The sequence below is a fragment of the Anastrepha obliqua genome, chromosome 3 (genome assembly GCF_027943255.1).
Source record: "Anastrepha obliqua isolate idAnaObli1 chromosome 3, idAnaObli1_1.0, whole genome shotgun sequence".
Lineage (NCBI taxonomy): Eukaryota > Metazoa > Arthropoda > Insecta > Diptera > Tephritidae > Anastrepha > Anastrepha obliqua.
Genome location: NC_072894.1, coordinates 64,292,779 through 64,436,957, shown reverse-complemented (window position 1 = coordinate 64,436,957; position 144,179 = coordinate 64,292,779). Strand labels below are relative to the sequence as shown.

At 35.5% G+C, this 144,179-nt stretch overlaps 1 protein-coding gene across 1 annotated transcript; it reads right to left on the bottom strand.

Annotated features, from left to right (window-relative positions):
• Positions 1-41,108: 41,108 nt before the first annotated feature.
• On the bottom strand, positions 41,109-140,718 carry LOC129242864 (LIM/homeobox protein Awh). The gene is made up of 6 exons (XM_054879756.1): positions 140,640-140,718; positions 73,061-73,242; positions 63,393-63,610; positions 51,026-51,259; positions 44,031-44,156; positions 41,109-41,652 (listed from the first exon to the last, which is right to left on the bottom strand). The coding sequence occupies exons 1-6, from the start codon at positions 140,643-140,645 to the stop codon at positions 41,591-41,593; spliced, it is 828 nt and encodes a 275-aa protein (XP_054735731.1). The 5' UTR covers positions 140,646-140,718; the 3' UTR covers positions 41,109-41,590.
• Positions 140,719-144,179: the final 3,461 nt, after the last annotated feature.

Sequence of the window (144,179 nt, the reverse complement as noted above, 5' to 3'; positions counted from 1 at the left end):
ATAGTAACCCAGTTGACAGAAAAATGTTAATTTGCATACCAACCGTCCCATTGGAAAAAGTGTTTTTGTGTTTTTTTTTTTAATATTTTTCGGCGATAAAACGACATTTCATATGTAAGACTAAGTTTTCTTCCGCCCATCTGATGGTACAAGCAATAACTCTCACAGCTATAAAAAGTGACTGTGACAGCGTGACCGTACCTAAATTATTCAGGTGATCGAACAATGGATGTGAGAGGTTCAGTAAGTTATATACGTTTCCGCCAAGTGTCCAGATTACTCTGTATGGTATTGAAAATTATTCTAGCCATTCTCTCAATTAGTGTCAACAGGAAACCTAGTCCCGTGCTTTACACTTTCCCACATCCACGACTGCGTCTGCATATCTTGAGTTGGTTATTACTCGTACCAATGCAAGGGCCTTGCGCGTAGACTACCTGCCTCCAAAGTAAGCGATGCTCATCGTGCTCACTAGCTTTGCTATGATGTGAAATCATGTCCGAATGTTCTGATGAATCGAACTTCGAAAATAATCAACCATAAATATAAAATAATTTGTTTCCATTTCTACAGGCATTTGGAACACCTGGTGTGACGTTCGTGAGGGAATGGATTGGCGAGGAATACCATCCAGACTGCGTGGAACCCACTCTTAAGCATGAGTGAGGCAGCATTACGATCTGGGGCTGTATGGCTGCAGATAGTGCCGCGAAATGTTTATTTTAGTCATTTGAACAGTCATAAATGTATTAGAAACTGTACTCTTGGTTTCGTTAATGCGCATTTTCGGCGACACTAATATAAAGGGTCCGCCAGATAACTTTACGGAATAAAAATGCTATAAAAAAGAAATACTCAATATTTTTCCAAACTGTTTTTTTTATTTTGAAGTACAATCCTTCCGGTTAATGATGGAACACAACTTCATTCATATGGCTGCCTCGGCTAGCCATGCACCATCCCATACGATCGGTCCAATTTTTCAACACATTGCGGATGTTGGTCTTCAGTGCATCAATTGTTGCTGGTTTGTTGGCATAACACTGGTTCGGGTGTATGCACGGTTTTTGGTCGGTCACGCGTTGGTTTGTCAATAAGCAACCCAGTTTCTCTTACTTTTTTTCGCAAAGTAACGCACATACGCTTCATTCGGTGCTTTTCTTCTTCCTATTGCCGTACGTAATTCTCGTACACATTCTGCAACATTACCATGATTTTCAAAGTAATGTCGCAATATTTCCCAGCGTTCTTTGAGCGTATATACAACCATTTTCGTTCAGCGGAAGAATAAAACTAATTTTCTGTCAAATCAGATGACAGCTAAGTGTTACCATTCTTCAAATAATACCTAGTTCAAATCCGTAACGATAGATGGCGGGCCCTGTATAAAGAGTTAAAAGCAAAGCTTACGCGAAGGTTGTTGTTATCAAAGCAAAGGGTGGACCTACTAAATATTAATGCTTTTATCGCTAATTCCTTTAATATGTACTGATTTATTAATAAAGGATCAGTACTTCACTTTTTACAATGAAAAATTTTAAAAATAATTAATTGGGTGCCTAATACTTTAGGGAGCTTTGAGGCGTAACGTAACTTAGGAACTGGATAATTATTGATGGATATATTTAGTGCGCTGAGAGTCCATAATATAATCAACGACACTACTGAGAGTCAATTAACACCTAAGAATTAAGAAGCACGGCGCTATACTGACTTTCTCTTCATAAGGGTATTTAAACAAACTCATCTAAACCCGTCTTGCGTCGAAACAGTACATTTCTTAAGCCTATTGTTGGGTGACCCCGAATACAATACTTAGTGGACCGTCAACCTAGATGTGGGATAGAAAATGAATATCGGAGTATGACAGCCATGTCGGTAGCGACTAAATGGATCGGCTCGAGCAACTCAGAGTTACACATACTACCGCTTTCCTTGCTTAACCTGGTACCTTAATAATCTGAGGTATATAGTAGTGACATATGAACATTCGACAGAAATCATCGGAAAAACCCTTACGAAACTACCTGAAAATGAAACCTTAAAGTGATAAAAATCAATTTTGTTCTTTTACTTTATATTTGTTTAATAGTTTTTTTTTATTATAAAGGTTACACATGAAATAAATAACTTTTCGTGGATGTTTTGCGAGGTTGGAGATGGTGTAGATTATGGATTGATTTTTCACTTTGCTCAGTCATCAATTGAACTTTTATAGAACCTTTTATTTTACAAACACGTGATACCACTGCTATTCTATAAAACGGGACTTGATAGCCGCTGGGACATGAGTTAGATTTCTAAATTTGCGAAAAGAGTGAGGTGACACAGACATGCCGACCAGCAGAGGAGGTAATACTTTCCGCCCTGCTGTTATTTGTCTTCAAAGCGCTTAAGGTAGAGTCTGCTCAAATACTCATTTTTTATAGATATTTTTTAGAATTTTTTTTTTAAGAAAATAAAATGCGATCGTTTTTTTTTATAGTATGCTATTATTGACATCAAATAGTATACAAAAACAATTTTTTTTTACATATTTTTTTGTAGTAGTGTGGCATCAAAGTTAGCGTCTTAAAAAAAGATAGGTGGCTTGTCAACAGAATTTTGGCTCTTCAGGACATCTCAAACGAAAAAGTCAAACTTAAATGAAAAAAACATACCTTATTTTCAAAAGACCGCCATTTTGTTATTTTTCAAAAAAAATTTGCTATTGTAGCACCTGCCAGAATGACAAGCCTACAGAAAAATAATCAGTTGCAAATTTGGCTTTTATTGGGTTATATTCCTTTTTGCTGCACTTTCTGCTAGCACTTCTGGGCTTCAAACATTTTACTTAATCGTTTCACTGCGGGGTGCAGCACTTTAAGCAAATCGAATTTTCGTCGTCGATATCGGCGCGTTTGCTCTACGCGATGGCTACTTTTTCATGTCAGGCTTCTTCCCTCCACCTGCCCACCGACTTCAGGTGCCTACGACCCCAGTAAAAGGAAATATTTCAAAACGAAAAAGATATCGTATGTGCATAAATCCAATTCGAAAATGTTTTAGAACTTGGCAGCATGTTGTATTACACGCTCAATAAATCAAAACGCTGCGGCTGCCAGTTAAGCAGCTACATATCCTCGCCATCACTAGCGACAACAGCTGGCGTCGGACTGATTTAAAAGCTCGCACTGCGTCGACACTTGGGGTTTTTGTGCATATATCAACTCAACATATAATCTTAACAGTACGTGTAATACATAACAACAATGCCGCATAACGCCCTGGTTGCGCGCATAAGTGTCAAAAGGCCTAGGGCTTCATTTCAGTGTCTTGCTTTGGGCAGCACCGCTGGCAGCAACGGGAGCACTCGTGTGCCGTCAGCAGCCACAGCCGCTGTTGCGGTTCATAAAACAAATTTTCGTTATGAATTATTGTTACAACAACAATTGCTTCTTGTGGCGTATTTATGGTGGACGGTGCGGGTGTTCGGCAGCCTTGTCGGATCTTGGCTGTTGGCTTAAAAGTGTGAATGGCTATAGGTTAGGTGTCCATCGTAAGACTTGTTAAAAGCGATATTTTCCCGGTACTATGCTGATTTTTATTTTTCAATTTATGTGTTTATTTTTTTTACTTACATTGTCATTGCTTCTGTTGCCGCCACATTCATATGCTGCAACAATGCTTATGGCATTTGCTCTTAAGTAAAATTTAAGACATTTTATTCTATGCCAAAGTTGCATCTTTTCAACCTTCCATCGCGCGATGCTGTTGGTTGTGCTTTAAGATGATTCGCTACGCTGTATAATTCATTTATTTGGAGTTATGGCAAACAGTAACCGCAGCGTGCCTACATGCATGTGCTATGCTCTTTAGATATCGTCAAAAAAAAACTGTACTCGTATATTGCAAGTCGCTCCATATTACTTACCTGCTCTTACGAGTGAACATACGAGAATTTGCATATGTATGTGAATATTTCATTTGTTGCTGTACTTGCTATTGTTGCCGTTTATAAATGGCGAGTGCAATAATTTAAGGATTTCAATGATAAACGTCATCTTCGTTGAATGTCAACTCGCGCTAAAGTGCAAAAGCAGCATTGCATACTGGCAAGATAAGCGGCAAGTTATAGGTTGAAGAGAGCTTGTGTTCATCTTTGTTGGCTGAAGGTGGTTAAGGTCAGTGCATTTGAAAGTTTGTACAATTTTAATGGGCTCGGTTGGGCGGATACATTTTGGGTTAGTCCAATTTTAGTTGTGCTATGAGAGAAATGCACTCAAAGGTTTGAAATTACGAGGCGTGACCACTATAGGAAAAATCTGCCTCCATAACATAGTAAGTCATGCCCACAGTTGGCATCGAAGTCGAGGCTAACCGAATGGTAGTCACGCATAAACACATTTGGCTATAACAGCTGCAAACTCAGATTCAAATATCGGGTTTTTTTTAGTTGCATTAGAACTATAGCCGCCAGCTGCTGTAGTCGAATGGTTTGGTGTGTGACTACGATTCGGAATTCGAATCTCGTTGATACACCAAAACGAAGTACACTTTTTTTCGAATTGCGGTCGCCCCTCGGCAGTTAATGGCAAACCTCCGTGTGTATGCCATGAAAGAGCTCCTCACAAAAACCATTTGCCGTTCGGATTTGGCTTAAAACTGTAGGTCCCTTCATTTGTGAAACAACATCAAGACGATCGGAGGAGGAGCTCGGCTAACTACCCAAATATATATATATATATATATAGAGCTATAGATATCGATATTTATGGTTTGACAGCTTATAATGACAAACTTTGCAGAAAGTCAAAACAACGCTTCCAAATTATGGAAATTTACTTTGAAAAAACTTGAATCTCTTCGCGAAGCTCATGGAGCGCTAGCGGCATATCGGCCCTTATTTTTTTCGAAATTAGAAAAGAGCTGCTGTCATTGTGAATGACGAGTACCATCGACCCAAGCTGACTGAATTTTCGTTTCTAAAAAACAAACAGCTAAATATCGACGACATTTGGTTCTAACAAGACGGTGCAACTTACCATATAGCTTAAAATCGATGTATTGCAATATTCAAATCAAGAAAGAAGTGAAAGAAATAAGTGAAATATTGGGCTGATTGAATGGATCTTTAAATAACCCAACTGTAACTGACCCCTCTGTAGCACCTTATCTTCGTGGCTTTAGTGAATTCTGTATGTCATCGTTTTCAAAGGACTCACCGATGATTGCATTTTCACAGACTTCTCTAAGGCATTTGATAAAGTGTCGCCCGAAAATCTAGTAAACAAGTTAGCTTGTTCGGATTTTCATTCCACATGTCTGCAATGGCTTAAGTCATATTTGTTGGTCAGATGGTTCGTGGTAAGAATTGTTGGAGTATTATCGAAAGCTTTGTTGCTACTTCAGGTGTCTCCAAGGGAACCACTTCTTTTTAATATTTTTATCAAATACATAAGCAAATGCTGTTCCTTTTCGAATTACTTGCTCTTCGTGGATGATTTAAAAATTTTCTCATCTATTAGGATGCTCTGAAGCTCCTGGGCTTGAACAGTCTGTATAGATGGTGCATGAAGTCGCGTGTGGTTTTGAAAATTAAAAAATGTTTTCATTTAACATTTCAAGCCATCAGTATGTTTTTAACACATTCTACACCATTTCTAATATTGCGCTAAAAAGTGCAACATAGTTTAAGGATTTTACAGTTTTATTCGGTACGAAATTTTCCTTCAGTAACCACACCGCTTCCTGGTTTCATTTGCCACAATGCAATTGAATTTTTTGATCCGTATACCTATAAACTGCTGTTTGCGGCTATTGTTCGTTCTTACTGTTATCATTTGGAGACTCTAAAATCAACTTTTAATAAATAGAAAGGGCGCGTTCAGAAGATATTTCTAAGCAGGCATTACGTCCCGTACGATTTGAGCCCCCCTTTTTCATCCTATGTATAATTCCCGGTTAAAGTTAATTAATCGATAATCTTTAGAAAAGAGAAGAAGAAATCCTTTCACTTTCGTTTACTTTCAGTGATGTTAATGGCATTGTCGACTATCCAGTTCTACTTGAGTGGATAAACTTTAATATTCTTCAAAGAAGACTTGGCAAATTTACTATTTTTATGAGGAACATTTTAAAGCTAAATTTGCGAGTAACCCATTGCATGCGCATGTAGATACTATGATTTTTTATTCAATTCCTGCCTGATTGATTTCGCTTTATTACTTTATTATAGTTAGTTAGTTACTTATTATAATGGTGAATTCATTTTCATTGCTAATATTTCAGTTGCAAATTTGGCTTCTTTTTCTTTAAATTTTTGTATAGTCTGTAAGGTAATTTAAACTGCAAATTATTAAAATAAAATAAATAAACCAATATCAATTACTTCCAATTCCAATGTTCGGTAGAAAAAATATAAACCTTTTGTAATTCTCTGAAAAATTGGTAGTTTATTTCGATAGCCCTTTTCACACAAACAAAAAATAGAGGTATCCCTTCTATGCACATAAGAAAAAAAAAAAAGCTTTGTAGTAAATTAAAGAACATTTCACAAATAAATTATTATTATTAGTAATAATAGTGTATATACAATAATATTTCTTTTTCGGAAATTCAAAAAAAATTTACAATTCATTTTGCTTATAGTATAAGACTTGAAAATTTGTCATCTGCCATTTTCTTTATATGTATGTATAAATATAAATAAAATAACCGGTTATTAAACTCTGCTATCAAATAATTTCTATAGCGTAAAGCTGAATACAAAAAATCTAAGTTTTTTCTCCAATTTTCACCGTTTTCTCCATTTAATGTTCTTATAGTTTCTATTTGTAAACTCAACGAGTACAGGACATCTTCTTCAGATTGCAGAGGTTGAACATTTTTGACATGTTTCCGAATTTATTTGCACTTAACATAAGCAGCCCATATCGTGTTTTGAAAATCATTGAGATATCTTCAATCCGCATTCCATTTTTTATATAGGTTGAACCCTTTGTTTGATCTCAGTAGTTGGATATGCGTGTCGCATTTTCAAGTACCTTTTCGCTATGTTCTCTAATTCTGTCAGCAACTGTGTGCAAAGGCTGTTGCACTGCGTTCTTCGAAAGTTAATCTGAATTCGGATCCCAATTAATTTTTCGTATCACATACTGCGACAATTAATGCGGAAGCCTGCTTTCTTTATATTCATATAAAGTTTTAGAAATATATTTCATGTGATGACCCAATGTGAAGAAGTGGCTTTATTCAGCTGCTGTTTCCAGCGCTATTGCATAGTTTGGATTAAATTATTATTATGTCTTCTATATTCATACCACTCATCATATTCCGTATTCGTGCAATTAATAGAGAAGCGTTAGCTGCAACCCATACACTTTGGATTATCATATTCCGAACACTTAAAGCGAGTTCGTTCGTAGCAATTAGCATTTTCAGAATCATTATTATTATATATTTCAACCTCTTTCACTTCAATCTTTTAAAAACTGTGCACTTCTCTTGCAATAAATGTTCGGTCCATTTCCTTTTCATTCTCCATTTCGGTCATTTCAGAGTTACTGTCACATAAATTTCGTCATCGGAAACTCATCATCTTCTTCCAATATTTTGATAATATCCTGTGTGCTCCTGCTTTTTTAATGTGCTGTTTGTTTTCTATATAAGACATTGAAAGATTACATAAAAAATACCAAAATGCAAAAAATATCTTCTGAAAAACTGTTTGTAAATAATTTGATCTATTAAAGATGCACTAATGTACAATTACTTCTTCTTCTTCTTTTTGTTTGGCGCGATAACCGCTTACGCGACTTTGGTCGATTTCAACAAATTACGCCAGTCGTTTCTTTCTCGTGCTAACCGGCACCTGTTGTAAACATCTAGGGAAGCCTCCTTCTCCATCTAATCTTCCTCTGCCAGCACCAGCTGGTACTGCATCGCCGAAAAATCATGGACATTAACGATGACAAAGAGAAAATTTAATGTATTAGTAAAAATGTGAATGTATTGATATTGGCTTTGTAAAACTGTCCCGTGTAAACGCTAAGTAAGTAAAAGGTTAATAATTACATTCTGCAAAGTTTGTACTGGAAATCTCAATACCAAATATTAGTCTAAAAATAGTGATTGTTATTGACTTCAAATCATAAGATTTTATTGTACAATATGTAATTTTAAAGCTTGCTAATGACGAATGATATGCTGATACCCTCCTATGCTAAGAGAAAAATATTATTTTACTGATAGCCTCCTATGCTAAGAGTAAAATATTAATTTAGCTTACTTTGGCGTGGGAATGTGCTTACCGATAAACATAATTTGTTTTTGTCATAGCGAAGCTAAGATATTTATGAGCCGAAAATGGTTCTAGCAAACGAGTAGTGAACAGTAGAAACCTTCAACATTTGCGAAAACATTCAGCAGCCAGCAATAAATACGCACAAGTAGCATTTATTTTGTTGCAACAACAACTGATTTATAGGCCTTTTGCATTTAGCAAGTGTCGAATTTGCAACGAATGCAGCATACAGAATGAGTGGGCGCTCCACATGTAGCAAGCACCAGCATGAACACTTTCAGAGAACAGAAAAGCTGTTGAAGTTGGCTGAGGGGTCAATTGAACGGTTAGGTAGCTACATCATGTCAAAAAGGTGTAACACTGGCAGAAATCGAATTGTAATGTCTGCAACAGTTTGTTTAACTGTTTAACTGGATGAGTAGCTGAGCAACTCAGTAACTGGCATGTTGCAATTGTCGGCTGTAGACACAATGACAGGTTGTGGTAACTTAAGTGTGAGTAGCGCAAAGTCCGTGGCATGTCCTTGGTGTTGCTGGTGCCTGCTGTGCTGCTCCAACTGTCGATTGCACCGAACCAGAGTGATCAAAGTGTGTATAGGCACAGGCACAGGCATAGACATTCGATGGGCCTCTTGTTTTACTGCTAGCAACGATTCTTTTCGCCCTGTGCTAGTTTGTATGCATGCTGATACATACAATATCTGCTCTGTTTGTGCGAGTGTGTGTGTAAGTGTATAGATGAGTGATATTTGCGCATCATTCGCATGCATGTCGTTCGCAGTTTGTACGCGTTGACACGCACACGGTGGCAGCAACACCACAAAACAACGGCAACAGCAACATAAACATCAACAGCAACACTTTAGACAACAGCTTTCCAACTTCTGATTTTATTCGCTAACTTTTGGTCACTGCATACACTTGCTATGTGCGCAACAATCGCCAGTGCGTCAAAACTAACACCGAAACCGCCACCACCACCACCACCGCCAGCAACATAAACAGCCAAAGCAGCACCAACATTTGCATAATGCTCACATATTGCTGGCAACTTGGCGTAAGAGCAGAGCAAGGTAGTCAACAAGGCAGCAAACAGCGTACAAATAAAATAACAATTTTCATAAACTACGATGCTAAGAGTAACAACTACTCCTACAACAACATCAACGATGTAAACCGTACATCAACAACAGTAGCAGTGATCATCGCAAGTACATAAACAGCAAGGCGAAGGAAGAGCAACTTAGCAACAGCAGGAGTAGGCCCGCAGAAGACTTTTAGATGATGAAGGTAAAGTAGTAATGTTTTGAAGGATTTTAACACGAATCAGTCTCTTGTGTCAATTTGACCAAAACATAGGCTCAATTTCGTGTAAAAAATGTGAAGCACAATGAATATTTTTTTCAAATTTTTAATTATTTTTCAATATACGTATTGTGGTTTGTTTTCTATAAGCGTACAGAGCTCTCTTACTCTTCCGTTTTTTATTACTTAAATCTGTTTTTTTTTGATGTTGACTTAAATTCACATTTTTTGCTAGGGACAGATATGTTTTAAACTTATGAGTTGGGGTGAACAAACAATAAAGTAATACGTGTAGACATTTGGAAAAATGGTTGTAGCATCGAAATTGGCCATGTTACATTCAGGTGATTTTGTAAACTTTTGGATTATCAGTAATAATTTTGCAGACCTTCATCTTCAAGCTTTGGGCAACACTCATTTTAAACTTCTCTTGAATGTTTTGTACTTATAGGCCTTGCTTATGCTATGAAATACTTTGTTACGTGCAATCTAACGTTTTGGGGAATATTTTTATTTATGTTGCATAATATTTCATCTTAAAGAAAAGTATGCCCACAATTCGTTTATAAGATCATAAGATAAGATCGTTGTTTAAGATCAACTAAGTAAACCTAAGCCCCAATTCTAAGAAAGCTTTAAAAAATGTTTTCGAATAAGACACTCGTTAACGGTTAACACTTGGTTTGATTGCCTCAATCAGCGTTACAAATCACAACCGCAAACTGCAATACAACTTGCAATGCTACATTATTATGAAAACAATAAAAATGTGGTACTGAGGCAGTCAAAGTGGAAATCTCTGATTACTATTAAATCCAACTCTTAAAGTTTGAAAATCTAAGAATTTTTAATGAATTAAAGTTGCTAAACTATTAACCCCTTGGATACGTTTGACGTCTGAGACACGTCATGAACTTGTTTGGCCTAAGTGTAGATGACGTGTCATTTGAGTGTAGACAATATTTATATTAACATGCACAGTTCTAAATACAACACTTGCTACAAATATTTTGGAAATGAATGAATTCTTGCGTAAAATGTACTGCTCTTACATACAACTCCAAACAACCAAAAATTTAATCCGTTCCACATGCAAATATTTTCTCAAATAAATCTGTCTCCAAAGGGTTAAAACTAAGTTGGTTTGCACAGACACCGCCTAAGTTAATGAAATAATAGGCCTTTTCCATTCGCCAAGTGGTATGAATAAACATTTGTTGGTAAGACTGGAAATGAGCTGCCAAAATTTGCATTTGTTCGGAAGCACTTAATGAGTACTGGTAATACCGCGTTCATATAGGGCAACTTTGTTGCTTCAACTCGTTGCTATGGAGTCTGACGCTCTGTCAACACCTTTTGTGTTCGCATTCTACTCACTGCCGATATTGACTGCAGACTGAAATTAACAACTGTAAGGTGTGAAAATGACAGAAACATCAAAAGATAATTCGAAAAGTTGTATGAACGTCGTCTAATAAAACTCTTTCGAAAGAGAAAATGCGGTGAGTTTTGCTCGGTAATTTTGCTGCTTTCATATGCAAATTTGTCGCCAAGTGAGCAGAAAACAGAGACAGTGAGTACAGAAGTGGCCGATCGAGTGACCGCGTGATAATATATCGGTACTAAATAGAAAACAACTCAAACATTAAGGAAATTCGAGTTGTATTTGCAATAATAGTTTGCCATACAATATCCTTGATATACGTTTCGGTAACGCTGCTTCATCTCCCATGTTTGGGAATCGCGAAACTAATACAACGCCTTTCTCCTTTTCAGATATCACCAAAGAAGTTTCTATATAAAGCAATTTGTGTACTATTAAAGGTCATTGTGACCAGACTGATCCTGCCGCCGCGCAGGCGATTCGGGAGTGCCTAGTTTCGGATGTCCGTGCGTGAAACACCAAAATGATTGGAAAAGTTTTTTCTAATAATGGTCATTTCTTGGCAGGTGGTGTATTTTTGCCATGAAAAACCTCCTTGCCGTTCGGAATCGCCTTAAAGCTGTAGGTCCTTTCATTTGTGGAACAACAGTGACACCCACCACGAATAGGAGGAGGAGCTCGACCAAACACCCAAAAAAGGATGTAAGCGCCAAATAAGTATATTGGTTTCCCATTCATTTTATGTATAGAAAATGTTTCTATTTTGTATTTTCATGACGTGTTCTAGCATTGCAAAAATTTCATAATCTCTTCAAAGCACTTGCATTGTAAAAAATGCTTGAAGGTAATAGTGAGAGAATTTAGAATAATCCCATATTATGAAATAATACTATCTGGTCACCTTGCGATGCAAAGTGAAGTCCTTTGTTCAATACAAACAAATTTATTAATATTTTTATTTTAGCCTTTTGACTTATACCAATTGGCAATGCAACAAATGTTGCAATCGCTTGTTTGCTGTTGTCCTTTGTGGCAGTATTATTGCTGCTGACGTCAAATATTTGTTACTTGAATTTCCTACAACAAATCTTCTTCCTGCCACTGCTTGTTGGCTGGCACATTGACGCCCCGCAAGCATTTGTTTCAACACGAATGCGCAAATGAGACGACATGCAGCGAAGGATTAACAACACGTTGCTGTAAAACAGCTACAGAAACCACAACACCTTTCAGCCGGACTCTTGCTGCACACTTCCAATAACATTTGCGTATGTTTGCGTGTTCCGTTGCACCGACTGTCCCTACAGGAAATGAAGTTTTCACATTACATAAGGAAAGAAATTGTAAATTCATGACAAAAAATGGAAGCTAAAAGGGTTAAGGGTCTCTTCACAGCATGGTACCGATGAGAATTCGCTGTCGGTTAGGTAAAATTGTATAACGTACGAAATACTGTCACAATCAGTCTAAAAGAAATCTTTGTTTAAGCGAGATCGAACTTGGAACGGTGGATCGTGAACTGAGTCAAACCGTTTAATATGGACATTATACAATTTTATCATACCGTGAATGCCACTGCTGGCGACCGCCGTAGTCGAAAGGGTTGGTGCGTGACTATCATTCGGAGAACATGGGTTCGAATCTCAAATAGCGGTTGCCACACAACACATGACAAAGGAGATTATGGGCAAGACGGTGGAGCTTATGAAAATACCTAGTTCCGGCTGCTGTTGAAAGCTTCGGGAATGCCGAATTTACTATATGAAGTTGCTAAGGCTCATCAGGGGGAAATCGAGTTTTCTGAAGTTTTTTTATTTATTTAAATTCACTTAACTTCAGTTGGGTATTAATTAAATATTTCCTTCAGGGCGACACAGTGCGCTTACGTGCATATTTTTACATCCGTATATGAGTGAGGTACGCAACAAAAGTTGCTGATGTGTGAATAACAACTTCACCCGGCAGAATGGTTAGCACTAAAATTAATCGTATAGCGGCAACCACAAGCTACAAGTACATATCTACGTGTTGCAACGTGTGGCACATGCGAAAATTTGTTAGCTACAAGCAATACTACCCAAAATATCTTTAATATGCAGCAATAACTATATACAAAGGTCTTTGGTGCCTTTTATATTTCATTGAATTTGTATGGATAGTAAATTTTTTTATGTATATGCGCCTTTTTAACTGTATTATTTAATAAAATTTCTATTTTTCACAAATATGTTTTTGTCGTACTTTTTTTATGTGCATTGTTTTGCGATCAATAAAGCACGTCGGCACTGGCGACTAAACGCCAACGTGCGCAGCCCTCGACGTACGCATGCTGCAATTTAATTTTAATTAACGCGTGCAGCACACTCCCCAATATGCGCGCCTCCACACAAACAAATGCACGAAGGCTGGAAGTATTTGAGAGGCACAGGAAAAATGTGCCGAACATGTTGCAAGGTGTTAATTGGCGAAATTTCCATGTTACAAACGCAGTCTACAGCAGTCAACAGACAGTGGTCAACCACATATTGGTACAAATGAAATTAAAAAGGCAAAATAAAAAATTGCAACAGCAACAAGCACATTTAACCACAAGAACAAAAAAAAAAAATCCAATAGCAATAACAGAAAGTACGGTGGTGTTATTGGTGCTAAATCCTAACTAGTCTTTTTTTGAATAACGCTTTTTGCTATTGTTGTTGTTGCTGTAGTAGCTTTGCACTGTTATGTTATTGTTATTTTTTACACTTTCGTACATTTTTGCTTTTTTGATGTTATTGTTGTTGTTACGTCTGCTGTCACTACTGTTTGTCGCCTGGAATCTTGTCAACAAGATTTGCTTTATTAGGCTCTTTCGGGTGGTTCCATATGTTTCATATGCAGATGCCTCTCCCCCAAGCGAATGGCAAAAGGTAAAAACAAAAATTTAGCTGCCACTACTGCAAAACATCACACCTTTGGTTGTTGCTACTCTTTTATATATTGTTTGCTTCAGTCGCGTCTACTACTTCTGCAGATGTGTGGCATCTTGACTTTTTAGCCTGCTCTTGTTATCCGCTTTTTGGCATTGTTTTTGCTGTTGGCTTGTATTTTGTAAGCAATGGTTGTTGGGCTTCTCTTATTTTTGCATCGTTTTAATGAGTGCCAAAGTTAACCTTCTTTTTGGCAGTTGCAACATGTAGCCACACATCGCCGCTTATCCCACATTAATTGGGTAATTAAACATTCATGCAATTGATACATAGCTAAGGAGTATGTGGGTGCTCATAGTGCTTATGCTTACTTGTATGCTGGCACCTAAGATGTGTGTGTAATGTTTCGCGTATCAAGCCCCATTCATTTCGTATTTCATCGTAGTACGTCCGTTGATGTATTAGCGATTCATGAATTTTGATGATTTTGCATACACAACTAGTTCCCCCGGGGACCGACCAGTCGGTTCTACGTTACCGGAATGACCCGTATTTATATCCGGTCAAGGACTGTTAATTCAGCAGCATTCCCCATATATGTATGTATGGGGAATGTTTATGCTGCTACAACAACAACAACAACTTGCAGCATCGCTGCTCTACCTAGAGGAAATATTATATATATACGTACTAAGATATGAATGCAGAGTATTAATTTTTATTATTGCTACCCATTATATTGAATGGAATACAAAGAGATAATATGGGTTATTTAAAAGCCTTCCAAATACCATCTGTCGATTAGTCAGCGCGTACTGGGATGGAGCAAGAAAAATACATCGCACCTTTATGTGAACATACCGCATGTACGTACATACACGTATTAGCGATTCATTAATTGATGATTATGAGCTGCTATATATTTATACTGTAAAAAAGAATAATTGAGAGGAGACTTTTTTATAAATTTCACAACAATTTTTATTTTTCTAATTCGGTTTCTTTTCCTCTAGAGGAATACATCTTCGACAAAATACTACACATATGCCAACTTTTTGACGTGATAACATCTTATAATTCGATGTAGCCGGCTACACCCACCAAAAAATGCGGCGTGACATTGCTCATACAGCGTTACCTTGCTCATGCGGCGTTATATTGCTCATACGGCGTTACCTTGCTTGAACTGCAAGCGAGAGCGCGGAACGAACGACAAAGAGCACAATCGCCGCGTTCGGCAGCGTTCGACATCTGGCTCTCTCCAACTTGAGTGAGCATATATATTTATATATATGCGCGTATGTATATAAATTCACATATTTGTATTTGCATATGTCTTCTTCCTGTGTGCATGGTAATGAACCATTTCTCTATGAGGATTATTAATTTGATTTACTTGATTGTATCATCATCATCCTTACCGAATTTATAATTAGTGACGACTAGTTGTTAATAATACCTGTTGCTTTAATGTTTTTATTATTAATTTATAGGATAGAATAGGATGATGATAGGAAAAGTGGGAAATGAAAGGGTCTAATCGATGATGGTGCCTCTTAATGTTGTTGACTTATTAACGTCTGATGCGCAATCGAAATTGAACATATCTTTCATGAATTTGATAAATGTTTCGTCATTTTTCACGTTTGTGTAAATGTAACTTGACCTATTCCATTTACCTCCTGCTCTATATCCATACAAAATATGTTTCAAACAAATAAAATTGATTAATTTTCTTTTGAAAAATGCAACAATTCCATCAGTATATTCTTATGTTTTTGTCATGTTAAACTATCGTCAGTAAACCGACTTTACAGACAACCTCTTTTTTTTAATTACACTGTGCAACAATTTGAGGGCCACTGCTTAGTGGCGGAATGACTCCAACGCAGGATGATATATAAAATAAAGCAATCGAATGTTTTTTTATTGCATGTATGGGGATATGTGTTTTTTATTTTCTGTGGACTTACAAGTTTTTTATACAAAGATTTTGTTTCAGAGAAACCCCAAGTGAAATGTTATGAAAAACAACAACTATTAACAACATTAACACTTTCAGAGGTCCGGTTTTCATCTCTTTTACCCAAGAAAAACTGAAAAGGTACCGAATTTACTTTTTCTTGACTTCCATTGTTAACAGGGTAACTCACAACTGAATGGAACAAACAAAAACAGTGTGAAATATCGCCTTGACATCGAACATAAACCTTAAGGTGTTTGATCGATACCTTATGAGATATCGATCGCTACAGCCATATACCTAGGAAATTATGGATTTCTTTTTCTCCAATCCAATATACATATATATCCTTCATGTGCCCGGGATATAAAACTTACGTACCCGGTCGGCTTACTACATTTGTAGTAACTATATTACGTAATTGCATGCAAAACCAATGTAATGTTAAAAAAAAAATTGTATGGTGTTTTTTTACTTGTACGTGTGTAATAACCTTTTTATTTAAAAATATTGAATTCAGGTGATAATTTTAATACAAAAAATGTTTTAATTTTCAGGAGTTGAACAGCATTTTCCCAAAATATATGTTTCGGCATGTGCATTACACACTGCTTTTTTGCACCAACTACAGATTTTTCGTGTGTTGTTACGACTTCCTATTCCACAGTATTGACAGGGTACAGGATATTTTGGTTGTTTATCGTTGGAAATATCAGGTAAAATAGATGAATCAACATTAGATGTAGCAGAAAGGGATCGATCCAGTGCCATTTCGATAGCTTTACGTGTTTGGTGGAATCCCAGCACCCGGGGAACTTGAGAGCGCTGTTCAATTGCTGGCATAAAAAGCTGCTTAGACAAGCTCCGCAAGAACTTTCGTCGCGCGTCTGTGCGACGGTTATATGGATTGTTTTCCGAGTAAATGATGAATGATGCAAGTGCACTTATGTCCAGCATGTTATAAAACATGGCCAAGGGCCAACGCAATGTTTTGCGTTTCGTTGAATATGCAGAAAGCATTTTATCCATTGCGTCGACGCCTCCTTTGTTTGCATTGTAATGAAGAATGTATTGCGGCTTGTTTTTCTTTTCAGCTACAATTGAATTTGTCAAAGGTGTGCTGGCAAGTATTATAACTGACTGCCTCTTTTTGGAACATAAGATACCAAAGAAAACTTCCCATCGAGAAACCCGAAAATGGAAGATTCTTCAGCACGATTGCAGTCAGCCTTCATTTCATATGGTACAAACGTTTTATTTTGACGAACAGTACCAAGAATAGCAAGACCTTTGGACCTTTGGATTAAATACTTGCGTAAGTTTAGCGATGTAAAAAAAATGTCACAAATAATAGTCCTTCCGGTGTTCTCCCAATGGCATATTAACCTTTGCACAACACCTTCACCTACGTTATTTGCTCGACCAGCATTTGAGTTTTTTCCAGTATACATTTCACTTTTGAGTAGATAGAACGACTTAGCATCGCATGCAAACCAAACCTTTATCCCATACTTGGCAGGCTTAGAGGGTATGTAGGTAGTAAACCTAGTTCGACCGCGATAAGAAAATAATTGTTCATCCACAGTAATTTCTCCAGATGGTTGGTAATATAATATTTGCGCAGATTTGCGTTCATTTGTGTCCACAATTCAGGTATTGGAGCAGCCTTATCGGCTTCTAGCCTAACTACTCTTGTACGCTCGCTGTCAAATCTAATGAATCGAACAATTTCTTTGTAGCGTGACTTAGGCATTACTGCTCGATAAAAGCAAATGCATTCTTGGCTCCATAGCACATCCACATCTTCGTCATTTGATTTATTTACACCTGCTAGTAACACAAGACCTATAAATGCTCTTAGTTCAATTAAGGTTAATTTCTCCCAGATTCTTTTATCTCCAGTGCAGTTGTTCTCGTTCCAAGTCTCATAGGCTTTTCGTGCTTTTTTATTCGTATTTACTAGAATTTGATGAAGAATTGATGGAGTGAATATCAACCCAAAGACGTCAGACTCAATTAGACTCTGGGTAGCCCGAGTTGGACCCACAACAGTGCTCCGAAATACATTATGGCTACTTACGCGAACAGCTTGGCTAGAAAAGTTCTTAAGCCATGCAGTTTGATCTTTAGCAATCAACGCATCATGTCGTTGGGTAATGGGCGGTTCGCCTGAATCAAAACCATCCTCGAAATCTGCTTCGAATATTGCACCCTCTTCTTGCTCATCATTGCGAATGTCGTCCTCTTCAATAATTAATTCACTTTCAGCGTCGGATTCTTCTGTATTGATACCAATCAAACCACCAGCGCCAATATCGTTCGGGTTGGAACTCTCATCATTGCCGGCATTGCTATCATCCTCCAAGTCGAAATACTCTTCCTCCTCATAAAGCTCGCGCAGTATGTTTTGCACATGATCCTGAAGTTCTTCGTACCTTAGACTGATAACTAACTGTTCCTTTAGCATTTTTGGTAAAGGAAATATATACATACATATATATCTAAACTTACCGCTTAACAACTCGTCCTTCCTGAATTTGAACACGCTTTGACATGTCTATACTTGTGTTTCCACAACTGATGCATGTATGTCTATTTGTAAATGTATTGCTTCCTTACACTTGTTGCTTCCAGCACAATGAATACAAGACTGATTTTCTTGAATGCTAAAACACACCTAAGCAAACATGCCAAATATACTACCTTATTTTATTTGTACAAAAGCAAGTAAATTCATATTTTCTTTAAAATTAAAAAAAAATAAAATTTCGTTTATCTAAATATAACTGTATAATTCTTGTGTGAATACGGCCAATAGTGATACCGCAATAGGTCTTGGGATTTGTCGTAGTCCCTTTCATCTATTCAGTTTATTATGGTAAACGGTGGAAAAATAATAAATTAGTTATTAAATCCTCGTTTTGTACAAATTTTATAATACACAACTAACAAGGCATTGGTTTCAATAGCTGTCCCTACGTATGAAAAAATAATAATTTATCAAAAAAACACGTAAGCAATATGTAAAGCCCTGCTTTAATTACTCATACCCATATAAGTAAGTTTTTCCCTTTTAAGTAGTACAGAATCATTAAAGTATTAAGAGTTGCTTCGATTAATTTGACATAAATCACTTCTGACAAAGGTCGGACCACACCGCATTGCAAGACAGTCATACAACATTGAGCAGAGAACAACAACAACCGCAACGAAGCGCTAAAGCTGTAGCCATTTCATGTATGCTTGAGCAACTGGCCAAATACAAGTACAACAAAATGTTTAAAAGAGCCGAGGCAACACCTACACTTATCTGAACTTACGCTAACTGCTTAAAGGACGCGCATGCGCATGCGCTTGAGTCTTTCGTTGATCGTTTGGTCGGTATTTTTGTAATAAATAGTTAGCTGGCTGTGTGTTTGTATGGGGAATGCGTTAAATGCCGCGTGCGATTCGTGTGCCATCATCAAAGCCCTTTTGTATGCTCGTATTGTAGTTGAGGGTGTTTGCGTGCCAACACTCAACGTGTCAGTCGAAAATTCAATAATTTTTCTTTCAATAAATTTTGCATGCCTATGTAGTGTGTGGTAATATATGAGTTGTTTGATATGAATAAATTCCTACAAAGTGCAAAGTGCTGGCTCCGCTTTGTCTTCTTCACATTGGCTATGCATTTGCGTGTGCGCGCGCCTTTTTCGCGGTGTTGAAAGCATTTTTTCATACTCTTGACCTTATTTCTTAGGCTTTTGTCAGTAGTGGCATTTTGTTTTCCTTGCATTCTCGCCTTTGAGTATTGTTGTAATCGATCATTTGCCATACAAAAGCATTCAATCAATTTTTCAGTTTCGTTTTCGGTATTTGGTACGTAGACATATGAATTTGCACACACACGTACGCATACCCTGCAGTAAATCGGACAATATAAATTCTAGTGCAACTAAGCGTTTTGAGACGAAAATATTGAGCAGGTGAAGGGTTACGTAGAAATGTTAGCTGCAAAACACCTGTCGTAGACCAAAATGAAATCTTCTCTTAATATCACGATTTAGTTTGATCTTCTCTTGTAGGCCTCGTAGATCACCACGCACCACTTAATTTAAGCTGGATTTTCCGTATGCAGCAAATTTTATATTAAAGCCCCAACGATGATAGATCCTATACTGAGTACCATCCATTTTCCGGAGACATATTTTGCGATCAAATTTTGACTTTGCTTGTCGACATATCTAACAGACCGCGTTTTGGTACAATGTCGACGCCCCTTTTATTAAAATAAAAGCTTTTATATGTTTCCGTCTATGTATGTACCTTTCATTTGGAACTTATGTGAAGTGGAGCCTTCTCTGTTTAGGCATCTTCGACAGTGGCCGTCAATAATCCGATAAAATTTAAAGGGAGGGATCATAAAAATCCTAATACAGTGTGGAAGGCGCTGAAGTGATCGGGCAACCGAAAGTCACGAGTAAGCCACGAAAGCATGCATCGCCTCCTACTCTGCTATCGAACTTTGAGCCATCCGTGTGTATAGCTAACTGTCACTCAACTCCTCTTTTCTTGGGATTCGTATTTAAAAATTATCAGTGATCTGTGCTGTTTCTAAAAAAAAAACAAATATTTCAAGTATAAGAGGTGTGACTATTAAATAATGTGGCAATGTGAAACAATTAGGTTTATAATTTTGCATATATGTAAGGGGTGATCAATACATTAATATATTTTTCAGTATTTGTTCATCGTGGAAAGACTTACACCTCAACGTAATCGCACAATTGTATTAAGAAAATCGACGCTTTGTGAAAAGTGTTCACCCGAAGTGTTGGGACCCGAATTTTGTTCAGAGATGAGACCCATTTTTGATTTAATGGCTACATGAGCAAGCAATTTGTATTTGGGTGGAAAAGCAACCTGAAGACAAATAACCGTCTGGTGTGGTCTATGGGCTGGGGGAATCATCGGTCCATATTTTTTCAGAGACGTTAAGCGTTCTTTTGATGCCTAGAGGAATGTCCACCAATCGTCTGATATCAAAGCTTGAACTTTTATTTGTGGGGGTATATAAAGTCTACGATAAGTTCCTTGTGAATAAACCAGCTTTGATTGAGGCATTGAAAGTTATACAGTTATACCAACCGAGGTCCTCCAGCGAGTCATTCAAAATTGGTGTCTACGGATGGTTCAATTACAGCGCTGTTGCGGCCTACATTTGAAAGGAATTATCTTTAAAAATTAAATGCCATGAGAGGGTCTACACAAAAATAATAAAAATTACCCAATTAATTTGAATTTTCGTAGTTTTATTTCAATTTAAAATCCAATGCCTCAAAATTGATCTCCCTTTGCATACGTATCATATTTTATCAACTTCAACGTGAACCTCTCCCTACTATCCTTCAGAGAACGTGACGCATACTCTTTCACAGCTTCTATGGTCTGAAAACTTGTTTCTTTCCATTTAGATTTTAACTTAAGAAATATATATATATGGATGGAATGCTATATTTGGGGATAAACGTCTTGAATATAAACAAACCTGCGGCTAGAATTGAACATCGAATTCATGAAGAACTCATTGCCCTTAAACGATTCGAGATGTTTTCCTTATTCTTCCAAGGAGGTAAAGAGGATCGCCGATTAACAATTTGACTTTCGGTCGCAGCTTAAGTGGCATTTTTTTTTTACTTTATTTGAAAATTCACGATTCGTTACTCTAATGTTACACCGTGAAACAAAAACTCTAATGAGAATAAAGCAGACAGATTCATTTACCGAATTCCGAAGTTCCGCGTACGTAAGAGAAGTTTTCAACCTAAGTCGCTAGGGTTTCCTGGCTCCACAGGGATGTTTCTTAAGAAAATGATGTTTAATTACCAACAAACGCTGTCATTTGTCTACTTTTACTTAGGTATGTCATTGGCTAATCCTAACTTGTCACTATACACAAACTGGTGTTGTACTCTTTACCAAAAGGAAGAAACTTGATGGACTCGTTCTACCTAAGCTAAAAGGAGTCACAATCCAGCTATCCAAAGAAATCAAATATCTTGAAATAATCCTCGATAGTAAACTTTTTTGGAAGTCGCACGTTGAAACAAAGACATCCAAAGCACTGACAGCCTTCTCGCAGTCCAAAGGTATCTTTGGGAAAACGTGGGGTCTTTCTCCTAGCGAGGTCCTATGGGTCTATACGGCTATGATAAGACCTATTATCACCTATGCATCAGTGGTCTGGATGAGTAGACTCTCCCTCGGGGGAGTCAGGAGGACCTTATTGAGACTACAACGCACTGTGACCATCTGTTGCACTGGAGCTTTTCCGGCAACTTCAGGCCCGGCATTAGATGCTCTGATTGGTTTGCCACCACTTGATGCTTTCATCCAAGGAGAGGCCAATGGGACAATGGGTACTGTTACGGCCCCTGTCTGGCATTAGAAAACAGAGAAGGCAGGGACTTCGATCCAACGATTCTCTCCATGCCCCTTGACTCCATGCCATCAAGAGTCGTACTTGAAAAGAGATATAGTGTAGTGCTGCCAGAGGCTAAGTCGTGCTGAAACTCTGAAATTGAGCCCGGCAAACACTGTTTTCACATTTTCACGGATGGCTCCAGGGCCGAGCTTGGCTCCGGCTCTGGGGTCTATGTGGAATCCAGCAGGACAAAACTGTACTTTGCTCTTGGAATGCATGCATCTGTGTTTCAAGCGGAGGTGTATGCAGTTCAAGAAGCGGTGAACTTTGTTGTGGAAAACCGAAGGAAAGCCAAGCTGCGCTCATGGCTTAGACAGCCCCCCAACCACATCAGGGGTAGTCGAGTCCTGTAAATCTAGACTGAACTATGTCGGTAGACATAATAGCCTGATGCTAACATGGGTCCCGGGACACGTGGGTAACGAGAGCGCCGACTCCTTAGCTAAGATGGGCTCTGAGGCCATTTTTTTTTTGGCCCAGAGCCCGTTTTATCACTCTCTTCTATGGCCATCAAAGCCACGGTTAGCAAATGGGTTGCTACAACCCACAAGCGAGCTTGGTAGGCTGAGAGTGGCTGCAGATGGACGAAACTGATGTTACCTGTCATGTCCGATCGACTGTCGCAAAACATCCTGTCATTAAGCAGAAGGGAGTGCAGACAGCTGGTTGGACTGATGACGGGCCACTTTCTATGGGCGAAGCACATGGAAAGGGTGGGCATCTCAGACATTGTACTCTGCCCAGCTTGTGAAGAGGAGGATGAGACGGCGGACTACTTCCCCCACCTAGTTTGAGGTCTTTGGCACTGATGTGTTAAGAAGCGACCACCTTGGCTCCTCCACACGATCTACTCAGATTTCTTCGGAGATCGGGTAGATTTAAAGAAAATTAAAAGCGAATTCAAGTGTAGTGCAATGGGTCTTAATTAATGTCCGAGTGTGGCACTTGCTAGTTGTCAAAAAAACAAACAAAAAAAAAAAGACCCAAAGCTAGCAATTGTTCCATTCGTCATACGTTTTGCATTACTTTGCGTATAGTCACTCTTTTGTAATTTTTGTTACAGGGTGCTTGCATTTATACATACATATATTATATATACATACTCGCTGAGATTTTCGGCGTTTAAATTGCTGTGAAAAATGAAATATGTTGAAGCTTCGACGGCAGTGTAATTCCCAGACATCGCTCATCATAGCTGGTATTAGATGGAACAATGGTTGAGTACATTCCAAGAGCTATCACACAGTTACGACTGACTGTCTTTCCACACTCATTATTGAACTCATCACTCACACAACCAAACCCAAACTCACAAATTGCCTAGCTCATTCGATCACACTGCCAGTAAGTTTGTTTCGTCCGCAAGTCAGTCAGTCAGTGAGCGACGGTTTGAACAAAAATCATGAATTATGAATCATTGCGTTGATGCAAAGTGTCGGTGATTAAACATACAAATAAGCATAAAGTAAATGCATGTACATATGTATGTTTATATTCGTATATATATCGTATGTACCATATATATGTGTGTGTATGTGCATAGCTGGTGCTAAAGCTGCAACAAATCGTTGCGTTTCCTCATGCATTCATGTACGCAATGCACTTCTGAATTGTATTCACATACTCACTCACGGTAATAGTAATCAACAACTTCATCTGCAACTTCGGCTTCAACATCACCTCCATCTCCATATCCATATCCATTTTCATCTTCATATCTTCATTTGCTTTAGCTTCGCAATTGTTTTTTCTCTTTTTTTCGTGTTGATATTGATCATTGATGGCGTGCCCAGCATTCTCAACAATAACAGCAACCAGCAGAAGCAGCAGCAACTGCGGCGGCGGTGGCCGTGGCAGCAATAGTTTGTCTATGTGCAACATGCTTGAAAATCTGTTCGTAAATTGACTGGCATGTATATTGATATTTTCGTTGTTGTTGTTATAGTTGGCATATAAATATTTTCGCTGTGTTATGAATACAACTCAATCGGTTAAGAAAATATTTAACAAGTGTTTGAATGATTTTGAAAAATGATGCACTTCGCGCGTTCACTCTTATTCTCGCTTTAGTGAGTTTTGACAACTGTGGAGCAATGACAATTATTTCTAGCAGAAAATTTATTAGAAAATAAAAACGCAGCTGTCACCCAAATTTAACTATAATTTTGTGCGCAAAAAGAATCGTGAGGAAATCAGTGTAGGAGGGTTCTAGAGATGAGGTACTATATTATAGCCCATACTTAGAGCATACACACTAAATCATTATAATATATTATAGTAGTCAATAGTCTTTGACGTTAGTACCCTTTATTTGTAATACTACTATTTATATTTAGTTATGCTACCAGTAAATAAATAAATAAAATAATTCAGAACTACACATAAAAAAACCAAATCAGTTATCTCACAAAATGTCTTAAATTTGATAGATTAAATATTGGGTTCAAATTGTCATTAAAATGTATAGTAGACTGGTGCTATATATATATATATATATATATATATATATATATATATACATTACACCCTTTTTGGGTGTTTGGCCGAGCTCCTCCTCCTATTTGTGGTGTGCGTCTTGATGCTGCTCCACAAATTAGGTGCTTACACCCTTCAAATACCCAACTTCTCTCAAAAGTTCTAGCGCTAATCTTGATTTTGGCCCAAAAATAGATAGACTTACGCTATTAAAGTATTACGAAAGAAACCGATCTTGATAATTAGCTCTAAGGTATAGCCAAAGTGAAATAAGATTAGATGGGAATGCTGCCTTGGTTCAGCAATTGAAACGAGGAATACTAACTTTTTTTGTTCGGCTTTTCCATATACACACATATATAGTATGCGTGTATGTAGGACGGGCCATTTTATTGAAAAGATTTTTTTTTTCTAAGAAAAAAGTTCAATATGAGCCTAGCTCTAAAGCTATTTTTGAGTCCCCTAAACTTTGAAAGAAGCTGTATTATTTAATGTGAAAATAAAGAATCGGTTATAACTGTGAAGATAGGTAGTATAAAAAATACGGCTCATTTTGAAAGTAAAAAAATTTGAAATCAAAATTTTTAATCTGTATATACGTTGATACTTGTAAACAAAAATTATGACCCGAAAAAATAGTTCTAAAATAAGTTCTTAAATATTGTAAAACTTAACGAATGAGGCTTTCGGTTTATCTAGAAAATTATAATAAAAGTGTTACAATGATGAAATAACAATATTTAAATATAGTATGAACTTACCTGTAGTTACTCAAATTATTTGAAATTTTTTATGCTACATTTTACTAGAAACTAATTAATTACTTTGATATTAAAAGTGTTCCACTTTTTAGTAGTTGTTTGGGGTCTTTTATGTAAATAATGGAGAATCTATGAACGGAAAGTGCAGGACAGCTAAGCAAATATTATATGCACAGAAGGCATGGTGGTGCATTCGTACCCTTCAGGAGGTGTTTATGTGTTAAGGGGACAGATACCTGTAAACGTCCATATTTTGTAGCATCGGCGTCAGTGACCTGAATACAAAAACCAAATACTTTTTTGTTTATTAATGTCATAATTTCTATATGAATTGAAAAAATTGAAAAAAAATTGCGGAATAAAATGCTTAAAAAAATAAATTTTTGGGGCGAATTTTTCTACTATTTTTGCTTCGAAATTGTAAATTCACAATTAATATCATAAAGAAGATGTGTGCAAAATTTCAGGGAGGTCGGTCAATGACTTTTCGAGTTATCGTGTACGCCAATTCGAAAAATATAGTTTTGAGAAAAACGCGTCTGAATATATGAGAATTCCTCTCCCAGCGCTCAAACGCGAAGAATAGAGTTCACTGTTGACGATCTATAATATAAGAAATACTTAAATTTACGTTTTAAATTTTTTTTGACATATTCTTAAAGGATTATATTAACATTTTATAAAAAAAAAATTTTTTTTCGGATTTTACAGGTATCTGTCCCCTTAAAATCGTATGACCAATGCAAAATCTCGATAAAGTTTGTGTGCTGTGCCAGGAATATGTAGCAGGATAGTATTTAGCAGGATAATATTTTCCGAATTGATGGCTGCAAATAATAGCTTTGTAACCAAAATATTTTCTTTAAGAAATTCGTGAGCTATGCGGAAATTAACTGATTTTTCCAATTTATCCAAATATTGGTTACAATGAAGAATTCGAGCTATTCTAGCCATGGTATCTGTTTCTTGGTTTCCAGGCAAACCGACGTGGTCTGGTACCCACATAATTTTAATTTGGCGTTCCTTTTGAATTAGTAAATCTCTTATAGATGAGATAATGATATTACTATTGTTTACATTTTTAATGGTTGAGATTACCGACTTACTATTTGTGCAGATAAGGCACTTATAGTTACTTTTAGCTGCGAATGTAACTGCTTCGACAATTAGAAATTTTCATTTTATAATATTAAAGAATTCCATATAATTCGACTTGTAGTGCCATTTTGGTTTGCTTCAAATAAAAAATAGATGTTAAACATAAATTCTTCACTCCATCAATTCCCAAATTTGTATTAAAAAACAAGATTCATAATTCTTTAATACTAATAATATTAATAATATTATAGTTAACACATATTAAATTCATATAAACCAAGGAATTTTTTTTTTCAATTTGGGTGGCTCGAAACAAACTTTAGACCTATACTGCAATACAGTTTTTTTATGTAGGTGTAGGAATCCTAGAATCTGCTAGGAGCGATGTCGGAAGAAATTTGATCGCTCTAATACAAGATGGCGAAAAGTTAATCATCCAATCTTGTTTTTAAATAACTTTTTTACTAATTAAAAAAAAATTATTGGAATTTGGACCTTTACGCGCTCCATTGGTTGCATGTTTGTATATTACAGCTGTCTAGTTCACAATATGATTGACGTACGACGACATTTGCAAGAATTTAAAACCTTCCAATATGGTATTTAGGTTTGCGCCACCTTGTATTAATATAGCTATTCGACGCAACTACAGTAGGGAATGCTATTCATTTAGAACGCTATTGAGTATTAGAGGGCACTGATGAGGCCGATGCGTTTGTAGATTAAGTATCATGAGAAATATTATTTCCTTTCATTGAGTTTGGGCTAGGTGGTTAAGTGGTGTTGCGGTTGAGATGCTAATAAGAAAATTTATTTTCCAAAGTATACTTATACATAGATATATATACGACGTGCTGTAGAGATCAACGAATGAGAAGTCCATCCTAAGGCAAATCAAGCACAGAAAGTGACGATGGATAGGTCACTTGCTTAGAAACCCACCAGATAGTATCACGAGAATGGTACTGGACTGGAATCCCCAAGGGAGCATAGGTCGCGGCCGGCCAAAGATCACTTCTTGAAGGTCAATCTTGCGCGATCCAGAAGGTGCCGCCATCATGTGCGACGGCGCAAGAACAACAGCCCAGAACCGTGTACGATGGAATAAGTGAAAATATAACTGAAGAGTTTCAGAGCGTTCCTACGAAAAATTTTAAGAGGTAAAAAAGTAAACTCGACCTCTGCAGCCGAGTGGCTTCGTGCGTGACTAACATTCGGGAGTGCCTAGATTCGAATCTCCGTGCATTAAACAGCAAAATGACAAAAAAGTTTTTTTCCAGTGTATTTCTGCTATGAAAAAGCTCCTCATAAAAACTATCTGCCGTTGGGCGTCGACTTAAAAAAAATAGGTCCCCCATTTGTGGAACAAAATCAAGACGCACATCACAAATAACTAACTTACAATTAATTAAACTTACAATTTTGAGTTTTTGAAAGTTCTCACAATAGATCTTCAAGTTTCATTGCAACAAGTTGAAAATGTTCTGTCCATTCTATATTCTTAAACAATTATTGATATTTACAAACTCAAAGTTTGCTTGGTTAAAAGAGTACCACGTAGTCATAAGGGAACTTTAGCGTTAATGGATCTATAATATTGTGATTCCGGTTAAATATTCTTTCTGGTCTTCCTCCGTAAAGTTACCTTGTAAGAGTTAATACAGATTTAGCAAGCAAGGAGCTGACAACATAACGTTTTATGCCATATACCCGATTAAAAAATACCATTTTAGTATTGCACAAATTTAGCATTTATATTGTGTTAACTTGACTAGGTTTGCAAAAATATGCACAAATAAATTTTGAGATGTCAAGTTGGTAGTAAGCGGATAAGATTTAACACATCAATTAAATTTTATTATAGACTCTTATAAACAACATTAATTTTCAAATAATTTATATAAATTTGAGACCAAATTAGGAGAACTTCAATACAATATAAAATAAGTTTTGACATTCAGGGACAAAATGACAGGTGACCCCAAATTCTACAGCTCTTCTCTTTTATATTTACTATATCGCAGTCTTGTCTTTTTATGGCTGCTTTGCAGTGTAATTATAGTTTTAAGTAAGAGAAATTGTTGTAGTTATTCCTTATATAAATCTATATTACTTCAAACAAAAGTCTTGCTTGCACCACTGTCTCTCCAACGCAAGTGATCACTCATTTTGGGGGCGACCGAAAACAGCAGAAAGGTGGACAGGTCTTCTCGCAACGATGTGAAGTAAATAGAAGCAACAGAAGAAGGAAGGAGTTAAAATGTAGCGCTTTGACATGTAAATAAAAATACAGATGTTGATATGGAGATACGGGAATGTCGCGTTCTCGTGGCCGTAAACATACATACATCCAATTGGCAAATATAACACATCATTCATAATTCTTAAGCTGCAAGGTCCACAAGCATGATTTTTATTAAATTGAGACTACTTGTGCAACAACAATGATCCATCAAAAATATGTGCACATACGAGTACATACATAATAATGTGGCAAGATCAGTTATCGTGGCAACATTAACTTGAAGAAGAATTATTTGCGATCTAAATAAGCATAGAGTACATACATAGGTATTGAACTTACATACATATGGTTTGTATGCAACAAAAGAGTTAGTGTGGTGCTGGGCATTTCCTGTTGATAAACTAACAATTGTGACTGATGGTGCAAGTGAGAATATTGTCATGCCTTGCTGGCGATTATTAATGATGACGATTTGTTGATGTTTGTATAAGCTCTGAATATTGGTATGTATGTATGTAGGTATGCGTACTGCAGAGGTTTAAACAAAGTTGAGCGGTGCAATAGCAAATTTGTATACGGACGCGTTTAAATCAATATTTTTGAAATGCAATGAAACGTTACGTGTCCACATGGTTAAGAAATGGGGAAAATAAGAATGAATTATTAAAAAAAAGAACCAAAATTAAAACAACAACGATGAGCAAATATTAAATAAACTTGTAAAATCAGAAATGGCAAAGTCTTCTATATTACCTAAGCTCTGTGAATAAACAGAGTCGTTGATGGAAATCCGGAAGATTGAATTAAAAGTAAAGCTCGTGGATAAGTACTCAAAAGATTTTACATACGCGTGCGTCTTGATAAAAGGAAAGAGCACATATCACAATTGAAAATTATCTAACCTTATCTCCGTCAGCAGAAAAAAAACTTGCTCCAGACGACATCAGCCTACATGCATATGATCGATCATCACTTACATGATCGTCATTTCAGAGCTTTCTCAGTGCTATGAGGCTCTGTGTTAACTCTTCCCTAAAATACGTCTCACACTTTCAGATATTACTGTGCAGGATTGAATATGGTCACAAATCTGGTGGTCATAAATGGTAGGAAAATATGCTGTAGAGCGAATCTTGAGTCTTAATTCGATTAGGCTAGCTAGGTTGCTTGTCTAAGACAAGACACTCGGTCGCTCTAAGGCCCATTTTGATACCTGCATTTAATTTCCAACCCCTAACCATGTTGCTTATACCACTCAGATATTTTAAGTATTTACCTTCTTAAAATATCTGAGTGGTGAGACATTTTGCAAATTTCTCATGTATTTAAAGAAATAATCGGCAAGGTATTTAACACACCTTTTTTGAAGAGCAGAACATTTACAGAGGAGGTGTTGTACCAGCTCAATTTCTTCTTCATCTCCACAGAAGTCATTGTGAGGTACCGCATTCTACTGGCGAGGGTGCCAATAGTGCAGTGACCCGTTATAACACTTGAGAGGGCGCTCGTAGTTCATCTGTTGAATCCAAACAGACTTTTTATCCTTTTAAGACTCAATATGGCCCGAGCGAAGAACCTGCAGTTCGCACTAAGAGGCCAGCTTCTATTGTATTAGTTTTGGCATCATATAGTTCGTTTAGAGGAACGCTAATGTCCTCTACCACTCGCTGCAGGTCCAGCTCAGAGGCTTTCCTTGCATACTCCTCCGTTCTCCCATTTCCTACTCAGAGTGGCCCAACAAAGTATGGTGCTGTGTTTTTGGATAAGCGAGAGCGACCTCCTTCTTTCTTTAACACATGTTGAATTAATGCGCGTTGAGCTGGCCTTGATCTATCAATAAAAATAGTAAGGTTTGCTGGAGGTAAGCCCATTAGTTTTATCGTTCGTGCTGCTTTGTCTATAGCGTCGATCTCAGCTCGGAAGTATTCGATTAGAAAGCAAATTATTTCTGCCGTCGGCCGCCCAAGAATCCTTGGTAAACTTTCATTTTTTGTCGGCCAACCGCTCCATTACTTCCTTAGAGGTTTTTTCTGGCACGAAGCATTTACAGTAATTGCAGCTTTTCTATCACCACTACCACAATTTACTACCAATCAGTGAGCAATACACTAAAAATACATTTCTTTTTTAGCACCTTTGGGCTTAACGCCATCTCTCTAAGTCTAACTAAATTCTTGCAAGATTTACCTGTACGAACTTGTGGCTTATGCATTCACTAGAAACAAAGCAATACCCTTTTTACGAAAGTCACAAAAAAACTTAATATAGTTAATATAATATGTTGGGTGCCATTCATTTTGATGGAAATGTTTGAATGTGCTGGCCTAAGCGATGCTGCAATAAGTAACAATTTCATTTGTTGGCATTTACGGTCAGGTGAAGCTGCACAAGTAAGTGGTCGGTCAGCCATTCAGCCAGCCAGCCAAGCTGGCTACTCGCTTGGTTAAACACCAGATGATATCAAGCGCATGTCCTGTCCGACACGGTTGCAACGCATGCAACGTGTCACGCGATGTGGCGAGAGGTAGCACAGCGACATGGATATCGCTACTTATCTGCTGCACACTTTATTTATACCTTCCTCGACATATTACTTAAAATATATTTTTTAGAAAGTAACTATAATATGGTTGATACAAATTTTCCATTGCAATAGTTAAGGGCTCTACAATATTCCCAAGCTTCATGATAATATGTACTTATATGTATAGGAAGTCTAGGCTAGTATACGTCTGATATTTCTAAGTGCAAGTGTTTTAATTAAAAGGGTGAGAAAATATAGAGCACCTCCAGACCAACATACTTAGGGCTGCCATAAGTTCTGTTTCAAGTTAAGTTCGTAAGTTTACTTAATCATGTAAATATTAAACAAAAACTTAAAATTTTCTTTCGAAATGGTCACCAGTGAAGATCATATCTAATTAGTCCTGACTTGGATCTGGTCGATAAATTCATTTCCCTGGACAAGATTTTCTAATATACTTTCTAAAGAGATTTCTGTGAATTCTTTCTCGAACGGTTGCGCTGGCTCGAACGACACAGGCACGACCATTTTCTTTTCTGTATGTCTCTTCAGACGGTAAACAAACATTCTCGTAATATTAAGTTCTTTCAGGAGTTCGTAAATTTCAATTTCACTTTTATGTAATGCGATTTTCCCTAGTTCCCCACTACACTGTGGTACAAAAAAAAAAGTTGCAAAAAAACTTTGGATCGGACATGGTGAGGGTTGTAGCTTATGAAAAACTGAAAAGAATGGTATAGGAGAAATTTCCAATACACCCCCAAAATCTCATTTTATGGCCATAAAACCGTTTTTCAGTAGGTTGATGTGAAGAATCACTCCTAACTTCGCCAATTTCCATCCGATTTCGAATTTGCTTTTTTAGTTCGAAAGAACAAAAACAAGCCTTTTTGACAGTGTGTTAACATTTTTTCTGAAATGACAACTGACGAGACTGTAGACGGAAGTATTTGGAATTTTTTTATTTTTTCTCTATTTTTTCAACTTTGGCATAATTTTTACGATATTATCCGATATTGAGGATTTTTTTTAGTACCCTACTGTGTTAGTAAATTTAATTTTGCGTCAAATGAGCTATATTTGACTGTAATTGAATTAAAATTAGTAGAGTTGTGCGAGTTTTAAGATTTTTTTTTTTTTTTTTACTAATTTGGAATGTTGGTATAGCTTACGCTAAATGGGAATAAGGACGTGTTTTGATGCGTTATTATAGATACGTAATATTTATTGGAGTGTATATGTATACATAAGAGTACACTGTACTGCATACAACAGAACTGGTTAGAACTTACGAAAATATCTGACATATTATAGCACTTTTTTTTCAATAGAAATATGAAAAAGCTCCCAAGTGTACCAAAGTTCACTCTGTACATTGATTAACAAAAGAAGTTTGTTATTATAATTTAACCTTATTAAAACGTCAAAGTTTTATTGTTTGTTTCATTGAAATTCAAAAGATATAAATCAAAACGTTGCCAGAAAAGTCAAATTTCTCAATATTCTCCGATGATATGGCATCATCAGCCTTATCATAAACCAGATGATTGTTATTTTTGTAAAACGGACGTAAACGGTCATCATTATAAAACTCGAAAGCACATAAAGTATGCTGATGTTGCAACTGTTAAGAACCCCGTAGTCTTGGACGATATGATTGACTCAACTGCAGGTCATGAACTGAAGGAAGTTCAACTCATTGCTGATGATGATCAAACTGATAACAATAAATTTGATGATGAAGAGTACTTTCCGTCTGGTTCTAAGTTTTCAGAACGAGACATTGTATCAAATTCAGATTTTCAGGATCTTTCTCGTGATTTACATACTTCTATCGGGAAGACAATCTGAAACGCTCGCTTCTCGATTTAAACAATGGAATTTAGTTGATGACGACTTCAGATGAATGATGATGATCGAATTTCCTACAGAGAAGTATTCAAAACTGATGAAGAAATGACAAATGTACCGTACCATACTAAACTCCAAAGGGCCGTTTCCAATGCACCATACCGTACAGTGCTGCACTGCACAATACTCCAATAAATATTATGCGTTTATAATGACACTTGTTATTATTTTCATGCTTCGAAACGCATACCAAATCTCGTAGTAAAAAAAAAGAAAACATCTTAAAACCCACACAACTCTATTAATTTTAATTCAATTACAGTCAAATATAGCTCATTCGACGCAAAATTAAATTTACTAACACAGTAGGGTACTAAAAAAACCCCTCAATATCGGATAATATCGTAAAAATTATGTCAAAGTCGAAAAAATAGAGAAAAAATAAAAAAATTCCAAATACTTCCGTCTACAGTCTCGTCAGTTGTCATTTCAGAAAAAATGTTAACACACTGTCAAAAAGGCTTGTTTTTGTTCTTTCGAACTAAAAAATCAAATTCGAAATCGGATGGAAATTGGCGAAGTTAGGAGGGATTGTTCATATCAACCTACTGAAAAACGGTTTTATGGCCATAAAATGAGATTTTGGGGGTGTATTGGAAATTTCTCCTATACCATTCTTTTCAGTTTTTCATAAGCTACAACCCTCACCATGTCCGATCCAAAGTTTTTTTGCAACTTTTTTTTTTGTACCACAGTGCTATTATAACAAAATTTGCCACGAGATTGAGTATAATTTATGAGTAGACAATGCAGACGAACAAAAGCAAAAACAACGAAACTTTTTTCTGCGAATTTTTTCTCGCCTCCTGAATTCGTTGAAGAACGTCTCAAATCACTTTTGAAGGAAAATGGTAGCCAAAACAGTCAAGAATTGACGGCGAAAAAAATAAACTGCGATCATAAAACGATTTTCAATCACCTCCATTCAATGGCTATTTCCGTAAAAAGGGGAGCCTAGGTACCTCACGAGCTCAACGAAAAAAACAAAGACAGTCGCTTTCAAATTGCTTCTCAGCATCTCACCCGCTATCGAGCAACACTTGGTCATAAACAACGCTTTTAGTACCGAATCGTCACAGGACCCCCTAACTCAGGTCCTTAAAAACTGGCCCAATTTCTTCTTTAACACCAGACCAGACGGTTTTTGGTGGAACTGCATCAACTAATTGGTCGAGAGGTGGGAAGAGGTTGTAAACAGCAACAGCGAATATATAATTAAGTAACTTATTGATATAATTATAATTTTTTGTTTATATAAAAGTTTACGGTGAAAACGCAAGACATAACTGCTAAAACTACACAAGTTATGCAGGGTATTAAATGCGTCAACACTCACCAGAGTCACCATTGCTGTTTCTGCTATACACCCCGCATGCAGGTATTGCAATCCGTTGACTGTCCCGGCAGTCGTACTCGTCTGCGTTGTTGCGCGCAATGATCAATGATCAATAATATTGAAGCTGATGATTGTGCGATTGTGTTGTTTATTCACAAATTGATTCCCAAACATCCAGAATGCCCATCTACCCAATACCTATGCATTGTTGCTTTTTTACCATTTTTTACACAACATGGAAACGTATTTCCTTTATGTTATAAAGAGTTTATTTAAGTGTGTACGTATTTATGTATGCACATATTTATGCCTCGACATGTTGCCGCAGTTGTCGACTTCATATAGTTGCAGTTGTTGAAAATCACTTGGCACAACAGACATGATCGTCAAGCGTCGAAGTAGTGTACCTTTGTATTCTGCTCCTTCTCTCCTCTTCTACATTTTACATATACATATGTATGTATATGAGCATGTAACGTTCACAGATGCACTTTGCTTTTGGTAACCACGCCGTTGGGTAGACAGCAGGAAATCTTCGCATAATCTAGGCTTATAATTCAATTAAAATAAAATAAATACCGACCTCCACTGTTGCTTTTGCTTGCCGTTGTGAGTGCAGGTCTCGTGGTTGAAAATTTCCGCTTGTTGTTGAGTGAATTAGAATTCATCCGCATGACTTGCAATTTAAGAGATACTTTTGTTTAATACTGCAACTTTTGTAAACTGGTAAAGAAGACACCAAGTCTGCGATATTTAAAGGGTGCAGTGCAATGCTGTTGTATTTATTGTTATTGTTTTTGTTGTAAAGTGATGATGACTCAATAAAAAAAATTATAGTGTTTACGTGTATGTATGTACATATATTTGACCGGAAATGAGCTGACTTGTATTTCAAATGCCAACGAAGCGAGCGATACACGAAGCTTGTCTTTTAGGGCCAATTGGCATACAAATGTCGCAACTCAATTCATTAATTTGATTGATAATAGTAATAAAATAAGTAAATTCGGTCCGGAGCAAACTTCATATACGAGTATTTATACACACCCGTACATATTATAATGAAATTTAATTTCGGCTGGCGGTTAATTTTTACGGAAACGGACGCAAATTTAGTCTTAACATATAAGAGGTGGGCGTGGTTTTCATCCGATCTAAATAATATTTTTTCCCGTCAAAAATGTTTCTCTCGTCGTATTAAGTTTTTTTAGTAATTTTGATTCCTTTATGACAGAGAAATTACGTGAGTTTCTTTCTTGAAAATTACCATTATATAGGCTTGGCTTACAGTGACAACATATAATGCAATGCGACATAGTTTTAAGGCAGCTTATGGGCCAGTAATGCAAACTTATATGAGCTAAAAGAGCCTGTGGACCAGCATGCAATAATTACTTGTAAAGACGAAATATTAGCGGCAGAAGAATTCAACTCCAAACTGGCATTTTTTGGCCACCCCCTAACTCAGAGTGATCAAAAAATGTCTAATAACGCTGGTAGCGAAAGAAATGAATTGGATTTGCTAAACGGTTGATTTTGTTGAAGGGCAGTGCACTCTTTAAAAAAATGAAATCCTCGAACCATTAGTAAAAGATAGAAAGTTCATACAAGGTATTTCCACAAATAGCCATGTTGAAGTGTTGCATTGTACCGAACGAATTTGTGTAGTCATTTGCAGCCATTTACTTGAAAAAACAACAGAGTACGTCGTGAGTACTTTGGTGGGTGATGCGCCTTTAGATAATGTGTCCGCAGGATTAAATGGTGACGGAATATGGTATAGCATCGTTCTATTCACTACTGCTACATCTTGCTAACTTGATTGGCAACCAAAGCCTTAAGGGTTTGGTGGTCTAGAGCTAGAAAATTTAGGTTATTTTCAAGATTTTTTTTACAATAAAACAAATAAAAACGATATTTAAATTTTTTAGGCTTTTTATTTAACTTCTTTTACATACAAAAAAGGAAAAAAGAAATTTTAATTTTAATAATGGAAAAAACGGCGCTGAAGTTGACCCTCCCGAAAAAGTTGTTGTTATGGCTCTTCTATTTATCTGAAACACAAACACCAAAAAAATTATTGATTAGTATGACTGCAGCTATGTCCCACACTAGAATAAAAAAAGAATTGTCAAAATGGCACGGTTTGAATCTTGAATTTGAAAATGGTTATTGTTCAGTTTTTTAATAAAAAAAAGGACGAAATAATAAAAATAATAATATGATTCTAAAACGGGCGATAGCCATTGAAGTTGTGAAGAATTGAACATATTACAATTTCAGACGATTCGGTTGAATAGTTTTTTTTTGACACCACCAGGCCGAAAAAGCAGTTTTGAGATAATTGAGTTTAAATTTTTTAGTGTGGATATTTTCCATTGATGCCGCCGCGTGACGAATCTGACTCTACCTGCTAAAACTTCTATAGAATCGAAAATACAGGGAATATCCTTCAAAAAATTTTACAGTATATTCTTAAAGGTCTATACTTTTGAAATATTATATTAAAAAAACAATTGATTTTTTTTTTAATTCTAGACCACCCCCTTAAACCGTGAAGGCTGCTCCTTTAGTCATAATAAAATTACCCTAGAACAAGATCAGCAGCCAAGCTTGCGATCGCCTCACAAAGCGAGATTCGGAGCAGAGAATAATAATTCGTCACTGTTGACAGTTACGATTTCGAGGTTGTAAGAGACTTCATATTTCTAGGAACTATCATTAACACAATTACAATGTCAGCCTTGAATTCCAACGGAGGGTCTCTTGCCAACATTGGAATAAGTAGATAATTGAGTTTACTACTCCTCTGCCGACTTTATAAGGTTCTCAACAAGCCCGTCCTGACGCATGTCGCAGAAGCGGTTCTGTTCATCACCAGAATGACTGCACTTACCGTAGGTATCCTTTCGTTTAAAGACAACTGGTGCATGCGACTCGGACTGTAGGAATCTAACACAATGTACAGAATAAAAATATATCAACAACAGGAAGGAATCAGCTGATATTAAGTGAGATGACAGCGGTTTATTTACAAACTGGCCAAAACTGGGTTTGTGTTAGTCATATAAAAAAAATCACGGTGGATAGAATTTAGGTTTCAGTAAAATATAAAAGTTAAAAGGAAAAAATGGGGTAGCTTTTAGTAGCTTTTTTGAATTGAAACCTGATGTACTGAATAATGTGCTATATTTGACTGAAAAAATAGAGGTAAGATTTTAAATTCCAATTCATCAAGCATCCCGTTACTATATACAAATGTTAAATAAGTAAATTCTTTTCGACTGCCTTTTTTACTTGATATATTGAAAATAACTACAATTCTCAATCCTTGCTCCTGCATGACTCGATATTTCCGGTGGAACTATAACTTCTAAATCCCTATCGTTCTGTAGGACGGCAATCACTAAAAGAAAAATTTAATACAAAATTGATTAGAGCGAAAGAAAGGTATTCCAAAGTCATTATTTAGATGCCTTTCTGCTTTTTAGGTGTTTGGCCGAGCTCCTCCTCCTATTTGTGGTGTGCGTCTTGATGTTGTTTCACAAATAGAGGGACCTACAGTTTGAAACCGACTCCGAACGGCAGATATTTTTATGAGGAGCTTTTTAATGGCAGAAATACACTCGGAGGTTTGCCATTGCCTGCCGAGGGGCGACCGCTATTAGAAAAATGTTTTCCTTAATTTTGGTGTTTCACCGAGATTCGAACCGACGTTCTCTCTGTGAATTCCGAATGGTAGTCACGCACCAACCCATTAGGCTACGGCGGCCAGTTAGTAGTACCCTTAGAAATATAGCAGTTAAAATTTTATGATATTTTATTCATTACTTCGTGAGATATTGTGCTAAGGGTGACACTAATTTTTTTATTTTCAAAACAATGGAAATTGGATCAAAAAGAATTTCGTGTTTTAATTTTACACAGATTTTTGATAGGAAAGAATACCGTTCAAGCAAAGCAATGGGGACTCCGCTCCATCAGAAACAACAATAAAACCATGGTTTGTTGAATCCAAACGTGGTTGTAGAGATACCGACGCTCAACGCAGTGAACGTCCTAATGAGAAGTTGCGTGAGTTAGCTGACATCGTAAAAAAACCAAAAGAACATGTTGGCTTTATATTGCATGAGCGTTTAACTATGAGAAAGCTCTGTTCAAAGTGGGTGCCACGTTTGTTCACTGTTTTGTTTCATCAAGTCAACGCACTGAGTCACAAGCCAATCAAAACAATGACAAAACTACATGAATTAAATATAGAATTGCTCCCACACCCACCGTATTTGGTCACCAGAGTTGGGTCCCAGCGACTAATGGCTAGTCGCAGATTAAAAAAAAAAAATGCTCTCAGGTAAAACATTTCGCAATGAAGAGGTATATTTTGAGTCAAAATATAACTCGTTCTACGAAAGTGCTATTGAAATGTTAGAGCTTCGCTGGAACGATTTCGTTGCTCTTGATGAAAATTTCGTTGATGAGTAAAGCTAATTTGGAACAAAAAAAAATGTTTTCCTGAACTTTTCAGCCCATAACCCTTGCGGACGGTCCCGCTCGACGGGCGAGCGTCGTTGAGAACCGGAGGTATTGGAGTGCGCAGTAAAGAAAATAAATACGTTGAACTTAAAAAACTAAAGCTTTATTTAACAGAAGGAACAATTTTTCATGAAATCAAAAAATAATTATAAACAAACAAATAAAAAAAAAAAAAAATTGAAAAAGAATTTTGTTTGTATTTACATATGTATACGGAGGACGGAGCGGATCTCCCAGCTCTGCTTAGATTCGCCAAAAGCGCTGACATCCTACATGATGTATATTTTCAGTATTCATAGAGGTCGGTTCATTTGGTATCGCTAGGGACCAAAAGGTCTATGCGTGGCTTATTGCCAACGAGGCTAACCTAACCTAACCTATGTACTACTGTATGTATACGTTTTATGTTCCGGCATTGTGTGGTATCGTTCAAAATGACGAAGTTCGAAGTGCGAAGTAATATTCGTATATTCTCTAGCCATCGGGCGTAGGATAAAATATAAAATGTATAAAAAGCCTGCTGGTTCCTCTGGCAGAGACCCTGAAACACTATACCTATGCGTACCTTCTCGCTCAGAACGACAGACGTCGCTACGAACTAATTTGAGCGGCTAAATGCCGACACACGTCCCCAAAGCGTTAAAATTACATGCGTTCATAAACACCCTACGTTATAGACTACCTCGAAACTATTGATTTGTAAGAGTTGGTAATGATTTTTCGAAATAAAACAAGGCATATTTTAATATTTCATTTAAAAATTGTTTTAATATTTTTTTCGTTATTTCATTTTTTTTATAATTTGTGTTAACTAGATTTTAGATTCGTTACAATTTGTTTAAGTTCATTTTAGTTTTAATGCTGGCAAGTATATTCTATTTACATTTCATATTTCTAATACATATTGGATACTTTTTTATGTAGTATAACTGAAATATAATTTAGAGCATTTTTATTTGTTTACAAATTTAAAAAACAAGAAATAAACAATAACAATTTTTATATTATAATTAGTTCACATAAATATGTATGTATGTGTTTTAGTTAAATATTTTACAATAGCTTATGGTAGTTTATTTAAAAGGCGATAAGAAGTGAAGGTTAATACACGCGTACATACGCATGTACATATTTATACATACAATAATAGGTTGGCTTAGTGAAGAGGTTACGAATGAAGTACGTACATATATGGACACATATGAGATTTAAAAAGAAAATCGGCCTTATCGTAAGCTCCATTCGATTAAATCGTTGCCATAAATTGTAGTGCAAAAGCAGAATAAAGTGGCAAAATTTGTTCCCATGTTTGTTTGCAATTTATGGGAATATTGGAATTCAGGATAAGACCGAATGCTGAGAAAAATTAAAATTTACACTTAGAAGCGAAAAAGAAATTAGCCAGTATTACGCAAAAAAATAGCGCATTTTTTTTATGTACAAACTTAAATTTACCCAGGTAAGGAATGTGTCCGTGTGTGTGTGATTTTTTTAATGAAAATTTGTTTTAGGTGCGAGCAGAATCTTATATACAGGGGCATATATAAATATTGTATATGTACACATGCTTTTACCAATACATATATGAATGTATGTATGTATATATGCAATCTTTGTGGGTTGGTTTGCTTGTTTTGCTAAACTTAACAACTAAAATTGATTTAACGTAAATTCTAATAAAATCTAAAGTCATTATTAAGGAGTGCTGAACTTAGCTAATTTTTGAAATAAATGCAGCCGCTGCCCGGCGTATGCGCATGGACTACTACACTTTGAGAGTAGATATTTTGATGGGTACCAAAAGGACTCAGTTGAAAATGGTTACGTGCAGTTTACTTTTATGTGTTATTATAATTTTTTTAGCTATTATTACGAAGAATTTTTGCTAAGCCTAAAATTATAATTGATTTGAGTTGCTCTTGTAATTTGTATACTGTCTTGTTATCTAAGCGTTCTATATATATTTTTTAAGGATTGCATTGTTGCGTTCTAATTAAAAGAAAAATCATAAAATGTTTTTCACTAACACCTCTGCAGGAAAATTATTTCGGATTGCGATTCGAGATAAGTTTAGGGCAATTTAGGTGTTCGCTTTGCTTACCAATTTCTTGTAAAATTTAACATTTTTGGACGATTTCCTTTTGCACTCACGGGCACATATGTATGTACAAATGTGTAGTTAATTTGATTACAGTTTGTTTTATAATTTTGACTAGGGTAGGACGTTTTTTTTCGTTAAATTTGTTTTTATCTTTACTGGGTTTTAGTTTCCACTGCGTGGGGTTTTTATACACAAATATTGCCATGTGTACGTCAAGTATGCGCTTGTGTGTGTGTGCTTCCGATTCCACCAATATATGTAGACATGGGTCCGCTTCAATGGTGGTTCAAATGCCCCAGTCACACTTCACTTTGCATGCAATGTACGCTGGAGTCCTGTGAGAGCTCATCCATGGAAGACTCTGAAATGAGACAAAAATGAAAAAGGCGCTGAATTAGAAACTTAAAGAAGCTTTATTAACATTTTTTAAAAAAGGTGTATAAATTATACCAAGTGTATTTTATTTTCAATTTTGAACATAGCTTTTGGCGAAATTCAATCAACTTATTTTATTAATACAATCGTTAAAAGTCTCAGTTTCAACCAAAATTATGTATGTAAAGTATATAATTGACACCTACACCCTTTAGTGGGTGTATGGCCGAGCTTCTCCTCCTATTTGTAGTGTGCGTCATGATGTTGTTGCACAAATGAAGGAACCTACAGTTTTAAGCCGTTTCCGAACGGCTGCTGGTTTTTTATAGGGAGATTTTTTAAGGTAGAAATACACTCGAACCTGTGCACATCCGGATCGTAGTCTCGCACCAACCTATTCGGCTATGGCGGGCGCTCTACGAAAATTTCATATCTATGTAATTTATTTGCTTAGTAAAATTTTATTCAACCTTGGAAAAAATTTAATTTTCAGAAACTTGGGATCAGCAAATTTATAATTTTGGGTGAAATTATACCAGTTAGATAAATTGAAACGATCTTTCTATAAATCTATGTATAGATGGTATTTATGCGGAATAATTAGAAGTAGCATTTCGTTAGGTACGTCAGATTATTAGATTACTTTAGCTATCTTAAATGTCGCATATCTGGTACAAAGATATGGCCACAAGCTATGAAATCGGTATGCTTACTGATCACGGGCCGCCTATAAAACCTGGAAAAAAAAACAATGCGGACCTCAGAGATTAAAGGTTTTGCGGGATTGTGGAGAAGAACGGCTTTAAGATTTTTCTATTAAATACAATACCAACAGTAAGCCAATTAGTACAGCCTTTGTTCGCAGAATTCTGTTTTGTTTCCAAAATATTATAGAGTAACGAATTGTTGCACTCTTAATTTAGTTTTAATTGGCTTAAGCGTTTTTAAAATAGCCTAGAGGACGTCGAAGGCTATTCACGTCCATCCATGCCAAAAACGGAAATACAATGACATTCTGGCTCGATCTGGCCGACGCGTTGGTTAAATATTTGTAGGTTGAGTCCACAGGAATTAACAAAGGACGCGTGTGTTAAATTTTACGTAACAATTTTAACATACAAAAAGTTTGCCAATAAACTCATTGTTTGTAAAGCGGTTTCTAGCGGTAGATTAGTTGCGTAATTTGCCAGATCCTGCATTAGTGGACTTCTACCTGTTTCATAAGATAAAATGTGCACCAAATCTGTTAAAGCTGTGAGAGAGGAACTGCAACTGTCCTGAAGGAGCAGACAGAAGACGATTTTCAGCACTGCTTGAAATAGTGGAAGATAAGAATGAATCATTGTGGAGAGAAGCGATACTAAGTAAATAAAATAAAAATTAAAAGTTTTACAGCGCCAGTGTCATTATTTAATAGCCGCACCTTTAAATAAAGCAGAAGTCTATCTTTAACTTTAAGTCCATAACACTCAATTCTTGTGTAGGATCGAAAAAAAAATACATATTAGTTATGGCGGGGCGGCTCAGCACTACATATAAGAACAGCTAATTAGTACACCCTACGGCAAGAAAACATATGGAATACGATTCCTCTCATCTTGTCCATAATTGACTGCTCCTGGGCAACTGCTTCCTTCACACAGTCCAACAGTTAACAGTACTGTTTCGAATTTAAAATTGGACTGCAGACGAGCCGCTTCTATTAGATGATTCTCTACCAATCCCTCTCCATACACAGCAAAACCTCCCTGACAGTCAAGGCTGGCTTGCTCTCCGCTTACGCCATTCAACGACGACTATTTTCGGTTCGCTTGTCGTAAGCGATTCTCTTCTTATTTCCAATCATCATTCGTTACATAAGTAAGTAACAATTCGCAAACGGAAATGTGGTTAATGAGGCTTTTTGCACCCATATATCGAGATTTCTTTTTTTCCAGGACCATTGAGTGGTTTCAAACGGTTTTTGTTTTTCATACGAAATCGAAGAAATTCTCACGTGAGAGGCGGATTTGACGATTTCCATTAGTTTGGTGGGAAGTTTTTGACATCGAGATTTCCAGAGCAGCATCGCCCAAATATAAGCATGATTTCGTGTTATAGTATTAAGACCATAAGGAAACATATAGCTTGGCAGGTTTTCTTTGTTTTGGAGTCATGCGATCAGAAAAATTTACTTGAGGTAGCCTTATTTTGCTAAACTTAGTACGATTAACTTGACACTGTCCTCATGATAGACGGGTTTGCTCGTCTGCGTTCTTGGTATTCATTTTATCCTTAGACAATCTAATCTAAGTTTACATATAATTGAGTACAAGTAACTTGACAAAATTAACAAATTCATTCAAATTCTCTATAGTAACTCACCATGCGTTGGATATAATCCCTTTGAGTTGCCATTCAAGTGCATGGGATTCTGGGCGTTATTCTGAAATGAATACGTTAACTGCAGGTTAATATGGCGGGCAAATGAGCTTCCTTCGGGTTCACGCACTGCAGGTGAGTAATAGAAAATATTTGACATTTTTTAGTTTTAATGTATACAATGAAAGTTATTTATGAAATAAGCAATTTCAAGATTATAGTCAAATGAGTTGTTACGTGCACTAAAGTACTAGTAAAGTACAAATAATGAATTGGGGCAAAGCTACATGTAAAAATGTGTACAAAACCCTAAAATATCTATATACTTCTTGATGATTATTTCACTAAAGGTGGAAGTCCAGTTACTTTGTCAATTTGGGTTGCGCTTCTTAATATTTGCTTATAAATGAGAATATGCAATCTCCTTCTACCTTCGAATAACAGTTGGTTTTCATGAAAAGTTTTCTTTATGGTAGAAATACACTTAGAGGTATCGGATTGTGAACCGAGAGGCATTGCGTAACGGAAACAGCTTTTTGATGCCAGTTTGATGTTAAATGCCTGAAGTACATTTTCGAACTCCCCGTCATTCGATCCAAAGGTGGGTGTCACATTATTAGCATAATTTCGGCAAAAGTTTGTGTACAAACCCTTCTACCGATATTGCAAAGCTTCTACGCGTATTTTATTGAAAGGAGAGTTCCCCTGGATTGTTTGCAGTCGAAGTTATACACATACGAGCATATTTCGAGATATTGGCAAATCTTCTAAAAGGAGGCATTATCTCATGTCCCTTGGCAAAAAATTGCATTACGTGTAGTAAAGGATATACCCCATTTTGCATGGCATAATGGCGGTCATCGTAGCCGAATGGTTGGTGCGTGAGTACGATTCGGAAATTCGAAAGTTTGAATATCCGTGCATCAAATACGAAATCATAGAAAGTTTTTCTAATAGAGAGTCATGAAAAAGCTCATCATAAAAAATATCTGCCGTTCGGAGTGGGCTTAAAACTGTAGATTCCTCACAAAAGCTGGATGAGCTCGGCCAAACATCCAAAAAAGGCTATAAGTGCCAGTTATATATATAAGTATACTTAGTATACTTACTAATAAGTATACTTATATATACATATATGATCGTTAGTTACCCATAGCCATCAAAGCTACAGCCATGCTAAACCTTGTCCGCTAATGTTTTTATAAAAATATAGTTTTTACTATGATACAACAATTTTTGATTTTAATGAAGTTTTTTTTCTTTTTAACCGCCATGTTAGCTATCTGATGGAAATCAAATCTTGCTTTTTTCGTGCTCCCAATTTATTAAAACAAAGAACGTATTTTTTATAATGGGAATAAAAACAAAGCAAAGCCAAGCATATGAGTTAAACATTTTTTAAAATAATTTTCTTCATAAGAAAATAAAAAAACAACTAAGGAATACTAAATTCAGTCTGGAATAACGCTTACATATGCGCGCCCACATTTAATTTGGATTGCCAGGAATCAAACAGACTTATAGACAATGACAGATATTGTGATTTTTTTGTTGTTGTATTTTGGTTTTGTCGGGACAACTAGCAAGTACAGCATTCGTTACCCGCGATACCCACGTGTCCCGGGATCCTTGTTAACATCAGGATATTATGTTCATAGTTCAGCCTGGATTTACTCAACTACAGTTGAAGTGGTTGGAGGGCTGAGCCCTTTGCTGTGGCTGCAGACACATAAAAATCTATCTCTCCACCTGTTTGAACAGCACACACCTCCGCTTGAAAAAAACAGAAGCGTACATTCTAAAAGCAAAGCTTAGTTTTGGCCCGCTGGATTCCACGTAGACACCAGAGCTAGAACTGTGGATCTAAATGAGGTGGGGAGCAATACGAGTACTACGCTTGAGCAACTTTTATTAAGTCGATGTTTAGAAACACCCATCTACTCTACAGTAGACTTGGCACAGGCCATTTTCGAAACTTGCATCGTATTTCTTTTCTTGGCTACGTCATTTGTACCAAAATTGTGTAATTTTAAATCACTTCTAACAAAGGCATTACGTTTTTTGCTTTTGTGAAAGGTACTGTTGTATGGGAGGTGGATGAAGTTATTGACCGATTTCACACATTTTCAATACCAACCTACTTTGGGCAAATAGTAATATGTGCACTAAGTCTCATTGAAAATCGTCGAGCTATCGTGCGCATGGACAGACATGGCTAAATCGACTCCTCTCTTTATTCTGCCCACATAGATAAAAAATATTATATATATATTATATCTTGACTACTTCGTGCTGCTACATCAGTTAGGGATCAGTTATGAAATTCAAAGTGGCCCAAAGTAATTATCCAATCGCATTTTTGAAAAAGAGATTATTTGGAGTGTCGGAAGTTTTTATTTCGACCTTTATTTATTTACTTCTTGTCTGTTTGTACACCATAGCTATCTAATTCACAAGTGTCAAATGTGATTGACGTACGACGCCATTTGCAAAAGTGTAAATCTTTCGATAGGGTGATTAATTTTGAGCCAACTTGTGTATAGATATTTACATGTTCAGTTAAAATATATCTGAAATAATAAGTGAAAGCCTTAATTTCAGTATTGGCAACTTTACAGAGACGGTTTCTTTAAAAAACTTTGAAGTGGAATTATATACCTTCTAAAAATTATTTAAAAATTATATCATCGTGGTTGTCACTATAAAAGTCCTTTGTAAATCAAAACTACAAACTTTTTGATCAAGCGTCATGCACCCGACACGCACACATATAAGCTGCTGGACAGCAAATACATGAGCGTGTCGCCATAGCTTTAACTGTCTAAAAGCAAAGCAAATTCCAAATTCTAAGAAATATTCATATTAAAAATTTCAGCTGAAGTTTGCAGAAGAAATTCTACAAATTGTTAATATTCCTGAATACCCAAAGCTCCGAAGGAATTCCTCCAATAGCACATCATTGCATCATTGCAGATATTTTCCAAAAAAAATTCCTGCTACACAAAGTAAATAAAAGCTTCAACGAAGATGTCAGGTATGCGCGAAAGCAATAAACGTAGTGAAATTGTATGGGAATGAAAGAAATGTCTTGCTGCATTGAACATTCCTGATTGTTCTTAAATATACTCGTATCTGTACACTGTACAAAATTATTAATAAAATTCTTTAAAATATTATTAATTTTATTTATATTCATTTAAATATCGTGACTATATGCATTTGTTAAATACACTCTGCTAAAAGCTTCAATAGATATTATTCCAAGCAAGAACGCTTTAACCCACATTGCAGAAGGATACTTTTGAGTACTTTCTCTGTAAATGTCTGGGTTTGGTAGCTAGACTATTAAAGTCACTGGGTGCTCCTTTCTTTGACAGTCTGGGGCAGTGCGCCTAAATCTCACCAATCTTTTCCATTACAATAACAGATCTGGCTGGCTGTAGACATCTGCCTGTTGGAGGTCTCGTAATGGTATCAAAACGGGGCCTTAGTGCTACTAGAGGAGTGCCAGACTGGTACTTTCACCATTTCACCTACAAACTTTCCTATCTAAGAGCTCGTTATAAATTGGTTTACGTGATACAGGTACCGTCTTTTGAAATTAATTTACAGCGCAAGGGGTTAAAGATAGGTTTGATGTGCCTAAGGACGGGCTGGATTTTTGCTTTTTTTATGGATTATTGTTTTTTTGCTGCCGAAATGATTTTCATATGAAAGAAAATATGCAGACACTTAGCAGAAAAAATTACAGGTAAAATTTACATTTTATTGCATAAAATGAATTGCTCTGTAAAACTGTATACTGAAATTTCGACTACAAAATTTCACAATTTTTTTAATTTTGTAGGTATGTAAACTAAGATTTGTATCGTTTATGTTATTGAATGAGCTACTTTTTATAAAAATAAAACGAAACATATTTAGCATAAAGGTCGTTGTGGATATTTTAGAAAGAAAGTCTGCATTCAGGGCAGGCTTTTTCTGCTTAGTGTAAATCGTATACTCTTGTTTTCAAAATTCACTAATATTTAGAAAATTTCATTAAAGTATTTGACTGAAATTTTAGTTGAATTTCTGGTTGTAGCGTCAAATTTAAAATGCTGCATACGGTTCTAGCTACGTATTATATGCTACAATATGCTGTAAGTATACAAGTTTTTGTAGTCATATTGGGTCTTGATTTCTGACGTAAGTTTTTGATTTTTCCCATTGGCAGTCACTCCAACCTGAGTTGTATGTAGTAGCATAGTGAGAATAGAAATAAGAAAATTTGTGTTACTCTTACTCCTACTAGTACTGTTCTTTCCCCGTAGTGCCTTAACAAGATTACATAATTTGCGATGATAGGTGGGTCATTGTCATCACAGGCTTCTACTTACGTTAGCATAAAATTAACTTAACTGCTCCAACCAACCTAGTCGCAGCATGAGAAAATGCGGCAAAGTTAGACTTTTATATTATCCAATGTATTCGATAATCAATACGCCTGGCGCCACACTGTTTTAAGCGGAAACTTTAAAGCGAATAAGAAATACCAGTCTTCACCAAATGTAAGGTGAATGCAGATAATGTTAGCAAATGCCCAGCAGGGAAAGATTTAAGTGCTAAACAATCATGATATTTGAATTACAATTGTACTTATTTCAGGCCAATTAATAGGTTCGTTCTTGCATTCAAATTTCGTTGAATTTCATAGCATTCGATATAAGAATGGCAAATATCGGAATAGTTTAAGAGCAAAAAGTATGTAATTCAAAAACTCAAAACGAGTGGAAAATATAATACAAATCGATGCAAGTTCATTTTTAGTACCTACAGTTTCAACATTAAAATATTTTTTCAGTAAGATTTAGTTTGTTTTGTTATGTGAAACCTTCTTCAATTTAAAACGAATACTCAAGTTTTACAAAACGTTTTGCGAAAATTAAAAACAAAAAACTAGATTTTAAAAACTAAATTCTTAAAACCCCGCTAATATAAGCCCAAAACAAGTTACTAAAAGTTGTATAAAAAATATTTTCAGTTTTTTTATTTTTTTACATTTCGAACCACTGAAATTTAAAAAGTGGAACATATCAATGTAGAATACCGGGTAACTACAGATTTTTCGGAGATTAAACAAATAAAAAATATGATGAAATGATAAATAAAGAATTGGCGCCTACACTTCTGTTAGGTGAGTGCCCGAGCTCCTCCTCCTATTTGTGACGTGCGTCTTGATGTTGTTCCACAAATGGAGTGACCTATTTGGCAAATGGTTTTTTCCGAGGAGCTTTTCCACGGCAGAAATACAATCGGATATTGAGCATGGTCTGCCGAGAGGCGACCGCTAATAGAAAAACTTTTTCTAATATATTATTTGAAGGTCACGAGGATTCGAAACTACGTAGTTATGCACCAACCCATCCGGCTGCGTCGGCCACACGGCAAGATATGGTTTACTAAAAGTCATAGGTTAAAAAATTATAGACAGAGTTTAATTAAAAAATCTTATTGGCTGGCATTTATTTTGCACATAGTCAAAATTACTATTCGACTAGAAAGTGTCGATTTTTAATTCTCAAATATAACCATTGGCTTACAGCTGGTGCTGCTTGACGAGTTCAACAAAGCTATTATTTTCGCTCATCGTAAATGACGGGGCCATGGGGCATCAGCATTGAAAGTATTCAACGGCATATCTGCTGATGGTGGCAGGAAAAAAGAAGAAGGTCACTGTGCTAGAAGATCAAGCGAATAAGGATTCAGCTTTATTTGTTATCACAAGAAGTGGCTTTGACATGGTTGTAAAGAGCGAAGTATAATGGGTTAAATGCCGAAAAATTAAAGATTTAAATTTTTAAATCTCCATAATCACGGCATCACAGTTGGGCTTTTAAATATATGTACATACATATATAACATACATATATAATTGGCGCTTGCACCCTTTTTGGGTGTTCGGGCGACCTCCTTCTTCTATTTGTGGCGTGTGTTTTAAGCCGACTCTGAACGGCAAATGGTTTTTTATTACAAACTTTTTCATGGCAGAAATACACTCAGAAATTGCCATTGCCTGCCGAGGGGCGACCGCTATTAGAAAAAACGTTTTCTTCATTTTGGTGTTTCACGGAGATTCGAACTTACATCCGTTCTCTTCGAATTCGGAATGATAGTCACGCACCAACCCATTCGGCTACTTTGCCCGATGCTTTAGTATATATTTTTACAAATTTCAATCAAATTTTACATTCCATTACTGATTTATGACTCTGCGAAACAAAAACTTCACTAATACGGGATGTCTCAATACGTGTGTGACGTTTTATTTTTCTACACAATCTGCTCTTGGCTCTGTATATTTCATCGAAAGGATTCATTTATTTCGCCGATGAGCTCTTCACTCCATTCAAATTTGCTTTCATCGAGCCATTTCTTTATATTTGGTAACAAGAAATACTATCATGGACTTAATTTGGAGAATATGCTAGACAAATTCGTACCCAATTTACGCATTTTTGAAATTGCGACAACTTCATTGCACGCGCACGCGTTTCCCTTAAGTAGGATAACTTTTTTCTCAACGTCGAATGGATACAACAGCTTTATATAAGAGTGCTGGTGATAATTTAATTTTTCAAGCTACAATATTCGGGGACCACAGAGATCTATTGAGATGCCCAGAGACTGTATTTAGTACTTTTAAAAAATATTGAAACGAGATCAAACTGGTCAATGTTCGGAATTTGCTACAGGGCGTTAGTGTGAAGTCAGTGAATTTTCCCGGATATAATCGAAAAAAGACTAATAAAATAATCTGCAGTACTTACAAAATATACCCAGTCCAGTACATGCTTACAAACATACGTACATACATACGCAATGCATTTATACGCATTAAACCGTCTGTTAGCCATTCTATGCTAAGTGCTTTGCTTAAGCGCATGCGCACAACTCTTCTAAGCACACTAACTACACCATAGTGCTTTGCAACAACTACAACTACAACAACTACTTACTTTTATTCTTACCAGCATGAATATGTTTTTTCTGTCGCGCTCTCGAATTTTGAAACCAAACTTGCGTTACACGCTTACTAAGACCGGTCACCGATGCGATGCGCTCCAAATCCTGCCCATCCGGATTACTGTCAATCTGAAAGTTGGCCTGCAGCACCTGCAATTGTTCCTCGGTGAAGGTGGTACGCACACGTTTCGTTTTACTCTTGTGATAACCATCACCATCACAGCCGTCTAATAGGTGTGTTGCATTTGTATTGGTGTCGTGGCATTCATACAGATATAGAATGTAGCGCCAGCAGAATATAATCAAGGCAATCAATGGGGCAGTTATCAGCAGCAGTAGTGTCATCATCAGCAATGTTGAATGCCGAAAGTGGCAGTGACCGAGTGCGGATTAACGGTAAAAGAAATAAGAAATAACATATAATTGTTATTAGTACTATTGGTTGATTGCAAATATTCGCTAAAGGTGAATTAAAATATTTTCGAACTATTATTATTTTTTGCCTTTCTTCACTGAGCGAGGAGTATTACAACTATAGAGGCGCCATGTGAGTACGAGTTTAAAAAGCGGCATGCCTCATAAAGTTATGAGTAGATATGCACTTATAGATGCATAAACATATGTATAGTATATTGTTGTTTTTGTTTTCTTTTTGAGATTTAATGATAGGCGATATTTAATCTACTGCTTAAATTACCATAGGAAATAAAAATTCTAGATCACATGTTTATTGACCGTTTGTTGTAGCACAAATAGAAGGAAAACTAACTAAGTGGATTAAACAAATTATTTGATTCCTAGGAAAGTTTTCTTTATCTAATAAATAGTATACATACAGGTACTTATATATGAATGGCGCTTTTACACTTTATTGGGTGTTTAGTCGAACTCGTCCTCCAATTTGTGGGTGCGTATTGATGTTGTTTTACAAATGGAGCGACCTTGAGTTCTTATGCCGGCTCTGAACGGCAAATGATTTTTTATGAACAGTTTTTTTATGACAGAAATAAACTCGTAGGTTTACAACTGCCTGCCGAGGAGCTGCCGCTATTAGAAAAAAATGTCTATCATTGGCGGCCAAATAAATATTAGTTTAAGTCATTTCGTTTTCAGTAACCGTCGATAAGTATAAGAGGTAGATTAGAAAACACAGTGGCTGTACTCTGGTAATATAAAAAAATTTTGCAAAGGGTAGACCACTAGCTGGCTAAAAAAAAGATGAAAGTTCAATTTAACATCTCCATAACTCAAAATACTGAAAAATTGCTTCCAAAGTGGATACTTTGTTGTGAATTAAAAGAAAAAGTCTTAAGTCGAAATAATGCACCTGCTTTGTCAAAATTATTCTTGTGCTCGTCTAGTCACCAAACCAAGCTTATTGCTGCTGATGTCGATAGTGTGCCCATTAGGCGGTACCACCTTGCACGACAAAATATTCGCCGAACACTCCTGAGTATTAAGTATTTTTGCAAGATAACTTCGACTCCTTTCAATCCGCCTGTAAATGCAGGAGATATGACCGAAATTTAAAAATTTCGTCTACTTCCGCAATAACGTCTTGTTTTAAGAAAGTTTAATAATTTTTGACGACGTTTAATTTACTGGTAAAAAGTTGGATGTTAAAGTACGTTCACATATGCATTAACTACCAATAAATCCACAAAATTAATCTACCCGTTCACATATGACAGATGACCTGCAAAATTGACAATCAGCTGTCAATACTGTTGTGAAAGGTTTTTGTTCATATAAATTATTTTGGTGGCATATTTTGGTGTTTTTGGTTTCTTTAATTATTACATGAAGAAAATACAAGGAGAAGGAATAGCTTATTTAATTGCGCAATTGGCTGCTAATAATAAACAGTTGGAGGGAATCCGTAAACGACGTTTACTGAGGTTTAAAAAAATTATGGCAGCAATAAGCATGGAAATTCGATATTAAATTTTTTAATAAGCAATAACAGGGCAAAGCGTCTATGGACACAGTTTTTTTTTTGTAATATGAATGCTTAATTAATAATATCTAACAAACATTTTATTAGAATTATGTCTGCAAACTTGTTTTTTTTTTGGCGGTATCCATTTTATTTAGTTTTTACTTTGACGTTTTTCTTTACACGCGTAAAAATAATGATCTATTACACAGAAAACACAGGGTTGTATGCCCAAAAGTGTGATTATTATGTAGGATTATTTTATAATCTCAGATTTTGAGAGACAAATTTTGTATGGGAAATCTCGCGTTTTAATTAAGGATTGGGAGTTAAGCACGAAAAAGTTGTTCATCTATTGTACTTATATGTGAACGTATTATTAGGGTAAAATTGAGGCAATAACGTCGATACATCATACTTTATGACCAGTCTGTAAATGCCGAAGATATAACGAAATATGTACAAAGGCCCCTACATTCGACAAAAAAAAATTGTTTTCAAAACTGCAACTATTTTTCTATACGATCTGATTCTCACGGTTCCGAAAATATCACCTTACTGTACATCCCACAAATTCAAAGTGGCCACAATAGCAGAGAGGAGAATTAAAAACATCAAATCTGTGGCTACATTAACATGCAAAATTACTGTATTGTGGCCCAAAAATCTAAGAGTTCTGTCCAGACAGCTCAGACAGATAGAAGTACTAAGTCTCAAGTAATAAGAAAGACTTATCATTTAATGCAAAAATTATTTAAAATATTGAAGTGTATGTTTATTTACCTTACTTTATTTTTAGACCTAAATCTAATATTAATTGTATGTTTTTCATAGGAATTTTCATAAAAACACAGTCTGAATCCAGGTATTTCCTTATAGTTTCTGTCCCTTGTATTGTATAATAATTGCTATCATATATCGAATAAAGTAATGGTAGACGAAATCTCACTAAATTATTGTGTTTGACTACTTTTTATAGAGTGAGCGGAATGAAGGTTTGGTAAGTCCCTTCAATGCTGTAGAGCTCTTATCAACGGCTATTTTTCTATTCATCTTTAATATATATAAAAATATATACATAAATATATGCGGTAGAGAAGGTTATCGTGGAAATATCGTTATAAAGAAAATTAGATAGGGAAGTTTGAAATGAGTGCGAAATGAAGGCCGAATGACTAACGAAAGCCCGAACGGCTACAGCCACAAATCCTGAAAAAGCTGTTTTCTATTCTAGAGAAAAATCAGAAAACATAAATTTGAGATTTTGGAACTTGTTTTTAGGTGAAAAGTTATGTGAAAAATATTCATTTATATTCAGTAATTATTGCCAAACCCAACCAAGAGTTTTGTGGTAGACAAGTTTTTTGTTCTTCCGCCTTCAGCAAAGCAAATAATTTTTTTGATTACCCGGCTCGTGAGCATTCAAACTATAACGAACCATGTGAAGATTACCGATTTTCTAGATTTAATTTGCTCAGTTAAACTGATGGTCGTGTTAATTGTCATAAAGAAGGCAAGGCGAATGGGGAACTGGAATTGTTTGAAATCTAATGACAGGTCTGGGACTGCGTGGAATGAGCACATCTTCTATTTTCGACTCTTCATTAAGAATAGTTGCCTCGATGCCAAATTTAAGTGACACTTCATGTGCGCTATTCCAGGAAGTAGATCTTCGAATTTTAAAACTCATTAAGATAATTTACAACTTCTCCCGCATTCATGACGCTTTCGGTGCATTTAATCCTACATCTTTAAATCTGAGCCACTTCAAGCGATATTCGTCCCTATTCAAGCGATATTCGTCCCAAATTTGCTTTTTTTCTGCATAGAAATGCAAAGAATATGAATCGGTTTGGTTTATATGTAAATATAGAAGATGCCAATAACCTAAGAATGGATCCACAAAATAGTTGCGGTTTTGTTTCCGTTTTTGACATCAGAACTTTTCAAGTTACGAATATGAATGATAAATATAGAAATGGTCAATAAGTTCAGCAAATTTCATCGCAACAGATGGCAGCCATAAGGTACGGAAAAAACAAAAATCCATTAATTTTTATAAAGGGTGGTTAAATTTCAAGGGCCTATGTTGAATGTGAACCACACCTAAACATCAACGACACCGTCGGTCTTCTTTCTTTGGGGTTATTTGAAAGAAAAGGTGTACGTCGATAAGCCAGCAACAAATCAAGAGCTAAAGGATGAGATAATTCGGCACATTAACGGCATAGAACCTCAGTTATGCCTCAGCGTCATCAAAAATTTGGACCATCGGATGGAGGTGTGTCGCCGAGGCCGCGGCGGATGTTTGGCACATATTTTGCTCCATACGTAATTGTGCCATACCAATATTATCATAATAAGGAGAAATGATAATTTTCTAAAAAAATTGTATTTTATTTAAAATCAACACCGGCCCTTAAAACTTAACCACCCTTTAGATAAGGAACTATTTGCATTTGGTGTGCCGGCGAGGCCACGGCGGCCATTTGGCCCATATTTTGTTTGATACGTAGTTGAGCTGTACTATTATTATCGTAGTAAAGAGAAATGATAATAATTTCCTAAAAAAATTGTATTTTATTCAAAATCAAAACCGGCCCTTGTACTTAACCAGCCTTTATATAATATATTTGCGCTTACATAGGTTATAAAGAGTATGGTCGAGCTTCTCCTGCAATTTGTGGTATGTGAACAATTTTATATCGGCGCTGAACGGCAGATGATTTTTATGAAAAAACTTTTACTGGCAGAACTACTCTGGGAGAGTTACCATCCCTACCAAGACGCGATCGCTATTTGTAACAAAATTGACGTTTATAAAAATAAATCGGATTTGCCATTGCTCTGCATGCTTCATAATGTTCGCATTGAGAGAAACCCTATTATTATTTTTTATGTATTTTAAAATGTTCATGGTTTCGACCCTAAGCAGAATATTGAATCCTGAAATTACCATAAAACAGTCTAGTCGCCTTAGAGCATTTAATCATCAAGAATCACATAAAGTGTTTAAGCCCAAAATGATTACTAAGCCATTAAACTTACTATCGAAGATGACACCGAATCAAGTGACATAAAGCCAACACTTTCTGACTTTTGTAGACCTCAATGTGGGCCTTTTACAGTTATGCTACGCAAATATCATACACTCATATGGCAGAGGATATTATGCCGGGCTATTAAGTAGGCATGCATACTCTTATTTAAGTATGTAAAGCTTTGAATGGCTGAAAATCACACAAAATGAACAAATGCTTGGAAAAGTGACACAAACTTCAAGCTCTGTATAAGTAACACTACCAACAATATTTTTCTTTTGGCCGCTACATGTTTGTGTTACTTTTGTTTTTGCTTGCCTAAAAGCCATGCAATCGCATGCGATTTAGGGCTTAAAAGTGAATAGCGCGCAAACGCAGAAGTGTGTCAAGATACAGAGAAAAGGTAAATACAGTAACTTGGTTGGCAATGCTGACAGACTAAGTGGCATAAAACACCACCAGGGCCTTGCTGCTCTTATAACAACAGTGAAACGCATGGTTAGTGGATTCGGTTGCTGTGCTTGAACTAAGGCAGGCAACGCATTTGAGTGAACGCATTTGACATATGTATGTACCTATGTACAATATATATGTATATACGTGTAGGTACAGATACAAGTATGCATGCTCGAAAATTCATCTTCTTCGTACGTACATATATGAAAATTTGTAGATTTGTAACCGTAGGTTTGTTTGTGACGTTACATTTAACGCGGGCTCTTTTGACACGGTTTTTGCAATCTATCAAGTAGACGAGACCAATATGCGATTGAATGAACCAACATACAATACCTGGTTTATATATCTGAATATGTACACATTTATAAATACAAGGGTGTTCAAAAAGCAAGGGGACCTTTTACTTATCTCGAAAAATATTTATTTATTCATCAATATCTATTTCGTCCCCTTCAAAGTTATACTTAGTAAGAATACATTTGTGATAGCGCTTTTTCCAATCCTCGAACCACCTCTGACTAACATTTTATTTTCTGTCTTGGGAACAAGAAAAAGTCGCAAAGGGTCCGGTCAGTAGGGTGGTTGAGGCTATACATAGTGTTATTTTTGGGCAAAAATTTCAGATTTTTGTATTCATATTTTTCGATAGCAGAAAATTGCCGAGCACATCAAAACACGTCTAACAAAGCAGCCTCTGTATCTATCAAAATGTGCCATATATGTAGTTGCAACTGTAAACATGTATATGTTCAAGCCATGTATAGCAACACTACAAAAAAATTGAAAATAGAATGTACTTTACTCGCGTAATTTGAAAAGTCACCTTATTTTTTGAACACACCTCGTACAGCTGTACCATATGGGCACATTTTGTACCTAAATAAGTAAGCGGTTTGTAGTCTCACAGTCATGAATTCTAAATAGCGATGAGAGCTACTGATGTTACGCTTCTATTTGCATGTAGTCTAAATGTTCGAATGCTTTTATGCCAGCACCACTGCCACCCACCTAACTATCCATCTACTGTTCAAACATTTTGTGAGTCTGTTGCCAGTTTCTATCCATCCGGTGGCAATTGCTATTCAAAGCATTTAAACCAAATTCGTCACGGTTACCGTTTGCGATTTTCGAATTGTTTCATTTGCTTCTTCTCTGAGTTGAAATGACTTTGTCCGTTTATATTTGCATAAATGTATGTAGTTATGTTTGCAGTGAAGTTATGTATCGCAGTCTGCACTTTTGTCATTGCAACACAAAGTCCGGCCTAAATAATCGTTGCATGAATTGCTGACTACAATGACAAGTTGTCCTCTTTGCAGTTCTAAGTCTTAAAGTGAGTGGCAACTGAATGACATCTACGTCGATTATTTATTGCAACTGTTCTAAGACAGATTTTCTTCTGTATTTAAGTGCATTCGCTTGCCTTACTTTAATAATACATTAGGGTGATACAATCTTGAGTGTAATTAGAAATTTCTAGGTATTGTTCTTTGATGAATAGACGAAACTTCAGCTTCTTGTGACTTTACTTGAAAAAAAATTAGTTCTTGTTAAACACGATTTCATACATGTCAAGCCAATTTTTTAAGATCTTTTTGATGAATTCTATCTATCTCCATTCTACGAGTTGCTTGTACGATATTCGTTTTAATGTCTAAATGCACATCATAATTGTTAACGGATTTAAATTGTAGCTCGCGGCGAGCCAACAAAAATTGCACTATCGCCTATCTTAGTGAGTAAAAGACCAATTGTTCATTGGGTTATTTTGCCATTCACAAAAAGTAATTAATTACGGTTCTGAATTTTTGGAAAAAATGCGCCAACATCCTACGAGCTGAAATTTTCGCCAAATTTTCATTGTTGTCCTGTTGTACAGTCTAATAATATATCAAACTAATAATATTTCGAAAAACAGTTTTGGATTAATAATTTGCATGGAGAGAGGAACATTAAGGTGGTCGAAAAAATGTAAAAAACCTTTGACTGCAATTACTGAAAAGGTAATTAGTTTTGAAAACATTTGCTTCGAATCTAATTGTTTATGTAAAACTTTTAATCAATATCGAAAGCGGTGCGAAACTTTAAAGTGTTCAAAAAACAATCCTAACTATTAACCAATGCAAATATATATATTTTAATGAAGGGTTTTCCAATAAGAGGTAACACCTGTTTGAAATTTTTCCCGTAAAAGATCAATGGGTTCGTTCCTTGTGTGGCACGTAGTGCCGTCTTGTTGAAAATACACGTTGTCCGGATCAATACCATCCTATTTCGGTCATAAAAAATCGTTAATCATCTCTCAATAGCGCAATCGATTCACCGTAACTGTTGCTCCAGCTTCATTCTCGAAAAAGTAAGATCCAATGACTCCACCGACCATAAACCGCACCAAACAGTCACACGTTGAGGATAGAGAGGCTTTTCAACAATAACTCTAAGCCTCAGATCTGACAATTTCGCTTGTTGACGAAGCCACCGAGGTGGAAATGGGCCTCATCACTCAAGATGATTTTTCGATGGAATTTCGTATCAGTTTCATGCATTTCAACGACCCAATCAGCAAAGACACGACGTTGTTGATGATCGGCCAGCTTGAGTTCTTATGTTAACTATACTTTATAAGCCTTAAGACCCAAATCTTTATACAAAATACGGTATAATGACGAAAGAACGACGAGAAATTGACCAACCTGGGTTTTCTTCAACACTTTCGGCTACAACAGCAATATTTTCGGCTGTTCTTGAGCGACGTGCACGGATTTTATTCTTCACATCGCTAACTTGTCTCAACAGCTCGAATTTTTCCACCAATTTCTATATTGCGGTCCGACAAGGTGCTTCACGATGACCCAAAAATGCTCGAGTTTTACGAACCGTCTCTGCCAAATTTTCACCATTTTTATAGTGAATTTTAATAATTTCAAAGCGTTGTTTAAGCGTGTATCGTTCCATTTTTATTAATGGCGTAGTTTCTACTTGTCAAATATCAAAAAATGACAGCTTTAAAAGTGACATCTACCGCAATAGCAGGCTATTCAAAATAACACCTGTTATTGGAAAAACCTTTACTTATCAAATGAGAAATAAAGAAGTGGTCAGTAACCAGCAGTCAAAACAGCTACCTTCTTAACAATGCTTTAATATTTGCTTTCGATGAGGAACATTTACTGCTATAAAAAACTCTCCTCAGTCTCCTATTATAAAACGATCCTCGTTCACTGAGGAATACCTATAAACGAGCGTTCCCTAATTCACTAAGTTTTATTTAGCTCTTGTTTTTTTAACATCTGGTCGCATTACCCGCGATTGCAGTTGTTATTGGTGTTCTTCTGCTTTCAGCAGTCAAATCTCTCTCTCACTACTGCAGTGTTGCCTAGCTATAAAGATATAAAAACGCACTAAAATGCCCATTTAAAGAAAATAAAACACCAAAAATTTTATTGAATTACTTCAAGAACTTTTTATGCGTGGCAAATTGTCTTTATATTGTGCGTTTTTTTAAATAAATATGTTATAGTTATATACAATTTAATTTATGAGTTTGTTTTTGTTAAGAGAAACTCTTTTGTTAAGGGAACGACTTTTCTGCTATATTTGGGGTAATATAACAAGATAAGGTACTCTTTTTACAAAAATACCGTTATAGTTTCTTCAGTAGTATTTTCTTGCTTATTTTTACTAAGACTACACCTCTTGATGTCTCTGCCCTATTAAGGATTGAGGACCGTAAGAAACGATTACAACTCGATGGGTTTAATTCGCGTTCAGTAAATTCAAACGCTTTTTAAAACTATTGAAACTTCAATGTTAAGAAGAGTTGAGAGAGGGACATTTAATATTCTTTCATAGCCTTAAAAAGAGCAAACAATTAAATTAAATAAATTAATTACCACTAAAATCTTCTCAGAGTGGCCTTTTTTAACAATCTTTTGTTTCATAATACAGTTTTTTTTAACTTACAGTTTCGGTAGATTTAAACTAAAATAAGAAACAAACACCAAACTTAAAAAATTTCCCATTTTGGGTATAAAAAACCACTAAATTTATTGTGAAGAGCACATGGTTGGCAACACTACAGAACTTGACAAGAGTGACGTCCCACACTCTCTGATGGGCGCAATGTTGTTTCTATCATTCTTGGAAAGAAACCGTCTTCGCTGTACACACATACATACATAAGTGAGCACAGTTAGTATGTATTTTTGCTGCATACAAGTCTGATATGTTATGTAACGTCAACATTCCGTATAAGCAATTCGTTAGTTGACTACGAAAATAGCGCACTTTTATTTAACGTTCATGACCTACGTAACTATAAGTTAACTAAGTATGTACAATACAATCCAGAATTTCTCCAAAATCACATTTTGTGCATTGAATTTGTTATTTTTCACATGTATTCTTATGAATGTTTAGAGAGCATTTGACTGTTGTGTGTTTATTTCATTGTGAAAAGAGCTTTAGTTCTCAGTTTCGTGCTTGCATTTAAGTAAGCTAGAGTGTAAGTAAGTTAGAAATGGTGGAAAATAAAAAAATCACTTCTTAAATATTGTAACTGCTCTTAATTTCTAATTAGTGAGAATGAGAGGTGCAAGCAAAAAACATTTAAAAACAAAAAATATTTATATTCAAATAAATGAATTTCATAAAATACCGATGAGCATAAAATGAAAACCACACTGAAAATGTTAGTATTAGCAATGGTTTTTTTCCTTTCGATGTAATAAAAAAATATTAAAAGAAAAAAAATTGTGATTAGTATTTTAAAAATATGTACTCTAGTTTACATGCTTCAAAGTGTTATTACATATTTTAATAAAGCCTAACTAATTAAATATTAGCTCATTTATAGCTGACTTAAATAAATACAACTTCTTAGGACATCGCAATGAAAATAGTCCCCTAGGTAGTATGGCTGAGGAGCGTGGACGATGACAACATCCGCTGAAGCGACACTTGAAGTGTTTGAGAGAAAGATTCTGCGTAAGATTTCTGGACCTTTGCACGTTGGCAACGGCGAATATCGCAGACGATGGAACGATGAGCTGTATAAGCTTTACGATGACATAGACATAGCGCAGCGAATAAAGATCCAGCGGCTACGTTGGCTGAGTCATGTCGTCCGAATGGATACAAACGCTCCGGCTTTGAAAGGATGCAGTACCAGCTGGTCGTAGCAGAGGATAGATCAGGTGGAGAAGGAGAACAAAACGACTGGCGGGCTTTGTTAATCTCGGCCAAAATGGCGTAAGCTATTATCGCGCCAATTAAGAAGAAGAAGAAGGTAAGTATTGGAGACGGGGATAAAAAAAAATAATTGGCGCGTACACTTCTGTTAGGTCGAGCCGCCTCCTTCTATTTGTAGCGTACATCTTGACTTCGAACGGCAAATGGTTTTTTTATGTGGAGCGTTTTTATGGCAAAAATACACTTGCAGGATTTCCTGCCGAGTGGCGACCGCTATTGCAAAAAAACTTTTCTATAATTTTCCTGCTTTTTTCAACTTTTTTATAAAATTCATGTATTTGAACCTACGCACTCTCGAACGGTAGTTACCCCAACCCATTTGGCTACGGCGGCCGCCAAGTGGCGAAAATATATTTCTTGAATTTAAATATAAATCTCAGTCACCAATCGTACAAATGCGCAAAACTGTATATCTCGCTGCGCACTGCGATAAACATGTGAGATAAATCGAAAAGATTATTGGTTCTTTTCGAGCTTTTCGTCAAAACTTTTTTTTGCTTTTTTGTATTAATTTTTTTTTTTAATTTCAAGTTTCTGCGCCAGCTCAGCTTTAAAGTGTTTTACTGAAACTTATTATTTTTAAAGTACGAACTTTGGTGACCTTTTTTTCGTAATCATTTTTAATTTAACATTTGAAATGGCTTTGAAAATGTAAAAAACCTCTCTGGAATACGTTGAAAAATATTTCTTTTAACGAATGAAACTGTTGCGGATTTTGATGTACAGCGCGATGAAACTTTTCTTCGAACCGCCTTCGGAAATTCACTGTTATTCACTTTGCAATATTTTGGCATGAAGATTTGTAACAATATTGTCAAATGCTTTATTATTAAATGGGAATTGGCTGAATTCTTGAACCATGTATTTTCTACCGAATTGACCGAACTAACGAATATGCACATACATATTTATTTATTGCCAATATTAAATAATAAAATCTAAGATACAAATCTATTGAATTTGTGAATGAATTAGCTAAAAATGTTAAACATTTTCATGTATTCTCTAACGTTTTTTAGTTACTATTGGTTGCTAGTTGCGAAATTTCGCATATTTATATATTTTTCTTTCGTTCAAACCCGTTATTCTCGAAGATTTAATCCATTCGACTCTCTAAGCAGTTGGAAAAACGTCAGGCTTCAGTTAAAGCTTCGACGCAGTGTCTAGAAAATTAGGAAAAAATGGCAGAGGTGCGAGTGATATGCAAACAAAAAAACACATTTGACCCATTTCGTTTTGTATGAGAACCTCAAATATCATCATTTATAAAACCATTCGTGCAAAGCAAACTGTTTTCGTGGCTAAAAGAACTTAATTACTGGTAGAAGCTAATCCACGTTTGTGCTGCAACCATAGCAGACGGGAATGCAAAATAGTTCTTTAAAACGACTTGTCTGAACTATCATAATCACTCCACACTTTAGTTCTAAAAATCACCTTTTTTATTAAAAATTCACTTAAAGTAACCGCACATTTTTTAAAGATTTATTTCTTGTTCTTTATCCACATTTTTTCTTTGGTTTACAACGTCACATCTAAGCAGCTGACTGCCAAACTCAAATTAAAAAAAATAGCGGAACGTTGAAGGGCAATCTTTCTTTCTATCTATGCAAGGAAAAATGTCTCCAACAACCTGTTTCCAAAAAAAAAAAACCAAAAAACAAAGTTACTTACCGTCACTTGAAGTGGTGCCACCCTCAACCGTTTCCAGGTAATGCGCCTTACACAGCACCCGATCATCGATCAGAGCAAATTGTTCGCCGGTGGAGAGTTGTCGCCCGCACTGATCGCACGCGAAACATGCCAAGTGGAAGACAAGGTCACGCGCGCGACGCACCCAATCTGAGGCGGATATGCCACGACAACATTTTGAGCATTTTGCGCCGAAGTGTCTAAAAGTAGAAACAGATCAAAACAAAAATGTAGGTATACGAAAAGCACGTTAAAGTAAAAAAAGAGCGCATAGAAAGAGAGAAAAAAACTTGAATAACATATTGAGTGCAGCCTACATTAAGGCGTTAAGGCCACGATTAAATTCAATGTTTATTTGCGTACATTGTGTGTTATTTGGGTTTAAAAGTTGAAGTGTTTAGCTGACGTTTTCAGCAGCATTGCAACGCTCAAGTGCAAATGCATGCATATTTTTATGTGTGTATGTGTGTAGGTGTTCATGTTTCTTCTTTCACATGTTCACACGCGTTTGCGTGTATGAGTATTTGAAAAGCGGTAAATCAAGGCACAACATTCAAATCAGGGCAAGGGACGCGCAAAGTGCGCGCACTTGTCGCCGGAAATGGTGCGAGTGAGCGTATGTGTTTGTGTTGACACTTTAGCTTACGAGCGCACATAAGTCCATACATACAAATATAAGCATCTGCTTATTGATTTTTGCCTATATCAATGTGTTTGTTTTTGCCTTTGTATGCCTCGTCAGACATGACACTTTTTTAAATGAGTCTGCATTTTATAATGTGCCGATCCCGATTGAATCGAATACCTCATCTGGTATTGGATACATTTAAAGGTAGTAAGAGTATTCATTCGCATTGGCGACATGTGCACCAACGAATCTGATGTGTATCTTACAGATATAAAACCATGAAAAATAAAAAATAAAAATAAAAACAAAAAAACAAACTAACAATATTTATATTGCTGTGTTATTCTTAGTTGGTCGCTTATTTAGTGTGGTTGGCACGTTTATGTTTCCACAACAACACCGACGCTATCAGCAGTAAGTAATAACGATAACAACAGTCAACTTAAAATTCTTAGCTTGAAAAATAAATATTTTTACAACAGCATCAGTCATTTTCATTACTTCGTTTTCAAACAATAACAACAAATATAGCGATGCGAAGGCTTTGAATGCTGCTTCGGCCCTTTGCTTCAGTCACCTTTGCTAGTCATCTACGTATGTGCATACCATATATTATATACATACATAGGTATGTATGCATGCGACTGGTGTGGCTCAACCGTAACCAACTGGCCCATGGGGACATTGCTGCTGTAAACGCAACAACAGAGGCACTGCTGACTTTGGGGACACCTTCCGCGACTGGATTGTACCAACTCATGCCACTCAATGGAATTGAAAATTCAAAGTGACAGTAGATAGATAGTGTGTGAAAAAACATGAAAAATAAAGTTAAGTAAACACTCTTAAATAACACAAAAAGAAAAAATGCAGATAAACAAGTGGAGGCAAATCGAAGCGAAAATCTACTTTATGGACATTTCTAACATTGCATTTATTTTTTGTTTTTTCTCTACGTGTATTTATGTATCATACACGTACATACACACATATCGTGCATATTGATCGGCTTTATTTTTTTGTGTACTTGTTTATTATTTTATACTTTCGCGTTTTTATTTACTTTTAAGCTTAAAATGTTGAATCAAATGCCTCAAGCTGTGTTACATTGAAAAAAGTTTAGAAAATAATTTCCTATCGAATGTCTTGCTTCAATTGTATATTAGGGAGTGTGGGAAAATATTTATCCGACAGCTGAGTATATACTTACATAGCTTTTTACGGTGACATAAATACAAATGCATCAAGCAATTTCAGACAATGTATCAGTTTTGTTACTGTTGATGTCTTTTCTTCACAAATTATGCTTACTGCATACTTCTGTATGTACGCGAGTTAAATTTATTTTTGAAAATAAAATAAATTGTTGAAGTTTTATTTTTTTAGTTTATTATAATTTAATTTATCTTTATTAAAATAGCACAAGTTTGAATTTGTCTTTACTCTTCAAGGTGACTTTGAAGACTACTTTTAACATTAAAAACTATACTTATTCAATTTATTTTAACAGTTAGATTTATACTTGAAATGAAGAGAGAATGATTTCCCCATTTATTCTTACAACAATTACAACAATTAAATATATAACTTACATAGCTAATTATTACAGTTAGATAATGAAGAGAGCGAGAGCGAAAGGGGAAAGTTACTTATAATATATAACTCGCCTCTCCTTAAAGAATTCGAGTCTCGTCGAATCTTTTACAAATATAATATACAATCCGAAAATTTAATAGTTTCTTATAGTGATACAGATTTAAATCACACTTAACTAATAACTTGAAATATATTTAAGTTGTTTAGCGGTTTTTTTTCCAAGATAAATATTAAACTATATTAGCCATAAATATTCATTTCTTATTCTATAGTTTACATTTTAAAAAAATAAATATAGTGTGATTTAATATAAAAAAAAATATTAACGAATAGTTTTCCATGTTTTGCTCTACAAATCCATTTCATTTTTTTTATTATTATTATTATTTTTTATTTATTTTTATTTTATTTTATAGACTTTAATGGGCGTCTAAATTGTGCAGTGTCTACTTTATTAGGGTTGCTGTGGTGGTATCTGTTAAATCTTTTAGCAGTTTTTTGTCTAATTGCAGTAGGATTTTTAATATATAAATTAGATTTTTGTAAATTAAGTGTAATATTTTCTCTTTTAATATTTTCTCTATCAATGGTTTTCTTTTTAATTGCTTCAGATCTTACCTTAACCTCTTTTAAATTTATGTGTAACTTATTTATAAAATCAATTGGTTTTAATTTAGTCGTGCTGTGAATTGTATTATTATAGAAATTAACTGCTTTTAGTACTAATTCTTCAGAGTCATTAATATTTTCAGCGTTTTTTAATATTCTTATATGCTCTAAGAGAGTCGAATGCATTCTTTCTACATCTGAATTTCCTGTGTGCGAATTCGGTGTTGTAAAATGAGTTTCTATATTATTTTCTTGACAGAACAACTTTATAAGTGCATTATTAAATTCATTATCCATAATAATTTTATCAGGTTTTCCTAAAAATGCGATTCGCTCTTCGATTTTAGTTTTAATTGTTACCATATTTTTGTCATTTAGTTTATGTGCAGTTCCTAATTTCGTAAATTTGTCTATTGTTGTCAAAAAACTAGTCTTTTGTATCTGAAAAATATCTATATGTACTATTTCATTTGGTTTTTCTGGTGTTGGAGTATGTTGAAATATTTTATTTATTGGTTTTCTGTCATATTTGTTTTCATTACATATTCTGCAGTTATTACAATATCTATTTATAAATTTTAATAATTTAGGATTATAATAATTATCTTTTAATTCTTCGAAATTCTCCTGGATTCCTCTATGGTTACCTTTAATATGAATATCATCAATGATATTCAATAAAGATTCCTCGGATTCAATATCACTAGCAACTTTTGTACAATTTATGAAATTTATTTTATTGTTACTAGAAAATAATTCAATTAATTTGTTCTGTATTATATTATATTTATTATTGTCAAGCTCCGAGTATACCCCAATTTTTCCTCTTTTTATTTCACGTCTAAATAAATCATTCAAATAATGAGTATTATTTAAGTCATTCTCAGACACATATATTATTTTATATTTTTTAAAAAGTATTTCGGTTTCTTTATTTTTATTTTTAACTATTCTTATTTGCGTCCTATATTTATTAACAATTTTATTTATTCTAAAGAAATTAATATTTACATTTTCTTCCGTACTATGATTTACTTCAACTCTGCTCAAAAAATCAGCTACCTTATTCTCCTTTCCCTTAATATATTCAATATCGAGATCAAATTCATCTAATAATATTTTCCATCGGATGATTCTAGAATTGGGCTCTTTAAGTGAATAAAGCCATTTCAAAGGCTGATGATCAGTTTGAACTAGAAACTTTCGACCAAAAAGGTATGGACGGTAATATTTCACTGACCATACAATGGCTAATAATTCTTTTTCTAGCGTTGAGTAGTTTTTTTCATGTCCATTTAAAGTCCTACTGGCGTAACTTACTGGTTTGCCATCCTGGCTTAACACCGCGCCAATAGCAGCATTGCTTGCATCCGTGGTCAATACAAATTTTTTATTAAAGTCTGGATAGCATAATATTGGTGGATTTGTTAAAATTTTCTTCAATTTTTCGAAAGCGTCAATATAAGATTTGTCATTAATATCAATTTTACTATTTTTTTTTAAATATTTTATTATAGGGCTAGCAACAAAGGAATAATTTCTAATGAATTTCCGGTAATATCCGGTTAAACCTAAAAACGATTTAATTTCTTTTACTGATTTTGGTAGCTCCAAGTTTTGTATTATATTAATTTTCTCGGGGTTGGGCTTTATCCCATTATTTGTTATGATATGACCAAGAAAGTTTGTTTCTTTCGATAAGAATCTACACTTATCTATTTGAACCTTTAAATTGTAGTCATTCAGTTTATTAAATACCTTTTGCAAGCTTTCTAAGTGTTCGGTTAGCGAGGTTGAAAAGACTAGTATATCATCCATATAAATTATACAAATTTTATTTATATAATCAGCCAAAATGTAGTTTAGCATTCGCTGAAATGTAGCGGGCGCGTTTTTGAGACCGAAGGGCATTCGAATGAACTCGAAGTGACCACGGGGCGTTGAAAAAGCCGTTTTCTCAATGTCGCTTTCCTCCATCAAAACCTGATGAAAGCCTTTCGCAAGGTCCAAGGACGAGAAATATTGCGCCTTACCTAACTTGTCAAATAATGACTCTATATTTGGCAGAGGAAATTTGTCATCCACAGTTATTTCATTTAGCTTCCTAAAGTCTATAACTAATCGCCATTTCTGCTGGTTCGAATTATCGGACTTCTTTTTAACAATCCACAAAGGGGAATTATAAGGCGATTTGCTGGGGCGTATTATATTTTCTTTTAACATTTCATTTATTTGCTTTTCTATTTCATTTTCTAAAATCTGTGGATGCCTATAATTCTTGCAGTATACTATTTTATTAGAAGTAGTTATTATTTTATGTTTTACACAGGTAGTTGTAGTTAAATTTTGGTTTTTAATATAAAACGTCTTTTTATTTTTATGTAAAAAATTTTCTAATAACTTATTTTCTTCCTTATTTAAGTTTGTAGGCATTAAATCTTTGAATTTATCCAGCTCAAATTTTTCTATATAATTAATTTCCTCATAAGAAATGTTAAATTTATAGTCAATTAGTTTTATTTCGTTATTATTTACTTTAAGAGTATTATTTTGAAAATCTATTATAGCTCCAAAGGGCTGTAAAATATTTATTCCTATTATGCAATCGAATTTTTTATCAATAAAATTAATTAATTTAACAGACATGGTGCTATTTTTTTCTTTAAATTCATCCGGCACATTTACTATCACTTCATCTATAATAATATTATTACCGACCAGGGTATTTAATAAAATTGGTTTTATTAAACTTTTCTTTATTCCTATATTGGAAAAAAAATTATAATCTCCGAGGGTAGTAGCAGCACCACTATCAATTAGGCATCTTGTTTTTGTATTATTTATAGTTAATATTACTATGGGTAATGATAATTTCGAGGCTGCACAGGAAAATTTTCTGTAACGTGAATTGCATCAATTTCCATTGGTTCTTCATTATTACTTAAATGTCTATTATATGAATTTTGTTGATTTTGTCGTAAATTACTAAAATTTTCTAAGTCATAATTTTGGGTTTGTTGTTGCTGATTATTTCTGTTAAAAGTGTTAAAAGTTTGCGTTTGAAAATTTCTGAAATTTCTGTTACAATTATTAAAACCACCACTATTATTTCTGTTATTACGGCTACTATAATTAGGAAAGGTGCTTGAATTTTGAAATCTTTGAAAACCATTCCTATTTAATGAATTATTTGCATTTTGAAAGTTATTATTTGGAAAGGTATTGTTATTTCGAAAAACATTATTGTTTTGAAAACTTTTATACGCAAAACTATTCGCTTGTTTATTATTTACTAGTTTTATATCTTTTAATAAATTATTTTCTAAATAAAATGTATAAGCTATGTTAATAGATCTAATATTATTTTGTAGCAAAAGAGATTTAATACTAATAGGTAAGTAGTTTACATAAATATCAAAAATTAATTTTTCATTATTTTCAGGTGTATACAAAATGTCAGGTTCTAAGCTATACTTTGTGTTCATTAAACTTAAAATTTTACTTAATTTATAATGTAATTCCTCAATGTTTCTAGCTTCTTCGTTTAGAGCGTCACTTCTTAAATTAAAAAAACTTCTTTTTACTCCAAATTCCTCCTTAAGCTTAACTATTATACCCTCCCATGTAGGGTTAAATAAGGTTTCAACCGCCTTTAACGCCTTACCTTGCAGTCTGTTGCTTAATACTGTTTTTATTGTCTGTACATGTTCTGCTGGCGTTAGCTGCAACACAGTTGCGACGTCCCTCAGGTAGTTGCTGAGCGTATATTCACTGCTCCCGTTAAATGCAGGCAAGCTCCTCGCTTCACGCAAGCTCTCAGCTAACGTCAAAGCCATTGTGGGTGTTGTTGTTGTTCTAAGCACACGCTGCTCTGCTGCTTTCTCTAATGATAGCTGGCTTGCTTTCTCTTTCGTCTTTCACGCCGTTAGCACTGGAATGCACACCGTACACTTTCTTCTCTTTTTCCGTTAACTTTTAGTAATTTCTTTTCCTTTTTTTTTTGTTTTTTTTTTTACGAAGCAAATCTTTTTTCTTATTTGCAATTCTTTTTTTTCGGATTAGTTATTACACTTAATATTTTTTAGTTTAGTTTTTAGTTTTTAAGTTTACAAAAATTTCGCTTTTTGCCACACTTTAGCGACTTTTACCAACTCGTCCTTCTTATATATTTTTCGATCACTTTTACAATTTTAACCGTACTTTTTCTACAGATGAATTAAAAAATTTCCTTTACTGTTCCGTTTTCTTCTTCTACTTAGCGCTACTTTTTTGGTACACCAAAATCGCTTGTAATTTGCAGTTCACATCGGTTTGTTGAAAAATTTAACCTTTTCTTTTGCCGATTATCACTGGATATGTTTTAACTAACATATCCCATCCTCGTCGCCAGTTAAATTTATTTTTGAAAATAAAATAAATTGTTGAAGTTTTATTTTTTTAGTTTATTATAATTTAATTTATCTTTATTAAAATAGCACAAGTTTGAATTTGTCTTTACTCTTCAAGGTGACTTTGAAGACTACTTTTAACATTAAAAACTATACTTATTCAATTTATTTTAACAGTTAGATTTATACTTGAAATGAAGAGAGAATGATTTCCCCATTTATTCTTACAACAATTACAACAATTAAATATATAACTTACATAGCTAATTATTACAGTTAGATAATGAAGAGAGCGAGAGCGAAAGGGGAAAGTTACTTATAATATATAACTCGCGTGTAGATATGTGTGTGTGAAAAGCTACAATTACGCAAGCTGTTAACTATTCGAATATCTGCATGGAAAGTTTTAAGTAAACAAGTGCTTGCAGCAAACAATTTAATTAAGCGTAGATATTGTAAATATTTTATTACAGATATTCCAAATATACGCTCTTTACAAAAAAAAGTATGGAAGTCTAAATTTGGTCCGGACCGAACTTTATATTTCCGCACACATTTTGGTAGACAATGAGTGTTATTACTTATAACATCAGAGGAACGAAAGGAAGTTTAGTCTTAACATAATAAAAACTGAACCGAAAACTAGAAATACCAAACTATCTTGGACAAAGAGTAATATGTGCCAGAACCTAAGCTAAAAGGAGTCACAATCCAGCTATCCAAAACAACAATTATCATGGAGTAATCCTCGATAGTAAACTTCTTTTGAAGTCACACGTTGAAATAAAGACATTTAAAGCAGTGGAAGTGTAGCCTTGTGAAAGTGAAAAGGTATCTTTGGAAAACGTGGAGCTTTTCTCCTTGCAAGATCCTATGGATCTACATAGCTACGATAAGACCTATTATCACCTATTCATCAGTGGTCTGGGTGAGTAGACTCTCTCTCGTGGAAGTCAGGAGGACCTTATAGAGACTACCACGCACTATGACCATCTCTCCGACTACTTCAGGCCCGACATTAGATGCTCTAGTTAGTCTACCACCACTTGTTGTTTTCATCCAAGGAGAGACCTTGAAGACCATCTGCAGGCTGAAACACAATGGGAATCTTAATGGGCCGTCCCCCATTGAACAACGACATTGGACTTCGATCTAACGATCCTCTCCATCCCCTTGACTCCATGCCATTCAAGAGTCATACTCGAAAAGAGATACAGTGTGGTGTTACCAGAGACTCAATTGTGGTCCAAATCAGAAAATGAGCCTGCCAAACACTGTTTTCACATTTTCACGGGTGGCCCCAGAAGCAAGCACGGTTCTGGCTCTGGTGTATAGGTACGTGGAATGCTGGGTTACTTCAGCCCACAAACGAGTTTGGCCGGCTGAGAGAGGCTACAGATGGACAAAACTGATTCTATCTGTCTTGTCCGACCGACTGTCGCTGATCTTACTGTCATTAAGCAGAAGGAACTGAAGGCTCCTGGTTGAACTGATGATGAGCCAATTTCTATGGGTGAAGCACAAGGGAAAGTTAGGCATCTGAGACTCTGCCCAACAAGTGGAGCGGAGGAAGAGACGGCGGACCACGTTCTGTGTGTTTGCCCGGCTTTCGCTCGAATCACGCTTAAGGTCTTTTGCGCTGATGGGTTAAGTAGCGACCACCTTGGCACCACAAGATCTATTGAGATTTTTTCGGAGGTCGGGCAGATTTAAAGAAAACGAGAAAGGAAACCCTAGTTTGAGTGCTGTACTTGCTAGTTTGTCTTGACACAAAACAAAATACAAAAACACAAAAAAAAAAAATTATCAGTATGCAAACTGCATTTGTGGATAAAAAGGGACCGTCATGGGTGAATTGACGTCTTTCAGCCCCCTATAAGCACCACCCTAACCAACACTCCAAACAAGAGCACGGATAGTTTGATTACTTGGGTACAAAATGGTGTATCGAACCAGAGGGCGAGTATATTTATGAATAAGAAATATATACGAATTCTTTCTAAGAAGTTCAGTAGAATGAAATTTTGCGGATTTTCGATTTGATTTTGATTTGGTGCTGATGTTTTACGGTTTTTTGTTTCGAGGACTTTGAACTTTGCAGAAATACACTCAAAGGCTTGCCATAGCAAACGCTTTTGCTTTAATTTGATATTTCATGCCCAGGGTTTCGAACCCGAGCACCAGCGAATAGAATTCGCGCACTAAGCCATACACCGACGGCGGCCGGCAAACTAAATGCATACTGCAAAATTTATAGGAGAGCCTATTTCTATTCGGTCGCAGAGTACATACAAGCATTTTATGAACTTTCTATATGCCTTAATCTCGAACATTTAGTTTTAATTATTTTAACTAATGCAAAAAAAGTATTACAATATTTATAAATGCCACATTCTCATACGAATGCATCACAAAAATATTTTACTTACTTGCCATAATCCGCCTTGCAATAGACTTGCCGTTCGCGAATGAAACACGATTGTTGTCTGTCGAGCGGACACTGGCAGATGCAACACCGCAAGCAGGTGGCATGCCATGAGCAACCGCCAACCTCAAGAAAAAACCGATCCGAGATTGGCTCCCCACACGCCGCGCATGAACGCAGCTCAGTCTAAAAGAGAATAGAGAAATTAATACTCAAATAATTTAGTACTAAAATAAAACTTCAGAATATTTGAAGATATGTATAATATGTAAAGGTATACATGTACAAGTAAATAATTATGTATATGCAAGTGGATAATTATGAATACGCATGCAAGGGCGGATATGCTAGTGGGATTTCGCAGGCTTACTAGAATTTTATAAGGTTTGGCAGATTTTCAATGAAAGATATTATAAAAGCATCTTCTCTGCATGCCACCAAAGTAACTTTTTTGTTTACTACAGACTTTTAGTAATAGAATTTGAACTTTGTTTATTTGTATATTGCTGCCCTGTTCGTATTGTCAAAACATCTTCTTCTTTCAAGGCACATTTGCAATTACTATTGGGTGAACAACCCACAGCCGATATCGAAAAATGGCGGTTTTAATTGGGTACCCAGACCAACCAAATCAACATCTCGCGACTTTTATTTGTGAAAAAGCTTGAAGACCATGCTATTTATATCCAACAAGCCAACAACAAATCATTTTCGGTAAAGATTTAACAATATAAGTTTCCAAAAATTTGCAAAGATGAATGTTATACTAAACAAATATTACGTATTATGAGAAAGTAATCCGATTTGGTAAAATAAAAGGAAAAGCAATGGAGAAATAAAGGAGATGTTTAGATGTAGATCTTTATGAATTATGAATGCGAAATTATTGCCTGATAATAAGAAAGCGCCACAATTATCAACAACGTGAAAAGACACAAGCCCTCTGATTAAGTGAAATAGTGAGAAGCCAAGTAAAAGGTTTTGAATTTTACGCTTCCAAAGCAAAACACCGGATAAAAAGTGGTCAACATCGACCTTAAAATCTTGTTTTTAAATGAAACACAGAACACTTATTGAGTTTTTTTCAATAAACTCGCTGTTTGTGCTACACACCAATGACTTTGGAAATTCAATACGAATATTTCCCAACGTTGTTCAAGTGAAAAGCGATTCATTTCGTTCCGCAACAATTTAATATTGACTTTCTGTCAGGAGTTCCAGGAGCATATGATAAAAAACAATCACTATATTGGCCACCCTGTATGTATATATGTACATACATGTATGGTACTCGTACTGCAGCATAAATAAATGGGAGTTCTTATAAAGCATTCCGGGAAAAGTCTTAAAAATAAAAGAAGCAAAGATATACGCGAATTGTATGTTAAACGTTATGTCATGAATTCTGTGTATTAAGCCAGAGCAATAAAAAGTATCATAATTGAATAGAGTCCCAAAGGTAACTATCGAACAACTAAGAAGCCTCTGCATATTTATTAGAATGTTGGCTCTTAGAAGCCGACACCGATGGTGTTGAGCGGTTTTGTGGCATGGTAGAGGTGCCTACTTGGTTAATCAGTTAGATGGTAATTGTTGTTATTGTATGCGCTCTCATGTGAAATAGTTGAGTTAGTCGCTGGCGCTTTAGAGCGTTATGAATACATATTTATGAACCGGCTAAATCTTGCACAAACTCGGCTGCCAAATGATATTTAATAAAATGCTAATCTTATTCTAAATATATGTACATTCTGACATTTGGGCATACATGTTTGTAGATTCGCCTACATACATATATAGATATGTACTTGTACGTGTAAGAGTATAAAGTGGCGTATATAAATTATAATTATAATAACGTTGCTGTGTTTTTGGCTCCTGGGTAAGTAAGTAGATGAACAAAAATGGAAAACGCACGAAGTTCAACTAAGCAAAAAAATCTGTTACAAATTAGTGAGATTTCTACATACATATATAAATAATTGGCGCTAACGTTTTTTTTTTATGTTTGGCCGAGCTTTTCCTTCTATTTGTGACGTGCGTTTTGCTGTTGTTCCACAAAAGGAGGGACCTATTTCTTTTAAGCCGACTCGGAACGGCAAATGGTATTTTTATGTGGAACTTTGTCATGGCAAAAATGCACTCGGAGGTTTGCTATTGCCCTCCTGGATTTTTAAGACAAACAATTTTACTGAATGACAATTTCGATCATAGTTTTTCCAAACATAGGCGAACTGGCTTCGAATATAATAAAAAAAACTTTAAAGGTCGCAAAAACTAGATGTTCACATACATACATATTTACAACTAAATATTTAATCTTAACGTTTTAATTACCCGCTCTGTGCTATAAAGAAAAAAAAAAGAAAAACGAAGCATCCGCAAATACACATATTTTATAAATCAACACTTTTGCAATGCGCTGGTAGCTTCACAAATTTCATTAAATTCGAATTAAAACATAAATAAAATTTTTTTTTATGTAAATTATATTGAAAAAGTTGTTGACTTTTGGTGCGGCTGCTCCGCTCGTTTTAGAGTATATGATATATGTATACAAAGTAATATTTTATACTTTAATCTCCAGATTTTGGTCGAAATATTCAAATTTGTATGTGTTTTGGATTTGTTTATGTGCGCCGCTTTAGTACCCGTGCGCACTTGAGGAGGTCGACCAAAAACACAAAGAAAAAATATATGTATATATAATTGGCACGTACACCCTTTTTGGGTGTTTGGCCGAGCTCCTCCTCCTATTTGTGGTGTGCGTCCTGATGTTGTTCCACAAATGGAGGGACCTACAGTTTTAAGCCGACTCCGAACGGCAAATATTTTTATGAGGGGCTTTTTCATGGCAGAAATACACTCGGAGGTTTGACATGGCCGAGGGGCGACCGCTATTAGAAAAAATTTTTTTTTTCTTTCTTAATTTTGGTGTTTCACCGAGATTCGAACCGACGTTCTCTCTGTGAATTGCGAATGGTAGTCACGCACCAACCCATTCGGCTGCGGCGGCCGCATAAAGAAATCGAGGTTGATATAGCCATATATTGTACATTTGTGTGTACATACTTATATATTGTACCTAAAGGCTTAGAATGATGAGAAGAGTCGATTTAACCACGTCTGTCCGCACGTGCGCACGACAACTCGAGCAAAAATTAATATATTTCAATGACCGTCGGTACATATATGTATAAGTAGTGCCTCTTTTTTTAAATATATGTTTTTATTTACTTAATCACTTATGAGTAAACTTAAGTCTAGCATTCAGTTTCTAAATATTAATCTAATTTAATTGTTTGTTAGTCCGTTGAATGAACTCTCTGTTTTTCACTTATTCCCATTTAACGCGGTGCGATCTCTCTGTTCTAGACAAGAGTATTCGGGTGGGTCTTCAATTTTGAGAAATATTTTTCGCTGCTAATTTAGTATTCGTCGTTTACCATGGGTATTGGAAGATCTTTCGAATTTTTGACGTACTATGGCGCTGGTAATATTGTTGAACTCTTTGGTAAATAGTTTGGTGCAAATGGTCCATAAACGCGCCCACCAATTATTCAAAATTTCATAAATTTGATAAACCTAAAAACAGAAATGCGATGAAAGAAATTTTATGGAAAATAAGTGGTGCCACTTGATAACGACTTAATAAAACTCACTCAACCGTAGTAAGTTACATATATTGCTTTCCGACCTTTTAGATCCGATATAAGTATTATTGAGATGAGATAAAAACCTCGCTCACTTTTTAGATGTTAAGACTAAATTTTCGTCTGTATCTCTGTTGTTCCAAGCTACATATGACTCTCACTGTCTATGAGTTTCTTTAATTCCAAAAATTAACAGGCAGCTAAATCAAATTTTACTAAAATGTGTGTAGGCATATAAAGTTCGGCCCGGGCTGAATTTAGTACTTCCTTACTTGTGTGTCCTTGTGTGTGTTGTAGCTAAATCGGGTTTAAATATTTTGTTATATTTTTAATATTTTTTATTTAGCCGATTTAGTGGACTCTAATATAAGTTCTGCGTAGAAACCTATAAATAACAACTTATCTGGCTGAAGATTTTAATTCTATTTCAATAAATTATGACCTTGCAAAGAAAAACAAATAAGTAACTAACTTTGTAATAATATTTTGTGGGAGCACTCTACTGAATATAAATCAAACCCTCGTATTTACAAAAAAAAAACAAAATACGTATTTAAAAAATTACAAACATTTCAAAAAAATAATTTAAAAATCCATGAGTAACCGACGCTGGTTTTCACAAGAAACCTGGCAATGCAAGTTATATGCAAGTTCATATTTCTTTCAAAGAATGAAATGATTGTGAAAATTAATAAAAGTTGAGCGTGAGCCAAAGATTGTTTGCAAAACAAATATAAGTAAAACATCCTAGAAGTAACTAAAAGTGAACAGTCCTTGCGAATATGGCAAACAAATTAATTTAAATATTACTTAAGGAACCAGAACGCTGTCTAAAACAGAAGATATTAGTTTATGGAAAAAGAAATTGATTATTTTTGCGTAAATTTTTCGATTATTGCTTTTAGATTTTCGACATTTTCTTTAATACCAAAAACGTCTGAACGGAATCGATGAAACCAAAACTGCACGTAATTAGCTGTTATAGAATTGGAATCATAAACGTCATTCAAAATTTTAGCTTGCATTTTCGCCCTCAGGGGTTAGGGGTAGTCAGAGACCCGAAAAAATTGTTGAATAACTCAAAAAGTATTTGTCGGACTCACTTCAAATTTTAACACAATATTTTTAAGATATTATACTTTAAGAAAATGCAAAGAATAAATCCAATTTTTCAAAAATTCTGTTTAAAAACTGTAAAACGTGTCGAATTTTCTATTTGTAGACTTTCAGGGTTAACACCCTGTAACTGGCAAGGGAATGGAATACACAAAAAACAACATAATACTTTTTTTAGTATGAAACGCTAACTTGAATTCCTTTTCTCCAAACTAATTTTATGCTATTGTAGAATATATGAGGACGACCGGGGCAAGCAATATTGCTGGCGTCGCCAACGAGTGCAACGATACCTCGCTAAGCAAAGGGCTGCTTCCCTTGGTGGAACGTACGACCTTTTGCGAAAATAAATCGAATTATAAGGAATGGGTTTTATCTACATATTTTGAAATTTACCGGCCTTTGTTGATATGAGTGCTTATCCAGAAGAGAAGGTTGTGTTCCAATAAGACAACGAACGATCTGAAGCGCTCTGCCAAAATTGTGAAAAAAATTGCTGGCAGAACAAAAAATTCAGTTGTTGGAGGTGCCACTGCAAACTCTGGATCTAAATCCATTCCAGAATTTGTGGCCCATATCAAATGACAATTGGCAAAATATGTTAGATCATCTTCTAATAAGCGAATAAGGAGCTCCGGTCTCGCGCGTATGAATGGAATAATTTTCCCCGGGAACTATTGAAACGCTTAGTGGCGAGTCTGTCAAGACCTCTACAAAGTGTAATCCAAAATAATGGATTGTGATCTGAATATTAAACACCCATCATTTCCACATTTGGCAACAAAGCGCAAATTGAGTGCACGATTTTTTATAAATTATTTGTTTGTAACTTTGCTTTTGTAAATATGCGAGTTTGTTTTCAAATAAATGAAGTATTAATGCAATTATAATGTAATTATAAGATACAATAACTTCTAATATTGACATTTCACTTAAAGAAAATGCGTGAGTGTAGTTAACGTGCTTACGGTTTTTTCCGAAAGTTCTTTTTTCAAATTCGCAGGTAAATTTTTAACAAGTCTGTTAGACTTTTCTTACGATATCTGTAGATTTCCAATGCAAGTGATATCTGATTATTTATTTTTTGAACTTCAATCACCTTCTATACAACAAGAATGCGTTAAATTGAATTGAGATACTTTTTAATTAAAATCACGAAAAAGCAATTCCCATTAAAAAGTGTTGAACGATTTTTTAGTAGCCAAATATGAAAATTACAGAAATGACCACTGCGCGTTCTTCACGTTCACCCATTCCTGAAGCAACTGAGAGTGGTATTGGACGCTTCGATGCGAGAAACTTATGCACTAGAGTAAGATGTTAGAGTGAAAAGGTAAAATTTTAAAACATCATAGACAACAATAAAATAAAATTAAGGGAAGCAACAAGAATTGAACAAACTTCAAAATGACTGTGGCGAACACACCTCGACAATTGACAGTAAAAAAACGATGAGGATAGCGAGGACAAGCTGGATTACGGGAACGTGCATGAGAATCCGATTCGCGTGTGGACTTGTGTACAGAACTGCTATACGAGTTGATGCTCTCCATGCTCACGAGTGCCGGTGAACTTATCGTATATTTTCTTTATGATCTTTGTCTTTTCATTGCTATTTGTTTGGTGGGAGCTCATGTAGCCCTCCAATGCACAAATACCTTAAATTTATGGAGAAATATAGACGTATTATACCAGAACACTCGCAATCATTCGGTGAGTGGACTTAGCCATGTCTGTTCGCCCGCCCTTCTGTCTGCGCGCTTGATAACTCGATAACAAAAATTAATATGTACATTTGAATGAAATTCGCTACAAATATTAATCTTTATCCCAGGTAGTTTGGTTCTGAAAATAAGCGAAATTGGCCAATAACCACACCCACCTAAATCGTAATGGTGATTCAAAATTACACAAATTTGGTACAAATGATGAGTCCAAAAAAAAAAATATTACGCACTTTTTGACAAATACTCCACTTTTGAGTAAACGCGCCTAACTCAAAAATGACTTAATAAATCTTACCCACTCTGCAATATGTACACTTGCTCGCCCTATATTGGATTTTACTTCAAAGCAGTTGAAAATAAATATAATACATTTTTAAGTTGTCAAATAAAAACAATTCAAATAATAAAAAAATTAAATATATTTGAAGGTGATTTTTTCAAATTGTTAATCCATACCGCCGCCGTAGCCTAATGGGTTGCTGCGTGACTGCCATTAGGAATTCGGAGTACGTAGGATCGAGTCTCCGTGAAGCATCAAAATGAAGAAAAAGTTTTTTCTAATAGCCGTCGCCCCTCAGCAAGCAGTGGCCAACCTCCAACTATATTTCTGCCACGGAAAAGCTCCTCATAAAAAAATTTCCGTCGTTCGGAATCGGCGCAAAACGGTAGGTATGATATCGCCATGATAAATAAGTCAGTTTATTTACAGGGAATAGAGTGAGAATTGCAATTAGTTGTTACTGATAAATAAATACCTGATACACCACTTGTATATTAATTGTTTTTCCTGCAGGGTACTTATAATATTTTATCACACGCACACATGCATTGCTGCCCACAAGCAACTCGTTGTCGTTGTCACTGTCACGTTACTGCTCTCACTGTAGCCACAGTTGTGTTGACTTGCTTCCTTCCGCCCTTCCTACTTCCCCTGCTTTATTCTATGAGACATTAAAGCGCCAGCAAGGCTGTTGGAATTGTAGGATTTTTATTGCTTTTGTTTTTTCATTCGTTTGTTTTATTTCGTTTTTGAAGGGTCGCCTCAAATGGTTTGGGTTTGATGTAATAAATAATTTTGACATGTTTTGTGGGCATAGAAGCATGACTTTTGCATTGCCAACGGCATTGTCTGCATCGCCATTTGCCAGAATGTGGCCTGTTTGCGTATACGGGGATATTTATGAATATATGTTTGTATGTATGTATATGAGAACTTTTGCCTGTTTCTTTAGTTTGTTTTTATGGCTGCCATGCGTATGCGCACTGATGGCGTCTAACAATGAGGCGCTTTAGTGTGTTCGTAGTACTAATTGAAAAACCATTTTGTATATGACAATTCGTAAATTGCTACTGTGTTGTTGTTGGTCTTTTTTTGTACTTTATTATCCTGCGTGTAAACATGAACGATTTGCTGTGGTCGCTGGTTACGGTGAGTTTGAACCCCTGACTTTTTCGTATGCGTATACCTACGTACAATATGTATGCATAGATATATACATTTGGCATGAAAGTAAAAATTATCCATATATTCCTGTATTGTGATGCTAAATATCTTATGTATTTGTCAAGGACCTTCACCGTATTGTTGCTGTCAAAAATGATTTGTGCAAAAAAAAAACAACAGTATACATACACGTATGTATCTATATATGAAATGAGTTTGTCTTCATCCCTTTGCAAAAGGTAAAATCGGGAAAAACGTTGCATCCCAGTTAGGTAAATTGTTTTCACTACACTTCTAACGCCCAACTATTCAGCTGCGGTCTTAAAAGTCATCTCATGTTTTGCCTGACATTATCATCAATTTCCCCGCTTCATTTCCTTCAACTCACTCTAATCCAGCATATTTGGATTCGTTGCGCTACGGAGCCATTTCATACATATTTAACACATTTTTTTTTTTTTTGTAATCAACTTTTTTCAAAGCCGCAAGTAGTATCTATTAAGTAAGTCGTATTTGTCGTTGCTATTGCCGACATCATCGTCGCTGTTTTGAAAAAAGATGATATTTTTGATCTTTGCCGCTTACCATTGTTTACATTTGTATTTATTCACGTTCGATGGTAAACAGTAAAAATTTGTCGGTTTAACAACAAATACGAGAACTAAGTAACTAAAATTGTTTGCTACTTAGGCGTAAATTTTCGAGTATCTTAGTATTAAGCTTTCCTCTCTCGTGTTTGTACTGTATTGAACTGGTTCTACTTATGCACACATACGTATTTGCTTGTCGGTGTCTCAGCCACGCTGTGCCTCTGAAGTAGCTAGCGAATATACTCATAGATATAAACGTATTAACTCACGGTTCATAGGTACATATATACGAGTAAACAGGATGAGCCATCTAACGTTTGAAATAGCTTTAAGTAAGAAACGAAGGATTTTTTATAAATATGGGTTTTTAATTATCTAAGTTATGAAACAGTACTTCATGCAATTGGCGTTGCAGTAGCCGATACGACAAACTCAATTTTTTAGCACATTTTCAAATGTTGTGGAAGTCCATTCCACACCAAATAGCCCACAGATATCCAGTATTTAATAGGAATCCTTCCACGCTGACGTGCCACAAATCGATGCACAAATTGCACTGAGGTGATTCTCTTCTACCGAATTTAGAACGTAATTTCCTTACAGTTCCATAAGGTGATTGAGCATTAGAAAATATTAGAAACTTTTGTTTTTTTGTTCCGTGCACTTCCGAATGGTAATCACGCACCAACCCGTCCAACCAATTCGGCTACGGCGGCCGCAGTTTTATTACCTGTGTATTTTAACTAACACGTTAAAAACAATATGTAGTTCAGATATAAATCATTGGTCCACTCTTTATTTTTGGATAAGTTTGTGCTTCTGTAGTATTGAAATACCTATTTGAAGATTTTGATATTGAACATATAAAAGGTGTAAAGGGGATTTTTCTGCTGCTCTTACTTTAAATTAGTACCAACTGACGGTGTTTATATATTTTTATATGTTTTAAAACCACTCTGTAGCAAATGAGATTAGTTCGGAACTAACGCAGAACTAACTCATTTGGGTAAGATATTAGTTCTCGATCTATTCCCAGGCAACGCTTTGAATATTCGTTTTTTATTTATTGGGTATGGGAATAAGTTTGCGCCCTCGTAAAAGAGGTGTCGCTGCTGATACTATTTTTATGTTCGCTCTAGTAATATACTGGTGTTTTGAAGGTGTATATGTAAGGTCTCGATCGCAGTAGTTGACATTCGTTTGAAGCGTAAAGATCCGTTTTTATCTGACGTTAAAAATGTCTACGTTCGTCCGGAAAAAACAGCATTTTCAGGAAGTTATGCTTCATTATTACCTTTTAAAGAAAAGTGCCGCTGAAACGTGTCGCATATAAAGTGGTTTCAACGGTTCCAAAGTGGCGCTTCGACATGAGTGATGAATATAGCGAATGGGCACCGAAAAAGTTCGAAGATACTCAACTACAACAATTATTGAATGAAGAGGCATATCGAACCCTTAATGATATGTCTAACGAGTTGGATGAAGACAGATCAACTGTCGGTATAGTGTAGATCCCTCCACTTGTGAAACAACATCAAGACGCATGCCACAATTAGGAAGATGAGCTCAGCCAAACACCCGAAAAGGGTGTAAGCGCCAATTACATACATATAAGTACAGGGTGGGCCATATAGCGTTTGCTTTTTGAACCACCTATTCTTTTGAGAATGGTAACACGAATGACATGTCAAATGTGATCATAATTTACTTAAAGGTTTGACATTTACGAAATGTGACGCTGTGAGCTTGAACAAAATTGGAAAATATTGAAAACCTATTTCCAAAGTGGTGAGTCTTCTTCTTCTTTTCTGATTTTCACATCGATGGCTACGTCAATAAGCAAAATTGTCGGATTTGGGGCTCAGAAAATCCACACGTTACTGTAGAGAAGCAAATGCATCCACAACGAGTCACTGTTTGGTGCCGTTTTTGGTCTGACGGCATCATCGGGCCATTTTTTTTTCGAAAATGAGCGAGGAGCCGCGGTTACAGTAAATGGCGAGCGTTACCGTGACATGCTCAACGAGTTGTTTCCAAACATTGAAGAGGATTACATGGACGACATTTGGTTTCAACAGGACGGTGCAACTTGTCACACTGCCAAAGTTACACTCGAACTTTTGGCTACCGTTTTTGAAAACCGAATAATCAGCCGAAATTCCGACATCAATTGGCCGCCTTCGAGCTGTGATTTAAGCCCGTTGGACTATGTTTTGTGGGGAGCCGTTAAGAACAAATGCTATGCGAACCATCCAGAGACGATTGATGCTTTAAAACACGAAATCGAAGTGCTTAAAAATTGGGTTGATCGAATGGCCTACTGTAAAGCCAGTCGTGGCAGTCATTTGAACGATATTATTTTTCATTCATAAATGACAATGTTCAATCTTCAAAATAAAAAAAAAGTTGGAAAAAATATTAATTCGTTTTTTTTTATAGCCGATTCAAATTTTACATGGCCCACCCTATATTTGTAGGAAATTCATATCAAGATTAGATTCGCCAAAAGCGCTGACATCCTACATGATGTATACTTTAGGTATTCATAGAGGTCGGTCTCCATCTGGTATCGCTAGGGACCAAAAGATCTATGCGTGGCTTATTGCCAACCAGGCTAACCTAACTTAACCTCGTAGAAAGTTAGTTTTCGCAAAAATGGAATTCAAATTAAAAAATGTACAAAACTTGTTAGATTTGTCGTGCTTTGAGCGTCGAAATCACTAAATCACTAGCCCGAAATGGCATGGAAAAAGTTCCGGGCGAGTTTGTGAAAACTGTCAAAAGATCTGTGTAAGAAGAAGGGGAATTAAGAACAACGTCAAACAACAAGACTTTGACGTTTTATTTTGGGCAAGAATAAATTGTTTTGTATTCTAGGGCTTCTGGTGTTTACGCTCTAATGAGATGACATTTCATTCTTACACTCATTTGTCCAAGACTTGCCCGAAAATTAAAAAAAAAAAAAAAACTAAGAAAATATTTTTTGAAATTCCTTGTACTCGTACTTCGTACAAATATAAAACTTTATACATAACATAGAAGTGTTACATATGCATTTCAAGGAAAGCATCAATACGACATTGCTAAACATAAAATTTTTTATTAGTCATCTCGAACAAGTATTTATTCGCATGTTGCTTCAAATTATACAGCAACATTTTTTTATATTTTATAGCCGAAATAAATTTTATACATCGGCCTTGACCTTCTGACGCTCGAATGTATGTATGTATATGTCGGTATCTATGGGAAAAATTTAAAAACAAAAAAATTCTAAAGCAAATCCAAAGAGTACCACGCAGTCAATAACATGTATAAATATCTGTGAATATATAAATTTTGCACCTTGCAAGCTACCCTCCTCTCATATTTTAATCGCTATTCTGATAGGTGTGCATAAATTTACTTTCTCGCACTTCAATAAAATTGAATTTGCTTAGGTAAAACTAATAAGGTAAATATACCGAAGTCTCCATAAAATTGACAAGTCATAAAAGATTTTCTTGGTACAAAGAAATCAATAAAAAAACTCTTCACAACCTTATTGTGTATGTAATAAAATGAAATGTTATAAATGTTGTTGAAAAATTGGGGAAAAAGCAATGAATACGATTAAAAAAGAATAACAATAAATAGAAACAATAAAAAAACATTCCTAAGAAAGCAATAAACGCATAAAAAATACATATTTACATACTAGAATTATATAAAACCACGGTTTTATTGTCTAATAAAGTTTGAAATAACACACTAAAAATAATGTAGATACATAATGGGGGAAGCATAAATAAAATGAAATATATAAGAGCACAAAAAGGTGAATACATACTTATGTAGCACTTATTTCATATCGATGATAATCATAGTTTTGCATATACCTATACAAGTGGTACATTTTTAGCCCGAGCTTATCCCACAAATATTGATATTTATTGTGGTTTTTTACTATTAATTAAAAGCAGTACAAATTTAAGCCGAATCTGAGTGATAGATGTTTACTGTTTCTCAAACTTTTTCATAGAAAAATTGTTAATGGCGCCAAGTGACAATCGCTACTAGAGTAATTACTTCTGTTTTTGGTTCCAGTAATCGGTACACCATCGATTAAGTTGACTCCCAATATAATTGTATTTATCAAAATTTAGTCGCCAAAATAAACCTTAATGCTTGCTCATCCTCGCAATAGAATTATGAAAAAAACCGCTTTCCAATGGAATTAAGCTGGATGATGTCAGTACCGGAGCAGGGACAAAAGTTTTTACTCTTTACTTTTTAAATTTAATGATAGCGTATATATTGTTCTATATGGATGTGAAACAAGGAACTTAACGACAAGCATATCACAATCATTGAAATCCTTCCTAAACCGTTGCCTACGAAAGATAATGCGGATATTCTGGCCTGATATTATAATCAACGATGATCTTTGGCCGGATACCGGGTAGACCCCAATTCACATAGAAATTATGCGTCGCAAGTGAAAATGGATCGGACACACATTGCGCAAACCACGGGCTGACATCGCAAGGACAGCGCTGCAGCTGACTCCGAATGGCTAGTCTTTTCATGATCCAAATGTACTCTTAGGTTTGGTATTGACTGCCGCGGAATTTTAACACTTCTAATTTTTACAGATGTTTTATGATAAAACACGCATGCGTTGTCGGTGTATCCGGCATAATTACTCCGCTACGGAGGTCTTGAGAAGTTTCGTATTCTTTATTGACGATTTTGGGCGAGATAAAAAATATACATTTCTCGCCTTAACTGGCGCTAATTACAAACCAGAAGTGTAGCGATGTAAATATCTAACTTATTCCTTCTAACGCCTTTAACTCTAACCAGCAGTCAAGCATTCGTCCATAAATATACCTCTTGGAGTTCATGCGGGCACCGAGCTTTTTTTCGGGCACTTCTCTCTTTGTTCCGCGTATCAAACTCACGTATTTTGGCATATCTTATTTCTTCTTTTAACTTTTGGTTGCGGCGAGCGCGCGAGCATTGCAAGAGAGCGCAGAGTCCTGAAGAAAGTGACAAATCTGTTTTGGCTTCCTATTTTGAAGGCAGCTTTTCGACGTCCTTTACTTCTCTCATTTTTCCTGCATAAAGGAGAGTGACTTTGATGAATCAATATTAGGTCTTCAGCTCTAAACCACTGGAAACGTGTCTTTCGTCTACTGCAGCATTAACCATTTGGTTTCGGTATTTTCAATCAGATGACAGCCAAGCAGTTTGGTGAACCCTTTTTCGCGTTTAAAATGTCTATATTCTATTCATCAGCTCGTTAACAGAAGTTTTGTATTAGGGGACAACTTTGCAACTCTAAAACCAAATATTCCTTCTTGGCCCACTTTGGCGTTCCAAGATTTTCGTCGCATCGTCGTTCGGTTAAGTCGAACAAATAATCATAAATTTATTTAGAATTTGGCGAGCCGCTCGTCTCGCGGCACTATCTTGCCAAGTCTCTCTTCAAACACAGATCCATTTACACTCCTTAGACTAATTAAAAATAGAATTAAGTTCAACTCCATTGAATCTTAAAAACCTGCTACAAGTACACTGAATGGACACGGTCAAGATCTGTTATGTTAAAATATTTTATGGGGTTGTGGATGGAGAGTGTTCATTCTCTTCTCCAAAAGTATGTACTTAATTTCTTATATAACGGGAATAGGCTCTATTTAAAATAAACTGCACCATCTATGCAAACTAATCCAAGAGCCCAAAAGGGCGGCCGCCGTAGCCGAATGGGTTGGTGCGTGACTACCACCAATTTTAAGAAAAAGATTTTTCTAATAGCGGTCGCCCCTCGGCAGGCAATGGCAAACCTCCGAGTGTATTTCTGCCAGGAAAAAGCTCCTCATAAAAAATATCTGCGTTCGGAGTCGGCTTGAAAGTGTAGGTCCGTCCATTTGTGGAACAACATAAAGACGCACACCAAAAATAGGAGGAGGAGCTCGGCCAAACACCCAGAAAGGGTGTACGCGCCAATTATATATATATACATATATATAATAGACATACCCTGTGCCAGTCTGTATGAAGTACAAAACTATTAAATGCACAACTGCACCTCATGAGCCATAGAACTTAGTGAAGTACACTTTCCAGATCTCCAGTACTTCGAAATTAAACTCACGACCACGGATCACTGCCAGACAAATTTTTTATGCTTTAGTCTAAATATATATTATTTAAAAAAAAAATACACTGTGATATTTTGTCATTTATTTCTCAATGTACACCGATTGGCATTGTTCTTTGGCCGTTCATTGTTATATCCCTAAAGCACGTAATAATTCAGGTAAGAAGCTGGAGAATTTAATACTTTTTTCATTCAGTAGTCCCACCATAAAAGCGCCCATGACCAATAGAAATTTCACTGAAAAATAAAAACGGAATTAGTGTCGCTGCTTTGTTACGCACTCTCGAGCCTACCGATTTCCCTTCTGTTCCGCCTATTTTCAAAAGTTTCATAAGCTGTTTGCTCTTATTTCAAACAAACTCAATAGCAAGTAATAAAAATTAGTGTATGTGTATGTATATGTACTTACATATCTATATATAGAAGCTATTTTTAAATAAAGGATTGATTATACATATATACATACATACATATGTATGTAAATATAATGTGTATATGGTATATAACACATGAACCATGGAAGCTCATAAGTCTTTTAGCCGTTTGGAATTGATAGCATCACCATCAACCGACATATCATTGCGCAAATTGAGTGATCATCAATAATAACAAAGCGATTCGTCATCAATATTCAGCGCTGTCACGCAGTTAAAATACGAGACAGTTTCAGTAACTTCAAATTGGTTGAGACAGTTGTGAAAAGAAATCTCTTTGTGGTGTATCATGAGTGCTGAAATTCATGCACCATGCGATCACTTCATTTTCAATAAACGATTGCCAGTCTGATACGTTGGATGCCTTAGTTACATTTATGTATATCGATTGTTCGCAAGTAAGTATGTCTCACCCAAATCACACAATCAGATTTTTCAATTGTCAATCGCAGATTGTCAACGCGACAGTAAATGTATTTGGTATTTTTGGAGTACAGTAAATACTAGCAGTTGACAAAGCGTGAGAACATGGTTTGTTTGATATAAAAAAATAAAATAAATTAAGCAAAAATAAACAGAGTTTTTTTTTTTTGTGTCGATATTAAGTTTCTAAGATGCAGAAAAGATTAATACAAAAATGCGTGTAATTATAAAGCATTTTATATGGCACATGCAAATGGAAGTAAATTGCAAAAATAGCTAAAAATTATTATTTTATATTTATTTTGAATTCATGATGGTCGCGGTACCAAAATTTGTATCCTGATCCAGAACAAGCCAATTTTTTACCCGAATCTCAAGCATGATTATGTTACTCAAGATAATTAACTAACAAACTATGAAAATTTTTAAGTTTCTTTGTTTTTCCTTATATACATATAATTGGCGCGTACACCCTTTTTGGGTGTTTGACCGAGCTCCTCCTCCTCGTCTTGATGTTGTTCCACAAATGTTTTGTTTTCCTTAAAAAGTAATATTAATGGAAAGCAGTTCTTGAAAAATTTTGAAATCAAAAAAAGTCGAGCCAAGAAGCAACGAGAGGTTTGGTACCTCTTCAAACACACATGCTAAGAAGCCCATTGTATTTAAAGCTCCGGAAAGTAAAACGGTAGCTAGCGAAGGAGAAAAAGAGAGAAGTAACCGAAAGAAAGATACAGGACAGAATAGAGACATAGAGGTAGCTAGACCTGTGAGAATTTTCCAGATTCCTTGGCAAATAGAAAATATCTCCAGTTTGAGAGAAAGAATATTACACATTCTCAAGGCATTGGACTCTCACAGAGAAAATGGTCAATGCTATCCACCTCCTCTAAGCAAGGCAGACAAACTGGGTCCTCAATTATTCCAATGATGGTTATATGCTGACCTTAAGGAATGTGCTCTTTAATAATACCGACTATCAACTGTACGTGTTGTTCTCCAAGTTTTAGAAAAAAGTTCGAAAGTTTTTGTTCGGGCTTGGCACAAAACACATTGCAGTTCTGCGGCGTTCCAAACCATAGCGTCGCTCTTTAAAACAGCTGTAAGTAAGTACAAGTATTTAAAATTATCTTAGGACATGTTGAGGTAAGAGTTGGTATGAAAGGAAAAATATTTGAAATTAAAAAATATGCATCCTAATTATCTGAAACACATAAATCTGCCACTTCGTGTACTAATGGCTTCCGAATTATGTGAGATTTTGTTATTAGTAAAACTACTAAGGTAAATAAAAAAAATGTAGGTATAAACACAGATTTTTTGGAAACAGATGTCAATACTTCGAAGCAAAAAGAGAGCTACATTTCGACGAAGTTCATTGTAACAAAATTATTAGTTGTAAATGGCAGTACAAAAAGTGGCGTAGCATTCATAACTCGATTTAATGCAATGTTAATCCATCAGGAACAACAAAAAAGTGTATATTGCATTCATAGACCATACATTGGAGCATGCATTAATTAGTTCCTATGTTTCTGTTTCAATTTTAGAATCCGAAACAACGACGCTCAAAATCACATTTACATTAAAATGACAGAAATGAAAACGAACCACAAAACAGTTTGTAGATATTTAGATTCTCGAACAAATATTGCCAGTCTGATACAACAATAATTGAAACGAATTATACCAAAATTACCTACACTAAAGTATCTGATATTTAAATTGAAAATTAGTATTTCTTTTAGTTTTGTATTTACTTAAATACGAAATTTATTTAAATATGAAATAAGTGCCTTCAAAAGCTATTTTCAAGCCATATTAAGTTCACTAAACAGAACTTAACGGCACAAGAATGAATTATCAGAGATTTTGCCGATAATTTTTTTTTTAATTTCCTAAGTGGCTTAAAAAATTATACAGAGAGCACAACTTAATGTTTTTCGTGCATTCACCTATGAAAACTATCAGCCCTTACTGTTGCTCAAGTTGGGCAGACCAACTTGCAAGAGAAGGTATCTGTATGCCAGACATAAGTAATTTTATGGAGATACCTCTCGCAACTTGTAAGCTTCTCATTAAGGACGCACTAATCAATTCTGCAAATCAGAGATGGATTAGCGCTAACACCTGCGAAATTGCTAGGCAAATATGACCAAGGCTAAATTTACGTCTGTTCAAGAGTATTATAAAACTGAGTAAACTTCAAAACAGGACCTTAGTAGGGGCCCTCACAGGACATTGTCTCATAGGAAATCATGCAAGGAGATTAGGCGTTTACGCGCATGATTTCTGTCGTAGCTGCAGAAATGAGGAGGAATCGGAAACAATTCAACACCTTTTTTGCCCATGCCCGGCTCTAGCCAGAAGCAGAAACCGAATTTTAAAATCCTACTTCATAAGGAATATAGATAATCTATACACTTTAGGTATCAACAACCTTTTACGCTTTGTCAAAAACTCAGGATGGTTCAATATGGAGAGGGAAATGTAGCCCAGCCCCCGCGGCTCACAACGGACCCATTCCGTGGTCTAAGTGGCATCGTTGTCTCTATGCGCGATGCGGCTGCCAAACCTAACCTAACCTAACCTAATGTGGCTCATTTTCATATTTTATTATTGTTCACATTGAGTTGCTTCTATAGCTATAAAAATGCATAGTTATTAAAAAATCGAAAGCTGAATGAAACTATGTTGAATAGCCTATTTATTTTTGGCCGTTAAAGAAATCAGTGTCGAAAAATTTTGCATTGGCCATTTAAAATGTCAATAATAGACACTTGTTGGTCAAAAGTGAGAATGGGAGAAATATTGTTATTTCTCCTTAAACGATTTATTTAAGAGATATTGGTTTGTAAATCCATGCATAATTTTATGAGAAATTTTTGCACTTTGTGTCAAAATCGCATGATTTTTTCCCACTATAGATGAACAGATTTTTTTTAACTCTTCAGAACATTTTTTTCATCTTGAAGATATTCGGGGAGCGAACTTTGAGTGTTTAGAGCGGCCATTTTGATGAAGCCATAGTTGCCAAATTAGAGCGGAGTACTTAATATATTTAATCTTAATATGAATACAAAACACATTGCAATTGTTCAAATTTATTTCAAAATAGATCTCGTTAAGTGGTTTCATTAACAAGTAAAATTGCTGGATTTGGATATAGAAGATATTCTATAGATGCGTCTACACTCAGAGAAGTCACTATTTGATGTGGATTTTGGAGTAGGACCGATGACTTAATTCTGCACAGGTACGTAAGAAGCTGAGTTTACTGTCAATAGCGACCGATGATGATTAAAATAAACTTAGAATGGATGATATGGATCTCACAAACATGTGCGGGATGGTGCCATCATACTGCACGTGAAACATTTAAATTATTGGATTCAAGCCCCAAGGGCGATATTCACGGGCCACAGAGCTCATTTGACTGAATTATTTGTCTACAGAAAAAAACTAGCATTTCTAGCGTTCGGATGATAGTTCCGCCTATAAAATTTGTATAAGCAATACCAATTCTTTAGAAATAATAATATTGTTAGAATATTACAGAAGACATAGAAATGAACAAAGTGGCAGAGTTTAATAGCATCAGATATTGATAAGGAAATACAATAAAATCTCATTCGGATCCATGGGATTCGTTAGGTAGATAAAGTGTAAACGCCGCTCGATTATTTACCAGCCGCACACTCTCTGGCCTATGCAGGCAAATCATAGATGATTGTAATGCTGAAGGTCAACATAACCCACGTGCTGATGATGATGTCCGATTTATGGGAATTAATAATTCCTTTTATTCCCAAAAATATTGCAAATTTGTGTCATGCCTTTATGGGCTTTGTCCAAAATCCAGTTTCAACATTTGGTACAAAAAGTAGTTTCTCATATTATACAAAAGGATTTTTTATTATTTCAAAAATGAGTTCTGCTTTTTTATAACATTTATATAAAGTATTACATTTTTCTTTCAATAATATTTGACCTTCACTGTATTTTTTTGCTTTTGATTTTAGAAAATGCAAAAAGCGTAAACAGACCAGATCTATAACAGAAATTAAGACGGACTACGATTGTATAATACGGTAAAAACGTCGTATAACTGGTAACAATTATTAAATGAAGCGTCAATGATGCTTTGATGGGCAGACTGTTTTTTTTTTAGAGCTGGGGGTCGTTTTTTTATTAACGCCTGCAGACATTTTTCGTAATACTTTCGATTCATTTATCTTTGAATTGACTTAATTCGCTTATTTCAGATATTCGTATGCACGCATTTGATTTGCTGGCTAGTATACTTTTTGCTGATTTTAATTTTAATTGAGTGTTTTATTCGGACCACTGAGCTTAGGTGATATTTTTTTTATTTCCAATTTTCTGCAACTATTTACCCACGGATTTGGTGGAAATAAGAAAAATCATTCAATTAGTTATAATTATTTCCTGTGATACATTTGAAATTTGTATCAAGGTTGAGAGTTTTTCACTAATTTAGTACAAACTCTCAATCACTTACAAATTCACTCACTAACACAAAAAAACCTGCTCAATGTTAATGCAAACGGCCAATATTTATTTATTAATAATAATGCGTTTAGGTTTTTTTGTTAACTTTAATCTAACTGGATTTTTGTTTATTTTTTTTCGTTTAGACCAATGCATTAATTATGTTTTGTAGAGTGAGTAAAAATATTTTGATAATTTAATTTAGCAAATATTTGTGTGATAAATTGATTGCCAGAGGCGGTTGACAATGTGACAATGCCACAACGCGCCAGTCAACATCTAAGCAGCTCTTGGCCAATCGCACTTCAGTAACAACTGTTGTTTTTATTGTAGTTGTTGTCACGCGATGGAGTTCATCGGCGAATCAGTTGTGTATTTGAAGCTTGACAAAAGATTTGAAGTATTTTGCTCTTTAAACTATAAAGTTTTCAATTCCCAGAAATTAATTTATAAATATAATTTTTTTTACGTCAGTAGTGAATTAATGCAATATTTATTTGCATTTTGTTTTATTCAAGATAACGGGTAATAATTTCCTTCTGCTACGCTACTACGTTTGCTTCCGTTTCAATAATTTATTGCCATTAATAAACCGAGTTTGTGGGTATGCCACTTCTTAATATTTATTTGCACTGCCTCATAAAACTGCTGCTCGTCATTTGACCGCCCGAATAATATACGCTGTCGCGGGAGAAAAAAGTTTTATAAATTGTATGGAAAATCATTAACTCGAAACTTTTTAAGCTATTTTTTTAAATAATTTGAAATGTTAAAAAAAAATAGGAATTTTTTTCATACATTAACTGGCCGTCAATTAAATAGTTTTTTTTTTAATTTTTTAAATAATTTCAGTAGGTCCATTAGAAGCATGAATTGTAGTACTACATAAATACTTTTTCATATGATGGGGAATAAATTCTTTCTTTTATATTTTTGTTTACTTAGTTTTACCAACTTTCCATAAATATAAAAACTAAATAAATAATTAGCGCTTACACCCTTCTTGGTGTTGCTCTACAAACGGAGATTCTTCTGTTTTAAGCCGACTACGAACGGCAGATATTTTTTATGAGGAACTTTTTCATGACAGAAATACACTCGAAGGTTTGCCATTGTTTGCCAAGAGGCAATTGCTATTGGAAAAACTTGTTCTATCATTTGGTGTTTGACGCACAAACATTCGAACCTGCGCGCTTTCGAATTGTCGCGACTACCGCCCATTCGGCTAAGGCGACCGCAATGTAATTATGTAAAATTTCTGCATTATAGGTAATATTGACTACATCGACTAAATAAAATTAAAATGCAATGGCATTAAAAAGTCCTTTAAAAATATGTTCTACAATTTTTCACCGTGCCCCGTGACATTCCATACCGACTGTGGAAAATACATAAGATCAAACCGACGGTGTGTGCGTTCAGCTTGTTGATAATTTAGCTGTTTGGGCTTCAAATTTTCTAATTTATAAACTTCAATATCCGATTGAATGAAAGTTGATTGGCCATCCGCACAGCCGAAGACAGGAGCGCTCTTACTTGGTTCCTTTGTGGTGGCAACTTCTGCAGGCCAACGCGTAAATAAGTATGAAATAATATAAAAAATTAATGCCAGCAATTCAGAAAAGGCATAAAAGCGATAAAGAAGTTAGACTGTTGAAAGAAAAGGATAAAAAAGTATTCCTTTTTATTTTTTGCATCTGACGGACAGAAGAAAAGAGCCAAATAAACATTGTAGAAGCAAAAGCGCTGCTGAAAAGGAATAGTTACAAAGCGTATAGGAACTGCTTAATTACCGATTAATGTCAAAGTGTGCAACATGTTTTCGCAAAATTTATCTGCGATATTAATTTTTATCGCTAAAAACGCAGCAGCTACGCGTTGCGAGTGTTGTGTGGCGATCGAGATATGAGTGCAAAGGGAAACTGCATATTCGTGCATACATACATATACATATAGACCAACTGGATGCGAAAAGTTAGTATTTTCAAAAGTAGTATACTACTACTACTATTTGCTTATTTTTACGGCACAGTCGGGGTATAGTTGACAGGTTTAGGGAAATTAATTTCACACATGCCTACTTAGGCAAACATCGCGTTGGCCTGTGGGCAAATATTATGATGGCAGTCTGTCGTACGAAATGGGCTATCATCGATAGTACAAAACAAAAAAAGAAGGTTGGTTATGCCTAAGGAAAGAAGTGTAAGAGAAGTGGTAGCATAGATGCAGTTGCTACAACTTTGGACGAATGGCACATAAAAATATTTTACTGTTTTCTTCGCCGACAGACATCACAAACTAACTGCATTTGACAACGGACACTAAGCTGCAATTTCGACAGCAACGAGCCGTTGCCAACTTCTTTTCTTTAAAGCTTTCAACAAGTGATTCTAGAAATCATTTTGTAAGCAAATTTATGTTACGATCAGTGAAATAAAAAAACGCACACACACTTATATACACACACTACTGAAACAATTGTCGAGGCGTAACGCGAAAATTTTGAAGCGCATGCGCATACGCAACCGCTTGTGCATTCACTCATGCGCTCGCAATTTTATGATCACCACTGCTACCACCACATTGACTACTTATGGCATATTGACCACTACTTCACTTTTATACAACATTCAAATGGCGTTGAAACAGAAACTTGTTTGGCAAAAAATGTAAAAGCTATGCAAAAATTTGTTGCACCAATTCTCGGCTCTGTGTCGATCGTCGTCTAAAGTAGCAGCAGCGTATAAAAAGGCGAGAACAAAGCACGTGAAGGAAAATAAGAAAAACAAAAAGGAAACATACAAAAAATAATAATACCGCCGATTGTTTGACGCTTTCGCCTTCGCTTTCTACCCGCCATATGCCGCTTGACGGCCACTCACTCACCAATCGTCGGCGATTGCTCCTCATACGAATCGACATTAAATTAAAATGTAAATTATTTTTGGTTTAGCAACGCGCGTTAAGATAAATTTTACGACTATTACACTCGCTCCCGGTCACCTCTCGAAAACTTGCATTGCGTTCACACCCATCATACTTGTTCATATGTATGTATACATACTACTCGTGCTTATACATACAAGTATACGAGTACGTTGGCGTGTCAATGCAGCTTAGCTTGATCGCAGTAGTATCTCAACGATTGCCGCTCGTATCTTTTGTAATTTATAACAGTGTCAGCAAGTAGACGCTGAAAGTGTCAAAAGCAGAGACAGTAACAAAAAAAGCAAAATTTTACAATATCTTTAGCGGCAATAGCAGCCAGCTCAACAATGCAGTCTAGGAGGATAATTACACATAGGCACTAAAATCACAAAACAGAAACAGAAGGTAGGAGCTCGGACATTTTAATGGACACATTGGTCGACTGTGTTGACATGTTATGGCCCCCACAAAGAATACTGATCCTTAAGCGTTGACGATACTGCCGTTGCCCACAGCTTACACTCTGCTCAGGAGGCACTTAAAAAATATGATACATATTTATGTGTCTTCTTTCGTATACAAGTGCGTTGCATTATTGCTCACTTTAGTGATACAGTGTAACCCCCAGCAGATAAGCACAATTCATGCACACACTCAAGCCCATTCCATTGAAATGATCACGGCATCTCCGCATTCAGCGAATGGGCTTTGCTATCCAAGCGCCTGCGCTGTGTCATTCACAGAATGCTGTATTTTTCATTAGACTGTAACCTATCCCTTTTTTATTGCTTCTTCCTTTTTAATTCAACAAGCGATACTTTCAAGCCATTCTTAGCTTTCGAAATTAACATATTTTCAGTTGTTCTCGTGATATTTTCCCACCAAGCTTCCAGTTTGCGCCAGCTGTTTGGTTTATATCTTAAAACCGGCGAAGATGGTGTAATTGCTGTTATTGTTGTTGCTGACGCCGTTGATACCACTTTTATTGCGGCTGATCGATTTAGTAGCCATGTTTTGGATAAACGCAACCACTTTTCATTGTACAAAACTACAAAATATATATGAATGTCACTGCGCTGCACAATTGCCACCGCGTGCTCGTCCATAGGTTCTGTACACCGATTCTCCAATGTCCGGTGTACGTTCACCTTTGCGCAAGCAGGTGGCAACTCTCATTTGCATAAACAACTTTTCGATATTAAATTTCAAGTAGATTATAGATTTTCTCTTTTACTTATGCATCTCAAAATCAGTGTTTCTAATCTCTGCCCTCTTCTATTTCATAGTTGATGATTTTTTATCTTTGAGTTATAGTTAGGGGCGGTAGCGTCATTGAAGTCAATAAGCCAAAAATTCAAGCTGAAAAATTAATATGCATGTATGTATGTATGCAAGTAGTTAAGGCATATATTAAACCACTAAAGCAAAGATTTTTACATTTTCGAACTACTGTTAAACTACCTTTTATTTTAAATATATTTCTGGTATGTAAATGTTTTACGTTTTTTTGTTTCATTTTTTTTTTTTTTTTGTTTTGATGCTTTTGGCCTGATAAATGTTTTTGATTTGCGTTGGTTTTTACTATCACCACTCTCAAGCATTTTTGTTTTACTTGTTTTTTATCTCTGATACGATAAATATGCGTGAATATGCATAGATTAAAATATAGTTAACAATAATTTACACAACATTCATGAGTGTGTGCGACTATTTTGAATAATGCAATAAATAAAGTATTTTTCGATGAATATTGACTGTCGCTAGCCGGTGGCTTGTCAGTTGTCATTTAAGTTGGATATTCTGCTGCTACCTACTGGCGAACTCTTTCTTAGAGAATAAATAAGAATTAGTTTTAGTGGAATCAGTTCTTATTTTAAAAATAAGCGAAAGTATGTATTTAAATAGATACATATGTGGGTAGAGAAAAGATGCCGATCGAAAAATGTTAATAAACATTTTACATTCGAACCAACGACTTTTATTTCGGTCAAGTTAAGAAGAGGTCCCCAATAAAGACGAACCGATGTTGACTGCATGGGGCGTCCATGTTGTTTCGACTTAATCTGTCGATTCTGTTGTTTATTATTAAGGCACTGACATCAAATTATTAGGGTAAGTTACACGATTAAGAATTACTTATTTGGAAACGATGGTAGTGATTGTGCCAAATTTAATGAAAAAGCATGATAAGTGGTTCTACGCCCTACTTGCCACTGCTCTGTGGCACACAACAATGAAAAATTTTCACTTTGCAAATTGCAGTAGCGATTTTAGCCATGTCATATTCCAAGTTTACTAGTGTAAATGGTTCTTTTAAACAAATCAAAATTAATCAAAAGAAAAAGAAACACCTCACACAAAGCTTTTTTATTCCATTTCAACTCCCTACCTACTCTTATTTGGAAAACTCTTCAAACATAGAATAAAGTAAAAAAATAAAATTTGCGATATGTTTGATTTTCAAATACCGAAAAAATATTTCCTTATTTCCGCTGCGGCTGCAAGTTACATAGTCCTTTCGGTCAGTCGAATTTATCCAATAAACCTGCCTGTATGATATCAACGGTGGCATGAATATTGCAATAAATCGATTTTAAAACGTGCTGTATGGCAAGCTGTGCCTTTGTGTTGGAACCAAAAGCCGTCGATGTTTAGCTAATTAATTTGGAAAAATTTAGTCAGCATGGCTCGGTAGTAGCACCGTAATGGCAGCAACTTCCTCATTTCAAAAGATATAAGGGCCGATGTTGCCACCAGAACTCTAACTATCTTTTTTTTCAAAGTAAATTTCCACAATTTGGTAACGCTGTTTTGGAGTTAAACCATTTATGATGACTTGCCCTGACTTTGTCAACACAGTTTATCATTCTCAGATGTCAAATCATAATTATGCATCGATATTGCGAGTTCTCATTAATCTAAAGGAAATCCCCAATATACGGACTACCGACCGATATGGACTAACAATTGTGTTTAAAGATTCGATCTGAGAGGCATTTGAAATTTTGCTTAGGATTGCTTCAATGAGTTATTTTCAGAAAATTTTAGATCCGATACTTTTAGGTTTAGAACGTTTTCTTCATCCGTAAAAATATCTATAAAGCGGAATCATACATAAAATATAGCGTAATCTGAATACGCTGGGTTATGTTTTAGTCGCTATAAAATGCATGCAATGAACATATAAATCTATAAATCATCGCCAGGATATTTCTTCCGAACGTTTCAAGGTCAGTCTAATTGGATATTATCATCGTTCATCATCGAATTTTAATACAAAATTTCCAAAAAGAAAACTCCCAAAGAAATCTTTACGTCTTGCTTTTGGGCCTAAAATTATTCCTCGGTTGTTTTAAAAAACTGAATTTCAATTTTTGTTTTGAAAGCTTTTTTGGTTTTTTGGAATAGATTATTTCAGGACGTCAATCAATGGAAGAGGTTGGCGGGCACAACAGATTATAGAACTCTACAAGTAAGATGCTTACACATAATATTTGTGAAAAGGAGTAAAGTATAGCCGCTGACTATACACATAAAATCTATATACAGTGAACAAACTTTTAATATTTGGTTCAATAATGACATATATATATAATTGGCGCGTACATCTTTGTGGGTCTTTGGCCGAGCTCCTCCTCTTATTTGTGGTGTGCGTCTTGATGTTGTTCCACGAATGGAGGGACCTACAGTTTCAAGCCGACTCCGAACGGCAGATATTTTTATGAGGAGCTTTTTCATGGCAGAAATACACTCGGAGGTTTGCCATTGCCTGCCGAGGGGCGACCGCTATTAGAAAAATGCTTTTCTTAATTTGGTGTTTCACCGAGATTCGAACCTACGTTCTTTCTGTGAATTCCGAATGGTAGTCACGCACCAACCCATTCTGCTACGGCGGCCGCCTGCATCTTATTACTTCTCCATAAATAGGCACCCACAGTTTTATACCGCCTCCAAACGGCAGATGGTTTTCTTGAGAAGCTTTTTCTAGACAGATATACCATCGAATGTTTGACACATTCTGTTGAGGGGCGACTGCTATTAAAGGAAACTGTTCTATTAATTGATGTTTCTTGGACAGGGTTTCGAACCCATGCACTATCGAATGGTAGTCACGTGTCCACCCATTCGGCTACGACAGTCACTGGTAATTGCTGCATTAAAAAGGTTCGTACATACATACTCGTATATCTAAAGCTTTCTTCAACCAGTTTCGAATTACAATCGAGAAAACTTTAAAAATTTACCTCTTTTATATTTTTCCTCATTACACCGATTTTAGCAAATGAAAAACCAGAAATTTGTGGAAAGATGATTTGAAATTTTGACGTACAAATAATAAAATTCAACCTATGCATACAGAGGGCCTAAAAACTCCATTCTATACTAGGTGTTCATAGTGCATCTATTTCAAATGAGTAAGCATAAGCTTGAACTAAGTTTCCTTATGCATTTATCCCGTACGAGTTTTCCATCTTCGGTGACCCCTCGTAAAATTGTCTGCTTAAAGTTCTTATGGAAAATTTTAACATTCTAATTGTCTTTGTAATTGCCATTCATGTTTTGAGAACGGCGCAAAAATGCCTATTTAAGTGGGAGTTAGAGGATTGAAATCTTAAAAAACATGTTGCTCGTCAAATTCTAACGTGGAAGTCTTATGACAGAAATTTTATTTGAAGTCTTTCCATACATGATATTTTCGATATATTGATTTCACTTTCTGCCAAAATGTTGAAACTTTAACATTCCATAAAACACCTCGGAGGTACCTCTAAGGTAGCCATAAAATGCGGCACATCATATAATGATATGGTTGAGCCATTTCACTCAAAAGTTATATGGTTTCCTATTTCTATTTGGACATCAAGAGGAGTTGCATGTCAGATGAAACAGCGAGAATTGGCGCCAAGCTGACTGATGTGCACACAGCCAACGACATAAGTATACCCTTACAGACATATATTTAGACTTGAAAAAAAAAAAATGGAAGAACAGCGAACGAAAGATGGTGTAACGAACCTACAGGCAGAATAACTCAACAATCGTACTCGAATCTCAATGTTAAACCCACAGAATCTCTGCTAAGCCAAAATAAGCATACTTATTACTTACTTAGCACACTAATTTCCGTTTTAACCGCACTGTCTAATAGGCTAACACGTTCAGAGAATGGGCGTGCAGACACATAACTTCTGCAGAAGCTGCTCTATGTCCATTGTCCTGTTCCATTCAAACGCAGATTTAGCATTTTAAGTATACGATTTTTCAATGAGTAGGAAGATCTCAACTCATTAAAAACCAGGGGCCTTCTAAAATTTCTAGGTGGTTCACATTGGTTTTTGAAGAGATAAGAACCAGTTGCCCGCGCGACATCACCATAGACTATGAGCTTGTGTACCTCATAAGGGACAACCCCTATGAGCTATACTAACCTACTCATCAAAATTGAGGTGGAAGATATCCTCTTTCGTAATTATTAGCGATTGTTCGTACTCAGTAACCGCTGTTAGACAGTGCCATCCATAGCTGGGTGCCTTATTAGACGGAAAAACAAAATTCTCCTATTCGGCCCCAGTGTAATTTTAAGTGTTTAGTTATTAAAGTTAGAAAAAAGAACCCAAGCGATTTTGCCACTTTCAATTTAAGCAAGAAAGCTCACTTAGTCAATGCATTAATTGCTAGATGCTCATACTATTTATTTACAAAAAAATTCTTGCCGTTTAACAATCGAAGTTTGCGTCACAGCTGCTGATTTACGAGTACTAATAATCCGATTGTGTTTTCGCTCTCTTTGAAATGTTCCAATATATTTGAAGCGGTAATTCCTATGCGCATAAATTTAAATTGCAAATACAATTTAAATTGCAAAAAATATGATCTCACAAAAATAAAAAGAATAAAAAATTAAAACAAATAATCCACATACAAACTATGTATGCTCATACATACACACATATGCGAGAAGATACAGAAATACTTAAAATGTCTCGATATTCAAAAGCAAATCATTTCAAATAAATTTCACCAAAATATACATAAAAAAAGGCTACAACAAGTCAGAGACGAACGAAATTGGGCTATAAAACTGACTTTTGCATTTAAATTCAATAAAACCAAGGTGACTGGCTCGTGTTGAGTGAAGTCTTTTATGAACAGGCGAACTGTTTGTTTGAATTGTTTCAAAAATGGTCATTGTTTTTCAACAAACAAAAAAGGTGAAAAATTATAATTGGGAATCTGTAAGTCGCTTTTATTTCCTATAAAAAATGCACTGAGCGATAAAACTCATCGTTTACATAAAATTACTAAAAATACAATACAAACTCCGAACTTTTTTTGTTATAGTTTTTATCAATAAATTTTGCAAACAAAGGGCATAAAAGTTATTCATACTTTTTTATTGCTATTATTAGTCAAAGTTAAACAGCTGTTTAAGCTGTTTATGTCGGGAATTTTATTATTTATTTACCCAAAGTTATCCGCCTGGAAATGCAGATATACAGATGCATATATATATTAAATACACTGGTTTACAGCCAAAATGCACCAGAGACGCCGTTATGAAATTCCTATGTAAAATCACCGTCTGATTCCGAAAATCAAGGTTATTTTTTATTCTATGGTAACGTTTTTGAGATATTTACGAATTACCGTTATTTCAAAAAAACAAAAAATTGGGCCCACTTAATCATATATATCTCGAAAACGAATTGAGCGATTCCAAAACCGTTTAAAGCTTTAAAAAGGTAATAAAATTTCCTATAAACTGTGTGTAAAACACTTTTTGCTAGGCCCTGCAGATTCAAAGATAACGAACTATCATAACGGATTTTTTAAATTTTTTTAGTAAAAATATAAAAAAATTTGTACTTTGAGAGAAAGGATCTCGAAAACTTTTTACTTTTTCGTGTATTTTTTGTTTTCACTCTAAGCTCTGTTTTATTACAAAAAAAATAAACTTTGATTAAACAAAATCGATGAACTAATACAAAAGTTACAAGCATTCAAGTAAATATATCCATATAGTAAAACTTAAGTATCCTACAAATAATAGCATATGTACTGTATGTATTCTGTCTTAACTCTATGATCTTATTTTATAATTGAAAAAGTTATGTGTCTTGTTTTGACGCTTATTTATATAAGGATCGGTTTCTCTTATGAGAAACCAACAGTAGTCACCCATCATAGCGACATCCCAGAATCCTTGATACCGACTTTCAATCATTTTCATTTGCTGGTGAAACCTTTCGCCATGCTCGTCACTTTCGTCGCCAAGATTTTGCGGGAAAAAATTTAAATGGGAGTGCATAAAATGAATTTTTAAAGACATATTTACTCCTGAAAGAAAATTAAAAAAGGAATTAGATAAATACGTAAGTGACACATTAGCATATAATTTTCTTAGGCTGGGTTAATCTTCCAATTCAGAACAAATTTTGGTCGTTCTTGTTTGTTCGGAGCAGGGCAATAAATTTAGATTAAGAGCTATATATTCTCATGTAAATTTAAAAATTTGCTTTAAAATTTTTTGTTTAGTTTTAAAGTTAACTGAGAAAACGGTCTTATATACATATATATATATATTGTATATATAACGGTCTTATATGTGTTTTTTATTTACCCATTTCCGCATTGTTTTTGATTAAATCGTTCTCTATCAGCTCGAAGGACTTTTGTGTTTGCCTAAAAAAGAAGTAACGACCTTTTCAAAAGAGTCCCACGCCGCTGCCTCCACTGGTGACAATAGTTCTTTGAAATGGGTATTGACCATTATTTTCCTTATTTGCGGCCCCACAAAAATCCCTTCCTTTATTTTTGCTTCTGAAATCTGTGGAAAGATTGTTTTCAAATAATGAAAAGCTTCGCCTTCTTTGTCCAAAGCCTTGACAAAGTTTTTGATAAGGCCGATCTTGATGTGGAGCGGAGTATGAGTATTTTATGTTATCCACCCCAACTTGAAACGCGATTCGTTCTGGCCAATCCTTTATGATGTAGTGGTCTTGACGTGCTCGGCTATCTCATTTGCATAGAAAGCAACAGTATTTTGTGTATCCAGGTTGTAGACCACATAGCTTTCCAACGACTTTTAGATCGGTACATATTTTTCAATCATGTTCTTCGTATTTAATTAATTCAAGCAATTTTTGCATTGTCTCATATGTTTCCTTCGCATTTACTGCATGCGCGATCGGGATAGATGGCTTTTGGTTGCCAATATGCAATAATACGGCCTTTAAACTTAATTAATTGCCGTCTATGAACAATCGCCACTCTTTTGAATCATATGGTTCACCAAACTGTTTAAATAGACCAGCAATGTTTTTGCAATAACAAACACTGTCCTTCTTCGTATAGTACTGGGAGAATTGTTCGTGACGAGTCATATAATATGTTACCTTAACATCGGATGAAACAAATTTAAATTGTTGCATACGAGAGGCGTGTAGTTCGGCCTTTTCTTTTGACAATTCCAAATCCCTTATCCAATCATTGAGTTGTGCTTGTGACAAAGGGTTTCTTTCGTTTTCCGTTTGCAATTCAGTACAACATGATGCCGCGTAATCAGATACTGCTGTTGACAATGAAACTGGAGCCGAAACTAAAGTTAAATTTGATTCTGGCAATGTAGCTTCCGTTGAATTTAGTTCTGGTAATGACACTTTAGATACGCTCGCATAGGTTACTTTTCTTGACTTTCCAACCCCAAATACTTTTCTAGTACAAATATAGCAGTCCGTTGAATGGCAAGTTGGTTCCCTCCTCTTCATTGGTGTAATAAATTTCATGTGTCGCCTAAATAGATAGTTTAAGAATCATATGTACATATGACAGAATCATATGTACATATGCTACTATTTGTAGGGTACTTAAGTTTTACTATATGGGTATATTTACTTGAATGCTTTTAACTTTTGTATTAGTTCATCGATTTTGTTTAATCAAAGTTTATTTTTTTGTAATAAAACAGAGCTTAGAGTGAAAACAAAAAATACACGAAAAAGTAAAAAGTTTTCGAGATCCTTTCTCTCAAAGTACAAATTTTTTTATATTTTTACTAAAAAAATTTAAAAAATCCGTTATGATAGTTCGTTATCTTTGAATCTGCAGGGCCTAGCAAAAAGTGTTTTACACACAGTTTATAGGAAATTTTATTACCTTTTAAAAGCTTTAAACGGTTTTGGAATCGCTCAATTCGTTTTCGAGATATATATGATTAAGTGGGCCCAATTTTTTGTTTTTTTGAAATAACGGTAATTCGTAAATATCTCAAAAACGTTACCATAGAATAAAAAATAACCTTGATTTTCGGAATCAGACGGTGATTTCACATAGGAATTTCATAACGGTGTCTCTGGTGCAGAAAAAAAGTTGAAATTTGTGATCCAGTGATATTTAAGTAGCTGCATTGTAAATAAATCGCGCATCTTGTGCACATGCACTTGTGCATATATTAACATTATTTCTGGGAAAAGTTTGCTGTAATAAAATAATAGAGGGATGGTTAAGCATGAAAGGACGTAACTAAGTGTCCATCACTTCAGAACGTAACATAATTGTTATGGGGGTTAACGACCAGGTTATTTTAAAATACGGTTTTAACTAAACTTTTCGTAGTTTTTACTATTCCATTACAACCTCTTTTTTTGTTTGCTCAGATGTCTCTAATGGAATTAGAACGAGGAAATTAAAGTTGTCTCAAAGTCGCGTTGTAGGGGTGTAAGCGTCAGGTGGTGGGCCGTCCAGAGATTCATAAACCCATTACATTTCAGCCAACTGCCTTATTAATAAGAGTTACAAATGCTTTTGGAAACATTGAAATATTGGTTTATACTTAATCTTACCATATATTCTGTGACAAATTTTACAATGTATCCATCGAGAACGAATTCGCAGAAAAAAAGAGAAAGAATTCGCAGAAATTCCTTTAGAAAGTATGTCCAAAGAAATTAATGTATCAACCAGATCCATGTCAAGATTAATTTGAGATGATTTCCACATGGAAACCTTCCGACGCTCAACTAGTCATCTTTTGACGACGCGCTTGAAGAAAATTCGACTCGTCAGATGCAAGCAACTTCTTTGGTGGCACGCGGTCAATGGCCACGAAAATATGTATTATTTTCACATATGAGCAAAACTTCATTTTGAAGAAGTTTTTAATAAACACAACGACAAAATCCATACTAAAACTTCTAAAGATGCAAAAAATGTAGTTCCAACGATTCAGCGTGGTCACCATCCGTAATAGTTTGGTGGTTGTCTTGTAAAGGCGTTGCCTCTCTTCATTTCAGCGAAAAAAGGGCTAATACCGGATCAAAAGTGTACCAGGACTATGTCTTAGAAGGCGTAGTGAAGCAGTGGAGCAGTACTCTCTTCAACGGGGAGCGTTCGATCTTCCAGCAAGATTCCGCTCCAGCCCATAAGGCGAAAACCACCCAGCAGTGGCTAAAAACCAATATTCTTGGGTTCGTAGCCATAGAAGATTGGTCGTTTTGAAGTCCATGATCTGAATCAATTGGATTGCAATTTGGACAATCTCAACCAGTCTTTGGTTCGAGCAGCGACGTTAATATCCATGGAAATCGTGCGTGCTGCAAAAGCTGAATGACCTAATCGTTTGAAGGCTTGTGTAAAAGCAAATGGTGACCATTTCGAATGAAAATTTAAATTTTTTTTAATATTTACATGATTAAATAAAGCTTGCTTCATTAAAAAAGTATTATAAATTCATATCTATAAGTATAACGGACTTCACTTTTGACAGAACTTATGACGTGACTAAGTAAAATCCGGTTTTAAGATCATTTGCTACCCTTCGTATATTTTCCTATTCCGTTATAACTTACTATTTGCTACGATAGTTCTAATTGAATTAAGTCCACTTAATCATAGTGGTATCCGAAGGGGCGGCACTGGTCTCTAGTTTTACATAGATGTGGGGTGTAGGCATCAGGTGTTGTAGTGGGTAGTCGGGATAAGTCCATTACCTTTCAATTGACTGCCAAGATAACAATAGTTATAGAAGTGTTTGTGAAAACATTGAAAACATTTTTTATATAGGTATGCAACCATACAACTCTCAGCACTTACATACTAATGTATGATACTCGTATATAAAAATTAAATACTTCCCTAGCATCTTCAATTAATATCTCTCAGTTCCTGTTGAGTTTTACTTAAATGTATTTTTTGTCTTCGCCACCTCCAAAATAAACTTCTAAACTGCTATTGTTAATGTAAGCCAATAAATCAAGATTCATAATTTTTCAATAGCCCATGCGGTGTGGCGTCATTTTTCGTCGCCCATATTTCTTATATACTTACACACTTTGTCTTTTTAAGAAGTTGGTGTTAAAAGCCGCCGCACTTCTTTGATTTAATTTTAAAATTTGTGTTTTTTGTTTGTTTCGATTTTTTTTCTTTCATCTCGCTGCTACATACAAATACATTGGATTTTCGATGGTGCGACTGAAGCGGTGTATTTGGTTGAAGATTACATGGCATCATAACTGGTTAAACTGATTGAATTGCAAATACTCTTAGACCTTTAGCACATTTCAATATAATCAAAGGTGACCGACATTATCTTCAGCTATATGCAGATCTTTTAAACATATTTAATGCATGCGCAGAACTATTTTAAAGTCATTAAAGTTGAGATGGAATGCTTAACAAATTTAAACTAATTTTAAGGTATAAATTTACTTATGTATTAAGAAAAATATTTATGCTTGTAAAAAGATTTGAGCTGTTACAGTTTAAGAATGGAATATTTGATTTCAGGTTTTGTGTTTAAGTCTTCAGTTCACAGTTGTTGACTTTATTGTGTAAAAACGTTTGGAAGCTATGCTCGCATTTTAGATTAAAAATAACTAATTAAAAATGTTTACAATATATTTAAATATATTTATAGCATTCCTACTAGAGTACAACATATTTTTCATAGTTTTCATATTTATTTATTGAAATAAAAATTAGTCAACAGAAACAAATTGTCTCATAGACTAACACAGATGGTTAAACAAATAACATAATAATAAAAAAAAAATACTCCGTAAGAAAAAAATATACCGAAACATACTAAATACAATTATTCATAGACATACTTAAGCAGTTTAATGAAAGAGTGTCAAGAAGAAGCGATGTCAATACCAATACATTTGTAAATAGTATTGAATTCGATCAGAACTCTCATCACAGATACATTTCTTGCATGCAAAGTTCTTATAAAGCCAATATGGAAACAATCATCATTACGAAGCGCTCTAAATGGAGTATTAGATTAGATTCGCTCAAGAAGGGAGAGGCAATCCACAACACTTTGAATAATATCAAGCACGAAAGATGAAGAAAAATAGATTGCCGAAACTGCAGAGCTTTCAAATTGATAAGTAGATATCTAGAGTAATATCAGGGCATGGGTCAGGAAAACAAAGGGAACGTAGAGCAGAGCCAGCGAAAAGTTTTTGGATACGATCAATTGAAGTTATGTTACGAACATAGCAGTCAAAATTATATTAAATAAGCTGTTAGGAACGAAATTTTATTAAAAGTATTTAAGTAATAGGACTATGAATAAGTTCGTGCGGTTTTACAACAGATGGCGTAACTTGATTATTATTCCATCGATCCACATTTCCAAACATTCATTGGAGAGCTACTGTCGTAAGGCACAAACGTCAGTATAAGTTTTTTATTTGAAGCGTAAACAACAATATTTTTACCACACTTGAAAATGTCGAATTTCGTGCCAAATAATGTGTTTTTGCGGGGAATTCTTCTTCATTATTTTAATATGAAGAAAAAAGCAGCCGAAAGTCATCGTATCTTGGTGGAAGTTTATGGTGAGCATGCTCTAGCTGAGCGAACGTGCCAGAAGTGGTTTGCACGGTTTAAAAGTGGTGATTTTGGCTTGGAAGACGAAGAACGCGAGGGTGCGCCGCCAAAGTTCATTGATACCGAATTGGAGGAATTGCTCGATCAAGATCCGGCTCAAACGCAAGAAGAGGTTGCAAAAACTTTGGGAGTTGATCAATCAACCATTTCCAAACGTTTAAAAGCCATGGGAATGATCCGAAAGGTAGGCCATTGGGTGCCGTATGAATTGAAGCCAAGAGACGTTGAACGCCGTTTTATGGCATGCGAACAACTGCTTCAACGGCACAAAAGAAAGGGTTTTTTGCATCGAATTGTGACTGGCGATGAAAAGTGGGTCCATTACGACAATCCAAAACGTCGGGCAACGTATGGATACCCTGGCCATGCTTCAACATCGACGTCGGCGCAGAATATTCATGGCCTATGCTTATGGTTATGCTGTGTATCTGGTGGGACCAGCTGGGTGTTGTGTATTATGAGCTACTGAAACCGAATGAAACGATTACGGGGGATGTCTACCGACGACAATTGATGTGTTTGAGCCGAGCACTGCGAGAAAAACGGCCGCAATACGCCGATAGACACGACAAAGTTATTTTGCAACATGACAATGCTCGGCCACATGTTGCACAAGTGGTCAAAACATACTTAGAAACGCTCAAATGGGATGTCCTACCCCACCCGCCGTATAGTCCAGACCTTGCGCCATCCGATTACTATCTCTTCCGATCGATGCAACATGGCCTGGCTGACCAGCACTTCCGTAATTACGATGAAGTCAAAAAATGGATCGATTCGTGGATTGCGGCAAAACCGACCGAATTTTTCACAAAGGGAATCCGTGAATTGCCAGAAAGATGGGAAAAGTAGTAGTAAGCGATGGACAATACTTTGAATATTAAATTTGTAACCATTTTACGTCAATAAAGTTTCAAATTTCGAAAAAAAACCGCACGAACTTATTCATAGTCCTATTAATTAAAGGTATCCATTTTTTACATATAAAATTAATATAAAAATTTTTAGTTTTTAATTTTTTTTGATGAATTTTTATTTTTCTGAAATTTATATATTTTTATTTTTAAATTTATAATAATATATATTAATTTAAATTATTGTATATACAGTTTGTGTCAGAAAAAAGGAACCGCGATTATTCATGAAGTATAAAAGATTTATATTTAAAATTTAGATATACAAAACTACGAGTCGCAAATACTCAATAAGCCGTTGTCGAGTATAGCCTGCCATCTTCTTCATGCTTTGAACCAGCTTTCTGCGTAGCTGGTCGACAAACAGGACTAGATTTTGCGAACTTGACGCAATTCACATCTATTCCCTTTTTTGCAAGAACTGATGGTGCTTGGCATAGTCACAAAGAAGGGTCCCGTTTAAAAAGTTGGACGATCACTTTATCCTGCTTTTTTGTCGCCACTCGCTTCAAGTTGCGCTCGGAAAAGTCATCAACATTTTTGTACACTTTATACCTCTGATTCTTTTGCAGTCACGGCGTAAGATAATTTCAGCCCTTTCGAATGCGTGCATAAAATATACCTAAGTCCAATATTTCACTGACCAATCTCAGACAGCAATTAGAGATAAGTTAAAATATTTCCAATGGGAGAAAAAATCTTGGCGAAAGTATTTTGATAGCATTTTGAAATATTTAAGTTTAGTTGATTTCTAGTAAATCAAGAAAGAACTTAATCGAGCTCTTTTATATGCCAGATTATAAGTTAATCAATTGAATAATACAATTTTGATTTTCACCCTTTGTTTTAGGAATCATTCATCATTGTTCTTAAGTTCATAGACGTTGGCAGACCATAGCTTTAGCAGCTACATTCCTCTATTTAACTCGATCATTAGTCAGCTCCTTCCAATTGGCAACGCTCATTGTCCTTAGATCATTTACTGCAGAATCCAGCCCCTTTTCCCGCGGTCTTCCACTGCTTCTTTTGCCCATCGGTGTTCTGTGATACGCTATGCTAGGAACTCTATTTTTTTTTTTCTTTTTTTTTTTTGAATTATGATTTGTAATATGGCCTAGCCGTCTTATTCGTTGACTCTTTTTATATCTTACTGCATTTTCTCTTTCTAGAAGTATATCGAGGTTTTTCGTTATATCTTACTTGATATCCGCCGTCTGTCATGCAAAGTGGATCAGATATTTTTCTGAGAATTTTTCTTTCGAATGTGAATATTATATTTGTGTTATGTCTGATGCTGTAAGGTATGATATACCTCGCAACCGTACGTAAGGATTGGCCTGATTAGCGGTTTATACTCGTAGAATGCTTTGTTCGCTGAGTATATGCGATCACTTATGACCACAAATGTATCGGCATTGCTGTTAATGATTATGCCTGGGTATTTGAATTGATCGGGTGGTCGATGCATTCGTTATCGATAGTTAAGGAATTTTTCGGTATCAGATTCTTTGTAAGGCGCAGGCACTTTATGTTTATGCGACCCCTCTAAATAGCTGTGGCATTCATTTTAATACTCATTAAATGCTTATTTCTGCTTATTTTCACTGCTCATAGATACAACATTTTTAAATTCACTCACAAGAGTGTAGGTTATGTAAGCATCGCTTTTTCAATTGTTTATGTTTTCTATTACAACTGTTTCGTGAAGTGCTTCCAACTATAGAAATATGTATGTAAGTACATTACTCACTTCTCTTTGGTTTCTATCAAACCGTTGCTAATTGACACATAAATTAATTTAGGATTTTGACAACATAGTTGATTGTCAATGACAGTTATGATATGCTTCTAATTTAATGGCATTATACATTATTAAAGGCTTATAATTTCGAAAGTGCATTTTTAATTAGGTCTTCTCCACTTTCATGAAATTTCAACATAAGTGTTAAATTAAATTAAAAACTGAGTATGTTATGTAATATTTTTCTAAACATGCAGTGTGGTGCAGAAATTTTTTTTGACTATAATTATAATAAATAATTTTTGTGGACATAAAACATATTTTATTTGATTCAAATTCATTAAATTAAAAATTCTAAGTTACTCCTATAATTTTATAAAATAATAAAAATTCACTAACTTAAACACAAAGCATAATAGGTTCATTTTTGCACCGGCAAATATTTTATGAAATTTATTACTTTGTCCATTACCATTTGGCTTTTTTGGCAACTTTATGCACTGGCGCATTGAGTAGTACATATTAAATATTGGCATAGGTAACAAGCAGGTTTTGTATTCTGTGTCAGCCACTTTCTGACTTCAAATTCTTTGTTACTGATCTATTCCTTTAGAACTTTCACCGGGTGCTTGGGGTCATTATCATGTTGGAATATGACCACACGATGACACTCGGCCACTTTTTTTAATTGCAGCGGGAATATTATGAAGAAAATAGGTAAATAACCCTCTTCATGCATTATCATTACCATCTATTCTAACAAGTGCAGCAAGTAGTCCGAATCCATTTGGAGCAATAAACCTAAAAACTACTAAGAGCCGCCAACATGCTTCACTGTAAGTTATAAGTGGAATGGGTTTAAAAGATTTCGATTCTTTTGTCGTCCATCCGATTGAAACCAATTTATTTTGGTCTGTGCAGATCAAATTATATAAAATTCAGTAAACAAAGTGAGCAAAGTAAAAAGTAGAAAAAATTGTTTTTAAGCATAAATGATTGTAATTTTTTACCATGAAGAACATTACTTTTTTAATGCCTAGTTTGGTGGGAAGCTCTTCGAAAGGGCTATAATATCACTAAACTGGGGATGGTACAAAGGACTGCATGTATTGGCATCACCGGAGCATGTGCTGCCCTGAATGGCCTTTTGCACTTACTCCCCATCGAATTTTTCGTTATTTCCATCGCAGCTCAAAGTGCAATCAGGTTAAAGGAGGTTGCCCTCTGGAAGCAATCTCTCATGGTGCATGGTAGCATTTTCGGGCATTTTGTATTTCTCCGAACTTCGAACAGATTTCTCTATCCGCAAACTAGAGTTTGAGAGTCGTTCTAGGGCAATCTTTCCAAATAGGCAGGATTGGCTTGAGGGGAAATCTGCACCGAAGCTTGCACCTCGGTCTTCACTGACGGTTCCAAGCACAAGTCTTTACGATCCTGCAGGCATGCAAAATGCTTAGGGAACGCGGGAGCAAGGGAGATATTAACATTTTCTCCGATAGTCAAGCCGTGATTAAGGCTTTGACGACACCATGGTGCAGAACGAAAGGGGAAACCTAAATCCAATCAATCTCCTCCATTATATCAACATCTCTGGCTGGCTGTAGATATCTGCCTGTTGAAGGTCTCATAATGGTATCAAAACGGCGTTTTAGTGCTACTTGCGGAGTGCCAGACTGGCACTTCAACCATTTCACGTACGTACCTACCTACAATACTTTTTAGGCTTTTTCCATAAGAGCTACATCTACGTGGTAAGTTGGAAAATGTGGTAAAGTAAGCCTGTTTCATATTAGGCAAAAACTTGCAAAATATATCCGCTATTTTATAAAATAAGAGCAGCAACGCGTCCGAGTTATATGTATTTTCAACCCATGTCAAGCACCTCAGTTCGGAACTATTCGATTATTCTTCTGGGTACATACATACATATACGTATATGTATTCTATCATTGTCGCACATGAATATGTATGCGTACAAACACATTTGCAGTCGGCTAATGATTTGTGGTTTTCGCTGACATATACAGATTTGCACACAACCGAATAAATCGTTTCGTAGGATAGGGGACGGACGAGTAGTTTTGGGTTGCGTGTTTTTTTTTTTTTTTGTTTTTTTTGTAAGTTCCCTTATTCATAACAATTCTATTCAGTTTTTGGTTTTCTCTTGCGGATGACTTTCTCGCATCGCAAGCATCATTTGTATCCCATCTAAGTATCCTTAAATGCTACTTTGCGGATTTTCATACTTCACTACGCACATCGCACAACTACCAAATGCATAAACTGATAGATTCATATATCTATATACATACAAATATATATGTAAGTATTTGCCTATGAATTTGCTGCACGCACAAAAACCACTTCAAAATGTCCTTTGTGTGCAATCGCAGAGTCACACGCACTCGAGCCACAGTGAGTGAGAGTGTGAATTGTTATACAATATATATATGTATATGCATGTGTACATGAACATACAGATATGTGCCTCTATATTTACAAGGGTTTGCGGTGGGTTTGATTTCGGTTACCAATGCTTTTATTTCCATTGTTATTGTTACCACTGTTCCCTCATGTTTTGTGCTGTTTCACATCTTATTTCCCCTTGTAACTGATGATATTGTTGTAGTTGTTGTTTTTTTATTTCATTAGATTTTTGTGGAAATTTCACAATTACCTGCTAAAAATCATGCTGACTTTGAAGATGCGCCCCAGTGCGCCGGAGGCAACCCAACCATACAGCCAGCCGTTCACTTCTACTTTGGTCCATCTGCGCTTACATATTTGTTATTGTTTTTTATGAGTGCCATTGTTGTTGGTACACTACAAACGCACTGTGTATTCGTTCAATATTTGTTTGTTGTATTTATTTTAGCTGCAGCATAGCACACAAATTGAAGGCGCATGCGCAACCAAGTATGCGCCTGACTGACCGATCACACGACTCAGTCACATTGACAGCCACCGAAGCAAAGGTGTGATTTTTCTTGCCTCTTATCGATATTGCCAATTGACTTCAGATAAGATGTTTGTTTGTCTTTTCATTACTACACTGATCCACGCTTTACAGGATATTCACATTCATACCAGTAACATACCATATTTTCGAGAGCTCCTTTATTCTTTTGTTTGGTTTAGTATGGTCCAGGCTTTGTGTGCGTTTGCACATAAAAGATTTGGAAAATCCGTTGAAAATTAGAAAATGTGCCCTTAGTATCAGTGCTGCAGAAGGCGATTGTTGGTTGACGGCTGCTATTTACCTCAATGCTGCATTTCGAGTGGCTGTGCTTCAATTACGAAAGAAGTTTGTTGTCCTTTGTTTAAAAATCGGATTATTAACTGTTTGTGGAGACGTAAACGACATCTGGACAAGCTGTTATGCGAATGCCCATCTATGGATGTGTGTGCTCGCGCGTGAAAATGTGTAAATGTCATTAAATGGAATCGAATGGCCGATGGTGGCACGCGCAGCACATTGAAATTGCCTCCACGAAAGAGGCGTTAGTTTTGTTCACAACAATGTGAGATGTCTCTTTGAGACTAAACCAAATATTGATGTGAAGAAACTGATTTTGCATCTGTTGAGAGGTTTGCCAATGCCGGAGGATTATTGGCGCCAGCACATTTTTTAAGAAATACTATTTGCTTCAGAACTAAAATCCGAGAAACAAAAACACATTTAACCACAATATGTCGTGTGCAGTAGTTTGAAAGTGTGATATCCTGGCTCGTGCGTTTCGGATTTGACTTTTACGTTTTCAATCTGAAAAATATCAGTTGAATGCGCAGCGCAACAAAGTAAAAAAATTTGTAATCGCTTGGTCCCATAATATTTTTTCTGATACCATAGATGGTATGGAAAATAAGAAGACGCTTTACTAAATGTTTGTATCATTTATTTATTTTATTTTTTTTACACAATAGATATTATAGGAAAAAACATATCTGAAATAATCTAAAACTATTTCAAAATTTTAAAATCTTATTTATTGCTTATGCCCTTGCCATTGAAAATTCGTTTAATAGTTTTTGTTTGATAAGAAAAATTATAAAAATGTTGCTATTTTTTCACTTTGTTGCATTGTGCTGCACAATACTACTACAGCACGTACTTCAAACACTATGCAATGTACTTCAGAAGTTATAAAATGCATTTCAGAATAAATGCACCTATAAAATGTACTTCAGAAATTGTAAATTGTATTTCAGAAACCTTGAAATGTACTTCAGAAAACGCAAATAAATACGCATTGCAATTATTTAGATAGTACAAATTAAGAAAAAGTATTTTTTTTATTTTTTTAATATATTTTCCAAATTACAAGTGTATAGAAGAAACTTGTGTACAATCTCTATTTAAGAATTAAAAAATTTGTTAATTAGAAGAATTAAATTATCTACCAACTGGCATATCTATGTAAAAAAGATTGCGTATCTGGATGAAAATTGGTAGAATTGTATATAATAATAATTTAAAAAATTCTTGATATTTTCTATAAAATATTTCGTATAAAACGGCCTTCATTCCTTTGATATACCTACCATATAACTATTTAATTTATTTAAGAATGAACAACGATGTTAGCAAGCAAATTAGTTTAGGCTGACTTTGAGGGAAGAGCTCCAGTGGCTTATGATTATGTCAACAAATCTTTATTTAAGTAAATTGAAAATATTTTTTCAACTTTTTCAATGAGTTAAATAAACCAAATTAATTAGTTTTCGACATTTTTAGAAGTCTTGAGGTTTTTGGTTTAGGTGTTTAGGCGGTCACGGCGGGTTGAATGGGTTGGTGCGTGATTACCATTCGGAATTCAGAGAGAGAACGTCGGTTCGAATATCGGTGAAAGATCAAAAATTAAGAAAAAGTTGTTTCTAATAGTGGCCCCTCGGCAGGCAATGGCAAACCTCCGAGTCTATTTCTGCCATGGAAAAGCTTCTCATAAAAAATATCTGCCGTTCGGAGTCGGCTTGAAACTGAAGGTCTCTCCATTTGTGGAACAACATCAAGACGCACACCACAAATAGGAGGAGGAGCTCGGCCAACCACCCAAAAAGGGTGTACGTGCCAATTATATATATATATATATAGGTTTTTGATTACATAAAAGTATAACGTCAAGTTTCATCATCATCATCATCATTGTTTCCTTGAAATCCTAGCGGGACATAGAGCACCTACGATGAGTATATATGGTGAGTGTATCAAAACTTCCTCACCAAACTCTTTCAGCTTCAGTCGGATTACATGTTCATGATTACAGAGAAACTAAGTAATTTGTTGAGAATCCACTACTATAATACGCTTACATAATCAAGCAACGCTTCGAGTATTTTTCACTTCAAAGAATAATGCATTTTTTCGTATTTGAAAAAAAAAATTGAATTTTCTGATAATCAATAACAATTCACACGAGATACCTTTAGCTCCGAGTATTGCACATTGGCCTAAAATTGGAAGAGGGGTGGGTACCAGCTCCGCTAAGGTCTAAAGATAAGTCTAATGCAGAAATGTGGTGACCTCTGGTAATTTAGCTGCCAGTCCTACCGCTTTGAAATATTACAGTTTTTCTGCTTTCTCACAAAATTTAATTCTGGGACTCTCTGTGTCTTGTAAAACCCTGCATAAATGGCACAAATTGTAAAGCCTTTTCAATCCGTGAAACAACATAACTACAAAACCCATGCAAGAAAAAATTGCGCGTTGCCATTTGACCTATACCCTGTAGCAACAGAAGGCATTCTCGTATTCGTGCATAATAGGACTATGAATAAGTTCGTGCGGTTTTTTTTCGAAATTTGAAACTTTATTGACGTAAAATGGTTACAAATTTAATATTCAAAGTATTGTCCATCGCTTGCTACTACTTTTTCCCATCTTTCTGGCAATTCACGGATTCCCTTTGTGAAAAATTCGGTAGGTTTTGCCGCAATCCACGAATCGATCCATTTTTTGACTTCATCGTAATTACGGAAGTGCTGGTCAGCCAGGCCATGTTGCATCGATCGGAAGAGATAGTAATCGGATGGCGCAAGGTCTGGACTATACGGCGGGTGGGGTAGGACATCCCATTTGAGCGTTTCTAAGTATGTTTTGACCACTTGTGCAACATGTGGCCGAGCATTGTCATGTTTCAAAATAACTTTGTCGTGTCTATCGGCGTATTGCGGCCGTTTTTCTCGCAGTGCTCGGCTCAAACGCATCAATTGTCGTCGGTAGACATCCCCCGTAATCGTTTCATTCGGTTTCAGTAGCTCATAATACACAACACCCAGCTGGTCCCACCAGATACACAGCATAACCTTCAGGCCATGAATATTCTGCGCCGACGTCGATGTTGAAGCATGGCCAGGGTATCCATACGTTGCCCGACGTTTTGGATTGTCGTAATGGACCCACTTTTCATCGCCAGTCACAATTCGATGCAAAAAACCCTTTCTTTTGTGCCGTTGAAGCAGTTGTTCGCATGCCATAAAACGGCGTTCAACGTCTCTTGGCTTCAATTCATACGGCACCCAATGGCCTACCTTTCGGATCATTCCCATGGCTTTTAAACGTTTGGAAATGGTTGATTGATCAACTCCCAAAGTTTTTGCAACCTCTTCTTGCGTTTGAGCCGGATCTTGATCGAGCAATTCCTCCAATTCGGTATCCATGAACTTTGGCGGCGCACCCTCGCGTTCTTCGTCTTCCAAGCCAAAATCACCACTTTTAAAGCGTGCAAACCACTTCTGGCACGTTCGCTCAGCTAGAGCATGCTCACCATAAACTTCCACCAAGATACGATGACTTTCGGCTGCTTTTTTCTTCATATTAAAATAATGAAGAAGAATTCCCCGCAAAAACACATTATTTGGCACGAAATTCGACATTTTCAAGTGTGGTAAAAATATTGTTGTTTACGCTTCAAATAAAAAACTTATACTGACGTTTGTGCCTTACGACAGTAGCTCTCCAATGAATGTTTGGAAATGTGGATCGATGGAATAATAATCAAGTTACGCCATCTGTTGTAAAACCGCACGAACTTATTCATAGTCCTATTATTTTAATATAAAATTTTTGCATTTCAAGCTGTTGTGCAAGTATGCAAGACAGAAAATTTTGCTATTGTAAATAAGCCATCTTAATAATAAAGGGTCTTTCAAAAATTACCCCTAGATGTCAGTAGTGAATAATTTCTAGACGGCACCTTTTGTTATGTTTAAGCCATCTTTGACATTCCTCAAGTAGACAGTTTTCACATAGAATAACGCGTTAAAATCATAGAAATCATTGGTGATTTTTTTTTTATGGAAATAATCCTTCGAGTGTGTCGACACTTCAAAGGCTGGAGCAAAAATCTGAAGAAACTTGTTCTGTCGAGCATAGAAAAAGGATTGGGATTTCTTGAAAAGTAAAGTCTCTGTGAATAAGAAAATAAGAATTCTAGAGCTGAAATTCAATATTCGAATCGAGATTGTTTAACTTAATTAATTAATTATAAATATTTGTAGGCCAGCCCGTAGAGATGGTGAACATTTAAGTGATGGTATTTTCACATACATTTGGCAAAGGCCGCATTTCGAATAAAAAAAGTGTAACCTAAATGAATCTAAATGTTTACATACTTTGTTTGAAAACAATATCTAGGCACTTATTTCGAAATACCCTTTATTAAAACAAGATTTTAAGTTTTTACGTTAGGGTACTTTGGACTAGCCGATAGTCTTAGACTTGTGGATTCCATCTTTCCTAAAAATATTCGAAGTTTTTAATAATAATTTACAAAATATTAAAATGAAATAATTTATTAAAGGGCTCTCATTGACTCAAGATAAAAAACAGTGATTTACGAACTTCATTAAATGAAAATAAAATATTCTTAAATTATTCAAATGGCAACTGGTGAACCGATCTTTATGAGCTCACTGCCCAGAAAGTTCGATTTTTAACGTTAAGTAACGACCAATTCAAAAATATTTAAAGTTCATATATTATTATGGCCGACATGTCGCCATATTTTCATTAATAAATAAATAAACAAATGTATATTTATAAGCAAAGCATCCAATACTGCTTGATCGAAACTTGGTACGGCCGCTACGGCAATTTCACTCCGTAAATGAGTACGTCAACGCCTCCAAAAAGTGCTCCCAACTACCTTTTACTTGTATGAGCCATATCAAATCGATGAAAAATATGCATAAATGCACGATTAAATGTAGGTATATTTGAATATAATATATGTATGAATGGATACGCATATACATACTTATGCATACATTATATGAGCACCATTAAATTTGTTAATTTCAAAACACTAATTTGTGTTGGATATTTAGTGTGCGTTACAAATTTGAGATCCACATTTCTTCTTAAATAACAACATGCCAAATAAATTTCGCCTTTTGCTTAGCAATTATCAGCCCACTCCTCAGTGAACTGGTAGCACAACCGACAAATGAATGAGAAGCAAGCACTCATACATATGTGGGCCTACTGACAAATTTACATACACACATACATATGTGCATACTCCATGTGGATAGCGTGCTGACTATTGGGTTGCTGAATATATGTATGTACCTATGTAGGTATATGGGCATATGCTCATTGATGCAAATATTTGGAAACAGCAGCAAGTCACACCTATGAGCAACAGTTGTTGGCATGACCAGTTTGTGGCCGTAATGGTGCTGCATATGCCGATGTGCTGTATATTTAGATTTTATGTAAGTACGCATAGCAAGCTTTTGCTCCTACTAAATTCGGTGCAGGTAAGGCGTTGCTGACATCTACAACGAAATTGCACGAACACTCGAATTTCTACAAATAAATTGAACACACAAATTTACCATTAAATGACAAAACTGCCCCACATTCGGCTAGAAAAGAGTTTAAAAATATTCTATCAGCCCCTCTAAAGTTAGTCAATCCGTATCTACTTACGAGTTGTGCGTGTATTTGTGCAAATGCATTCATATTACGCCATGATTAATAAAATATTTATGAATTTATTAATTGATATTCAAGAGCAAAAACAGCAGCAATCAGAAAGCAGTGACTATGTCAACAGCAGCAAAGAGCATTTTCTCTGCCTTGTTGCCAAAACGCGATGAAGCAATAAACTTGTCTTTGTGTCCTCCACACACTTCCCATGTGTATTCTAACATGCTTATGTACAAATGCATTTAATTTTCAAGTTGACTACAAAGTCAAGCCCAAACAGAATCACACCAACAATAGTCGTTCACAGAAACTGTGCGTGCCACAGGCGTAAACACTTGCTTTCGGCAGTGGCGCACATTCATTTCTCAACTCTTGGCTGTAATAAGAATGGCTTAGAATAATAATTGCTTAAAACAACCTCGCACCAACGCTGATCATGGCGGTTTCCAGCTGGGTTATAGCCGGGTTTAAAGTTGGCGCATGCAATGAACTATGAAATATATAGTTTCCGTATTTCGAGTTCAGAGCTGCTATAAGTTCTTAAGCATATATGCATATTCACACTTTTATACTTTTATATAAACAGGGTGGTCCTTCTAGCTTTCCGCATTCGTGCCATCGGTTTTTGGCTTTGACAGAAATTTAGTTTATGGTCGGCGATTTACATAATGGAAGCATTAAAAGCATTTTTCCAAAGTGATGAGTAACTGATAAGCATTTTTACTGAAACAGTGTTTTCAAATAAGACTAATTTTGAGATGAGACTAATTTTCATCTCGGTGGAGCAGAAGCTGATCCATCCAATGGGTGATCAGATTGGAGCTAATTTTTCCAATAGGATTTTTTTGGCAGATGACGTGTGACTACTATCGAACTAAGTACATAATTTTGCAGTATTCATTGGCATTTTGTCATCGGAAGACTTACATCTCAACAACGTTTACAAATCATAAAATAGTATTACAAAAATCGACACTCTGTGAGAGGTGTTCATCACACGCACAGGCCAACTTTTGTGGTGCAGCGATGAGGCCCATTTTTGGCTTAATGGCTACGTAAGTAAGCAAAATTACCATAATTTGGCTGAAGAGAAATCCGAAGCCATTCAAGAACAGTCATTACATCCATTGCCCATGCGCTGACAACCTTACGTTCATCCTTTTACGCACTGCCTTTGAATATCGAATAATCAGCCGAAACGGTGACGCCAATGGACGCACTGAAAGTGCAATTTGGCTCGTTTATAATATGGTTTTTGTGAGTCGATGTTAGTGATCATGTTTAGTTACTTTTCAGTAAAAAAAAATCTTGAATAACCGATTTAATTTCTCATCGTAAGATGAACCACCCTTTCCTTTAACGTATCTGTAAGATTACTATTATTTGCCTATTTATGCTCAAACATACTTATTGAAATAAAAAACTAAATATGCTAGATGAGACCTGTCAAGGCAGTCCGCGGTAAATAAATACTCCTTTATACCATTTTTTTCGAACAGACGTAGTAGGCGGCTCACATAAACATTTGAAATAAACGGACCGAATGAGCAAAATGATATGAGAATAAATTGCGTATAACTTCAACATATGAAGTTTGAGACTGAGGCTTTAAATTGAAATTGGGTAGTAGCAAATGAAATCATGAAGTGTGCGGTACGATTTTAGAGAAAATTCTAAAAGGGGTAATGTTTACTAAGTGTTAATGTCTACCGAGTTTCAATCAGAGTTCAGACCATAGCCACAGCGGGGCATTATTCAGTTCGTCCTCGTTTCTGCAGCTGGGCACAATTCTTTTTATTAAAATATGCATTCTTATGAGACGAAGTCCGTTTATTACTCCAACCACGGACTACTTGCTCAAGATAAATGAGTGATTTAAACTTATTTTCATTAGTGATTGGCCCGCATTGTCCGGTTACTTTAGCTAACAGAGTTAATTAAGAGTAATTCGATCCTTTCCCCTACTAGAGCAGCGCTATGACAGGGAACGCTCCTGTGACCAATAACTCATTCAACGTTTTGATACACTTATAACGTGACCAGCTCGTTCAGAGGTTTCCTACATCCAATCCACTGGGGTATTATTTTATCATACATATTTAATCGTAGCCAAAATGAATTGTAAAATACCGCCTAGTCCTGGAAGAATCTGTTAGTCAGAAAACGGTTTCGTTTATTACTTTCAGTTTAGCGTGAAAGACGCTGCAGTCTGGGCTAATTGGAAATTATGTCAGTGCCTTTCAGTGCTAAGCTTGTCGTTGCAAATTGTCTGGCGTTTGACAAAAAGACTCACTAGAAGAAGGATTAGTGAAAGATCAATTGTGGAAAGCAGAGCTTCTGTGAGAAGTATAAGAGCAACATAAAAGTTGAATATACTATAAATTTATATCGCAAGAGGAATTCATAGTACCACAGCAATCATAGTAAGTTATACCACACAGGTCATAATGGAATTTCTATCTAACTAAACGAAACGATTTATTCGGAACATATTTAATTTTATTTATTATTGAATTTTCTTAAAAAAATACTTCAAAATTCGGTAGAGTTTGTTATGTTCGAAAAATGATTATTATTTTATTTAGTCATCTATTTTTATGCGAGCACAACATTTTAATAAATTATTCTTAAATGCTAGTTACAGCATGTCTATGTCTATATATACAATAAATACAAATAAATCTACCAATCACGTTTTTTTCTATTTCGCAATTTATTAAGGAAGAGTTAAGAGCTATCGCAGTATTCCACGAAAATCGAAATAAAAACAAATTCTAACATTTTTCACATATTTGAAAAATATGTCGCTTAGAACTATCATACTTTATTTAACTTTTAAAGTTATTAGTTGAATTTAAGTCGAGGTGAAGCTATACAGCGAGAATTCATTAAAGCAACAAACATATTTGCGTCTATATTATTTTTATAATTTGATGGCTTCAATGCGAAAATTTCAGTCATAATGTAAACAAACAAATGAAACAATAACAAAAAAGCAGGTCACTTTGACGTTGAAACCACCAAATTTCAAATAAAAATAAAAACACAAAGCAAAACAGCTGATCTAGTAACAACACCTTGTATAGATCCGCCTTGAGTTAAGTGCTCTAGCCTTCAATTTTCTGGGTACTGCCTTTTTCTTCTTCATTAGCGACACCATCTAACTTGTCCATGTCGGTGTTGATCAATAATGCTATGCGTACTAATCTAAGTACCATTGCCAAACGTCTCTAAAAATATTTTGACCCAAAAATATTTAATCGATATTAGTGAATTGATATTGAGTTGATTTCCAATGGTAGACATACGTAAGTAAAAAATAAAATCATTAAAATATTGCAACAAACACAAACTCAAAAATCTTAATACAATTATAATCATAAAACGGCAACATGAAAACGATATCGAAAATTTGTTTATGAAAATTGTCTACCCGCTGAGCGAACATACAGACAGGGCAAGCAGTCTGCGTTCGAACGCGACGGGATGTACAATACCTACACGCGCCAGCGCAGATGCATATGAAATAGCCCAAAGAGAAAAATTGACTTCAGTAAAATTTTCTACGTATAGACTTAGATATTATTATTGCAAATGCTAACCACTTCGTTTAAAAGAGATTAGCCGTATTTTGAAGGAAAATAGTAAAACCTGAAAGAATCCTAATTTTTACGTGATTTATTTTAGAACAACATATAGGCCCTTTATAAGTATATTGCGTAGAGTCCAGCAAACATAGAATGCCGATTGTCCATTCAGCTATGCCTCTGGCCTTTGAGTGCATCATTAAATGCGCTTTTACCGTAACCATCTGTAGGATTTCTGAAAGGTGTTATAAACCATGTTTCTAGTGGTATAGTGGCAGGGTATCATAAAACGGAGTATATAAAAGAATACATGTCTCATTTTTCAATGATTAACATGCCTAATCGTACCAGGGAGCCAGAAAAGCAATGGAAGTTAATAGTTTCCAAAACCTAATAAAATGTATTCTTGCTGAGACTAAACCTCTTGATGAAAATAAAATTAAAATCTAAATTGGGAACACAGGAGAAGGCATGGATTGATTTTGTTCCTCAATCGGATTATATTCTTATAAAATGTTGTTCATTGCCATCATTTTCCTCAGAAGAACTTTCCAAATGAAATAACTCGGCATCCAATATTCGGATATTTAAATTTTTTCTTTAAAAAAACATAAACGATATGTAATATGTAATTTTTCTGACAGTATCTTATTATAAATAGTTTCGAATCTATTACATGAAGAAAAATAAATAACATATGCCATAATTTCAATGTAACCATTCATCCGATACGTCATGCGATTTATTTTAATACCATTGGCAACTCGTTCGCGTAACACAAATTCCAACTTTGATTCTCAAAAAGTCAATATACTGTTTGCAGGGTAACATAAGGATGCGCACCATAACTTCAAAGAGAAGTTCGGCTGGTTGTTTTAAACCAATTTTTTCCAACTAAGTTTAATTTTATCGAATATCGAGGAAATGATGCAGCAGCGGTTTGCTTTACTTTTTTTAGGGCATACCTATTCAGTTAATGATAAAATGGGTAATAGCAAGAACGTAAACTAGTCATACAGGTAGCTCAGAATATACTAGTATGAGGGCACTGGTTCAGATGCAGTACATCGAAGTAAGGTAGGTTTTTCCCCACTGGGAAGCCAAGTATGCATACATCTATTTAGTTTTTTATTTCAACCCGGGCAGGGCATTGGAATACATGAAAATAATATTCGACGTATATGTATATGTGTATGTACATATGTACAAGAAGGATCAACCTACCGCTCAAAGAAGAAGATGATGACTGGACAGCTTTAATACCATGATTTAGCTGAAGTGGAGTAAAATGTAGTATTACTCAGCTGCGTCGTTGACGCCTGTTCAATTTAATTGTTCACTTGGTAACTTTGAAGCTTTTTTGGTACAATAGAAGATGCCGCCAAATTCAAACACAGATGGCAGTGACGACAGGCTGTTGACAGAATAAAAAATGAGCATTTACAAAAGCTCAATGCCAAAGTGTGGGTGAAGGGTTTGTGCGGAAAAGCTTGAATATGTGCATATAAATACATAGATGAATTTGCATACATGGAGGAATTACTACACACTAACAGAAATCGAAAAAATCGCACTTATATTTTTCGTAAAATGCTTTTATGCAAGCATACGCTATGCTACGAAGGACCCCCTTAGTTCAATTGTTTATTATTTATATTTTTTTTTTTCGAATTAAATGCCATTTGTTTTTTGACCATTTGGTTATAGGTAAAAACGGATGATGCGGCATTTATTCCCACACAGCTTAATGCTAGATTCGAAAATTCAAACGCCCAATTCATTCAAAAAATCTTACACATCCATTTGCATGCCACGCTTCAAATTTTCCACCCAATTGTCCCTCAACCCTTCTCATCGCCACCTTTCGCCGCAATTATAAAGCGTATAATATTTCACGCATAATCTGTACATATGTATCCAACAAATGATTCAATAAGTATTAAAAAAAAGAATTATCAAAAATTTTGTATGGATTTCGTGCGTTTAATCGATTTTCTTGTTCGATGATATTTTCGCTTAAATACATCGGTATCCCGCTGCGCCATTTCTGTTGTTTTTCGTTTTCGGTTTTGTAGTACATTGTCGATTTTTTACGCTCAGCTCTGGGCATATTTCAACTTTTGCTTTTTGAAATCTGAGTTTTTTTTTAATACGACTGTGTTGGTTTTTATATCGAAGCCTTGCAATGTTTTCATGTCATTGCTGTTGTTGGCTGCCACCCACAATAAAAAATAGTTTCCATTTGTTTTGCCTAAATGCTAGGTATTACTTTGTGTAGTTATCGCTGATATAAAATATTCAACAAAGCGGGTATTTACGAGATTTACGAGTTCGCACGGGAGTTGAGCTGGAGTTAGCCGCAGTTATGGAATTGCATTTGGTATTCGAGTAAGAGTCATGCGGTGTGTATTGGGCTGGTTGCCCGCTCGGTTGGCATCTATTGTTAGATAGCTCTTCGAATATTTCATTACCATAGCAAATTAGGCGAGGTGCTGACGGCTATTTGCGGGCTATAAAAGGGTTGCCCAAACTATAAATTAACTTTTATTTTAGGAATTTATGTAGGAGAAATGAATACATGAAAAAATTGATCATTGATATATGTAAGTATGTGCATACACAGTGTATATGTATATGTTTTATGTACATACAAAAATGTTTAAGTTTCATTTGGGTTGTAGTTTCATTGATAAATTGTTTTTAGCAAAATGTATTTAACAAAGTGTGACTGACTATGAGATTCCTCTTGTAGAAAATATACCCTGATAAAAACATAATAAGATGAAACCACTGAGAAGCACTTTGAGTATTTTTAAGTTTTGCGTGCCATTTAGTCTCACACTTTCATTCACATTGTCTGTTTTGAATGTTTTTTTTTTTTTAATAAATTAGAAATCAAAATTTTTTTTATAATAACATAATTATTTCACTCATAAAAGTTGGGTAAAATGATATTAATATATCGATTTTAGTCCTCAGATTTTAATTACATTTAAATGGATATATAAAGTTGTGCAAGTACCGCCGAATTATTTTGCCACATCTTAACTCCAAAATATGAATGCTCGAATATTCACCTCTAAAAGGATCCTAATCAATTCCAAATTAGATCACTGGATTACTTGAATAGACTTTTTTTGCACTTACATTAACGTACCGCACAATTCTTTGGTAACATCTTCATTCCTGTCCCCCAATAGTAAGTATTCTTTGGAAAATAAAACAATTTTTATGTGATGATTTTCTTAATTTTTTATTTCATGTGATATTTTAGCATCCCTAAAACTACGCCATATAAGTCATTTTCTATTTTGTTTTTTTTTTATTTTTGTTGAAAGAACATCCATAATACATCATCATTATTGTTGGCTGGACAGACCTGGTCTTTGCTTGCTACAGCCTAGGTCTCAAATTACCTCGGTTTCTCGGCTGCGTCCCCCATGCCCTATAATCCCAAAATATCTGTGTCTTCATCTACACCGTCAATCCATCTAAGCAGCGGGTGGCTCCTTCTTCTATGTCTGTCGCACTTTCCAAAGAGTATTTGTGGGGGTGGATAATCGGTATTAATCCGTAATATGTGATCTACCCATCTCAGTCTGTTGATCATTATTGTGATTATTACAGACGGGTGTCCCTATAGTTTTTCGACTTCATAATTGTAGCGCTTCTGTCATTCGCCTTTATCACATATCCCGCAAAAAAAATTATTTTCTCAGAACTCTCCTTTCAAAGATCAGCAGCTTCCACTGCTGTATAGCAAGGTGGGAATAATAATTGAGCGATGCAGTGAAATGTTCGTTCTCCTTTCTGAAGGCGGCTCTTTAGGTGATTGCACAAAGAGAAGTAGCAGTGGTTCGCACCAAGATTCTGTGAGCAATTCCTGAAGAAATTTTGTTGTCATTTTTGCTTTTTGAACGAAGATATGTATGTATGTGGTATAGATGGTTGATCATTCATGAATAATATTTTACAAATTTCTCTCGTTGTTATTTATCCCAGGCGTAAATGTTGTGGGTAAAATTGTTGATCAAATTTGATTATTTCATTTTTGTTAAAATCACATTTCGTCAATATTTTTACTATTAACATTAAATACAAAAACTATGAGAAATGTCGTATTTTCTTTCATTCATTAAAATTAATTAAACTATAATAAAGGGTGGTTTAATTTCAAGGGCCGATGTTAAATGTGAACCACATCTGAACGTCAACGACACCGTTGGACTTCTTTTTTGGGGTTATTTGAAAGAAAAAGGGTACGCCGATAAACCAGCAACAATTCAAGAGCTAAAGGATGAGATAATTCGGCACATTAACGATATAGAACCTCAATTATGCCTCAGCGTCATTGAAAAATTGGACCATCGGGTGGAGGTGTGCCGCCGAGGCCGCGGCGGTCTTTTGGCCAATATTTTGTTCCATACATAATTGAGCCATACCAATATTATCATAATAAAGAGAAATGACAATAATTTCATAAAAAATTTGTATTTTATTCAAAGTCAACACCGGCCCTTAAAACTTAACCACCCTTTATTTATTTATTTTTGACTGAATTATTTAGCATTAATCTGTTTTTCATAGTCTATAAGAAATACAGCATTTTTAAATTATTAAGTGAATAAATAAATAACAAATGATAAAAATTAATAAAATAATAATATTCAAGGGGTTCCCTCAGAGCAGCGATATTTTCATTTGAATGGCCATGACGAACATGGACTGAGGTTTTTATGTCTTGTACTCGCACCAAGCCAGTCGACTCAAACTTTCGATTGACTTTTGTACTCCGGGCCTTGTTGGACGATTGTAATGGCCACAATTATCTACAATTTTGCGATATTGTGAATTTTAACCGATTCATGATTTTAGAATTAGATTTAAATTACGTACGTCTAGAGAAAAATTCAGCTAAGTTTAGGGATTGTGTACTTAAGGGCAGAAACCAGTAAACGGTCATATTTTCCCTGATTTTCATTAAAATTATTTAAAATTAAGAAGTCAATATATTTTTTTCAAAATTGGCATACAGTTATTTATACATTAAAATAATATAAATATGTATTTTTTTTTAATTTGAATAATTTAAAAGGGCGGATGTACACTCATTTCTTCCAGGAAGGTCGCAGCGGGGCTTCTCAATCGGCGCGCATTCTAGCATCGGAGCTAGTGACCTGAATACAAAAAAACCTAAACATGTTTTTGTTTATTAATGTCATAATTTCTATATGAATTTAAACAAAATGAAAAAAAATTCGCGCAATAAAATGCTTAAAAAAAATGAATTTTGGGGCGAATTTTCCGAAAAATTTTCGAAAACTTGAAAATTCACATAGAAAGTAATATCATAAAAAAGATGAGTGCAAAATTTCACGGAGGTCGGTCAATAATTTTTCGAGTTATCGTGTACGCCAATTCGAAAAATATAGTTTTGAGAAAAACGCGTCTAAAGTCGACAACGTAACAATACCTCTTCCAGCGCTCGAACGCAAAGAATAGAGTCGTCACGGTTGACGATCTATAAAATAAGAAATACTTAAATTTATGTTCTAAAATTTTTTTGACATATTCTTAAAGGATTATATTAATAATACCAAAATTAAGAAAAACATTTTTCTAATAGCGGTCGATTGATAGCAAACCTTCGAGTGTAGGTATTTCCGCCATGAAAAAGCTCCTCATAAATATATCTGCCGTTCGGAGTCGGCTTGAAACTGTAGGTCCCTCCATTTGTGGAACAACATCAAGACGCACACCACAAATAAGAGGAGGATCTCGGCCAAACACCCAAAAAAGGGTGTACGCGCCAATTATATATATATATATATATATATTAATATTTTGTGAAACAAATTTGTTTTTCGAAATTTTACATGTATCTGTCCCCTTAATAACTGTCAAAAGATATGCGAACACTGCTAAAAGAAAAACCAGAACTTGAATGGCTTTGTACGTAGATGGCACAAAGATTTAGAAGGCTACATTTGAGCATTGCATATAAGGAAGCTAACAATATAATGAAATTTTAAATCTAAACCTTATTTATAAGACGGGTTCATTTAAAATACAAGGGGAGGGAAAAAATGAAATAGTAAGGATGAAAAAATTAAGCTGATGGGGAGAGAAGACCAAAGGCTGAAAATACTACTTATCAATTCGTAAAATATTGCCGAAGATCGTGTCTAAAACAAAGTGAGTTTTTAAAATTTTTCAATTTGTGTGGGTGGCTTTTCCAAAGACGAATAGTGAAAACAAAAATTTGATAAAAAAATCAGATATTGATGATTTAAATTTAACAGGTAAAAGCTGAGATGATCTTATTGACTTGATGTAATGTAGTCTTGAGATACTGAGGTTCGTTTTATATCAATATTTTTTGCAACATGGTAAGAAATCTCAATTATATTAAAGTTTCAAAAATGAGGTTAATTAAAACGTGCTAGCTTATTCAGCTAGCGACTAATTCACAATAATTTAATAAATTTAGTATCAAATAAGGCACCGAAGGCCCTGACAACCAGTAATTCTTATTTCGTATAAAAATAATTTGTTGTTTTTCCTCGTTATAAAATAAAAATAATAATAAATAATAAGCTTTGGCTAGGAGTAATCTACAGGGTGAACGATATGCAGTGTTACCTATTCAAAACACCATAACATTTTTGTGTGAATTTGGTTTTTATTGATTTCAAAGACAAAATGGTTCAAAAATGATTACAATTTTAACATATCGCACCCTAAATACAAAAGGGTCACAACTCAAAATGTCCCTTCTGCTCAAATATGAACGAGACGTTATCAATAAAACGGTCCGCGGATGACATATGGCAAAGATACATTTTTTGTTTTTTGGTAGGACTGTTATAAGCTTACATGGCAAATTTCAGCCTGATATGTCACATAGTTTGTTTTCTGTGCTACTGTAAACAAGTCAAGCTCGAGTGTGGAAAATTTTGAGTTGTGACCCTTTTGTATTTAGGGTGCGATATATTCACTTTAGCTCGATATGGCCACCTTTTGTCTTAACTATAGCCTTCAAACGGTCAAAAAATGAGTTGCATGCTGCACGAATGTGATCTTTAGGTATTCTGGCCCATTCTCGTATAATCGCCTTTTTCAGCGCATCCATACTGGCGTTGTTGCGGTTTTTTTGGTCCACCTCCATAGCATTTTGCAATGCTACCAGTATCATTGTAACGTTATAGTGCGATACACAAACATTTTATTCACTTTGAAGTGACTGAGCTCACGAATAATGGCTGGTTGTGATATTCCAGCCAAATATAACGCAATCACACTATTACGTTTGAATTCCATCACAGAAAAAAATTCAACAAAACTGAGATGCAAATGCTTTTGATGGCTTATAAAAAATATATTGAACTGTCATTAGAACAATTTTGACGTTGATGTCATGAGCTGTTTTACAGATACAAGCAGTGTGTGGTAACGTTCACCATGTATAGTAGTTCTATTCGGATATATACATATATATTCAATATACCAAATAGACTGAAGCATTCCATATACTTCATCTGGGGCATTAACCAAGTATATATATAATTGTTCCATGTGAGAGTTCAAAGGTTTTTTGCAGTGGCGTAGAGTTATTTAAGGTTATATGGAAGAAAGTGTCCTCTTTGAATGACAATACACCGGAATTTACTTAGTTTAGGACTAGACCTTTATTGTTGGCCCACTCAATGACAACGCTTAGATCGTTACTTAAATTTCAATTACTTGTATCAATTCAATGAAATTGGACGTCATCGGCATAGTCATGAATATCACAGTGTGAATTATGATTTTTGACGTGAATTATAGAAACAGGAGAGCACAATACTACACTTGGATACTGAAAAACTTTGGTACAACGAGTGCCGACGTGGTCGTCGATCCCTGCAGGATGAATTTCGAAAATGCCGTCCAAGAACGGTTGTTGTGTCAGAAACAATCGATGCTGTGTGTTGATTGATAGCGTAAAATCAGCACGTGACGAGAGATAAAGGTATTCTTAGGAATTAGCGGGAGCAGCATGCGTTCACTATTGCATGAAGATTTGGTTGTTTGGATATTTGTTACAAAAAGATATCCTGACGATTGGTGCAAAGCAATGTCGAAGAAATTCAGTCACGGAGGCACAAAGTCTGTGTCTATGACATCGTAACTAGTAACGAATATTTAACTAATCATATAACTGGAAACAAAACATTAATCGGCAGTATGGGTGTTCGAAGACGAATGTAATCCAACAAAAGTTGCTCGCGGAAAAAGTACCCCAAAGAAAATGGTCGGTGAGCTGTCACCTGTTTCTTCGGAAAATCTGGGGATGTCGCAATTATACCACTAAAGAAACTTAAAACAGTCAATTCTGAGTGGTACTCAACCATTTGTTTGTCAGAAGTTTCCGGTCAATTAAGGAAAACCAAACGCCAAAGACGAATCATCATTCACCAAGCCAATTCGAGCTCTCACGTCTTGGCGCGTATAAGAGAGTTTTTGAGCACCCAAAAGATCGAATTAATGCGTCATACACCTTTCAGCCCTGATTCCTTTCTGTTCCCGAACATTTATAATAAAATGCGAAGTCAACATTTTTCAACGGTTGCAGAAGGTGTTGAAGTCTTTAAACAGCTCCTTTGTAGGTTTGCCTTCATTTCTGAATGGCAAAAGTGATTTGAAAATTCGTTCAAGGGAATGCGCAAGAAGAAGAACTTTTTGAAAAACAATAAAGCCATTCCCATTACCATTTTGCTGTGTTTTCATTATTGCGCGCAAAATATAAAAGGCAACCTCGTATGTAGTTCTTTTAATCAACCCATCGATTAAAATTTAAAAACATTTACTATTTCCACTTTGCATTCAATATTTTACTGTATCTTACAAATTTACTTCTTCGCGTTGAGTTTCTTCAACTATCTACGTCAAGCCTTTCGCGAAAAATATTAAATCAAAAAAGTCCAGAGCAAATCCCTGCAAAAACCTGTCTTGCCCATAAATCATTTTTTATGCACATGATACATTTTTGAAAGAAATATGAAAAATTCAGCCTAAACCTTATAGTAGACAAACGCAGTCCATATTCGAGAGAAACAGATTAGACGTAATAGGAAAAGTAAAACAATTTATTTATAATAATAAATTACAGTATAAATTATATAAGTGACACCAGCTACGAAGCTTTCAGTTGTCTTTTTATTACAATAATTTTTGTTTTATTTGAGTTAGGTAATGTGAAGGAACAAATAAACGGTGTTAATATAAAAACAAATTAAAAATATTGAGCAAATCAAATTAGATTCAATTTAAGATATTCGATATAAGATAATGCTGTGTTTGGGTTGATTTTCTCAGAGCACTAGAATTCAATTATTTTCGGGTATTGAGTGATGAGGTGTCGTACTGTGTTTGGCCCGCCGCGCAAGGGCAGCAGGATAGGATTTTTCTAGAGAGCAGATAAGACTGAGCAAATATCGGATGGTCTAGGCTTAATCGAACGTAACGCACTCAAGCAAAACAATTTATTTAGTAAAAGTGTTAGTAAAATTTGTTAGTACAATAAAATTTTCAAGCTTTGCCTACATGTTATCATAAAATACTCTGAACAACAGAGGGAATCGCAATTTAATGAAGGAACGCAAACTTAGAGTAATAAATGTATGAAATTGTTATTTTTGCCCTGCAGTATGCCTGGACTCTGCCTTATGTTTGAGTTCAACTGTATTATACTTTAAAAATATAGCTATACATATAATATATATCATACAATTTTTTTCTCAATTCTATTTTATCTAAAGGAAAACAAAGTATTATTTACACCTCAATAATTTCATATAGTATTGTAATATTTTTCTCTCTGAACAGCACATTTCAGAAAGGCATAGAAGCATATCTGTTGTTACTCAAACAACTATTACCGTTTACCTTGCGTAAAATATATACATCCATTTTTTTTTTCTTTTTTGTTTGCAATGACATGACAATACGCCCCAACAACGTTTACAAATCGTACAATTGTATTATATTACGTAAATCGACGATCTGTAAAAAGTGTTCATCGCGCGCTCAGGCCAACTTATGGTGTACAGCGATGAGTCCTATTTTTTGTTTAATGGCTACGTCAATAAGCGGAATTGCCGTATTTGGGCTAAAGAGCAGCCCAAAACCATTCAAGAACCGACATTACATCCATTGCAAATAACCGTTTGGTGTGGCCTATGGGCTGGAGGAATCATCGGCTCATATTTCTTCAAAGACGAGGCTGGCGCCAATGTAACAGTGAATGGCGAATGCTATCGCGCCATGATAAACGACTTTTTGAAGCCGAAAGTTGAAGCCCGTGATCTCCACAACATTTGGTTCCAACAAGACGGCTCTACTTGCCATACAGCCTGTGAAACAATGGATTTACTACGTCGTCGTTCCGGTGAGTAATTTATTTATCGTCCCGGACCAGTGGATTGTCTACCAAGATCGTGTGATATCATAACTTTGGACTTTTATTTGTGGGGATATGTAAAGTCTAAATGCTTTGTGGATAAACCAGCTTCGATTGAGGCGTTGGAAGGAAACATTACTAAAGTTATTCACGAGCAACCGACCGATCGACCAAAGTCCTACAGCAAGTCATTCGAAATTAGTGTTTACGGATGGCCGAATTACGAAAGGTACTGTCTTTAAAAAATAAATGTCATGCATGGTTCGACACAAAAATAATAAAGATTTTCCAATCAATTTGAATTTTCGTTGTTTTAATTGAACTTATTAAAATCCGATGCCTCTAAATTGATGACCTATTATAAGTAATAATAAAAACCGACACAACTTACCACCCACACTGCAAGCTCGTCACTGTATTTGCCTAAATGTCACCAAATCTGGTCATCAGATCTGAGTTCTCTTAAAAGGTTATAAATACGTTTTGAAATGAATAAAAACAGTTTTTTTGTTTTGTTTTATTGGCGGTGAGGTTGGATTAAAAATGTCTTAAAGCTTATTATGCCTCCCATACAATCATATGTAGGAACCAGTATTTCTTAAAAAAATAATCATATTCTAAAATTATGTATATTAATAAATATAATAATATGCCTTTCATGCAAATCTGTAAAAGTATTGTTATTGGTATTTGGAATGTCACTTAATAAAACTTTCAGCAAAATCTAAATTCAACAGACTGCTAATCTTACATAAATTGTGCTGATTTTCGGGTAATCAGACATATGCGAAATGCATTCAACATATTTTTATCTGACAGTTTAAAATGCATGCAAAGTCCTTCAGACCCTAACAATAACCAAAAGGGAGTTGTGGTATGTCTAAATGTACCCATGCATGCACGTACGTACAGTGACATATGTACATGCAGGGATGCAACCCACAGTAGTTGAGGACAAGTATTTATGTACTTATATATGTATATGTGGCTTTAACTTCACGAAACCATTATTATTCTTTTTGCCATTTTTCAGATAAGACATATGGGACTACAACTTAACTAACGGTGATGCAAAATTTGTTGCAAAACGCAAAAAACACAAGGAACGTTCTGACATTGTCCGCTCAGTAGAATTTATTCAATAAGTGCAAGTGATCATTGACGAGGATCCTTCAAACTCAATGAAAGTCCTTGCGAGGGAGCGTAATGTTTCTGGGAGCCTTATACGTTGAGTTGTGCGTGAAGATCTCTGGTATAAATCCTACGATCATTTATGTCGTGGCAAGCAACAGCGAGTTATTCGATCAAAATAGCTACTAAAGAAAATAAAACAGCAGGAAGCGCCTGAGATGTTAGCATTTTTTCTGAAGAAAAATGTTTTCACCAAGGCCAAAAGACCAACCGCAGAAATGACAGATGACTATGGTCCAATCCTGCTATGGTTTGAAAAAAAACTATATTATGTGTTGCGAAAAAGGACATGTCCTGCCACCACACCTCTTTACCCAAGGATTTCGATTGAATTCTGCTGCATATATCTGGATTTATAGTGTACGCGGTGGTAGTTAAGCGTGAAACCAATAAGCATCTTCACAACAACAGTTCTTCTCTGAAGGCTGCAATTAATACGGTTATGGTAAATATGAATAAGGAATATTTGATTCGGGCATACAATCATTTCTGGATCCGGATTGCAGAGGTTATTGATGCTAATGAAAATTTTATTGGATGGTTTTATAGATATATAATAAGTTAATGTTGTGTAAACTCGTGAAGTTTCATTCAATTTTGTTCAAAATAAAAGCTTATTAGTTTTACTCTCAAGTTGTCCTCAGTAGTTTGCATGTAAAAACAATTAAGTAAATTTTTTAACTTTTGTATTTTTTATATTTATTTTGAAAATATTTTCACAAGTTATAAGTATTAGGGGCTTATGTATGTATATATAGTGGGGTTTTTGGGTAAACTCCTCCACCTATTTGTGGCGTGTGACATAATGTTGTTCACAAATGGAGGAACCTACAGTTTAAGCTGACTCCGAAGTGCAAAAATTTTTATGAGAAGTTTTTCATGGCAGATATACACTCAGAAGTTTGCCATTTCCTGCCGAGCGGCGACCGCTTTTAGAAAAAACTGTCTATTATTTTGGCCATTCATGCACCGGAATTCGAACCTATGCCCTCCAGAATAGTAGTCACTAGCCCATTCGGCTACGGTGACTGCCATTTGTACTACATATATAATTCAGTAGAACTTAGTAATAGTTGTTCATTTTTCAGATAAACTTAAAAATATGTAAAAAAATTCGAATTCATTGATAAAAAAGGTATTTTTCTTTTGGCTAGTAGCAGTGTATAAATATATAAGTATGATACATATATACTAAATGCAAGCCAATTAATATTTCGAATCGTAATCGTTACTTTAGGAAAAAGCGTCTAAGGGTTTTGACATAGATTCTTAAAAATTTAAATTAGATAGATAGTTGGTGATGATTTTCTATAAGATTCCCGTCAGGGTTACGGAGGTGTTTGAAAATGCTTTGCGTGGGAAATTATTCATATTTCAGCATCATGAATTGTATGAATGTTTGGAATCGATATCATACTGGAATAAAAACTCGTTCCTTGACAAACTCAATTTTTCTGCTCTGAAATATCTTGAACAGGGTTCAACATGCAATATGCATTACCCAGGCGAATGGACACACAGAACCCGTACTCAATTTTATAAAGAGATACAAGACGGGAATATGGGAACACTAACCCAAATTATGACTAACAAAAATGGTACCCAGATGGTTCCAAGACGCTCCAAGGAGTAGGAGTAGGAATAGTGGGACATGGTACACACAAATTCCTAACTCTACAAATTTGGTATTTTTCCATTCGGAGCTCTTAGTCATAATGAAAACAGTGGAAATCATATCCAAAAGAGGGTTCGAGAAAGTAAATATTAAAATACTTTCGGAAGCCAATCGGTTCTTAAAGCCTTGAATAGCTTCACTTTCAAGTCAGAAGTCTTAATAGAGTGTAACAATGCAGTCAACAAACTGGGCAATCATAATCAGGTCTGACTGATTTGGGTACAAGGACATGAGGAATACGAAGGAAATGAGAAGGCAGACTTTTACGCCAAAAAAGCGACAGAAGAGCTATTTATTGGGCCAACCCCATTTTTCGACTTTAACAAAAATAATATACAACAGGAAACCAAAAAAATGGATCAAAACTAAAATCAAGGAACACTAGAACGGTACAAGCGGCCTTAATCACTCCAAAAAGTTTTTGAACTTTAATGCCAACAGAGCATTTTTTATTAAAAATTAAACACAAATGCTATTTTTAAAAATGTTTAAGTTGTGAAAAGATTTAACAGCAGAGTTATAAAAAGGAAATTCATTTCCCAATGATTAGATTGAAATGAAAAAAAAAAACATAAAATGAACAGGCTAAGTAAAAAATTAAGTCACATAAGCTGTCCAAAGTGCCATTTCCAAGCACGTACGATATCTTTATCTCATCGAAACCTTCTCTTAGCTGCAGCAAAGCTCTTTAGAGGACTGTAACAGACCACTTACTTTGAGGTATCCTCAAAAACAGATATTCAAAGAATTGAAATCAGGTCGTCTTGAAGGTCATACTAAAGGTTCACCCCTAGTAATCCATCTATGCGGAAAACCTTGGTATAAATGCTCTCTAGGTAAAGTTATGGTGGCTGACCCTTCCCATGAAGATATAGAGGAGCCCACTTAGGCTTGGAGGCCCACTGTGAAGCCATTTGTTTTGGGTACAAGTAATTATCGGTGTGCTTCAGCATAAAGACTTCGCGCTTCGCTGGTAATCGATTAAGTCTGTTGTTGGTTGGAGAAAAAGATATCCCTCTCGGTAGATGGCTGTAGTGATCGATATCTCGTAAAGTATACATCAAGCAATTTAAAGTTCATACTCGTTGTCAAGGTGACATTTCACACTGAAAAAAATTCTTTCGCTGTTTTTGATTGTTCCATTCAGTTGTGAGTTACAGGGTGTTAGCAATGGAAGCCAACAAAGAGAAAATTCGATACATTTTACAGTTTTTCTTTGATAAAGACGAAAATGTAAGCAACCTCGATTCCGATCAAGAATTTTTGGTGTTAAGAAATGTCTATAATGTCGAAATTGTCGATAAAATCACAGAAATACCCTATGATCAGAAAGTACCGGGAAGGTGATGTTGACTGTTTTCTTCGATTTCCAAGGCTTTAGTGCACCATGAGTACCTTCCATCGAGCCAGACAGTCAATAAAGAATATTATTTACCTATTTTGAAGTGTTTGAGAGATGCTGTACGTCGCAAACTGCTGGAAATTTGGGCAAACGCGCAATCGCACCGAGCCCAAATTATGCTGGATTATTTGACCAAACACCAACTAAATACCATCGTGCAAGCACCGTATTCACCTGATATGGCTCTGTCCGCCTTATTTTTGTTTCCCAAGTTGAAGTTACCACTCCGTGGAAGAATATTTTAGTCAATAGAGGAGAATCAAAGAGAATGCGACAAAGAAGGTGAAGGTCACCCCTTTCGTCAGCCTGCCAGAGGTGCATGGAGGACTGGGTTAAACGTTGGCACATGTGTGTTACTTCAGACGGCTCATATTTTGAAGGATGTAAAATAAATTTGCCTGAAATTTAACTCTGTTTTGTTTTATTTAAACATTCCCGGTACTTTCTGATCATAGGGTAATCAAAGTTGACCGACATGTTAGAAGTCTTAGCATAGCCGTTTGTGCAAAATTATTACGGGAATAATGGATTTACATTCGTACATCAAGGCCCTTACACCCCGTTCGGATGCATGTTTCGAGTTCTTCCTCTTATTTGTGGTGTGCGTCTTGTCGATGTTCCACAAATGGAGGGACCTACTATTTAAGCTGACTTCGGGGCGCATGTTTTTTTCATGGCAGAAATACAGAAGTCGATGGGCGCTCGCTATTAGAAATACTCTCTAACAATTGGTGCTTGAATTTTCGAACCTGTGTACTTCCGAATAGTAGTCGTGCACCAACAGGCTATGGTGGCCATGATGTAGATATCTAAGTAAAAAAAGAATAATAAACACATGGAAGTAACAAAGGAGTTAGAAAAAAGGTGCCCATGTTCATTAGAACATTTTTGAACGAGGCAATAAATAGCCTTCTTAAATAATTTGTATTCATAATTTTTTTTAATATGAAGAACAAATTATTTTTTATTTTTAATCTGCGCGCGATTGGTGAGGAAGTTTTGGAGGTGGACGTATTGAGTGAATGGCTTTGTCAGGTCCTTCTGAATCTAGTAAAATATTTAAAAGCGCCTTTTGCTTGACAAGATATGTGGGAAATGCTGCACCCGGGGTTATTTATTTATATCCATATGTGTGTGTACATGTCTCGCGACCACTTTCTCTAAGTTTTTAATAGGAATTGCGATTGATTTTTAGCACAAATTAATTAAATATTGGGTCAAACTAAGTAACTGAAAATCTTATTTGCGAATTTTTGCAAACTTGAACAAAAATTTGTAAAATCCGCTGCATAGACTTTCGCTTCGTTTGAGTTTGGGACACATTTTTATATACAAATAACCAATTCACAGCTTCTCCTGGAATTTATGTTTTGCATTTTGTTCTTTTTGCAATAAATTGGGCAGATATACCTTAACAGCAGATGTTGTTTTTTGGGAAGCTTTTTCATAGCAATCGGCGGTGATCCACCACTATCAGAACCCATTTTTAATATAATTTTTATATCGTGTTTATGTCGTGACCGCATTAGTATTGAAAATAGACGCCCGTTCATATGTAAGCAGTTGCAAGATTAGCCGACGGGATTTAAAAACCAGTTAAGTAGGTATTCGTATAGCGCCGACGGCCTAAAATTTTTATATGTACCCATATTTGTAACATATTTTTATAGATTTGGGAACGGGAATGCCAGCTAATAGCCGTATATCCACCAATTACAATGAGCTTTTTCACTCATTATATTCATAAAATATTTTTTTTGTCTACGATTACGAACTTGCGACTTCTAGCTCTTGACTTGGTGCCTAGTGGCTAGCGACTCGGTGCTTTGCTTACCTTCATTTTAAGTGCCTCCACAATTTTGGCGGTTTTTAATCCCAGCGTGAGAAAGAAATAAAAATTCCTGCCCACAACAATTTCGCGAAGTGTCTGCGAATGTATAATTGTTATGGTTTTGGGCGCAAGTTCCGTGTGTTGTGGGTATCAATTCACACATATACAGTTTAGTTGTATGTTTCGCTTTTGTTTCAATTCTTCAAACTAAATTGTTTGATAATTTTATTAATATAAATTCTTGGTTAGTTTTTGCAATACATGCATTTACATATATGCATAATAACTTCATTAATGTATTTTATTAAAAACATGTACTAGCTCATTTTGGAGCATTCATTTACATAGTACTGAGGTTTAACAATTTCATTATTCTTATTATTATTTTGAAATAACAGCAAATTTTATTTTAAGTACAGGCCAAATAAGCGAATGCATGAAATTCGCTAAAGTAATTTTAGTTGTCGTGCTATTTATGGAAATCTGCTGTTACTAACTACTTTTGGCGAGTAGTCACTTGAAAACACACATATCCGCACATAAATGAAAAAAATATCCGACATTTACGAGTGCTAAATTTTAAACACTGCTCATGAATAAGCGTGCAGTTTGCTTGATAGGCGCGCACACGTACATATCCGTTTACCGCAGTTATCAACAAAAACACAATTGATAAGCGATCATTACATTTGCCGTCGGTAAGCAGGTGAAATACGAGATGCTTACATATGTTTGGTATTGAGTAAGCATGTAAACGAATAGTGAAAAAATTGATGTTATTCGATGTGTTGATGACGCGCAGCGACGTACATAATCCGAGCACATTCAGTAAGCACTAAACGAAACACCTCAATATCAACAGCCAACAGCAAAACGGCTCAAGACGTCATTACACCGCAAGACCGCACGATAAACTGATGTGATGCCGCTGTGGTAAACGTATTGAGTGACGCAAAGCTGAACTGTCGCCGCCGAAGCAGATCGAGTTCCCAGACGTGTTCTTGAGTGTGGCTCTGCTAAAGCAATAGAGCGGAGCGCACAGTCGGCGGCGAGGCAATCACCACGGTACGTATACGTTTGCAAGTAGCAGGCCAGTCAGTCAATCAGTCCGTACACACCAATGTCGTCTGGCGGCTATACATCCACACACTCACACGAGCACACACACAAATATGCATAAGAGTACAGAAGGCATAAGCGCAGTTTGCTATAGTTGAACGCGCTAAGCCAATTGTGCCAACCATTCATATAAGGGATCGAAAAATTTAAGAAAAAATACGAACTGTAAACCGGCTGTAAGGCATACCAACACAGCTTCCACCATTGCAACCACAACCACCACAACGACCACTGTTACAGCTAGTACTTCAGTACGGAATAGCAACATACAAATTGTAACTCGCTGCATGTACATTTGTACGGATGTGTGCCGCTGCAACCCTTTATTTTTTATTTCTGACTCATTTGCCCACTTCGGCCAACTGGTTTTAATTGAGTTGCATTGCCCTTAGCACCCTGTATTGCTCTGTCAACCGGTTCTGGGGTATGGTGATTGGTTGCCATGGCGGCCAACTCTGGTAACGCCCATCCAAATAAGCAATGCAGCGTGTGTGTATGTTTCGAAGCTGAGCGTTTCCGCTTGATTCAGTTTATCCAGTTGTTTTCTCTTTTGAGTGAATGCACTGTGCGCCTGGCATTGCGTTTCTGCTCTCTATTGTATATGCAAGCATGTATGTGTGCGAATGAAACAAGTTTTCCCCCATTTTGAGTTTGAGTAGGTATACAAGAAACTCAGTCGGCACATATGAGCGCATGTGTGTGTCTGATGAGTATTGTTTACGCGCCGACGCGTGCCAACTGCCACTCCCGACCATAGCAACAACAATGGTAACAGCAGCAGGTGGCGCTCAGCAGCTCAAACGCGTGCATGTGTGGGTGGATTATGGTGTTTAAAAACGCCCTCCTTCCAAGTTTCCGGTTGTGTGAAAAGTCACGCTGGCTGGCTCCATTCACTATCGCTCAATCGGTGAGTGTTACACGTGAGCGCGTGCTGGAGTGAGCCAGCATTATTGGCAATAATGATAAGAGTATGAAATATTATCTGCAAATGCTTAGTGAGGCGAAAAAAACGCATGCAGCAATGGAGTCTGAACAGCGCAGATACATCGACTTAGCGCAAACTCAGCGATGGCGCGCTTCTTCATTTGCTCAGATACTTTTGTACCATATCTGCTTCGGCGACGGTCGGCCGTATACGTGAAACTACAGTTTATTTTGTGTGCAGAATTTTTCATATTTCATCGATATACGTTGCTACCATTTTCATTTTAAATATTCTTTTTGCATCTAAATTAATTTGTTATTCTCATCACTGCTGGAATTTTACGCTTCGCGAACTACTTTGGCTTAAATGTATATTTGTGCAAATACACATAAAAATACGTGTGTGGGTCGGTTTAGTACCGCCCAACTAACAATTGCCCACTTTTTCACTCCAACTCTCTACAGCATACAACCAAATATAAATACTCTAGAGCCCCTTCTCTAAAGTCTAACAGTTGATTTCTTAAAGAAAATATTTAATTTTTGTTTTTTATTTTTGTTACATTTTTTTGTCAAGCCTCACTCCATTCTTCCTTGCCGTGTGAGTGAGTTAGCTGGCGATATTTCTTTGTTTATTGCTCACACTCTACTATTGGCGTGAAAGGGTTAAAAAAGTAGCACTTGCCCACATGCATACCGAAATAAATACATACATATGCAATACCACAACACACGAAATGCGAAATACCCAGCCACGAGCGCTTAGCCAAACAATGGAGACTGCGCCTTCGCACAGCTCACACTTTGCCGAGCGGATGCTTTTTTACACTTATCCATCACTTTACATGACTTAAAGTGGCGATTTGCGTGACTTTTTATTTTTGTTGGTGTTGTTGTTGTTTCTTTATTAGACAGTAGTAAGACCTCTAAAATTATAGGATTAACCACAGCTATTTTGTATATTTGCGTGCAGATACGCGTATTCAAACGTACTTCCGAATATCCTTGCAAGTCAATATTACTTTTAAGTGCGCGTTTTGCATGCGTAGATACATATCGCTCGTATGTATGTACCTCCATATACATATGTATGCATATAGCTGTTTGTTTGAGTCTAGTAACGTAGATTTATAAAGGGTTTTCCAATAATGTTATTTTTAATAGCCTGCTATTTCGGCAGATGTCACTTTTGAAGCTATCATTTGTTGATATTTGACAAGTAGAAACTACGCCATTAATAAAAATGGAACGGTACACGCTTAAACAACGCATTGAAATTATTCAAATTCACTTTTTTCGTCCAAGTGGGCCCTACTCTCTGGGCAACCATCCTACCTAACCTAACTTAATTATAAAAATGGTGAAAATTTGGCAGAGACGGTTCGTAAAACTCGAACATTTTTGGGTCATCGTGAAGCACCTTGTCGGACCGCAATACAGAAATTGGTGAAAAAAATCGAGCTGTTGGGGCAAGTTAGTGATGTGAAGAATAAAACCCGT

What these genes read in the sequence shown, in the direction of transcription:
- LOC129242864 (XM_054879756.1), bottom strand. An exon ending in TGGCACCACTTCAAGTGACG is followed by an intron (nt 51,260 to 63,392) that starts GTAAGTAACTTT and finishes CACACCTATTAG; the next exon opens with ACGGCTGTGATGGTGATGGT. An exon ending in GGGATTATATCCAACGCATG is followed by an intron (nt 41,653 to 44,030) that starts GTGAGTTACTAT and finishes GTCTCATTTCAG; the next exon opens with AGTCTTCCATGGATGAGCTC.